The sequence below is a fragment of the Platichthys flesus genome, chromosome 22, assembly GCF_949316205.1.
Source record: "Platichthys flesus chromosome 22, fPlaFle2.1, whole genome shotgun sequence".
NCBI classification, from domain to species: domain Eukaryota; kingdom Metazoa; phylum Chordata; class Actinopteri; order Pleuronectiformes; family Pleuronectidae; genus Platichthys; species Platichthys flesus.
Genome location: NC_084966.1, coordinates 7,263,595 through 7,378,385, shown reverse-complemented (window position 1 = coordinate 7,378,385; position 114,791 = coordinate 7,263,595). Strand labels below are relative to the sequence as shown.

Genomic DNA, 114,791 nt, shown 5'->3' with positions numbered 1-114,791 from the left:
CCACCCTCTGAAAGATTTTAGACCTGGTCCAGAGTGACATAACAGTCTGTGCTGTAGGTGAGGAAGGAACAAACCTCTGAGCATAAAACCAACTCTTCTATCTGACTCTCTTTCTGCAGAAGCCTCACAGTGACCTTGAACCACCTGAAACCACCTGAAGGGCCCAGTTTGGAAAGAACCACAACCTCAAGAGAAAAAGATCAGTCTGTCATTATTATGTTGTGGTGCGGTACTGAAACTAAGCCTGATTTACAATCTCAGCTGGTGACACGTTGACAAGTGGATTTCCATGAAGTTAACAGTATCACAATATACTAAAAGGTGAGAACCAGAAGGGAGAGAGATTTCTCTGAGGGATCATCGTGGGACATCACCATCAATGTATAATGAAGCTTTTGTTGGAGCTTCACATTTGCTGCTTCATGTGCAATGTAGTTTCCAAATTAAAGGGAGGTTTAATGAAACAGCCAGGCAGATGAATTAAAGGATCTCTTGATTAGAAAGGGCAGATCATTTACCTGTTCTCACATAATATTCAATCCATATTAACTGCCACTGACTGGAGATGCCGAAAAATAACTGAATGTGACGTCTCACAGCAGATGTTTGACAAGGTTATTAAAACACAACCAGACAAAATTGTAACCCCCGAAATGATGTGATTGGGTTTTGATGTTATTTATTGATCTTAATGTGGGAAATTAGTGATTGTTGAAAATCTCAGGTTTCAGTACATGTCTGTACCGAGCCAGGCAGTGAATTCTGCCAATGAGCCCTCTGCTCCATCACCAAAGGCCACACTAGGGTCTGAGCACTATAGGGGCCGTTTAGACGTTTTTTTAGGGGCAAGAAGCTAAATGATAACTTTCTATTTGTCCTTTTTCAAGATTTAAAGACAAACTTAAAGTCTAAAAGTTAATGAATGAAATGGGTGAAAGGGTTTTAAATACAATCAAACAATAGATCATAATTTGAGTTTCCTTGATTCCCTTGACGTTTGCTGGTAATTCTTTGGAAATTTCCTGGAGACATTCCTGTTAATGTGGTACTGATTATAACTTGTAATGTTCTACTAGTTAAATGGAAACATATGAGTTCATAATCCATTCATGCTGAAGGAGGAAATTGACTTGGTACTGACTGATTTCTTGATTGATCCAACGAAAAAAAAGTCAGAAATCTGTGAAATAACCAAATATCTTCTTTTGTCCGAGCAACAGAACCAAAATTAATCAGTTTACTTTTATGAAAGATCAAGAAAAGCAGAGGAACAACAGATATGATGCAATTTCACTTGGAACATCGCAAACTATCAATCAATTAGAAAAATTTAATATGACGAATTTAGGAATTGGAGAAAGTGCAAAGTTATAAGAATGCATGATTTTTATTGATCTACACGTCAGATGGGAAATAAAAGATTTGATAAGACAATTTAAATCCAAGGAGGACATTACAGATATTATAAAATCATGATATTTATCATAATAAGAGTTTTGACCATATCTTGTCGTCAGTATAGTAAGTAATATCAATCATCGCCACACAGGAACAAGAATTAACAGTTTAATATTAACTTCTTCCTGGGATATTAATCGGAACAGGATCACCACGATTTTCCTTGGAAACGTTAATAAAAAACTACCTATTCACGCTGAATTTCCAGCTAAAGTGAAACCACTTCTCCATCACGTTACTCATACAGAAACACTTGAAATCCCTCGGAGCCGTGTAGACAAACAGTGACTTTTTACAAATAAGGCTTCAATAGCATTCCCGAGATGCTGCAACACCTTGAGTCAACATCTCACCGTTCTCTGAAAAAAGGGAGAGAGGCTGCTCAATCGACCGCTGTCGACCCATTATACTCAGTCAGTCTGGGGTCAGGAAGAAAGACACGGCTCCGAAATGCGTCTTTAGACATTAACACAGACGATGTACTGGCTTTAAAGCAGAAAATATATAAATAAAAAGATCTGGAGGCATAAGAGTTATAACATCTGCACTAGACTTAAATGATTTTCTGATATTGCTTTGTTAATAATGGAGAACAGCCATCATAATAACACTCACATCTTTAATCGACACCTTGTTTGACTTGTCCAAATGTCCCAGAAATACAATGAATCAGTTTCATGTTAGCTGCTTAATCATCTCCAAATGAGTCACAAACTATCAAGTGTGATGACAATGATCAGATAAGACGTGAACTTTAATATAGAACTAAAATCAAGCTTCATTGTTGCAGACCATAAAATCATAAAAAAATTTAAAATGCGATTATTTAATTTAAACTTTAAAAGTCTAAAATCTGTTTCTGTGATCAGCACTGCTTGATATTAAAACCAGATAAAAAATCCCATACTGCAAAAGTAGAGGTTTAAAAACGGTTTTCAAGGCAGACCCGTTTTCCATTTTTCTCCAAAAGCACTTTTCCTAATGAAGTTCTTAATGGAGTGCGTGTGTGTGTCCTACTGCTCGGGCTCATCGGAACAGTCCGACTTTCTTCTTCTTTGGTTTGGAGGACGGTCGCACTGCTGGGCGGTCAAAAGACTGAGGACAAAGATGAGAAAACAGATATTTGATTTTTTTTAGGAAAGATTATCCTGAAGATAAAATGAAGCTGATTTCTTATTCCAGTCGTACCTTTTGGACCGTTGCTCCGTCGGCTTTTGTGGCTCCAGTCGCATCTGTCCGCTTGTGGCTCTGTTCTCCAACCTTCTCAGGTGATTCACTGACAGACCCGACACCTAAAGGTCGAGGATAAAGACGATCAAATACACTTGTAATCTAATTATTGTACTTTAAGTGTTAGAGGTACATTAAAATCTGGTAACAGCAGATCTGAAGCGTCAGCCTATCCTTTAGCTTTGAGGTACTTCTATTCCATTACATCTCAAACTTAACTATACATAGTAAACTAGAAAGCCTGGTTGCTTGCAGACCATCTGGTTTAACTGAAGACATTGTTCATGACTTAAAAGAGGTAATTCCTTATCTATGTATTGATTAATGAAGTATGTAAATGACTATTAGCTGAATTCCTGCAGGATTGTTTGTTGAACTGAAAGTCACTGGGCCTTTGCTTGGCGCTCTTATTACATCAGCCGTGGATAAGAAACACATTCAACACAAGCGTGAACATCAGTAGTGAGCTTTTAGAGTTCAAACCAAACGAACCCAAGGATGGCGTGAGGTCCTGTTCCTCAGTGGCCGGCGGGTCCTCCTGAACCGAGCGCTCCTCCGACAGCTTGCGTTTTAGTGCACGTGTGTTCTCGTGGGCGACGATGGAGGCGTACAGCTGCTGCAGGTCGTCGTCGAAGCCCAGAGTTTCCTGCTGCTCAGAACAAACCAGAGGGAGCGCCTGAAGGGAGGAGAGACCGAGGGAAGAGATGAGCTACGAGTTTCCTTCAACAGCAAACAGCTGATCACGTTGATTGACATGATTATTGTAACGTTGCTTAGGTGATAAAGATATACATTTTCGAAATACAGGTCAGATCAGACATGTTGAAAACTAACCAGCAGCTTAGAAAAATTTAACTGAAGAAGAAAAGTAAAGATGAACAGAACAGAATTCTTCTTCTCTGTGTCATAAACATCCGTCACAGTTTACAGGCTTTTTTTTATTACTGCTTCAACTTTAACCTGCCCCTTCTTTTATAAGAGGCATTTCAATTGTGTTCACCTCCAGTTTTGCTCCCTTATCAAATGTTTTAGAGCTTCATTATGTTCAAAATTCACTCATTTGAACTTGTTATTTCATGATTTTATTTATAGCACATCCACACAGGTGTCGGCCCTTATCTCCAAGACCGCACAAATCTCGTCTTTCCAAGTTGACATATCTCCGTCTTCTACGTCTATGACATCTCTTTTTCATCCTGATGTTTTTGTGTTGTTCCAGTCTCACACCAGTCACATTTTAGAAACGTCACCGATACACCCACGTGCTCGCTGGGAAGTTTCCCAGACGTTCTGCTGACATTTAAATGGGGGTTGGCCAGAATATTTCAGGAAGATTTCCAGAGTTCAGTGCTTGCTTTCATTGTAGTTCGTTCCAAGCGCCATGACACCCTGGTGGGGAATCACTGGTTTACACAATCTACCCAAACTGCAGTTTGAATCATGCAGGACTGTACGGCTGCTCATGGGTTTTTGTCTTGGATTTATCTCAGCATTTTACCTCCAGTTCTCAACTCTTATCACATATTATCTTTTCAAGTTGGAAAAAAATGAAATTGTCCTTTAAATGTATTTTAAAATGTTCTAATGGCTATTTTTTTTAAGTTTAAGCGCTTATGCGATGATATTCTGCACCATTGATCTACAATGTCAGCCCACTTTTCTTGCCTTAAAGTATATGAACCAACATGTCAATTAGAAGTCACATGGAACTTTTCTTTTAAGCCCTCATTCCGCGGCCTTAAAGCCAATAAATCCACAAATCCACGAAAAGAAATAATCATACGCTTGGAATAAAAACTTGATTTGAAGTTCCATTTTATCGGTGCAGCGTGGTGCCTCTGGGGTATGTTTGTTTTACGGCCCGACTATGGGAGTCACATGTCTGAGGTGTGATGCAGGGCGTGCTGCTGCTGCGATAAGCCTCTAATCAAAGCTGCATTATTGGCACAGCTGACCACAGGTAGACTTGTGAACAGGAACAACGGAAACACACACACACACGCACGCACGCACACACATACACACACACCAGCCCTGTCAACCGCAAGACTGACAGATAAGGGTGCGTGTAAACTTGTGCCACATTATGCGAACACACGTCTGACGCGTAGAAAAACACGCGCTATTCACTAAATCCCTTCTTCTTCTTTTTTCCGACACTGGAGAGGACAAACTCTCCAAATTAGCTCCTCAAATATTGACCGGGAGAAATTGGTGGTCTCCCCGCTCGCTGTCAGTGCTGAGGGGCTCCTAAACACACTTTGGTCAGGTTTGGAGGTTTTGCATTGATTTATTTTTGTTATTTGTTTGTTTAAATATCGTAAAAATAAATGTATGCTCTGGTGAGGCTCGGTTCTGCTTCGGGAACACAGAGCGACCAATGTGCAGAGGGGAGAGGAAGCAGCAGAAAGCCGATCCTTATTCTCTCTTTTTAAGCGCCCCCAGCTCACTTCTTGTTTGATCTGAAATATTGTGTTCACTTTCTCAAAAGCAATTTCTTGTTTTTAATGGAAATCCACTCTTCCCATTAAAACAACTGATTCATAGTTTTGCAGGATGAACTGACTTTATTACCTGTAGGAAGGTAAAATGTAAAATCATGACCTACCAGGTCAAAATAATAAAATACAAAAGGCAAACTTATACCTATAAGAATCTTGTGTAAATCAATCTATTTATGGTCAAAATGTTATTTTCCGACAAAGCCGTTCTGTTGTGTGGAAAACTACTGGCTCGTTCTGTGATCGAGCCCCATAGATTCATCCACAGTTTGACTTGATAGGTCAACTTTATTCTGATTTCTTAAATTAAGTTAAGTTGATATTTCATTATTACATTTTTATTTGAGGGGGTTTCACGCTAATCTGACAGAAATAACCAAGATATGGTAAGAATCCTGCATACTTACATAATCACAATAATTAATATGTAGTTGTTTATTATTATTTTGTATTTTTATTCTTTTCTTGGCACAACCACGCCCCCACGCCTCTCTTTATTTTAGGAAACGTATGACAGTGAACGCAGCAGTGAGAAGATTGTTCTGACCTGCTGTTGCTGACTAGAAAATAAATGCCAGACGGGGAATAAAGAGGCGATCACGGCAGGTCAATAACCCCTCGCTCGCTTTTTCTTGAGCTGAGTAGCATCCTGGAAAGTTCCTCTCTGCTCATGTTGCAGAACAAAGTCCTCCGACCACAGAGGAAATGAGCGGGAGGAGGAGGAGGAGGAGGCGGAGGAGGAGGAGGAGTGCTCACCTGGTAGCCAAACCTCCTACCCCACAGTAAAGCATCATGTGTGGTGAAGGTGATGAGAGAAAAGGGGGAAGAGCTGGCAGCATGTTGGTGTTTCTCTATTATTAGCAGGTAAACAGCTCTGATTTTAGATGCGTTGCTGCTGCTGCTGTTGTTGTTGTTGTTTTTGAAGCCGAGGAGGAGGTCTGGTGCCAGAGAGTCTCACACAAACTCCCCGTCATCCTCGTCTCTGTTGTTGAACCCGTGTTTACTTTCCCCTCTTTCCTCGCAAACCTCAAATTCTCAGCTTCCTGCCCCGAATCAGAGAGCGAGGTGTTGCTTTCCAGATTGAACCCTGAGCTCTCGAGGTGGTGTCCTTGGAAAAGTAGCGGGGAGTTTAACCAAACTCAAGGATGGAAGGAGGAGTTTGAGCAGGAGAATGACGAGGTCGAACTTGAGTTTGATTGGGATCATCTCAATTTGAGTTGATACATTAGTCCCCTTAAATTCAATCAAGCAAACAATCAGGATATCAGTTCCCTAAATATATCTAAAAATTATTCCCTAGGTAAATTGTGAAAATGTCAAACAAACACCCTATCTCGCAAAAGTTTGAAAAAGTGTAAATCAATTCTTAGATCCACCCCCGAATTTATTGGGTTCTTTCTTGGCTCCTGTCCCATCCTTCCATCAACTTTCGCAAAAATCCTTTCAGTAGTTTTTATGTGATCCTACTGATACATGAAGAAACTAGGATGGCACACAGTGGAGCACCCAGCGGTTCAATCAAGCCCGCACCGAATTGCACAACCTCATCAGTTCACAATGATATCTGTCCCACAATGGAGAAGGGAGGGAAAAACAAGCCAAAATGTAACGGCCGAGGCCCCGATCCTTCACCAAGTTATAAGAAAATGTTAGTTTTGTATATTCCTGCTGAAAAACCATAACCAAACCAAAGGATAGAGGCAAAACATAACTTCCTTGGTGGACGTAAACAGAAGGCTAAAAATCAACACACAAACACACATAATAGACCTTGGAAACAACGCCCTGCTGAAGAGTCGAAACTGAAAACTGTGCCAAAACCAATGCACTGCTCAGGTGTGAACTGGACATTCATCTCCTGTCAGCTGAGGAAAGCCTCATGTTTGTTTGTGGCTCTCGATCACTTTGAAGCAGTTTCAGCTCGACTGGCTGCCACCGCACTCGTCCACCATGTTGCTGTGACGGCGAGTGTTTGGTGTCACAAACTGAAACAAAGTCTCCCGGGAGGAGGCTCTTGCAAATTGCGTGTTCACGTGCTGACAAGCGCTGCTGCCGTGTTCCGTGTTGCTGCTCTCATGTTGCCCGTGATGTCTTTGCGGGACGCCGCACTCGGGCCGGTCCAGGCCGAGGGCTCGGCCCAGCGACCAGCAGCTGAAGAGGGGAAGCAGCCAGGCCACAGAGCGGCTAATTACAGACCCGGAGCGGGGGACAAGCCTGTGGAAACTGTGCGCAACTGACAGAAGGCACAGGAGGAGGCAGAGAAGATGTACTGTGCGGAGATGTTTTTGTTTTGCCGTCTTTTACTCCTCGCAGAGTAAAAACTACAGTTACACAACTTGTGATTATTCATATGATTTGATTCAGAATATAATGAATAAAAGAACCTGAAGAGATTTTCAGATTGCGAGAAGCAGCCACAGGATGCTGGACATTGTGTTCTTCTAAATGTTTTAGTTCAAGAAGAAACATGCGCATCTACGTTATCTGAGAGCCAAGTCTCAAAACTGTCAAATATTATTAACTTGAAAGTCACTAAGTCGAGTTCATACCTCTGCCAAGGCCAACAGTCTCCTTATTAAACAACATTTAAATCCACTAAATCCAGATTTTCATTTGGATCTCACTCAACCAGACAGGGTTGAGGTAATACATGTTCAGGTTACAAATTTGATTTGCTTATCAAGTGGTGAAAGTCCAGAATCTTTATTTCCAGACCTCAAGAAAAGCTGAAACCAACAAAGGCTGTTAACTGCTCAGAATGGGGTCTGGCGTGATCGGATCTATAGCAGCTGCAAATATCAAACTCCTTTAAGATATCTTCATGAGAACATATGACAGTTACTGGATCTTAAGACGTATGACTCACAAACTACGTGATTCATCACCTGCAGACCCAGACTGGAACAGATCTGTTATAAATACAGCCGCAAATATCGCGGAATGCAGCCGGGAAGCGGAATATTGGGAGTTCACCATCACTTGCATGTGGCTGTGTGTTGCCCTCACTTATATCGGCCTCGCCTACTTACCACCCCGGCTCGGAATTCCTCAGGTTAGTGAGATAAAAAGCCGCTCGCTGCGTTTATGTGAGTCAATGATTGACCGAGGAGCGAGGGAGAGAAGAGGAGGGAGGTTTCAGCCATCAATATCACCAACAACACTACACACGTGTATCCTATGAGATCAGGCCACATTATACTTGGATCATATTACACACAATAACTGTTTTCACAAACTTTTTTATATATTACAATATATTATAGTGGTTTTGGGTCAAAGATGGATGACATGATAGCTCCACCTATGTGAAGGCGACTCATCTTGATCTATATACAGTATATATAATAGAAATAGTAAGCAGGTAACATCCTTCACAGAAGAATTACAGATAACTGAGTCTTCAGTCACAGCTCTCGCCAATAACCGCGCGGTAACATCTGTGGTGTCACATGTCAACCACCGACGTTACGTGCACCGTGGTGTCACCATAACTACAACCTAGCCCTTTGACAAACTATCGTAAACCACACACCCAACATCAATCTCACTAATGCTCTTGAGGATGAACAAGAAGCAAACCCGTGCAACCAGGTTCAACATCTGGCGGGAGGACTGAAAATGACGGCATGTGTCGGGTGTCAACATGAAAAGAAAAAGAAAGAGAGCTTCCAGGTTGTGTTTTATGAATTTAGACCAAATCAATATCTACGGCTTCCCTTCATTCTTCATGTCAAGTTTGGTCGCTTAGAGTCAAAATGTATTTCGGGCTCCATCAGCTGCTGTGGTCGCCGGATGAAAGTTTCCTGCTCTGCTCTTAACTTAGAGCCTCTGGTCGGGGCGAACAGATATTAGGATTTGACTCCTCCTGTTGTGACAGTGCAGCGCTTCATGTGGGGAGCTACGCTGCATTTAAGGAAAATGTCTTCACCCGTTTGAGCACCTAATCATTACAGACGCTTACCCTGGAGACGGAAAACTGCACATCTCCACACAGCGGCTTCGTAATGATTCTCATCTAAGTAGCTCCGAGCGCAAAACCCGACGAGGAAAACCTTCAATTTGAGGAGATTCAGGGCAAGGAACGCCAAATTTGGATGCCGCAAACGTTTGGACCCAATTATGGGATTCTGTGCAGCTCAAGTGAGGTGTTTTGGTCAGAGGCGGCCACTAATTGTCCCATGTCGCTTCATTCATTGCAGCGTGGTCACCGTGGAGCTGTGAAGCCGCCGTCTCATGAAACAGGAAGCGGGCGACGTTCCCAAGGGGTGACAACTCAATTCGGAGCTGTCAAGTGTGACGCCGCGCTGAGAGCTGCAGAGCATGTGTCACCGGGGTGCACACGGACAAGCGTGACGATAAATACACGGCTTCAATGAAACACACACACACTCACACACAGACCGGCACTCGACTCTGAAAAACCAAAAGCATGCGTCACAGCCTGCTCTGTGTGGAGAGTAGACACTCCCACTCACACACACGCACTAAATTTAGGATCTACGGGAAGTTGATGTGATCCTTTTTTCTTTTTTTTTTTTTTTTTTTTTTTAAAATCATCCTACATCTCCATGACCAGCTTTTGCTTATACCAAAGTTAAATCCAAGTGTGTGTTTGTGAGTGTGTGTGTGTGTGTATCAGTGGGAAGCATATACACTAATTCCACCCATGTAAATGTTGACCTGAGCTGGGTGGGGTGTTTGTGTGGTGGCCGCGTGGGGAGGGGCTTTCATGGAAAGCTGCAGCAGAAAATAAAAGCTCCTCCTGCTCCTGTCATCAGCGTCTCTCTTCCACTGTCCCTCTGAGCTCCCGTTCCCCTTGGTGTGGGACACAAAGGCCACAAATGGCGCAAGCACAAACACACGCTTGTGGAAATGGTAAAAGAGGAGGGCGGACGGGGGGTGATGAGGCTCTGCTGTCTTTTGGCACCCGCCACGTAAATATCTGCGCAAATGTCACAGAAGTTCAAGTTCAAGGAAGGAAAAACTGAAGGCGAAACTGACGCAGGAGACACACACAGACTCTGCGTTGTACCTGTGACTCTGATCCGTCTTGCTGGTTACTTATAAACTCCATTTTTTTACATAGGCCTGTTCGTTTTTCTGAGTTTGGGAAGATTGATATCACTCTAAGGGAAGCTGGTCCGACTTTGCATCGAGAGTGGAGACAAAGGGAAAACAGTTTGCCAAGTTCTGTGTGAAAACATAGCTTGGGTTGTGACATCGCTGTGTTTACGCACACGGAAGAAATCATTCGGCTTTGTTTTATTTTTGACGTCATTCATTTCACTGACGCATTTTACAAAAAGTCATCGACATGCCCACTCGCTGGAGAAGGCTTAGGGCAACTGACTCTGACCTTTGTGTTCTCACATGCAGGCTCTCCGGAGAAACTTCAGGAGAATACCCAGAGTTCAGTGCGTGTCTGAAAGCTGCTCATCTTGTTTCTGTCATGGTTATTTTTGTCCGTAAGTGGACCTTGAATGTTCTTGATAGCTCTCTCACGATCAACCTATCGATTAGCACGGTCCAATCCCAAGCCCGGGCTCAGTTTGCAGCACTGATGGGTAGGGGAGATGTTGCCATGGGGCCAGACAGAGACATGCACCAGTCACCGGGTGGACAGACCGCACGCAAAGGCCCGACCCTCACAGATAAATACAACACGCTGACGCCAAACGCCTCCACTCTTTCTCCGACACACACACGGCGGCTCGTCCAGTGTGTGCGATTCTTCCTTTGACGCATCCCGGTGACATTTTTCCCCCCACACACACACGTTTTATTTCAGCTTGGACTTTGGTCTGCAGGCAGTCTCCTCGCAGCCCGGTGGAATTTGCCACGAGAGAGAGGACTTTGATCCGCAGCAGCGTTCCTCTTCTCCCTCTTCTTCTTCTTCTTCTTCTTCTTCTGTGGTCTCTTGCTGTGCGCCCACCCTCACCCTCAACCATCATATGGTCACCGAAAGGCTGAAAACAGAGCCGCCACTGTGACCCTGATGTAACTTTCCATGACTCCTTGTACCTGGAGCTGGAGCCTTTCCACCTCCTATGAATGTGATTCTTTCCTGGTTTGTCCTTATACACAAACAGCATCAACAAACAGGCCCGTTTCTGTCCTGAAAACCACCAAATGATGCAACTGATGAGTCAAACAAACTCTGAATTACGCTACAGTGTGTAGCTCCCAGTCACCCAGGAAGGGAACATTTCCCCACATCCAAGTTCTCTGATAGTAATCTTAGGAAATGTCACGACCTCCCGATGGAATTTGACAATGTTTCCACACACAGGCAAGAAAACAACCAGCCTATATATTTTTCAAACTCCAAAATATAAAAAAAAAAGGGCACAGAATCTGTGGTTCTCCTAATCTGATAAATGAATGAATATCAACCAGGGGCTGGGCGACAAAACAATTTTCATCAATGATATGTTTCTTCTGATCTTCCTCAGTTTTCCAATAAAGAGTTTGAAACCACCATCTTCACTCAGAAGCAAAAATAATTCCTAAAACTTAAAAGAAATAATAACTTTTACATTCCTCGTGATTATTAGAGATGAGTTTTCATCATGAGAGAATTTTTGGCCAAATCACCAAGCCCTCATATTAAAACTAAACCAAAAATAAACCCGGAGGGACAGACGCATTTTGGAAATTCAACAGGTAGATCCGAAATGCCTTGACTCACACACACAATCAGTCAGAGGTCATCATGGTCCGAGATGAGACATTTCACACCTTGATACAGTAAGTACAAACACACACATTGAGAAATCAGCCGATGGCTCTGACAGGACAGTGACATGCAGCGACTTTAGAGTTGGGCACGGCGGCTCCTGTTTCAGTCAGACAGAGAGCCGCGCGTTCCAGCGGCCGCAGTGTTTTATCATGTGGTTCTCGCCGCGCTCGCCACAGCCGGTTTACGATCAGGAATGGACGAGAGAGGACGGCAAAAACAGACCCAAAACAACAGGCTAGCCGAGGGCTGCAGAGTGTGTGTGTGTGTCGCTGACCTCTCACCTTTGAGATGAAGTTCTCTCTGTTGGTTTGCTCCTCAAAAACATCCGTCTGCAGCCGCTCTGGGTTCAAAACACACAAACTTGGACTATGAGCATTGAAAAACATACACTCTCACTGTCTGCTACTCAACAAGTGAGAAGAAGTTTTTTTTCATATTTTTGTTGCATAAAATTACTTTCATCTCTTTGTGTTTTTGAACATCCTTAATTATAATTATACATATACTGTATATTAACACTCACCTTGTACATCCTGAACATGTGGCATTAAATGCAACTTTCCTAACCACTATTTCTCGATGCCGAAGTAAAAAGTCATGAGGTCCAGGAAAGACATTTAAGAGAATAAATCGGCATGAATTTATCTGAAGTGTTTATTATAAATATATTAAAAAATATAATAAAAGTTAATGAAAATCCAATTTGATGCACAAAGTTAAAGATTATTTGAGTTTTTTTTTATACCCACATTTTTCATGATGCTGTTTTTGGATTTTGGGGCTTTAGAGTTAATGCATAAAATATATAAATATGAATATAAGTAGGACTATTTTTAGACATTTAAGTCTTAATTCTGAGAAATTTGTTTTCCCAAAAAAGCTGAAGGTAAAGATTATTTTACAGTTTAGACATGCACTAGAAAAACATGCACTATCTTTTTAACTTTTGGCTCAGAGTGCTATTATTCCATGTCAGTCATGTTGTATGTGTGTCATATTATATACAGGTGCATGTGTGTGTACCTCTGCTGAGCGTGGCTCCGTTCTCTCTGTAATCCTGGATCTCCACGTCCTTCTTCACCAGAAGACCTCCCAGCTGCCCCACCTGCCGCTGCAGCAGACGGCTCATTGCCAGCAGGGGGCGCAGCAGCTGAGTACACACCTGTGAACACACACAGGATTCAGTGAAAGAAGCAACTGTGAGTGTCAGGATTATTTTATTTTTTTATATAGCAAGTCTGTTTTAAATGTTTCAACTTTCTCATTTGTTTGGTTTTAAAGAAATACAGAGACACTAGTAAACAGATAATCTGGTGATTATCAGAATGCCAGAGTCAAGGATTTAATTCACACAACGTCAAACTGAGCTGTATCAACATTTTGATACAGACCAAGGACATGAATACTCAGCGGCAGAGCGACAAACATTCAAACCAAAACTAAAAACAAACATTGCAACCCCCTCACATACCCTGAGGAGGTCAGATCTGAAACGTGGACCGTACCAGTGTGACTGGGGCGGGGGTGCAGCGAAACTCCCAGTAGAAGGGCATCTCCGCAAGCTCGCTCTTCAGCCTGATGCTGATGTTGTCGTCCTCGCGTCGCGTCAGGGAGATCTGAGCCTCGCCATCGGCTTGCTCGCCGCTTCCCGACAGAATGGGCTGAGCCACCTCACACAGGTGGGAGAAGAAAGCTTTGACCGGGGCTCGCAAACGCCGGTTCAGCTCCTGGTGGAAGGAAACGTGAATCATTTACCGGAGAAAAACATTCAGTCTTGACTTGTGAAAACAAGGCCAGTTTGATTCCCTGCTTTTTTCCGGATTTTTGTTTTTAAATGTCTTACATTTCAGTGACAAAATTTGTTGACAGATTTTGTTATTTAACCCCAAAGTGATTGCTATGTGACTGGATTTTCATTCCTAAGAAAGCTTGGACCCAGTTCTGCGGACATTCTCCAGAGTTCATGCCTGAAAAGAAGCACTAGTTGCAGCCCTGTAAAAAGCCAAACCTCTGCTTTGCGTACCTGCGATCGCCTCTGGATGGCGGCTGAGTCCATCCTCTCCTCCCATACGCAGCTCATGTCAGTCAGCAGGATGTGGTACGCCGCATCTCCAAACCAGATCTTAGCGAGGAGCTGGCAGCCGCTGATGCCCACAGGTAGCCAGGGATGCTGGAGGAGGACGTCGGGGGGGGCTCCGTTCACCTCCATCTTTGCATTTATATGAAGTGAACACACTAAATGGGAAATCCCTGTTAGGAGATGGAGAGGCGGAGAATGTCAAGTCTCAGATGGACGTGAAAGTCCAGACGATAAATATATATGTATTTAAAAACTGAAGGGGAGAAGTGGACTACAAATCCATCTCTGTGTTCAAATGAATTGTAATGTAATGTAATAGTAATGTAATTAAATGTCTAATATCCAACTAAAGCACAAAGCTATAAACTGCACTTTCATGTAAAACAATGAATGTTTCTCCTTGCACATCATCATAAACTGAACATCTTTGGGTTTTGGACTGCCACTGCATCAAAACAAGAAATCTGAAACAAGCACTTCGAGATCTGGCAGTATCGATTTGAAAACAAAACAACTAATGGATAATTAAGAAAAGAATGTGCAGATTGTTTCGTTGCAGCAGTATAAATATACATATATACATATATATATATATACAGCTTACAAACTCGTGGGATGGTTCAGAATGTGGGTAAAAGCTTAAGGCTCCAAACAAACTGGAAGTAGATGCCTATGAACACCCACACCCAAAACACAGTGCAGTTCTCCACTTTATCAAATGTGTTTAATCGCTCACCTCCGAGGAATGTGCCCTCTCTGAGCCTGGCCTGAGATCTGTTAAAAGCCACGTTACAGACGCGGTCCAGGCCACATAATCACCCCCTTGCCCCGGAGCGGGCGACCACAGCCTGCAGCTCCTGCGGGTTACCGGCTCCTCGACGTTGATCTGTTATTGGGCGGTTTTCTGGGAAAGAGAAGAGGTATTTCTCGTCAGCTGCATTTGAAGCACGGCGAGTGCTTCCGAGGAACGCCAATTTGGAAATCGCAAAAATCCCAAATCAGTAACTTTATGACGGCAAAATACAGCCATACAAAGCTGGGCAGGGATGCCAGTGGTTAGAGGTTATCAGGGGAGGATGGAGTCCTGACACGCTCCTTTCTGGCTGGTTTCCCACCAAACTCTGCCCAAAAAAGACTGGATTTTAAATCCCCTTGTTTCTCAGGACACATTCCTTCTAGATATTATTGTTTGTTTTTCATCCACATTGAAATTCAGCAGCTCCTCTTAAATTCTGCAACAATTCAGTGCAATAAGCAACATGCATTGATTTTTCAATTGTTCTTCAATTCTTTACGAGAAAGTAACAGAAGTATTTTAAAGAAGTACAAGTTATTATGTTCTTTTATATTCTGAAACTTACAGGTATTTTTAAACCAAACTCAATTGAAAAATCTACGACTTTTAAGTGTTCCGCGCTTGTATTCAAACACATATAAGAGATAGATTCTGGTTTTGAACATTGACTACATTTATAGAATCTATTCTTCGACTCGGCGCCGGAAACAAACCACACTTATATCCCAAATGTCCACTTCTACTCACTAACTGTTAGCTTTGCTGGCTAATTCGAAGCATTATCTGACAATGGAAGTAAGCTACGAGCTCGATATTCTTGCCGTTGGTACCTTTGTCTGACGCAGTTGAATGTCGTTCAGTTGCTATTCTGCCATAGCATCTTAAAACAATCGCAGAAACCCGGAAAATACTGTTAAAACAAGTGTATAAATACTTTAAATGTACCAGCGGGTGCCGCTGAAGAAGCGGCTTCCGTGGCAGGTCTTGTTGACTGTCTGGATTGGAACGCCGACGTGAAACAACAGCGCCTTTCAAAGGTTCCGCCTAATACTTTTCCTATATATTACTACTATTCATAATAATATTAATAATAATAATACGAGCATAGGCATTTTAAAGCATGGCATGCGTTTTGCGCACAGCAACAAGGATAAACGCTTCACTTCCTGCGTCCTTCATGTGATGTCGATCTTGCTCATTGGATTAAATATATTTGTTTTGAATCTATGTCGTTTTATATAGATCTGTGATCTACTGAGTCCAGTATCACACACATTGACCGACGGAACCGAATCAATCCCAGTACAAACACAAGCATATACAAATAATTATCTTAAATTTTATAGATTGGGGAAATCACAGTCTGTCTGCTGTCTGGTTGGTGCTTATCTTAGGGGCCATCTTAGAGCCCACAGGAAGGCGCTACTCTTGTGAATTTTGCCAACCGTTACACTGTTAAGAACTCCATAACCTTCTCTGTTCATTATATAATCTTTAATAGAAAATATTGAGATTTCTAATTGAACTAAGATCTGAATGAAGCTGATCTTAATCAATAAATTAGCTATCTTTTCCCTTCTTTGAAGGGTGGTGCCCCGTGAGACAACTTTAACCAATTAAAGTTATGATTTAATATTCATATTTTAGTTATGAATGTTTATATTTTATTTTTATAACCAAATTTATTGAGTGCCTTGAGGCACTCCATTCTATGGTAAAACTTTTTAGGCACTATTGCACAACACCGTCAACGCTGCTTCACTATGTGTCTGGGGTTGTAATGCTTACCCTAACCCAGAAGACTCATGTGAGATATTCTAACTTGAAATCGCCCAGTTCCCACTTCACGTCAAAAAACATGTCTGACTGAGAAACTGCTTAATTAGTCTTATGATGAGACAGTTCAACTCTAGCCAGTGCAGCCTCCGTTCGTAAAGAAACAAAGAGGAGGGCGACAACGCCATTATCTTTTTATTAGACTTTTATTCTTGGAAACACATTCAATACATAAAGGAAACACACACTGTCATTGAATCTCACGAACCAAGAAACCATTGTTTTAAAACTAACATATTTAATCATATGAACTAGGTAAGAACACACATTCATACAGTGCAAGGAACACACTTTAACCTTAAAATGACATTATGAAAAAATAGATGAATTATGTAGAAATCAGTTGAAACAAGATATATAAACACAAATCTTTCGATGTTATTCAATGAGTTATATTTTCTAGGGACATAAAAACTGTTTATAGTCTACTTAAAACAGTGAACTATGAATTTGTATAATATGAATATCTGCGGATAAATCCTAAAAAAATCTTTTATTACAAAGGTTGCAACTGAATAATTTCTCTCCTTTATGAATCCTCAACTCTTGTGCAATTGTAAAATATTTTTAAAGACAATTCCAATTGTTTAGCTAACTATTTATATCTCTGGCATTGCATTAGTGTTTTTTACAAGCTTTTTTCTCATCTTATTCTACAGAACAATGCCACGTGAACTGAGAGACATTTCACCCCAGCCAATGTAAAAGGAAAGGCTGTGTACATTTGCAAATACTGTTCAAAGACCTATGTTAAGAAAGCAACAAAGATGTAGAAGCATATAATCAAGTGCCCAAAGTTTTTTCAGGGCTCAAATCAGCTTATGACAAAACAAAATGTTTATATTTATGTCTGTATATGACAAGGTAAATACAGTTAGTATAAATTACCCAAAAAAGTTCCATTAATTCCCATGGAAAGTTTCCAACTTTGAATATTCCCGGAATTTGCAACCCTAATGACTCCTCATATGTTTATTTAGCCTTAGGTTAAATATTTTACCACACTAAGAGCAACTAAATGCATTCTGTTCTGTATGACGCCTCATATGACTATTTAGATTGCTCTTCTGGCTAAATATTTCACCACACTCAGAACAACTAAACGGCTTCTCTCCTGTATGACTCCTCATATGTGTATTTAGATGGCCCTTTCTGTAAAATCCTTTACCACACTCAGAGCAACTAAATGGCTTCTCTCCTGTATGATTCCTGATATGTGTAGTTAGACAGTCCTTTTGGTTAAATCTTTCACCACACTCAGCACAACGAAATGGGTTCTCTTCTGTATGAAGTTTCGTATGTGTAGTTAGACTGCCCTTTGTGTAAAATCTTTTACCACACTCTAAGCAACTAAATGGTTTCTCTCCTGTATGACTCCTCATATGTATTATTAGATTGCTCCTTTTGTGAAATCTTTTACAACACTCAGAACAACTAAATGGCTTTTCTCCTGTATGAAGCCTCATATGTGTAGTTAGACAGCTCTTTGTGTAAAATCTTTTAGCACACTCAGAGCAACTAAATGGCTTCTCTCCTGTATGACGCCTCATATGTGTAGTTAGACTGCCATTTGTGGTAAATCTTCTACCACACTCAGAGCAACTAAATGGCTTCTCTCCTGTATGACGCCTCATATGTGTTTTTAGAAGGCCCTTTTGGTGAAAGCTTATGCCACACTCAGAACAACTAAATGGTTTCTCTTTCTCTAGATTGCCCCTTAGGTTCACTCTGTTCTCTGTCGTCTCACTCGGATGAAGCTTTGACGATTTAAGTTCCTCTTCATCTTCTTCACTCTTCACAGCGATAGGAGTCAATGTGAACTTGATATCAGCCTCCTCCAGTGCTTGAAGCTGCTGTCCATCCCAATTGGTCCATGATTCCTCCTTTTCTTCTTTAATGTTGGGGGGCTCTGGGTCCTCCTTGACCACAAGGGGGCTCCACTGCTGCTGCTCAGGGGTAACCTCTTCTTTAATCACCATTAGTTGTTGGACGTCTGCAGGACACACTGAAACAGAAAAACATACGTTTATCATTTCAGAGATTCCTGAAGTGATTTTAAAAACTTGTGTTGGTTCATTTATCATCGACTGCCGTGATTTCTGAACGATCACATTCAGGAAGTACAGATGTTGAGGTCTTTTACAGTTGGTGTTACAACGCAGCTTGTAAAGGAAGCAGCATAAAACAAAGGGTTTCTGGTCAAATTGGTTTTCATTTTGAGGCCAAATAAACCAATAAGGTCACTAACAGAGGAGAACAGGGTGAGGGTTTAAGCTGCTTTCAGACAAGACCTGTGGGTAAAACTCAGAGGAATGTACGGTGGCCCTGAGAGATCAACGAACAGCAACTTAAGAATACCAAACGCAAGCAAAGTAAGAAAACATTTACATCAATTTCACAATACAACACATCACAGAAATGCGCACCAAATAGAGAAACGCGCAGCAAAGAGAGAAACGACATCGGAAGTGTTTCCAGAGGACAGCTAAAAGTCATGGACACTGCAGCCACAGGAGACACAAAAACGCCCAATACATCATACAAATTCGGTTCTGCACAGGAGTCTGCTCTTCAGCCCATAGATATGCCTTAATCCCTCTGAAGTGGCTGTTCAATACAGTATTGTGCATATTTTTCAGTTTTCATATTATTAACGTGAACGTAACGATGAACGTGAGTGAACGTCACTTAAATAGTTTAAATCGTCATCGTATCAGGCCATCATGAAATACCAGGAGCGGGCGAGTGTGTGTGTGGCGAGGGGCCGGTGCGCTACTGGTATTTGTCTGTGGGTCTCTCCGCCCACTCGCTCGGAGAGACCCACAGTGAGGTCTGATCACGGAAGGTGGTCTGAGCTAGATACATGCCGTTTTCTCCTGTTAAACAGCGCTAACCCCTGTGTGTGAGGCAATGTATTGTCCATACTGTGCAGGGGTAGGAAACCTTTACTATCAAAAGAGGCATTCTTCTGAGCGAGTGTGCGTGGTCGGAGCTGGGAGCTGGTGCCGGTGCGCTCGCTAAAGACACACACTCGCCCGGTCCTGGTATTTCACAGAGACAGGAAGTGACGTATTAACTCCGCTGCTCGTGCTGATGCTAGCTAGCGTTAGCCTGTTAGCGGTTCCTCTAGGGACTGACCTGCTCTGTGCAGCCGGACTACGGGCTGCATCACGGCATCGAGCAGCCTCCTCTGGCGACAGATCTCCCGCTCGGACTGCTCCACTAGGTCTTCGTACTCGGCCAAGGTTTCCCCGAGCCCCGCGAGGATCTCCTCAGCCCCCGCCATTAGCCGCTCGGTTAGCATCGCTCTCAGTGCCGGGACTTGAGCCGTTCCTCCTCCTTTCTCCACCTGCATCAGGAAGTCTTCCGCGGCAGCGCTGATCCGGTCGTGTACAGACTCCCGCAGCAGCTGCATGGCGGCCATGTTCCTCCTTTCTGCGCACCTCGAGTCTCTGAGCGAACAAAGCGCGCCAGCGGAAGGAAAACAGATACTCCGAGTTCCAAGCTAGCAGCGATCCCTGTTGGACTGGAGGACGGAGAGGAAACGAAAGTACTAATATTTCACTGTAGAAATACTCGGTTACAAGTACTTGTTAATCAAGTACTAAAGTATAAGCAACAAAATAAACTTAACCACTGGTGGATGAAGAATTCGGATTATTTACTGAGTTAAAAGTACCAAGACAGTAAAGTAATATTTCATTACAAGTAAAAGTACCAAGACAGTGAAGTAGAAATGCTCAATAATAATAATTAAATCAGTAGGAGCCGCTATTACCGAGAGGAAATATTTACACATAGAGCTGTTCAGGCTTGGACTCTGATCATGGTACAGAAGTTTGGTGGTGATAGGAAAGTGCACAGTGGAGTAATGAAAACATAGTCCTTCTTGGCGTAGGATGAACCTTCGCCACACCTCAATGTTAACATGTTTTGAGGAAATGTCCCAATACTGAGAGAGAGAGAGAGACGTAACTCTTGCAAGACATAAAGATTCCTTTGACCTATGACCACCGACCCTGTCAATGCAGAAGTGGAGTTGTTTGTTGACGGCTCAGCATCCAAGGATTCATGGTCCATGTCTGTCCGCGATACATGACATCATGTATTGATGGTGTGTAATCAAACTTTGAAGCCGTGCCACGGTCACACTGTGTGACGAAAAACCGATCTTTGAGTTAGTTTGTATTAATACTACTAATACTAATATAATAACGTTATCCTTTCTTCCTCTGAAGCTGCTGTTTACACAAATATGGGATTCAAAATCTTTACCATGACCCTACTGGGGCTCCGTAGAACTGAAATAAATTGACTGACCTAAATTTGATTAGCTGAATATGAATAATCTTTCTAAAACAACAACAATGTTCATATTTACTTAACCTTTTTAAGATGCTAAATGATTTAGTGTATTATTATTTTACCACAGAGAGGAATCTCTTATCATTCAACCTCGGATGTTTTGCATCACTAAATCATCGACTTCTTTATAAAGATAAGTTCAGAAAGTAAACACTCAAAAATAATACGTCATCAATGACTTGGAATTCAAATCCATTAAAAAGTTTAAAAACTGACAAAATGAAATGTCGAAACTCTTGATCAACAAACTATTAGAAATATAATTGTAATGCTCGTACTTACATTGATAAAAAACAGTTGGTGATGAGGATGATAAAGTTCAGAAAGTTACAGAAGTAAAACCCAGTGATTGCAGCACTTAAACACTAAAATATTTATTTAAGGTCAAAATAGCTTTTATTTTAAATTTTTCTTCAAAGAACAGCACGTCTTTAAATTTTTTTTTTTTTTTACATTTTCTTACTTGCCTGAAGTATACAACGATGTTTCCACGTCAGAAAGACCTGAGTGGAGCACAAAGAGAAGGACGCAGTATGGATGTGTTTTCTGCAGGTGTTAGTCGTGTGAGGAGAGGAAGGGACGCCTTAGATGTGTAAACACAGAACTCAAAACGCCATTCAACGCTGATGTTTAAAAAAAAAACTAACATTTGGAGCTTTAACATACATGTTTGAGGGTTTTTTTAACAAAACAAGCAAAACTTAACCGCAAACAAGAGGGAAAATTAAGATTCTGCTGCAATTTCAGCTTGAATTGGAGCACAGCAACCAAATCTGATGTTTTAAGTCGTCTGTGGCTCCTTCACATGCACCCCCTTTATTTGAATGTGTTTCTATCATCCTGGTGTAATTCTCATTAAAATGCAACACTCTGAACGTCCCTGAACGCATCACACTAGCGCCACAAACATACAAAATCCGAGCTATGCCTGTGTCGCCCATTCACATGTCATTTTAAATTTATTTTTACGTGATGGCACATTTAAGGGTCAACACCCGACACAGACAGAAAGACCTTGTGATGATAATCATCCTCATCGTCACAGGGAGGAAAAGCAAAGTGAAGTCTGAGCGTGAGAGTCGAGGGTCAGTCTGGATCCTACTGGCTTAACTGGGGCAGAGCTTTGAGGATTGCGTTGACCTCCTCTGCGAAGGCTGTCAGTGCAAACTCAAACTGGTCCTGGATACGGAAAAGAAACACAGACAAACCATTAAATGTAACGATTACAGGAGCGATATGATCAACCCATTTTAACTTCTTATATGTAAACAGCATATGTACATGTATTGAGTTCTACATTCAAATGATATGTTTAATATATATTTAAAAAACAAGAAATATGATATTGATATTTAGGGAAGGTGTTTATTTAACTCTCCTTGGTGCGAACCATCCCAGGCCTCTGGTCGCGGACGTGTTCCAGTGTTGCGGCGATGTCGATCTCTTTCACACCCGCAAGACATCACAGGAAAAGCACTTTGTCTCCGTTGTCGTGCAGATATTCTTGATTAGAAAAAGGCTTAGACAACAGAGAGTAGCACACATATCTAAAGTTCACCTTTAGCCATGCGATACAGAACCATGTCAATCAGGATGTAAGTCCCAGTCCAGCCAGTATCGTCACTATGGAGACCACATCACAAAATATACATGATAAAATGTTAATGCACTAAAGCATCCTTTATGTTCTTTACAATGAAAAACATCAGGATGAAAAGAAAGTTCAATCAAATGCTGCATTTGCCTGCCATCTAGTGGTATAATTTGGTACTACAACAGAGTTCCTCTTTGTTGCATTAATTAAACAAATCTGCATTTGCTCAACTTTAGTAAAAAAAAAACTAATGAAACATATTTCTTGTCCTTATTTTCTCATACGGATTAAAATGAAGAAGTGTATGGTTCACCTGCAGTGCACGATGATGGTGCAGGATCGTCCTCTGTAGCACTTATTCACTTTCCTGGAGAGAAAGGTACCAGAAACTTTTCTTAAGTAACTAGTATATTCTGTAACTATTAGATGTTTTCAAATACAGAAAACTACATCTTGATTTGAATTCATCAGAAACATTTCACAAAATTCCAATTTTAGAGACTAAAAGACATGTAATTCAAATGATGAACCTTTTAATTTTCAATCAAACAAACAGTATTCATGTTACGTCGAAAAATAGATAGATAGATAGATGGATAGATGGATAGACAGAGTATGCAGGGTATATGCAGCAATCCTGATATTCAATTCAATACTTTTCAAGACCCTTTTCAAGAGCCTTCTAATATTTTTCAAGACCCCAGCGCCACTAGGAGTTTTAACCGGTAACATCAGCAGCACAATTGAGTTTGAGATTGCAAATTAAATGAAGTTTGCCAGAACTTCTATGTAGCACTGTATCAACACAACAGAATTCAGATAGCCCGGGAGGGAATAAAGTTCAAATGACAAATTTTGTTACTAAGCCAAAAGGCACAATTTATCTATAACAATAATATGCTCATTCACTCACACATGCACACAACAGTGTTTCCCACAGGATTTATAGAGATCATGGTGGATGGACCCTGGACCCTCTTGGAAGAGGATATAGTACATTTTAAAGTAAAGATGCATCTATCTGGTCCACTTTGAGAGACAAATTAAGAGCCTAGATTGATATTAATATGGTCAGACTCTACTTGTGGTGTGAGAAACACTCCACAGACACACACAGTAGTAAATGGTTCAGTCAACTCTGCAATAGGCACTTTTATAACACTTTAAATAATAAAACTATTTTGCAGACCGCAGCGGGAATTGCGCTCTGAGACAGACGTTTTGTTGAGCTGTTGTGAGGGCTAGAATAAATTAATTCATATAAACTTTTAACAACTTTTGACAAATATGCTATTCATATCGAAAAAACAACACATCTGTAAGCTTTTTTATTTAGTGGCTTTATTGTGGAAGGTTGATGTGTAGTTCCTGTTATAAGCAGGGTATTAGTTGGGACTCTTGTTTTGAAAGGGGGTTCTAACGGAAAGGGGTGTTGTTGAAAGAGAAGTTTTGAAGTGTGAAGGAAAATAAACGGGTGTGATGTCCTGATTCAATAACCATCTCTCGTGTCATTTTTGGGCTGAGGCCTCCTGACAGTATAAGACAGGGGTAGGCAACATTTGCTATCGAAAGAGCCATTTTGCCCCATCTTCCCCCAAATAAATGTGTCTGGAGTCGCAAAACATATTTGATAACAAAGCTAATAAAGTTTTATATAAAGTTATACAATATATATAAAAACTATAGTTTTTAGCATTTGTTAAATTATAGAACATCAAAAAAAAACTTTTGACATTTTATTGTTATTTTTACCTGTTAGCAAAAAGGTAAACACCCAACTCTCACGAGGAGGAGAATAAAATACATGTGTAGGCCCACTTTGTAATAAATGAAACACAGAACTATGCTTTTTTTGCTCATCTCCAGCAGATTTTCATATTTTCCTCCCAGACTTTTCTTTTTGGGGATTTATCCATAGTTAGTTTACCGAGGCCGGTAGTCGGACACTATAGCTTAGCGAAATGCAGGGAAGAGCACTGGGCCGTAAGACCTAATAGGATGTGGCGCATATTTTAGTTGACGAAATATTAAAACAAAACGTGAGAGCAGGTCAGACTGGAGGCGGAAACATGAACTGAATCTCGGTAAAACCAACTGAAGCTTCTGCTCTGATCAAGAAGCTGCGGCGCTGATCTCTGAGCAGCTGTCACCAGAGAAACTCTGTGTTTTCACTGTTTCCACTGATGAGAACAGACAAGCTTTGATCTCACTGTGTCTCTGAGCGAGACATATGCTTTCCTTTAAAAGCATATTCATTATTTAAAACTCAGCGTAAATGGACGACATGAAAATATGTATATAACAAATTTCCATGACTTCTCCAAAACTTTGGGGATTACATTTTTGTCAAGCACTTCTCCAGGCCTGGAAATAAACAATTTACAATTCCATGACTTTTCCAGGTTTTTCATGACCCTGTGTTTGACATTTACCTTAACAGACGACTCACTTGTCAGATATTCTGACCTGAAATTGCCAAGTTCCGACTTCACATCACGCGTAAAGAAAGATGTCGGACTGAGAAGCTGATTAATTAGTCTCGTGATGAGACAATTCAACTGTGGCCAGTGCGGCCTCCGTTTGTACAGAAACAAAGAGGAGGGTGACGACGCCATTATCTTTTTATTAGACTTTTATTCTTGGAAAGACATTCAATACATAAAGGAGAGCACACACTGTGATTGAATCTCACGAACCAAGAAACCATTGATTTAAAACTAACATATTTAATCATATGAACTAGTTAAGAACACACATTCATACAGTGCAAGCAACACACTATAACCTTAAAATGACATGAAGGACATTATGAAAAATAGATAAATTATGTAGAAATCAGTAGAAACAAGATATATAAACACAAATCTTTCGTGTTATTTAATGAGTTATATTTTCTAGGGAAATAAAAACAGTTTCTAGTCTATTTAAATCAGTGAACTATGAATATGTATAATATGAATATCTGCTGATAAATCCTAAAAAATATTTTGTTTCAAAAGGTTGCAACTGAATCATTTCTGTCCTTTATGAATCCTCACGTCTCGTACATTAGGACTGTATCTTAAATCTTTTACCAGTCAGAGCAACTACACAATTTCTCTCCTGTGTGACTCCTAGGGTTGCAAATATTCCCGGAATTTTGCAACCCTAATGACTCCTCATATGTTTATTTAGAATGCGCCTTAAGTTAAATCCTTTACCACACTCAGAGCAAGTAAACGGTTTCTCTTCTGTATGACTCCTCATATGTTTATTTAGAATGCGCCTTAGATTAAATCCTTTACCACACTCAGAGCAACTAAATGGCTTCTCTCCTGTATGAAGCGTCATGTGTCTATTTAGACTTGACCTTTCCGTATATCTGTTACCACACTCAGAGCAACTAAACGGTTTCTCTCCTGTATGACGCTTCATGTGTTTACTTACATCGCCCATTACGGTAAATCTTTTACCACACTCAGAGCAACTAAATGGTTTCTCTCCTGTATGACGCCTCATGTGTGTATTTAGATTGCCCTTTGTGTTAAATTCTTTACCACACTCAGAGCAACTTAATGGTTTCTCTCCTGTATGACACCTCATATGTGCATTTAGATTGCCCTTTGTGTTAAATCCTATACCACACTCAGAGCAACTAAATGGCTTCTCTCCTTTATGACGCATCATATGTGTATTCAGATTGCCCTTTGTGTTAAATCCTATACCACACTCAGAGCAACTAAATGGCTTCTCTCCTTTATGACGCATCATATGTGTATTTAGATTGCCCTTTGTGTTAAATCTTTTACCACACTCAGAGCAACTAAATGGCTTCTCTCCTGTATGACGCCTCATATGTGTATTTAGATTGCCCTTTGTGTTAAATCTTTTACCACACTCAGAGCAACTAAATGGCTTCTCTCCTGTATGACGCCTCATATGTGTATTTAGATTGCCCTTTGTGTTAAATCTTTTACCGCACTCAGAACAACTAAATGGTTTGTCTTTCTCAAGATTGCCCCTTAGGTTCACTCTGGTCTCCGTCGTCTCCGTCGTCTCACTCGGATGAAGCTTTGACGATTTAAGTTCCTCTTCATCTTCTTCACTCTTCACAGCGACAGGAGTCAATGTGAAATTGATATCAACCTCTTCCAGTCCTTGAAGTTGCTGTCCATCCCAATCGGTCCACGGTTCCTCCTGTTCTTCTTTAATGTAGGGGGGCTCTGGGTCCTCCTTGACCAGAAGGGGGCTCCCCTGCTGCTGCTCAGGGGTAACCGCTTCTTTATTCACCATCAGTTGATGGACATCTGCAGGACACACTGAAACACAAATACAAACATTTATCATTTCAGAGTTTCCTGAAATGTTTAAAAAAAACTTGTGTTAGGTCATTTAATATCTACAGTCGTGATTTCTGAATGATCACATTCAGGAAGTAGAGATGTTGAGGTCGTTTACAGTTGGTGTTACAACGCAGCTCGTAAAGGAAGCAGCATAAAACAAAGAGTTTCTGGTAAAATTGTTTTTCATTTTGAGGCCAAATAAACCAATTAGGTCCCTAACAGAGGAGAACAGGGCGAGGGTTTAAGCTGCTTTCAGACAAGACCTGTAGGTAAAACTCAGAGGAATGTACGATGGCCCTGAGAGCTCAACGAATAGCAACTTAAGAAAACACATGCAAGTGGACAAAACACAAGCAAAGTAAGAAAACATCTTCATTAATTTCACAACACAACACATCACAGAAATGCGCAGCAAATAGAGAAAAGCACAGCAAAGAGAGAAACGACATCAGAAGTGTTTCCAGAGGACAGCTGAAAGTGATGGACTCTGCTGCCACAGGAGATACAGAAACGTCCAATACACCATACAAATTTGGTTCCACACAGGGGTCGGCAAACCCTGCTCTTCAGCCCCTCTGCAGTGGCTGTACCATACAGTGTTGTGCAAATTTTTGGCGAACGCTGAACTTAACGAATCAGTTTTCATATTCTTAACGTGAATGTAACGATGAAAGTGAGTGATCAGGCCATCATGAAATACCAGGAGCGGGCAAGTGTGTGTATGTGTGTGTGTGTGTGTGCGCGTAGCGAGTACACCGGTCCCGGGTCACGGGGCTCCGACCCCGCCCACTCGCTCGGAGAGACCCATAGTGAAGCTCCCCCACACCTGGATTGCACCCCTACAGACTGGTGGAAAGTGAATGGAACAAGGTTCACCGGAATAGCCAAGATTGCACAGAGCTACCTGTGTATCACGGCGACAACAGTCACCTCAGCGGGTTAAATTTTGAATATAAAAATATTAATGATTAATCGAAAATTCGTCATTAATTATCCCGACGATCGATGAAGACAATTTAATCGAATGCCCATCCCTACTAACAAGCAAGCCCCCGTTTGTGAGGCAATGTATTGTCCATAGTGTGCAGGGGTAGGAAACCTTTACTATCAAAAGAAACATTTTGCATCCTCTCCAAGCGAGTGGGCGGGGTCGGTGCGCTCACTACACACTGACACACACACTCGCCCGCTCCTGGCATTTCATGATGGCCTGATACGATGATGAGTTTAAAAAGGAACGTGACGTTCACTTACGTTCAAGTTAATAATATTATAACTGATTTGTTTAGGTCAACGTTCCCGAAAAATATGCACAAATACTGTATTGTACAGCCACTGCAAACTGCAGGGGGGCTGAAGAGCGCGGCTGGCCGACCCGTGTGGAACCGTATTTGTATGATGTGTTGGACGTTTTTGTGTCTACTGTGGCAGCAGTGTCCATCACTTTGAGCTGTCCTCTGGAAACACTTCCATTGTCGTTTCTCTATTTGAATCGCGTTTGTCTATTTCCTGCGCATTTCTGTAATGTGTTGTGTTGTGAAATTGATGTAACTGTTTTAATACTTTGCTTGCGTTTGTCAACCTGCATGTGGTTTTTTAAGTTGCTGTTTGTTGAGCTCTCAGGGCCACCGTAGAGCTCTGATCACGGAAGATTGTCTGTGCTAGAGATTGAGCTAGAGTTTATTCAGTTTTCTCCTGTTAAGCTGAATAAACAGTGCAAGCAAAGGGTTGGAGCTGGGAGGGGGAGCGCTCCCTACAGAGACACACTCCCCCGCTCCTGGTTATTCATGACCTCAGTGACCAGCGCCGTGGAAGGCTGCTGTGTCTCACGCTCTCCCACAGCTCTGCTCGTTTTTCTCTTTTTTTCTATCTTGTTGTTGGATTCTTAAAGACCCCTTTCCCCCCGCCATAAACATTTTTGCCTGCTGCCGTCTGGCCGACGGTACCGCAGCATCCCGGCCCGCACCACCAGGCTCAGAGACAGTTTCATCTCCCAGGCCATAAGACTTTTAAACTCTTCTCCGTGACATATTTGCACTATTGTTGTTTTATTTTCTCCTCAGCTGTTTATATTTATATATATATATATACTTTATTTTCTATTTTAAATTTTGATATTCTATTTTATACCATTTCTATTTTATAGGTTGTAATTGATTGAGCATTGCTAGAAGAGAGCCTGAGACTCAAACATTTCACTGCCAGCGACTACTTAATGTTATTGTTGTGGATTTGTGCAAACTCTTGGATCTCTTGCCTGGCCTGGTAGGATGATGATTTAAAAACACAGAGACAGGAAGTGACGTATTAACTCCGCTGCTCGAGCTGATGCTAGCTAACGTTAGCCTGTTAGCGGTTCCTCTAGGGACTGACCTGCTCTGTGCAGCCGGACGACGGGCTGCATCAATGCATCGAGCAGCATCCTCTGGCGACAGATCTCCCGCTCGGACTGCTCCACTAGGTCGTCGTACTTTGCCAAGGTTTCCTCGAGCCCCGCGAGGATCATCTCAGCCGCCGCCATTAGCCGCTCAGTTAGCATCGCTCGTAGCGCCGGGACTTGATGCTTTCCTCCTCCTTTCTCCACCTGCAGCAGGAAGTCTTCAGCGGCAGCGCTGATCCGCTCATGTACCGACACCCGCAGCAGCTGCATGGCGGACATGTTCCTCCTCTCTGCGCACTTCGAGTCTCTGAGAAGAATAAAGAGAGCCCGCCTGAGGAAACAGAGACTCCGAGTTCCGAGCCAGTAGCGACCCCTGTTGGACTGGAGGACGGAGAGGAAACGAAAGTACTAATACTGCACAGTAGAATTACTCCGTTACAAGTACTTGTTAAACAAGTACTAAAGTATACGCAACAAAATAAACTTAACCAATGGTGATAGAATAATTCGTATCATTTACTGAGGTAAAAGTACAAAGACAGTAAAATAATATTATATTACAAGTAAAGTACTAAGACAGTGAAGTAGAAATACTCAATAATTAAATTAAACAAACCAATAAAACCAAAAATAAACGACAATTTCTGGGACTGAAAAGCAGCACTGAAGGCAATGTGAAAACTTCAGGTAAATTGAATGATAGTTGTTTATTTCCTGTTGCCAGTAGGTGGCGCCGTCAGAATTATTACATACAGACTAATAGATATGTTCAAGTAGGGTCTCTGATGTAGCTTGAGCAATTTGGTGTCAAGTGGACAATGTTACAACAACTTCATTTTCACAATGGTCAGTAGGTGGCGCTTTGTCCCTGAGGAAATATTGACACTTAGAGCTTTACAGGCTTGGACTCTGATCATGACACAGAAGTTTGGTGGTGAAAGGACAATGCACAGTGGAGTTATGACAACATTGTCTCCTTTGGCATAGGATGAACCTTCGCCGTACTCAATGTTTACATATTTTGAGGAAATGTCCCAATTCTGAGAGAGAGAAAAAGAGAGAGAGAGAGTTATTTGTTGACTGCTCAGCATCAAAGGATTGATGGTCCATGTATGTCCGCGATACAGAACATCGCATTGTGATGGCGTGTGTAAAAACTCTGAAGCCATGCCACAGTCACACCGTGTGACGATTTTTTTTTCTTTGAGTTAGTTTGTTGTAATACTGCTACTACTAATTATAACGTCATCCTTTCTTCCCCTGAAGCTGCTGTTTACACAAGTATTGGATTCAAAATCTTTTCCATGACCTTTCATGGGCTCCGTAGAACTTAAATACATTGACTTTCCTAAATTAGATTAGCTGAATATGAATAATCTGTCTAAAATGGCAACAAAGTTAATTTTTACTTTACCTTTTTAAGATGCTAAATGATTTACTGTATTATTATTATACCACAGAGAGGAATCTATTATTATTCAACCTTGGATATTTTGCATCACTAAATCATCGACTTATATTAAAATTTTTATATTGGATTTATTTGTAGAAATCTCAAAACAAGACTTAATGTACAATAGTCCTCACAGATAATAAATGAGAGGATAACATATCAGACAGTCAAATGGTGGGGATACACATTACAGCTACCCAAAAAATGTTTGTCGCTGAAATTCTAGTCGATTGTTGATGCAATTATGATTTATGCAGAATTAGTTTCTTCAGAGCGTAATAAGATTTTGGCCGCGAGTGGTGGCATGGTTCGACACGTGATCATGCTACGCCAATGAGGTAGCTGCTCTTTGTCAACAGACTGGCAAGATGGCGGCCCCCATGACTTCATCGAGCAGTACGGACGACGAAGAAGAAGACACACCAGAGTGTAATAAATCGAAAAGCAAACATGGTTGAATGCATAATACTTCAGTCAAACAAAATAAATTATTTAACTACTACTCGATGGAATACATATAGGACAAGCCTACAAAAGTGGCTCAGGTTGAAGTGGCAGTGTCGGGACATGGCTGAGAACTTCAAACACTGTGTTGATTGTTGGAGTGTTGGAGTTTGACAATATTCCCGAGGATGCTGCCTTCCATCTCACATGCTACCGTAGATTTACAGACAAAAACGCCATCGCAATGGTGGAAAGACGTCTCGCACGTGAGAGACAAGAAGCTAGGGAAGACCACAAGGCCATTCCATCTACTTCTAGCAGCACGATTCCAACAAAGAAACTGCGATCCTGTTCAGGGCTGCCAATCGCCAACCGTCCTTCCTGCCCTGTGCATAATTTGCAAATAGAAGGAGAAGTTAATCAGCCGAGCAGGTAAACGACAAAGGGATCCTCTCTAAAAGGCTGAAACATTAACAGCAGGTTAACAGACACACACACACACACACACACACACACACTGTGGTAGAGTAACTGAAAGGTAAAATTAGGTGTTGGAGATATGTCAACAAACTCATTGAGCTATCCTTTTTGTTTAGTAAAGGCCAATTGTAGAAATCTGCTAAGTTGAAGGAAGACCAAAGTATTCTGATACATATAAAAGACAAAGACTGTGTGGCTCTGGAGGTGCAGTACCACAAAGGATGTTACAATCAGTACACCAGGTTTTTGACGAGGCCTGAAAAACCAGAGAAAAATAAGGAAGTTATTTATTATATTGCATTTCAAGGAGCTACTAACTTAACATTATGTAAGTAAACATTCATCTGCATTCTGTTTGTTTGTGCACACAATCACAACACTTAGATATGTGTTTGATGTAAGCTTTGAGATATTCTGTGAGAGGATAATTCGCCACAGGCTGCTTTTCAACCAAGAGGTACTGAGAATGGGCCAGCTGAGGAAGGCCTTCATTGAACTGGTGAAAGCAAATAAAGGTCTTGATGCTTCAAACTACAGGTAACTGCAATGCATTTTTCTCTCAAGCCTTATTATTTGTCATGTGCAAGGCCAGCTTTACACAAAATGTGTGTGACAGGCCTGTTTGGAGAAACTGTTTTTAAGTCTGGGTGTTTGCACAGACATGTACCAGTTGGCAACGAGGAGAACAGCTAATGTGTATTCTGTGTTTGTGTTGTGTGGTTTGTGATGTGTGCCTTTCTTGGGCATCTTTTGTGTTAAATGTGCTGTATGGCAGTTCTAGCCTGTAATGTCTTGTATCACCTCCACCACTCTCTGCTTTTGATGGTACTCCTGTAACTCTCAATTGTCACAGTTTTGTTGTGTTTCAGACAGGATATGTTGAAGAAGAGGCTGACTCGTGATTTCCCCCAGCTGGTGTTTCACATCCCCACCAAGCGCAACGTCTGCGAGCTGGTTTTTGCAGAGACTCTGTCAACAGAAGGACTCGTGGACATGCTACCTTATCCATCAGGTGGGGAAACCACACTGTCTAGTGAGTTGAGCTACACAGACAGCGAGACTGAAAAAGGGACAACAAAATTCCAAACAACACAAGAGGACATAAGGACACTATATACAGCAGCGTTGTTCTTAAAAATACATCTTAATGAGAATCCTGTCATGTCATGCCCATGGCCTCCAACTTCTGAAAATGTGAATGTCACTGAAGCACAAACTGTTGTTCCCCTTGCCTTATACAATCTAGTTAGCTGGGTTATAGGCGCCACTGAGGAGCCAACACTGGATCACTATGTCAACATTGCTGATGACTTGCATTTGAAAGTGTTGTCTGTTTGTCAAGATATTGTGTACCTTACTTCCAGGGGCCGTAAGCAGACACCTGGATCATCAGAAATTTGTGTTTTGCATGTGATACACTGCGGCTGCAAAAGTGCCTGTGAGACAGGCAGATGTTCCGGTTTTTCTGCAGGACTGTGTTGCACAGACTTATGTCGTTGTTGTAATTGTGCCAACACAAAACAAACTGAGGAACTGGAAGATAACTGTCCTGACACTGACAGTGAGGACTGAGTGTCCTTAATCTGTTATTCTTTATTCTGTTTTGTACAGTTTTGTATGTCATATTTCAATTTTTTAATAAAGATTGTTTTTAAGGTTGATCAATGTTGTTTTCATTTGTGGAAGAATGAATGGATGACTAAATGAATGAATAAATGAACGAACAATTGGTCATTGGTATAAGTACATTTACTGCCTTTTATTGATATAAGGAAGGCGGTTTATTTGTCACATACATAGAAATACTAATGTAAAGCATGTAGTGAAATTTCGTTTGCGAGTGTGAAGAAAGAAAGATCAAGAAATATTTTTCATAAACAGCATGATGGAATATTATGTGCAGCGTGTGTACAGTTCATTTGCAAGTGTGAAAAAAAGTGTAATTGCAGTTTATATAGTCATTGTATGTTCTCAGCATTCTGCTTGAAGAAAGAAGCTCCTCCTCAGTCTCTCTGTTCTGGTCTTGTAGCAGCAGAGCAATTTTCCTAACCTCAGTGTTTTGAAAAGTCCATGGTCATGTCAGGACACTATCCACAGATGATGGGTGATGATATTTTGCACTTCCTCAGCTGAAGTAGGAAGTACAGTCTTTGCCCTGATTTCTTCAGTGTGGTGGGTGTTCACAGTCCATGTTAGATCTTGATCTAAATGACTTAACATAAACATAACATTATCGTATATGTGCCTCATTGTTTTTCTTGGACGCGGCTATATATACAGCACTGTTTGGAATCCATTAGGCTCATTTTTTTTTGGTAGTTTAGCATGACTCAATCTTTTTTAAGAGCTAAAGATTCTGTAGATGCCGGACTGTGGAGCGGGATGAAACAATAACAGGGTTCACCTAACGGCCTATAAGTAGAGGTGCAAAGAGTACTTAATTTTTTCTAGCGTCATTAAATGAAGGGGACTGGCCGGTCCTAAATGGCACAGGTCACAGCTTGAGTCTACACCTGGGAATATATACGAGCCATTTTACTCTTGGACCAATGGACCCTGTGCACTACTACATTGTAAGACTCAATGCCTGGCACAGACAGAGGATGAGTGGACCCATTTTCAAAGCATGCTCCAATACCGCAGGGTCTATCTCTATATTAAAACCAACCGACCATGCCGTACGCAGAGCATCAGTGATTGAGGATTGGTGCGCAAGAAGAGTATGGTAAATCCTTGATATGGTACATTTCTGGTAAGGGTTAATTTTGAGGATGGTGTTTATAAGTGTGGGAGACGGAGTGGTGGAAAAATTCGGAAAGCGGATAGGTACAAAATCTCTTAACTGCAAATACCTGAAAAAGTGAGTTGAAGGTAAGCTGTAAACCTGTGCTAACTGACCAAAAGAAGCAAATTTACCATCAATTTAAAGATGGTTAAAAGATAGAATTCCTTTGTCTCTCCATATGAGAAAGCATTATCCATAATGTGTCATTAGTGCAACAGCAGTGTAACATGGCTCTAGTATTTGTTGCCCAGTAATAGAGTAAGAAGCTGGGGAGGGCTAGACCAACCAGCTCCTTAGGTTTTTGTAAAGTGTCTTTTTTAATTCTAGGGTGCTTTTTGTTCCATATGAATTGGGAAATTGTGTGGTTCCTTACTAAAGAAACGTTTAGTAAGGAAAATAGGTATACATTGGAAGAGATATAGAAATTTCGGGGGCACATTCATTTTAACACAGTTTATACACCATGCAAGAGAGAGGCATCGACTTATTATTATAAAGTTTAGTTCAGAAAATAAAATACCACTCAATAATAAAACGTCATCAATACCTTTTTATTGTGTGATTTAATGGTTTCTCTCCTGTATGACGCCTCATATGTGATTTCAGATTGCTCTTTTGGATAAATCTTTCACCACACTCAGAGCAACTAAATGGCCTCTCTCCTGTATGACGCCTCATGTGTGTATTTAGATTGCCCTTTGTGCTAAATCTTTTACCACACTCAGAGCAACTAAATGGCTTCTCTCCTGTATGACGCCTCATATGCATGTCTAGACTGCCCTTTTGGTTGAATCTTGATCCACACTCAGAGCAACTAAATGGCTTCTCTCCTGTATGACGCCTTATATGTGTATTCAGACTACTCATCTGGATAAATCTTTCACCACACTCAGAGCAACTAAATGGCCTCTCTCCTGTATGACGCCTCATATGTGTATTTCGATTGCCCTTTGTGTTAAATCTTTTACCACACTCAGAGCAACTAAATGGCTTCTCTCCTGTATGACGCCTCATATGTGTATGTAGAGTGCCCTTTTGGTTAAATCTTTTACCACACTCAGAGCAACTAAATGGTTTCTCTTTCTTTAGATTGCCCATTAAGTTCCCTCTGGACTCCTTCGTCTCACTCGGATGAAGCTTTGACAATTTAAGTTCCCCTTCATCTTCTTCACTCTTCACAGCGACAGGAGTTAAGGTAAACTTCATATCAGCCTCTTCCAGTCCTTGAAGTTGCTGTCCATCCCAATTGGTCCACGGTTCCTCCTGTTCTTCTTTAATATGGGGGGGCTCTGGGTCCTCCTTGACCACAAGGAGGCTCCACTGCTGCTGCTCAGGGGTAACATCTTCTTTATTAACCATCAGTTGCTGGACATCTGCAGGACACACTGAAACACAAAAGTACACGTTTATCATTTCAGAGTTTCCTTAAGTGTTTTGAAAAACTTGTGTTGTGTCGCTTAATGTCGACTGTCGTGATTTTTAAACAAACACATTCAGGAAGTAGAGATGTTGAGGTCTTTTACAGTTGGTGTTACAACGCAGCTCATAAAGGAAGCAGCATAAAACAAAGGGGTTTTGGTCCAAACCTTTTTCATTGTGAGGCCAAATAAAGCAATTATGTCACTAACAGAGGAGAACAGGACGTTAGTTAGTTGGTTGAGCTGCTTCCAGACAAGTGTCGACGTGTTTGTTTATCCCAAATATGAGAAGAGCCGGTCTGGTCTAATTCAACCAGTATTAATTAAGAAGCAATGAAAAGTTAACAGCATAGCTAAGGGCAATTATACACAGCCTCGTCTTATTCAGTAGCCGCGCCGAACAGTAGGCGTTTGTAATACTTATAACAGCAGGTGTAATGTGAGTGGTTAAAATAATGAAGGGGTGTCGCCGCAAATCAATTTGGTTCTCCATTGTTGATGCACAGGCGTAGTCCCACGCCTCTTGGCACTGGAACCAGGATGTGACAAGGAGCCTCTCCCAGTCCAATCCTCCTCTGATAGTTGCGGGACAATCTCCCCACTATGACAGTTTGATTTTGTGTTTCATAAACTAGCCTTGACTCGGCTGACACCTTGTGGGTCAGTGTTGTTGTTCATTGGAGTAAATAATGTTATGTTCCTGATAGGGCTGCTCGATTATGGGAAAAGTCATAATCACGTTTCTTTTGGACAGTATCAAAATCACGATTATTCAAACGATTATTGTGTGCCCTTATTCTCAAGTCTATGCTTTATTCTTTAAATGACTAACCGTGAGTGTAAATCACTTCTGGTTCAGGTAAACACTGATGACGGCTGCATGTCCTATTCCTCTGTGAAACCAGGATATCGGTGCCCGGTTATTCAAACCCTTAATGATGGCAGCCCTAACACTCTCCAAAAAAAACCTTTGTAACTGAGAACTTTGAAATTCCCTCTCATTATGAAATGTCCCCATAAGCCCTCCCCTACAAGCACACAAGCAGACAGACAGAGAGAAAAGAGAGGGGTGGGGATGGCTATGAGGACCATCATCATTTACCCCCGAGCCCCTACATTGAATGGGTAACATACAACAACAAGCGGAGAATCGCGGGCTGACCGGCGCTGAGAATTGCGGGGCCGCTGTTGTGCTACATTGTGTGCTGCTGCTCCTCGTTGAATTCTTCAAAATCCGAAGTGTTCCCATACAAGATAACTGTTTCTACCCTTTTCCGTCGATCAGACGGTGCTGCCCTCCCTCTGCAATTCTCCACTCGTGCTGTTTTTTGTATACCACTGATCACCACACACACGACTCGCCTCCTTCTCTTTACGGCTGCTTGATAGTGAGGGCCAGTCAGCTGGGATGTGTTGGATGCTTTGGGGGAAAGACTGAATTGGGCATGCGCGTCTCTTTCGAAAAAAATGCCAAATAATAATTTCAACTCGATTGTTTTAGTGTAGAACAGTGATTTTCAACCAGTGTGCCGCGGCACACTAGTGTGCCGTGAGAGACCCTCAGATGTGCCATGGGCAATTATCTAATATCTAATGTTGCACTGATGTATCGGCCGAACATCGGTAGCTGCCTATATTCGCCTCGTTTACTAACATCGGCACATCGGTAATAATCTTGACTTTCACCGATATCATTGGCCGATGTTCATTGGTATTTGTGGTTAAACCGTTGGGCACGTTCCGCGGCTGGGGGAGCAGTCGCCCCTTCGCCCTCCTCTCCACGTCGACAGAGGCTCGGTGTGTGGCACGCCTCAATGTTTTTTTAGTGAGGGGGAGGGTGCTCGTCCGCGGAGCCTCACAGCGTCGCTGATGCGGGGGCTTTCTTTCTCTTGGAGCCACGGGGCCGTGTCCCTCGCCGGTGCGGAAGGCGGGACCAGTTGGAGGGGGCCGGGTACGGCGGTCGGACATGTGTCTGTCCCTTCTCGCGGATCACCTTAGCTACAGCGCCCGCTGGGGGAACCCTCCGTTCGCGCGGGGGGCCCCTCCGGCGGTGCGCCTCGGCTGGCGCCTAGCAGCTTTCTTAGAACTGGTGCGGACCAGGGGAATCCGACTGTTTAATTAAAACAAAGCATCCCGAAGGCCCAAGGTGGGTGTTGAAGCGATGTGATTTCTGCCCAGTCCTCTGAATGTCAAAGTGAAGAAATTCAATGAAGCGCGGGTAAACGGCGGGAGTAACTGTTGGCACTCAAAACAGGTCACTCTGAGGAGGGCTGTTTTAGACGGGGTAAAAAGGTCCTGTTTTAAATGATCCTTTTGGTATTCTGACCAGACATTTCACCCCAATAAACCACATCAACTGCTAAAATGAGCATAATATGTCTCTGTTAAATAAAGTTTAGTTCAATCAAAGATTGTTTCCTAAATCTGATTCAATTTGTGCCCATTAAAGGTAAGAGTAATAAAGGGCTGAAATGATCATTTTTTTGCTTTTTAATACATTTAGAAGTTATATTACTAACTATATGTATTATATGTACTGTGTTAGGCCATAGAGTGTCATTTTGGTTGGTGGTGTGCCCCGGGAATTTGTAAATGTAGAAAATGTGCTGCGGCTCAAAAAAGGTAGAAAATCACTGGTGTAGAGATCGTTTGACACCATAATCGAAATCACGATTAAAATTCCATTAATTGAGCAGCCCTAGTTCCTGCTCTATCAGCTGTATGTTCTGTTTGTGTAAACATTCAGATCCTCAAAACCAAAACAATGTCACTCTGTCTGACAAGCGATGTGACGCACACACATTTCTAGCTAACTTCAAGATAAACACTAAGCAGCAAAGGTTATTTGCTGCTAAGGTTAGGGAGAGGCGGTGGTCTAGTGGCAGAAACTTGGACTATGGGCAGAGAAGGTCTCTGGTTCGACTCCACGAAGAGAAAACAAAAGACGAAACGGATTGATCTGTCCAAAAATCCAAGAGTCTCTCTACCCTGTCTAGTGCCCCTGAGCAAGGCACCTTACTTCCCCAACATCTACTCCCCGAGTGCCGTACATGGCCGCTCACTGCTCTGTGTGTCCTGCACCAGATGGGTCAAAATCATGGTGGGAAGGCCTATTATCTGACCCAAACTGCTCTTGCCCCCACCCTCCTGCTTTAATGTTTAGAGTTTCAGTTCTAATGCCATCTTCACAGACACACACACACGGAAAGGCAAACATTTTAAATCCCACCACAAGACCTGTGGGTAAAACTCAGAGAAATGTGTCACGACTTTCTGTTTCAGACATGAACACCGCTGCTCGGGCTGATGCTAGCTAGCGTTAGCCTGTGAGCGGTTCCTCTAGGGACTGACCTGCTCTGTGAAGCCGGACTACGGGCTGCATCACGGCATCGAGCAGCCTCCTCTGGCGGCTGATCTCCTCCTCTGTCCGCTTCACTCGGTCTTCGTATCTGTCTTCGTACTCTGCCACGGTTTCCTCAAACACCGCGAGGATCTCCTCAGCCGCCGCCATTAGCCGCTCGGTTAGCATCGCTCTCAGCGCCGGGACTTGAGCCGTTCCTCCTCCTTTCTCCACCTGCATCAGAACGTCTTCAGCGGCAGCGCTGATCCGCTCATGTACGGACACCCGCAGCAGCTGCACGGCGGCCATGTTCATCCTTTCTGCCTACGTTGAGTCTCCGCGCGAACAAAGAGAGCCAGCGGAAGGAAAAGATAGACTCCGAGCTCCGAGCCAGTAGCTACCCCTGTGGGACTGGAGGACGAAGAGGAAAGTACGAATACTGCACAGAAGAAATACTATGTTACAAGTACTTGTAAAACAAGTACTAAAGTATAAGCAACTTAATACATAGACAATGTTGGAAGAAGAGATCGGATCATTCACTGAGGTAAAAGTACCAAGACAACAAAGTAATATTCCATTAGTAAAAGTACTAAGACAGTGAGGAAGAAATACTCAATAATTCAATGTAATAATTTTACCACAGAGAAGAATCTGTTATGATTCAACCTTGGATGATTTTCATCACTAAAGCACCGACTTATTATTATAAAGTTCAGTTCAGAAAGCAAAATAATAAACAATCCATTAAAAAGTTGAAAAGTTAATGAAATGAAATGACCAAACTCTTGATCAACAAACTGTTAGAAATATAATTGTCATACTCCTACTTAAATTGACGAAAAACTGTTGGTGATGAGGATGAAAAAGTTTAGAAAGTCACAAAAGTCTAACCAATTGATTGCAGCATTTAAACACGAAAATATATATATATATATATATATATCACTTCTTTCATTTTATTTTACTTTTTCTTACTTGCGTGAGGTAAACAGCGATATTATCCATTTCAGAAAGACCTGAGTGGGGCACAAAGAGAAGGACGCAGCATGGATGTGTTTTCTGCAAATGTTAGTAATTTGAGGAGAGGATGGGACGCCACAGATGTGTAAACACTGAGAATTCAAAACGCCATTCAACTATGAAGTTTCTGCTTTGATTTCGGCTTGAATCGGCAACCAAATCTGATGTTTTAAGTCGTCTGTGGCTCATTCCCATGCATCCCCTTTATTTGAATGTGTTTCAATCATCCTGGTGTAGTTTTCATTAAAATGCAACACTCTGAACGTCCCTGAACACATCACACTGGCCCCACAAGCATTTCAAATCAGAGCTTTGCCTGTGTCGCCCATTCACATGTCATTTTAAATGTCTTTTTACGTGATGGCACATTTAAGGGTCACCACCCGACAAAGACAGAAAGGCCGTGGTGATTATATCTTCCTCATCGTCACAGGGAGGAAAAGCAAAGTAAAGTCTGAGCAAGGGAGTCTAGGGGTCGAGGGTCAGTCTGGATCCTACTGGCTTCACTGGGGCAGAGCTTTGAGGATGGCGTTGACCTCCTCTGCGACGGCGCTCAGCGAAAACTCAAACTGGTCCTGGATACAGAAAAGAAACACAGACAAACCATTAAATGTAACGATTACAGGAGCGATCAGATCAACCCATTTTAAATTCTTATATATAAACAGCATATGTCAACTTGACTCCCCGGCACCCACGCCAGGGTCCTGTTTGCAGACTTCAGCTCCGCATTCAATACTATCACAAACAAGCATCACACTGACTCTGCCCCCCCCCCCCCCCGCACATAATTCACATTATTTATAATTGATATATTACTGGCACTCTCACCAATCTCTGCACCTTAGCACCGCACCTGCCCATAACTCTGTTACTGTATATATTGTTGTTTTTATATTGTTGTTTTATGTTGAGTGCACCAACGAACGACACCAAAGCAATTTCCTGTATGTGCAAACATACTTGGCAAATTAAATGATTCTGATTCTGATTCTGATGTATGAGCTAAAGGCAGATCTTTCAAATATACAGTATTTATTGGTTTATTTATTGTTGGTGGCATTGTTTATGCATTTGTGTACATGTACTGTATGCTACATTAACATGATACCTTTAATATATATTTTAAAAACAAGAAATATGATATCAACACGACGGGAATGTCTTTGTATTTAACTCACCTTGGTGCGAACCATCTCAGGCCTCTGGTCGCGGACATGGTCCAGTGTAGCGGCGATGTGGATCTCTTTCACACCTGCAAGACATCACGGGAAAAGCACTTTGTCTATTTTCTGTTGTCGTGCAGATATTCTTGATTTAAAAAGGCTTAGACAACAGAGAGTAATTCACATCTAAAGCTCACCTTTAGCCATGCGATTCAGAACCATGTCAATCAGGATATACATCTTGAGTTGAGTTCATCAGAAGCATTTCACAAAATTACAATTTTAGGTACGAAAAAACATGTAATTCAAATTATGAACCTTTTCTTTTTCATCGACTATAGATAGACAGAGAGAGCGTATGCCTGCTTATATTTTGAGTGTATTTATTTTAAAAGGATATGATTTATTTAAAACTCAGCGTAAATGAATGACATGAAAATATGAATATAAAACATTTCCATGACTTCTCCAAAACTTTTGGGATTTAAATTTTTCAAGCACTTTTCAAGGCCTGGAAATAGACATTTTACAATTGCCATGACTTTTCCAGGTATTCCATGACGTAGGAACCCTGTGTTTGACATTAACCATCATTAATGACAACGAGGGCTCCTCCGTCACCGCTGCTTCACTGTCCGTGTGTTGGGGTGTAATGCTGCATTCCAGACGACTAACATGTCCAATATTCTGACCTGAAATTGCCCAGTTCCAACTTCACGTCAAACGTAAACAAACATGTCTGACTGTGAGAAGCTGATTAATTAGTCACGTGATGAGACATTTCAACTGTAGCCAGTGCAGCCTCCTTACGTACAGAAACGAAGAGGAGGGCGACGACGCCATTATCTTTTTTATTAGACTTTAATTCTTTGAAACACATTCAATACATAAAGGAGATCACACACTGTCATTGAATCTCACAAACGAAGAATCCATTGTTTTAAAACAAACATTTTTAATCATATGAACAAGTTAAGAACACACATTCATACAGTGCAAGGAACACACTTTAACCTTAAAATGACATGAAGGACATTATGAAAAATAGATAAATTATGTAGAAATCAGTAGAAACAAGATATATAAGCAAAAATCTTTAAAAACTGTTATGAGTCTATTTAAAACAGTTAACAATCAATATGTATAATATGAATATCAGCGGATAAATCCTAAAAAATCTTTTGATGCAAAGGTTGCTACTGTATAATTTCTCTCCTATATGAATCCTCACATCTCGTATAATAGGACTGAATCATAAATTTCTTACCAGTCATAGCAACTGAAGGGTTTGTCTCCTGTATGACACCCAGGGTTGCACTTTCTTGATTCTAGCTGTCTTGGGTCTGTACCCTCGGGGTTGAATACACTTATTGTAAGTCGCTTTGGATAAAAGTGTCAGCTTAATGAAATGTAATGTAATGGGTGGAAACTTTCCATGGGAAGTTAAGCTCGGGAATTTAAATTTTTTTTTACCACAAATTAAACACTGACCAATAGAAACGTCATTCAAAACTATATTTTAAAGATGTATGGAATGAAGCTCACGCTGCACGTTGAATTTCAACCCTGCACTGTGCATTCCTCCATCACATGCACAGATAATTCTGCGCACTACAGCAGGGCTATTGAGACCACACTACTGAATAAGCCCAAGGAATAGTAATGTAAGTTTTGTTGATATTACTGTGGAAATATATTAGCATGCTGATTGAGGATAATTCATCTAGCCTATTTCTATTAATTTATCCATCAATTGTAAAATATTTTTAAAGACGATTCCAATTGTTTAGTTAACAATTTATATCTCTGGTATTGCATTCGTTTTTTTTTTACAAGCTTTTTTCTCATCTTATTCTACAGAACAATGCCACGTGCACTCTCTTTAGACGAGACATTTCACCCCAGCCAATCTAGAAGGAAAGGCTGTGTACATTTGCAAATACTGTGCGAAGACCAATGTTAAGAATGCCACAAAGATAGAGAAGCATATAGTCAAGTGCCCAAAGTTTCCTCAGGGCTCTAATCAGCTCGTGACTAAACAAAATGTTTATATTTATGTCTGTATATGACAAGGTAAATACAGTTGGTATAAATTACCCATACAATTTCCAGTTTATTCCCATTAACTCCAATGGAAAGTTTCCAACTTTGAATATTCCCAGAATTTTGCAACCCTAATGACGCCTCATATTTTTTTTAGAGTGCCCCTTTCAGTAAATCTTTTACCACACTCCGAGCAACTAAACGGTTTCTCTCCTGTATGACTCCTCATGTGGATATTTAGAGTTATCCTTTGGTTAAAGCTTTTACCACACTCAGATCAACAAAATGGTTTCTCTCCTGTATGACGCCTCATATGTTTATTTAGATGGCCCTTTTGGTTAAATCTTTCACCACACTCAGAGCAACTAAATGGCTTCTCTCCTGTATGACACCTCATATGGTTATTTAGATTGCCCTTGTGGTTGAATCTTTTACCACACTCAGAGCAACTAAAGGTTTTCTCTCCTGTATGATGCCTCATATGAAAATTTAGATTGCTCGTCTGGTCAAATCCTTTACCACATTCAGAGCATTTAAAAGGCTTCTCTTCTGTATGACGCCTCATATGTGTATTTAGATTGCCCTTTGTGTTAAATCTTTTACCACACTCAGAGCAACTAAATGGCTTTTCTCCTGTATGAAGCCTCATATGTATGTTTAGACTCCCCTTTTGGTCAAATCTTGTACCACACTCAGGGCAACCAAATGGCTTTTCGCCTGTATGACGCCTCATATGCATGTCTAGACTGCCCTTTTGGTTGAATCTTGATCCACACTCAGAGCAACTAAATGGCTTCTCTCCTGTATGACTCCTCATATGTGTATTTCGATTGCCCTTTGTGTTAAATCTTTTACCACACTCAGAGCAACAGAATGGTTTCTCTCCTGTATGACGCCTCATGTGTGTGTTTAGACTGCCCTTTTGGCTAAATCTTTTACCACACTCAGGGCAACTAAATGGCTTCTCTCCTGTATGATGCCTCATATGTGTATTTAGAGTGCCCTTTTGGTCAAATCTTTTACCACACTCAGAGCAACTAAATGGTTTCTCTTTCTTTAGATTGCCCATTAAGATCCCTCTGGACTCCTTCGTCTCACTCGGATGAAGCATTGACAATTTAAGTTCCCCTTCATCTTCTTCACTCTTCACAGCGACAGGAGTTAAGGTGAACTTCATATCAGCCTCTTCCAGTCCTTGAAGTTGCTGTCCATCCCAATTGGTCCACGGTTCCTCCTGTTCTTCTTTAATATGGGGGGGCTCTGGGTCCTCCTTGACCACAAGGGGGCTCCACTGCTGCTGCTCAGGGGTAACATCTTCTTTATTCACCATCAGTTGCTGGACAACTGCAGGACACACTGAAACAGAAAAGCACACGTTTATCATTTCAGAGTTTCCTTAAGTGTTTTGAAAAACTTGTGTTGTGTCGCTTAATTTCCACTGTCGTGATTTTTAAACAAACACATTCAGGAAGTAGAGATGTTGAGGTCTTTTACAGTTGGTGTTACGACGCAGCTCATAAAGGAAGCAGCATAAAACAAAAGGGTTCTGGTCAAAAAGTTTTCATTGTGAGGCCAAATAAAGCAATTATGTCACTAACAGAGGAGAACAGGGCGAGGGGACGTTAGTTAGTTGGTTGAGCTGCTTCCAGACAAGTGTCGACGTGTTTGTTTATCCCAAATATGAGAAGAGCCGGTCTGGTCTAATTGAACAAGTATTAATTAAGAAGCAATGAAAAGTTAACAGCATAGCTAAGGGCAGTTATACACAGCCTCGTCTTATTCAGTAGCCGTGCCGAACAGTAGGCGTTTGTAATATTTATAACAGCAGGTGTAATGTGAGTGGTTAAAATAATGAAGGGGTGTCGCCACAAATCAATTTGGTTCTCCATTGTTGATGCACAGGCATAGTCCCACGCCTCTTGGCACTGGAACCAGGATCTGACAAGGAGCCTCTCCCAGTCCAATCCTCCTCTGATAGTTGCGGGACAATCTCCCCACTATGACAGTTTGATTTTGTGTTTCATAAACTAGCCTTGACTCGGCTGACACCTTGTGGGTCAGTGTTGTTGTTCATTGGAGTAAATAATGTTATGTTCCTGATAGGGCTGCTCGATTATGGGAAAAGTCATAATCACGTTTCTTTTGGACAATATCAAAATCACGATTATTCAAACGATTATTATTATTCTCAAGTCTATGCTTTATTCTTTAAATGACTAACCGTGAGTGTCACTCACTTCTGGTTCAGGTAAACATTGATGAAGGCTGCATGTCCTATTCCTCTGTGAAACCACGATATCGGTGCCCGGTTATTCAAACCCTTAATGATGGCAGCCCTAACACTCTCCAAAAAAAACCTTTGTAACTGAGAACTTTGAAATTCCCTCTCATTATGAAATGTCCCCATATGCCCTCCCCTACAAGCACACAAGCAGACAGACAGAGAGAAAAGAGAGGGGTGGGGATGGCTATGAGGCCCATCATCATTAACCCCCGAGCCCCTACATTGAACGGGTAACATACAACAACAAGCGGAGAATCGCGGGCTGACCGGCGCTGAGAATTGCGGGTCCGCTGTCAACAGCCCGGCGGCTGCTCGCTTGAGAATGGCCGCGGCACGGCCGCTACATTGTGTGCTGCTGCTCCTCGTTGAATTCTTCAAATTCGAAGTGTTCCCATACAAGATAAGTGTTTCTACCCTTTTCCGTCGATCAGACGGTGCTGCCCTCCCTATGCAATTCTCCACTCGCGCTGTTTTTTATATACCACTGATCACCACACACACGACTCGCCTCCTTCTCTTTATGGCTGCTTGATAGTGAGGGCCAGTCAGCTGGGCTGTGTTGGATGCTTTGGGGGAAAGACTGAATTGGGCATTCAAACCCTTAATGATGGCAGCCCTAACACTCTCCAAAAAAAACCTTTGTAACTGAGAACTTTGAAATTCCCTCTCATTATGAAATGTCCCCATATGCCCTCCCCTACAAGCACACAAGCAGACAGACAGAGAGAAAAGAGAGGGGTGGGGATGGCTATGAGGCCCATCATCATTAACCCTGTTTCTACCCTTTTCCGTCGATCAGTTTTCCGTCGAAAAAAATGCCAAATAATAATTTCAACTCGATTGTTGTAGTGTAGAACAGTAATTTTCAACCAGTGTGCCGCGGCACACTAGTGTGTTGTGAGAGATCGTCAGATGTGCCGTGGGAAATTATCTAATATCTAATGTTGCACTGATGTATCGGCTGAACATCGGTAGCGGCCTATATTCGCCTCGTTTACTGACATCGGCACATCGGTAATAATCTTGACTTTCACCGATATCATTGGCCGATGTTCACTGGTGCGGACCAGGGGAATCCGACTGTTTAATTAAAACAAAGCATCGCGAAGGCCCACGGTGGGTGTTGAGGCGATGTGATTTCTGCCCAGTCCTCTGAATGTCAAAGTGAAGAAATTCAATGAAGCGCGGGTAAACGGCGGTAGTAACTGTTGGCACTCAAAACAGGTCACTCTGAGGAGGGCTGTTTTAGACGGGGTAAAAAGGTCCTGTTTTAAATGATCCTTTTGGTATTCTGACCAGACATTTCACCCCAAGAAACCACATCAACTGCTAAAATGAGCATAATATGTCTCTGTTAAATAAAGTTTAGTTCAATCAAAGATTGTTTCCTAAATCTGATTCAATTTGTGCCCATTAAAGGTAAGAGTAATAAAGGGCTGAAATGATAATTTTTTTTCCTTTTTAATACATTTAGAAGTTACATTACTAACTATATGTATTATATGTACTGTGTTAGGCCATAGAGTGTCATTTTGGTTGGTGGTGTGCCCCGGGAATTTGTAAATGTAGAAAATGTGCCGCGGCTCAAAAAAGGTGGAAAATCACCGGTGTAGAGATCGTTTGACACCATAATCAAAATCACGATTAAAATTCCATTAATTGAGCAGCCCTAGTTCCTGCTCTATCAGCTGTATGTTCTGTTTGTGTAAACATTCAGATCCTCAAAACCAAAACAATGTCACTCTGTCTGTCCTTTTATCAAGACATGTGTTAAGGCCTAATTATAGTCCTGCGACTGCAACCGCGGAAGGCCACGCAGCTGCATTGACGGATCCGTTTTGGTTTATACTTCCTTAACCTGTTGCGCGTGTTGCAAGGCAATTCATCGCCAGAACACTAGGCGGAGTAACTTTTTTTTTGAAAACAAAACACACAAAGAAGAGACGTCTTCTTCTTCGTCGAATGTTTATTTACATCGCCACTCTGGCTCCTCATAGCCTATTTCTGGCGGACAAGCGATGTGACGCACACACATTTCTAGCTAACTTCAAGATTAACACTAAGCAGCAAAGGTTATTATAAGTCATGGTGGGAAGGCTATATATCTGACCCAAACTGCTCTTGCCCCCACCCTCCTGCTTTAATGTTTAGAGTTCCAGTTCTAATGCCATCTTCACAGACACACACACGGACAAGCAAACATTTTAAATCCTACCACAAGACCTGTGGGTAAAACTCAGAGAAATGTGTCACGACTTTCTGTTTCAGACATGAACACCGCTGCTCGGGCTGATGCTAGCTAGCGTTAGCCTGTGAGCGGTTCCTCTAGTGACTGACCTGCTCTGTGAAGCCGGACTACGGGCTGCATCATGGCATCGAGCAGCCTCCTCTGGCGGCTGATCTCCTCCTCTGTCCGCTCAACTCGGTCGTCGTATCTGTCTTTGTACTCTGCCACGGTTTCCTCAAACACCGCGAGGATCTCCTCAGCCGCCGCCATTAGCCGCTCGGTTAGCATCGCTCTCAGCTCCGGGACTTGAGCCATTCCTCCTCCTTTCTCCACCTGCATCAGAACGTCTTCAGCGGCAGCGCTGATCCGCTCATGTACGGACACCCGCAGCAGCTGCACGGCGGCCATGTTCATCCTTTCTGCCAACGTTGAGTCTCCGCGCGAACAAAGAGAGCCAGCGGAAGGTAAAGAGAGACTCCGAGCTCCGAGCCAGCAGCGACCCCTGTGGAACTGGAGGACGAAGAGGAAACGAAAGTACGAATACTACACAGCAGAAATACAATGTTACAAGTACTTGTAAAACAAGTACTAAAGTATAAGCAACAAAATAAAGTTAAACAATGTTGGAAGAAGAGTTCGGATCATTCACTGAGGTAAAAGTACCGTTATATTCCAATAGTGAAAGTACTAAGACAGTGAAGAAGAAATACTCAATAATTCAATATAATAATTTTACCACAGAGAAGAATCTGTTATGATTCAACCTTGGATGATTTTCATCACTAAAGCATCGACTTATTATTATAAAGTTCAGTTCAGAAAGCAAAAATAATAAACAATCCATTAAAAAGTTGAAAAGTTAATGAAATGAAATGAAATGAACTGACCAAACTCTTGATCCACAAACTGCTAGAAATATAATTGTCATACTCGTACTTATATTGACGAAAAACAGTTGGTGATGAGGATGAGAAAGTTTAGAAAGTCACAAAAGTCAAACAAAGTGATTGCAGCATTTAAACACGGAAATATTTATATATATATATATATATATATATTTATATATTTTTTTCAAAGTATATCACTTCTTTCATTTTTTTTTTACATTTTCTTACTTGCGTGAGGTAAACAGCGATTTATCCATGTCTGAAAGACCTGAGTGGGGCACAAAGAGAAGGACGTAGCATGGATGTGTTTTCTGCAGGTGTTAGTCATTTGAGGAGAGGATGGGACGCCACAGATGTGTAAACACTGAGAATTCAAAACGCCATTCAACAATGAAGTTTCTGCTTTGATTTCAGCTTGAATTGGAGCACGGCAACCAAATCTGATGTTTTAAGTCGTCTGTGGCTCATTCCCATGCACCCTCTTTATTTTAATGTGTTTCAATCATCCTGGTGTAGTTTCACACGTCATTTTAAATTTATTTTTACGTGATGGCACATTTAAGGGTCACCACCCGACAAAGACAGAAAGGCCGTGGTGATGATTATCATCCTCACCGTCACAGGGAGGAAAAGCAAAGTGAAGTCTGAGCGAGGGAGTCGAGGGGTCGAGGGTCAGTCTGGATCCTACTGGCTTCACTGGGGCAGAGCTTTGAGGATGGCGTTGACCTCCTCTGTGACGGCGGTCAGCGAAAACTCAAACTGGTCCTGGATACGAAAAAGAAACACAGACAAACCATTAAATGTAACGATTACAGGAGCGATAAGATCAACCCATTTTAAATTCTTATACATCAACAGCATATGTCAACTCGACTCCCCCGGCACCTACGCCAGGGTCCTTTTTGTGGACTTCAGCTCCGCATTCAACACTATCTCCCCAGCTCTTCTCCGGGACAAGCTGACACAGCTGAGCGTGCCTGAGCCCACCTGCATGTGGAACACTAACTTCCTGACCGACAGGAAGCAGCGCGTGAGGCTGGACAAGCTTGTCTCTGAGCCCCGGACCATCAGCAATGTAGCCCCACATGGTTGCGTACTCTCCCCTCTACTCTTCTCCCTCTACACCACCAACTGCACCTCCAGCCATCCCTCTGTCAAACTCCTGAAGTTTGCGGCAACTGAAGAAATTCAACATGCCGCGGAAAGTGATGGTTGAGTTCTACACAGCCATCATTGAGTCCATCATCACCTCATCAATCACCATCTGTTTAGCTGCCTCTACTGCCAAGGACAAGGGCAGACTGCAGTGGATCATCTGGTCAGCCGAGAAGGTCATCGCCTGCGACCTGCCGGCTCTCCTAGACCTGTTCCATTCCAGGACCAGTAAGAGAGCACGCAAGATCATTGCTGATCCTTCCCATCTCGGTCACCACCTTTTCCAGAGACTCCCATCTGGAAAAAGGTTCCGGGCCATCAGGACTAAAACCTTGCGCCATCTGAACAGTTTTTTCCCCATGGCAGTGGGGCTCACAAACAAGCATCACACTGACTCTGCCCCCCCCCCGCACATAATTCACATTATTTATAATTGATATATTACTGGCACTCTCACCAATCTCTGCACCTTAGCACCGCACCTGCCCATAACTCTGTTACTGTATATATTGTTGTTTTTATATTGTTGTTTTATGTTGAGTGCACCAACGAACGACACCAAAGCAACATCCTGTATGTGCAAACATACTTGGCAAATAAAATGATTCTGATTCTGATTCTGATGTATTAGCTTAAGGCAGATCTTTCAAATATACAGTATTTATTGGTTTATTTATTGTTGGTGGCATTGTTTATGCGTTTGTGTACATGTACTGTATGCTACATTAAAATTATATGTTTAATACATATTTAAAAAAAACAAGAAATATGATATTAACACGACGGGAATGTCTTTGTATTTAACTCACCTTGGTGCGAACCCTCTCAGGCCTCTGGTCGCGGACGTGGTCCAGTGTTGCGACGATGTCGATCTCTTTCACACCTGCAAGACATCACGGGAAAAGCACTATGTCTATTTTCTGTTGTCGGGCAGATATTCTTGATTTAAAAAGGCTTAGACAACAGAGAGTAACTCACATCTAAGGCTAACCTTTAGCCATGCGATTCAGAACCATGTCAATCAGGATATACATCTTGAGTTGAGTTCATCAGAAGCATTTCACAAAATTACAATTTAAGGTACGAAAAAACATGTAATTCAAATTATGAACCTTTTCTTTTTCATCGACTATAGATAGACAGAGAGAGCGTACGCCTGCTTATATTTTGAGTGTATTTATTTTAAAAGGATATGATTTATTTAAAACTCAGCGTAAATGAATGACATGAAAATATGAATATAAAACATTTCCATGACTTCTCCAAAACTTTTGGGATTTACATTTTTCAAGCACTTTTCAAGGCCTGGAAATAGACATTTTACAATTGCCATGACTTTTCCAGGTATTCCATGACGTAGGAACCCTGTGTTTGACATTAACCATCATTAATGACAACGAGGGCTCCTCCGTCACCGCTGCTTCACTGTCCGTGTGTTGGGGTGTAATGCTGCATTCCAGACGACTAACATGTCCAATATTCTGACCTGAAATTGCCCAGTTCCAACTTCACGTCAAACGTAAACAAACATGTCTGACTGTGAGAAGCTGATTAATGAGTCACGTGATGAGACATTTCAACTGTAGCCAGTGCAGCCTCCTTACGTACAGAAACGAAGAGGAGGGCGACGACGCCATTATCTTTTTTATTAGACTTTAATTCTTTGAAACACATTCAATACATAAAGGAGATCACACACTGTCATTGAATCTCACAAACGAAGAATCCATTAGTTTAAAACAAACATTTTTAATCATATGAACAAGTTAAGAACACACATTCATACAGTGCAAGGAACACACTTTAACCTTAAAATGACATGAAGGACATTATGAAAAATAGATACATTATGTAGAAATCAGTAGAAACAAGATATAAACACAAATCTTTAAAAACTGTTAACAATGAATATGTATAATATGATTATCAGCGGATAAATCCCAAAAAATCTTTTGATGCAAAGGTTGCTACTGAATAATTTCTCTCCTTTATGAATCCTCACGTCTCGTATAATATGACTGAATCTTAAATTTCTTACCAGTCATAGCAACTAAAGGATTTGTCTCCTGTATGACACCTAGGGTTGCACTTTCTTGATTCTAGCTGTCTTGGGTCTGTACCCTCGGGGTTGAATACACTTATTGTAAGTCATTTTGGATAAAAGTGTCAACTAAATGAAATGTAATGTAATGGGTGGAAACTTTCCAGAACTTTCCATGGGAAGTTAAGCTCAGGAATTTCAATTTTTTTTTTACCGCAAATTAATCACTGACCAATAGAAACGTCATTCAAAACTATATTTTAAAGATGTATGGACTGAAGCACACGCTGCACGTTGAACTTCAACCCTGCACTGTGCATTCCTCCATCACATGCACAGATAATTCCGCGCACTACAGCAGGGCTATTGAGACCACACTACTGAATAAGCCCAAGGACTAGTAAGGTAAGTTTTGTTGATATTACTGTGGAAATATATTAGCATGCTGATTGAGGATAATTCATCTAGCCTATTTCTATTATTTTATCCATCAATTGTAAAATATTTTTAAAGACGATTCCAATAGTTTAGCTAACTATTTATATCTCTGGCATTGCATTTGTTTCTTTAACAAGCTTTTTTCTCATCTTATTCTACAGAACAATGCCACGTGCACTCTCATATGTGGAGAAATTTCACCCCAGCCAATGTAGAAGGAAAAGCTGTGTACATTTGCAAATACTGTGCGAAGACCTATGTTAAGAATGCCACAAAGATACAGAAGCATATAGTCAAGTGCCCAAAGTTTCCTCAGGGCTCTAATCAGCTTGTGACTAAACAAAATGTTTATATTTATGTCTGTATATGACAAGATCAACAGTTGGTATAAATTACCTTTACAATTTCCAGTTTATTCCCATTAACTCCAATGGAAAGTTTCCAACTTTGAATATTCCCGGAATTTTGCAACCCTAATGACGCCTCATGTTTTTTTAGACTGCCCTTTTCAGTAAATCTTTTACCACACTCCGAGCAACTAAACGGTTTCTCTCCTGTATGACTCTTCATATGGATATTTAGAGTTATCCTTTGGTTAAAGCTTTCACCACACTCAGATCAACATAATGGTTTCTCTCCTGTATGACGCCTCATATGTGTATTTAGATTGCCCTTTTGGTAAAATCTTTTACCACACTCAGAACAGCTAAATGGCTTCACTCCTGTATGAAGCCTCATATGTGTATTTAGACTGCCCTTTTGGTTAAATCTTTCACCACACTCAGAGCAACTAAATGGCTTCTCTCCTGTATGACACCTCATATGGTTATTTAGATTGCCCTTGTGGTTGAATCTTTTACCACACTCAGAGCAACTAAATGTTTTCTCTCCTGTATGACGCATCATATGTAAATTTAGATTGCTGGTCTGGTCAAATCTTTTACCACATTCAGAGCATTTAAAAGGCTTCTCTCCTGTATGACGCCTCATATGTGTATTTAGATTGCCCTTTGTGTTAAAGCTTTTACCACACTCAGAGCAACTAAATGGCTTCTCTCCTGTATGATGCCTCATATGTGTATTTAGACTGCCCTTTTGGTTAAATCTTTTACCACACTCAGAGCAACTAAATGGCTTCTCTCCTGTATGACGCCTCATATGTGTATTTAGATTGCCCTTTTGATTAAAACTTTTACCGCACTCAGAACAACTAAATGGTTTCTCCTTCTCTAGATTGCCCCTTAGGTTCCCTCTGTTCTCCTTCGTCTCACTCGGATGAAGCTTTGGCGATTTAACTTCCTCTTCATCATCTTCACTCTTCACGGCGACAGGAGTCAATGTGAAATTGATATCAGCCTCTTCCAGTCCTTGAAGTTGCTGTCCATCCCAATTGGTCCACGGTTCCTCTTGTTCTTCTTTAATGTGGGGGGGCTCTGGGTCCTCCTTGACCACAAGGGGGCTCCACTGCTGCTGTTCAGGAGTAACCTCTTCTTGATTCACCATCAGTTGCTGGACATCTGCAGGACACCCTGAAACACAAAAACACACGTTTATCATTTCAGAGTTTCCTTAGGTGTTTTGAAGCAGCATAAAACAAAGGGGTTCTGGTCAAAAAGTTTTTCACTTTGAGGCTAAATAAACCAATTACTTCACTTACAGAGGAGAACAGGGCGAGGGGACGTTAGTTAGTTGGTTAAGCGACTTTCAGACAAGTGTCGACGTGTTCGTTTATCCCAAATATGAGAAGAGCCGGTCTGGTCTAATTCAACAAGTATTTATTAAGAAGCAATGAAAAGTTAACAGCATAGCTATGGGCACTTATACACAGCCTTGGCTTAATCAGTAGCACGGGGTAGTCAATAGTCGCACCGAACAGAAGGCGTTTGTAATATTTCTAACAGCAGGTGTAATGTGAGTGGTTAAAATAATGAAAGGAGGGTGTCGCCTCGAATCAAGTTGGTTCTCTCTTGTTGGTGCACAGGCGTAGTTCCACGCCTTTTGGGACTGGAATCAGGATGTGACAAGGAGCCTCTCCCAGTCCAATCCTCCTCTGATGGTTGCTGGACAAATCTCCCCACTATGACAGTTTGATTTTGTGTTTCATAAACTAGCCTTGACTCGGCTGACACCTTGTGGGTCAGTGTTGTTGTTCATTGGAGTAAATAATATGTTGTTCCTGCTCTATCAGCTGTATGTTCTGTTTGTGTAAACATTTAGATCCTCCAAACCAAAACAACGTCACTCTGTCTGTCCTTTTATCAAGACAGGTGTGAGACTGACAAGCGATGTGACGCACACACATTTATAGCTAACTTCAAGATTAACCCTAAGCAGCAAATGTTATTATAAGCCATAGTGGGAAGGCTATTTATCTGGCCCAAACGGCTCCTTCCCCCACCCTCCTGCTTTATTGTTTAGAGTTTCAGTTATAATGCCATCTTCACACACACACACACACACACACACACACACACACACACACACACACACACACACACACACACACACACACACACACACACACACACACACACACACACACACACACACACACACACACACACACTTTAAATCCCAAGACCTGTGGGTAAAACTCAGAGGTCCTGACTTTCTGTTTCAGACATGAGCAGCACAGCAGCAGGTTTTCTGCACAGACTCGTTCACAACAGCATCAAATCCTTCACATTATTCAGTTAAGTGGTGGAGCAGCAGACAGAGACAGGAAGTGACGTATCAACTCCGCTGCTCGAGCTGATCCTAGCTAACCTTAGCCTGTTGGCGTTCCTCTAGGGACTGACCTGCTCTGTGAAGCCGGACTACGGGCTGCATCATGGCATCGAGCAGCCTCCTCTGGCGGCAGATCTCCTCCCCTGTCCGCTCCACTCGGTCTTCGTATCTCTCTTCGTACTCTGCCACGGTTTCCTCAAACACCGCGAGGATCTCCTCAGCCGCCGCCATTAGCCGCTCGGTTAGCATAGCTCTCAGCGCCGGGACTTGAGCCGTTCCTCCTCCTTTCTCCACCTGCATCAGAACGTCTTCAGCGGCAGCGCTGATCCGCTCATGTACGGACACCCGCAGCATCTGCACGGCGGCCATGTTCCTCCTTCTGCGTACGTTGAGTCTCTGAGTGAACAAAGAGAGACTGCGGAAGGAAAAGAGAGACTCCGAGCCAGCAGCGACCCCTGTTAGACTGGAGGACGGAGAGGAAACGAAACTACTTATACTGCACAGTAGAAACACTCTGTTACGTACTTGTTAAACAAGTACTAAAGTATAAGCAAAAAATAAACAACACCACTGGTGGAAGAAGAATTCGGGTCATTCACTTGGGTAAAAGTCCCGAGACAGTAAAGTAATATTCCATAACAAGTAAAAGTAATAAGACAATGAAGTGGAAATACTTCTTTTAAAAAAAGTTTAAAAGTTAAAAAAATGAAATGACCAAACTCTTGATCAACAAACTGTTAGAAATATAATTGTTGTACTCGTACTTATATTGAAAAAAAAAACAGTTGTTGGTGATGATAAAGTTCCGAAAGTCACAGAAGTCAAACACAGTGATTGCAGCACTTAAACACGAAAAGATTTATTTAAGGTCTCACAGATACAAAATAGCTTTTATTTTATATTATTTTCAAAGAATAGCACTTCTTTCATTTTTTTTTTTTTCATTTTCTTACTTGCTTGAGGTATACAACGATTTAGCCACGTCAGAAAGACCTGAGTGGGGCACAAAGAGAAGGACGCAGCATGGATGTGTTTTCTGCAGGTGTGTTAGTAGTGTGTGGAGAGGAAGGGACGCCACAGATTTGTAAACTCTGAGAACTCAAAACACCATTCAACCATGAAGTTTCTGCTTTGATTTCAGCTTGAATTGGAGCACGGCAACCAAATCTGATGTTTTAAGTCGTCTGTGGCTCATTCACATGCACCCCCCTTTATTTGAATGTGTTTCTATCATCCTGATGGGATTTCTTTAAAATGCAACACTCTGAACGTCCCTGAACACATCACACTGGCGCCACAAACATTTAAAATCAGAGCTATGCGTGTGTCGCCCATTCACACGTCATTTTAACTATCTTTTTACGTGATGGCACATTTAAGGGGCAACACCCGACAAAGACAGAAAGGCCGTGGTGATGATAATCATCCTCATCGTCACAGGGAGGAAAAGCAAAGTGAAGTCTGAGCGAGGGAGTCGAGGGGTCGAGGGTCAGTCTGGATCCTACTTGCTTCACTGGGGCAGAGCTTTGAGGATGGCGTTGACCTCCTCTGCGACGGCGGTCAGCGCAAACTCAAACTGGTCCTGGATACAGAAAAGAAACACAGACAAACCATTAAATGTAACGATTACAGGAGCGATATGATCAACCCATTTTAAATTCTTATACATCAACAGCATATGTCAGCAAATATTAACTGTTGGTGGAATAGTTTATGCATTTGTGGACATGTATTGTATGCTAAATTAAAATGATATGTTTAATATATATTTTAAGAAATATGACAGGAAGGTGTTTGTGTAACTCACCTTGGTGCGAACCATCCCAGGCCTCTGGTCGCGGACGTGCTCCAGTGTTGCGGCGATGTCGATCTCTTTCACACCTGCAAGACAACACGGGAAAAGCACTTTGTCTATTTTCCGTTGTCGTGCATTTATTGTTTTTTTAAAAAGGCTTAGACAACAGAGAGTAACACACATATGTAAAGCTCACCTTTAGCCATGCGATTCAGAACCATGTCAATCAGGATGTAAGTCCCAGTCCGACCTGTACCGTCACTATGGAGACCACATCACAAAATATACATGTTAAAATGTTAATGCACTAATGCTCTAAAATCATCTATCATGTTCTTTACAAAGGGGTGAAAAGAAAGTTCAGTCAAATGCTGCATTCGCCTGCCATCTAGTGGTATAATTTGGTACTACAATAGAGTTCCTCTGCAGCAATAATTCTACAAATCTGCATTTGCTCAACTTGAGTAAACGAATAACTGAATGAAACTAATTTCTTGTCTTTATTACCTCATATGGGTGTAAAATGAAGAAATGCGTGGTTCACCTGCAGTGCACGATGATTGGGCAGGATCGTCCCCTGTAGCACTTATTCACCTTCCTGTGGAGAAAGGTACCAGAAACAAGAGATTTATTTTTTGTTTTCTTAAGTAATTAGTAAATTCTGTAAATATTGGATATTTGCAAATACATAAAACTACTTCTTGAGTTGAGCTCATCAGAAACATTTCACAAAATTCCAATTTTAGGGACCAAAAAAAACGTAATTCAAATGATGAACCTTTTCATTTTCAATCAAACAAACAGTATTCATGCTATATAGACAGACATATAGATAGATAGATAGATAGATCGATAGATAGATAGATAGATAGATGGACAGATAGACAGACAGATAGATAGATGGGGCAGGGGGGAGGTAAAAAGTTTTTTTTCTGCGATGGACCTCCTGCTGCAGCCACATCAGTCCATGATCATTTTTGTGACTATGCAACTGGACCCAGACTACTAGCTGCAAACCACAAGAATGACACAGACAGATATGTTGAATATTAAAACCAAGGGCCCCGCTGACCTCCATCGCACAGGGTGGGAGCACGGGAGGAAGGAGGGACAGAGGAGGGGAGAAGGGAGCACGGAGGGAAAGATGGGAGAAATGTTGCTTCATCAGGTTACTGAAATATGAATAATGCAGAATATGTGCAACCTTGAGTTTTTTAGTCAGACTGAATTCTCATTTCAGCTTGACGTGAGTGAGTTTTGGAGTTTTCTGTTGGTAAAGAAAAATTTAATTAATATATGTTTTTCTTATCTTTACTTCTAGAATTTTCAACACTTACAGAGATGTGCTATAAATACTGAGATAAACGGGTATTTTGGGGTGAATCTCTAGAATTGTTGCTCTAAATATGACACTTTTAACAACTTCTGACCACTAAAGTCATCCGGACTTCAACTAATGCACATTGTTGCCAATACCATGCAAAAACAAATGTTAGCTTGCCTGCCCCCCACCCCCCTGCAGTGTTTTTACGTATGACTGCACAGGTGGTAGCAGTACCTGCGGAAGTCCAGCAGGGGCCGTGTGGAGGTGGGGATGCCCTGAGCCGGCCAGCTGAGGAAGTGGAACTGGGTGAGGGTCCTGGTCTCCTGGGTCTGCACGTTCTTCAGGTAGAAACTTCTCACCAAGAAGTCGTTGCACCAGATGTGCTCGGACACCAAGTTCACCTGAGGGACGAGCAGATAAACGTAAAAGACACAAAAATGAAGATTACAGCAAAAGGACACTTTGATTTGCCAGTATAATTTAAGTTGTGTGCATTGATTTAGAGCACCTCGTAGATGTGGTAGAGGGACGAGCCTTCGTCGGGCCAGTAGCGGTCACACTGTTTCTCTCCGTCCTCCACCAGAGCCGTCATCATCACGATCACAGTGCAGCCGTTCTCCCAGACCATCTGCAGGACAACGTTAAACACACACGGTACAAAGATGTGGATAATTAATAATTAATGGCCAATGTTAAATGTCTTTCAACGTGTGTTTGACTGTGTTTTAATATGTTATAATAACATTTTTACATTGACATTAACTACAGCGTTTACGCAAGTATTTTTTGAGTTTCCTCAGTTTTCAGAATTTTGCAAACTCAAATCCTGCATTTGCCTGCCATCTAGTGGCACAATATGGTACTGCAGTGGAGTGAATTAATCTTATATCATGTACGTATCGAAAAATACTTTTTTAAATTTCCTCTTTATTTTGTGCTCTTGCAGATTTTAACGGCGCAGGTTCCAGTTGGACTCTATTTCGAAGGATGTCCGTAAAACGCCTCGGTTGTTTTTAAGACTGCTGAAGATGTGGGTTCACATTTTAAAGTCTTGTATCCAACGGAAACACTCAAAGGTCCTGAGATTAACGAGTCTTATAACCGACTGAGCCATTGTACAATAAAACTCCCTCTTTTGAATCAACACCTCATTAACAGAGTTTGCAGGTTAAACGATGAATTAAGCTCCGCATGGACGATACACATTTCTCTCCTGGTGTCTCACTGACCTGCCAGAAGTCAGAGATGGTGTGCGACTGGGGGCCCTGGGTGGCGATGTAGGCCGGCATCCGTGGGTCGTGCTCAATCTAAAGGGAGGTGGGGGGGAAAGGTCACACAGGGTCAACGGGCTCGGATCGGTGTCCGATGAAGCAGCCGCATTCTTTCATGCACAGCTCTGGGGAGTAACAGATCCCCAAATGTCCCATAGAGACATTTTGAGAGGACAGGGGTCTTACTATGGTGCTGGCGTTGATGTAGTCGGAGCGTGAGGGGTTGATCTCTTTCAGCTTGACCCTGGAGTGATCATCTGGGAAACGACAACGACAACATCCCATTAACATCCACCCTTCTCCTGTTATTCCTCTTGAAACTATTATTATAAACTGGCGTAAAGGTTTAAATCGATTGGTTGAAGCCGTCCTCGGGACTCACAGGGCACAGAGTCGGGGCAGCGGTTCTTCTTGGCGTTGGCGTCGCTCTGAGCTGCAGAGACGACGCTGGGCTCGGCCGTGTAGGAGCACAGAGCCTCCCACTCCTTCATCAGACGGTCCTTGTTCCGCAGGTGGTCCTCCATGTAGGCCTTTAGAAATAAAACAAATTATTATTTTACACGCACTACCTTCTCCTGGGCTTTCCTTTTTTTTTATTATTGTCAAGCAAGTGACCAATTCTGCGCAGCCCTACAGGCGCCAGCTACTGACCAGTATCATGTGACCCGTGGAGATGTCCATGTTGGCCTGTGCCGGCTCCTCGCACCAGGATGGCGTGCTGCTGTGGGAGCCGGGACTGGGCTGGGCTCCGTCGCTGAACTGGGACGACACGCTGCTCACCCTCGAGTCGGCGCCGCCCACTGCTCCTGCCCCGGTACCGGACGCTCCTGCGCCTCCTCCACTCGCTCCCCCAACGGCGCCCAGGGCGGCGGCCTCCAGGCGACCGAAGGCGCCTTTGGAAGCCATGTGCTGGCGACACAGGTCCTGGTGAGCCAGTTGTGCATGCATCGTGTTGTTAAGCTGCTTTCTGTTTCACTGTGTCTCTAAGCCACTCTAACATGCACTTCTCTAACTTGCACTGATTTGTTTCACACCTGGTACTCCTGGTGGCTGAAGCTGCCACCCTCTGGGCCCAGGCCGAGCTTTTTCGCAGCCAGCCTGTGGGCATGGTGGCGCAGGCAGGCGATGGTCATGGCTGCAACCAGGATGCCGCCGATAGAGGCCATAGCCACCAGCGTGGCAAACACCCAGCGGGAGCCGGGCTGGACTCGGGTCGCCAAGGGCAACGCTTTCCCATCATTCCTCTGGTGGCAGGGGAGCAGAAAGAAAAAAAATGGATGAACAAAATGAATGTGGATTATTGCTGCTGTGGTGACGGCAACAGAAACAATATCATGAGGAAACTATTCCTCCTTTTACATCATGAGAAATACAGACTATAACTGCTCAACTCCCTCATCTCCTCTCTTCTTCTAACATCTTTTCTCATCCTTTCATCTTCTTTTTTCCCCTCCAACTTCTTCCCTCACCCTTTTCATCATCCCTTCCTCCTCCTCCTCCTCCTCCTCCTCCTCCTCCTCCTCCTCCTCCTCCTTCTCCCTCCATTGCCTTTTCTTCTCCTCCTGCTCAGATGAATTGTCTCCCTTGACCTTTCAGACCTCCTCCTTCCTCTTTGTGGGCCTCAGGAATGTGAGATGTGAGGCGCTGTGTGTGTGTCTGTGTGTATGTGTGTGTGTATGTGTGTGTGTGTGTGTGTGTGTGTGTGTGGTATCTGACAGGTTTGAGTTTGGAAGTTGGGGGTTAGAAACGGGGACTCCACCTGCTATTATAAAGGGGCCCCAATAGGGTTCAGTGTGTGTGTGTGTGTGTGTGTGTGTGTGTGTGTGTGTGTGTGTGTGTGTGTGTGTGTGTGTGTGTGTGTGTGTGTGTGTGTGTGTGTGTGTGTGTGTGTGTGTGTGTGTGTGAAAGAAAATGGATGACCAGGCTACATGTGGTTGAAGGAAATAAGTGGATTTAAGGTGCTTCAGGTCTTTATAAGGAACCTCAAACGTACTCCTCTCACATCTTCTTCTTTGAGTTCACTTTACTTCTGTTGACTTTAATTATACGATGCTACATCCCCCTCTAATCACAGTTTTCTTATCGCTGCTCATAAAACAAACTGAATCCTTTAACATGAAAGGTTGCAGAAGAAATTAAATCTTCCTTAAAAACATTTGCAACTGAGGCTGCGGAAATCCTGTGAATATTGATATATTTATATAGAAAATAGCACGATGAACAGCTAGAAACCAATAATAAATACATTTCACAACATTAAGGGAATACAATATAAAGAACATATTTAAATATATTAAAAATAAACTCATTACTGGCAATTAAGTACTGTTGCTTACTCATTATAATGTTAGGAATATTTTAGGAATATCCAACGAATGTTATTTAGATAATATATCAAGCAAATAACAGATACTATAAGGGATATAAATACAGTTAAGTACAATAATATTATGATCATTATGTATATATATAGGAAATTGCTGAAATGGCCTTAAAAAATTAATATAAAGTACATGAATGTCACTATAAGACACTAGAACCTTATAATGCAAGAATATTAAAGGTGTAATGCATCAATGTAAGTGATATAAATACATTAAGTCTATGAACCAAAACTACAACATATCCTAAGTTTATTAAAACAAACGATTATTAATGCAGGGTTTGACAGAGTATTAAAAAGCACATAGATGTTAATAGGAAATGGCAAAGAATCAATGCAGAAAAGAATTATCTCCTGCAGAAACATTACACATACAAAAGATTAGCTGCTGAAGATGAAATCCACAGTGTTAATAAGGAGTTAATATTAGATTGTCTATCCTCACTCACCAAATCCACGATGCAGAGCAGCTTCTCATGCTGCTGCTCACATGGACCCAGCAAACACCAAGTGTCAAGTCAAACCCTGTGCACTCCTACTGCACTTCCTGCGCGGACTTTCAAAATAGAAGCTCGGAAATAAAAGTTCTGCAAAGGCCCTGCTCCACTAGAAGTAGTCTCAATTTAAATAAAGAATAAAGTGTCAATTAAATTGTATTTATGTGATAGAAATAGTATCAGTAAAGGACTAAAATAATTATTCCATTGTGTCCTCAATTATAGATCGATAAATCCAGTGTCTAGTGTTTACTTACAACGTATTGCACATCCCTTCCCTGATGCTTTTAGTATTTTCTATTTTCTATTTTTATACTTACTTATTTAAATCCATCACAGCATATTCATTGTATGTGTAAACCTGCTTGGAAATAAAACCCAGTTCTGAGATAGATTGATGGATGGATGGATATATAGATAGATAGATAGATAGATAGATAGATAGATAGATAGATAGATAGATAGATAGATAGATAGATAGATAGATAGATAGATAGATAGATAGATAGATAAATAGATAGATAGATAGATAGATAGATAGAAAGATATATAGATAGATAGAAGGATAGATGGATAAATGGAAAGATGGAAGAATGGAAGAATAGATAGGAAAAGTATATCGATAGGAAACCTTATTAAGGAAATAGTACAATCCAGGTATGTATTCAAATTAATACACACACTCCAGGTATCAAAAACACTACCCACCTCTCCGACGCCGCCCTGCAGCACCTTCAGGCCCGTCTCCGACTCCAGGAAGTTTTTCTCTGCAACTGGGCAACATTCAAAAAGAGTCCCAACCCCATCAACAGCATACAGTTCATTTTACTGCACATTCCCTCAGCCTGGGGGAATAAACTAAATGAAAAATGGACTTTACTTCTCAATTAACTGAATCTGAACTGAGAGAGAGCCTTAATATTCTCCACTAAAATATAATGTATGTTCATTGCTGCTTCGTGTTGACATCCGTCCATCCTTAGGTCCCTCACCTGCAGTCTTTGCCACGTCTCCCGCTGTCAGGTTCTTTGAGTTGGGTCGGATCCTGAAGGTGATGGCAGGTCCGACGACGCTGCGAGGAGAAAACACACAAAAGCATATCCGCGTGTTGAGTCGCACGGGGAGAGAAAAACTGTCGAATCGCTGCAAATCTGTGAATCCAAGCTTAAGCTGCTGTTGTAACTGAAACTGTCAGATGGCTGAAAAGGTGCTTATCAATATTCATATGAGACAAGAGGAGTAGATAGGCCCCTTTCCACACTGCACAAAATCTCCTTATTATCTTATCATTTATTATATCTTACTTAATTCATTTAGATTCTGATTTTCTTTACTTTTTTCCTTATTTTCTCTATACTGAAATAGAGTATAGAGAAGATAAAAAACACTTGTAGAGGCTAATTAGCATTTTCAATAAAGAATAACAGACAAAAATGACTTGATAAGGAGGAGATCTTTTTTGTCATCTGATCGTTTTCGCTTTTAGCCCAAACATCACTGGAAGGCGAGTGATTGGCTCAAAAGCAGGAATTGGAAGAAGCAGAGTACAAGCAGTGAATGACTTCCACATGCAGAAGAGCAACTCGCTCTTCGGCTTCCATTCACGTGTCCTTTGGCGTCCGGGGGTTTTCCAAACAGGGCTTCAGGCCAAGCCTCGGTTTGAATCCCTCCAAAGAAAAGCCAGCGATCCAGCAAGTGAGTGCAGAGACAAGAGGATCCAGAGGCTTCAAGCGAGAGGGATGGGGATTTGTGTTTTTTTTGTTTTTTTGTTTCAAGGGTTCACGACCCCCTGGCGTCCTCGCTCCTACCTGATGTTGATGAAGGCGCCGGTGGAGAGGCCCATCCTCTCTGACAGCCGCTGCAGCAGTCGCACCCCGTCGTTCAGACTGAGGGGGCTGCGGTGACAAAACAGACACATTCATACACGACACGCACACACACACACACACACACACACACCCGCACATGCACACACACAAATACATTCACACAAACACACGTGAACACACAGCAACCATTCAAGAGTTGTGGAATGTGACTGAGAGCCTCTTAGCGGATCTGCTTTACATTTTGATACCCCCTTCCCTCTTTCTTCCTTCCTTTCTTCTTTCCCTCCATCCTCCATTCTCTCTTCCTTTCATTTACTCTTTGGTTTATCCCTGCATCATTCTTCTCGTCTGTCGCATCCTTTTGTATTTTATTTATTTCTTTCCTTCCTACCACCTACTTCTACTCTTCTCTACCTCTTTCCTCATGTCTTCCCTACCCTCTCTTCCTTCAGCTCTTCCTTCTTCTTTCCTTTTCCCTTTTCATGTCAGTCTATGTCAGTTTCTCAGAAAGCAGCACTTTACTTTCATTGCTCCGTTTATTTTGTTTTGTCTCATTCGCTACTTCCTATCGACCACCTCCCCTGTTCCCACTTCTCTGCCTTTTTTTTTATCTTGTCTTGACTTCTTTCTCATTTCATCAGCCACCACCATCAGTCATTCATCCATTCATTCACAGACAGGACATCCTCATAACACATTAGAGCCACAGACACCGCACCTCTGGTTGGTGACGATGTAGCCGTACTCCTCGGCCTTTGACGCCTGTTCCTTCTTCCCCTCCTCGTCCTGGTTGGATGCCGGTGCGGGGGTCATCTCTTTCTGGGGCCCCTCTGCTATGGGGGGCTTGGTGGTGGAGGGAGGAGCCTCTGGAGCGCCCATCTTTTGGCCCAATGAACCCTCTGTGATCTGAAGATAAATACAGACGTGAAATTTGAAATGGAAAATGAGTATTTGTATTATCCTTTCCTGCTTCTTTATAATTATTTAAACACTGTACACATTTCATTCAATTGACAGTTACTGTACTAGCTTGGTGTTCCAGCCTTCGACTTTATCTTATTTCAGAATAAAGTTCTTTTAATCTGAATTCCTGCAGAAGATAATTGAAAATCTTGACCTGAAGAAATGTTTTAAAAAAAAATGTTAAAAAAAAAACTGAATTAAGTCTCACCTTGCTTCCTGTACCATCGTTTCCAAATTTATCTAAATAGAAAACACAAAAACACAATATAATCAAGACAATTTGCATTCGTATATATTGTAAGGACTGAACCTGAGTATGTGAGGTCCCTTGAAAAAAATGTATGTTGTGATTTAGCGCTATACAAATAGTATAAAGGTGAAATTTGGGCATTTCACCTTCATTGATTTATTGATAGAAGTCTAAAAAGACATGCATGTGACAACAGGAATCCAAAGAGACAGAAACCTTGACTCTATCTATTACTTTTTGTCATTTTTGGGCCATTGCACAAAAAGAGGGGCATCGTTAAGGAGTTAAAGATGGAAAATGGTTTGATTCTCTTCATTCATTTGTACATTTTAAATACATTCATATGTAAGGTTTAAATAAAGATTAGCAGAAAGATCAGTATATGAAACCTGACTGTAAGAGCAGGATCCTGTGGCCTCCTCTCTGAAGCGTTAACAGCAACAGTGAAGAGCAAACTGATGAGCGGATGACCTTTGGTGGCTGACGTGACACCGACCTTTGGTTTGTTTGTGGGCGTAGGAGGTGTCCAGCTGCAGCTGCTTCAGGGCGGCGGGCACGTTTTCTTTCTGCTCGGGGGACAGATCCTTCATGTCCAGGCCGTAGTGGTCCAGCAGCAGAGCCAGTCTCTGCAGAGAGTGCTCTGTGGGACACGGAAGAGAGAAAACACAGCAGATAGAGGCCTTTGCATCTACTGGTATTGCAACTCCACCACCAGATGTCACTAAATTCTACAAAGTGAACCTTTAAGTGACTTTCCACTTGTCCATTTCAGAATTTAACAATATCATATTATGTGTTTTGTGATGAACTTCTTGTCTTTCCATCAACACATCTTTATTTTCTCTCGTCTCACCATCCAGTCCTGACAGGGCGTTGTAGTCCTTCTGTGTCTTCTTCTCAGCCTGCTCCTGCTGCTGCTGTTTGTTGAGCTGGGACATCTGGGAAACGTAGTCTTCGCCATAGTCCAGAGGGAAGTCTAGATCCGGGAAGAAGGAGGAGGATGAGGATGAGGAGGAGAGCGGCGAGGGGAAACCTGACGGCGCTGCCGCTGCTGCTGCCACTGCTCCCCTGTTACGGGAGAGGGACTGCACGGGAGAGGACGAAGAGGAGGAGGAGGAGGAAGAGGAGGACGAAGGTGAGGTAAGGTAGAAGGACAGCAGGTTTTGGAGAAGCTGACGGTCTTGGTCCAGGATGTTTCCCCTGGATCTTGGGCGAGAGGCGAGGAGCGGGAAAGCTGGATTATCGTCCAGAGAGTTGAGGGAGCGTTCCTCCTCCTCTTGGTAACCATACTGCTGCTGCAACAACAAATGACAAGTGTTGGTTCCTTGGACACTGGGAGGCAGAATAGAAAAAAAACAAAAAAATATCTATGACATATTAACATCCAGCAGACACAGAGCGATGTGATCGTCTGTGAGTGGTGTTCACCTGATGACTCCAAAGATTATATCCTGGTTTGAGCTCCACTAGCTCCTGAGGGAAATAAACTGCCCTGTAGCTGATAAACGATCTACTGTGTTCATCATCTGGTCTCGAACTGTGTCTGCCTACTGTTTGCTGCTGGTTTTTTGGGCCCCTTGCTGCTGGAAATACTGGGACTCAACTATCAAATAAAACCAAAGCAATCACCTCCAAAGTTTTGTAAAGCTCTGTGGTTTTGTCTCTGCAAATTTCAGAGTAAATCACATTGTTGAAAAGAGCTAGTTTTTACTTTCTCTATAATCCTGACCATATCAGGAGGTGTATTTTATTCCTGATGTCATTTCCGAGTAATTTAAAGAGAGAAATATGTCATTTGGGAATATTTATGAGGGCAAATCAAAAATTTATTTGCTATCTTAATTTACAAACAAGTACATATTGATTCAACTTCTATTTACAGCTAACTCTTGTCGAGGGTAAGGGACAGAGGATGTCCCATCTTGTTTTTCCCCATGAGACAAATTGTAACTTGTCGAAATGGGCTATGAACTTTTAGATTATCCTTGTGCACAGTGGTCCAGCAGCAGTTGCCTGTGAACTTTAATAATTTGAATGTTCAGCCTTCATTTAACACTCGTTTATTTTTTGTCAAAATCATAGTGAGACAACAAGTATTTGCAAACATCAGCCTCGAAATGACATGTAGAGATCTGATCTATTTCCCCACATGTAAGATAATAGTAAAGTTCTGAAAACGGTATCCGGCGATTAATCCTCCTTCTTCAAAGAACCGGTTCAGTTTTGTACCTGTATGCTCTCTTAAACCCTCTTTTGCCCACCTGGTGGTAGGTGTACGGGTCCAGCAGGGGCGTCTGCATGTGCACGGAGGAACGGGAGGGATCAAGGACCATGTAGTCCACAAACTGTTGCATCATCTCAGGGTCGGCTGGTTCCCCGGGCCCCTGAACCCTCTGCTGAGCGGAGCCCGGCAGTCTGGAGGCCCTGGGAAATAAGACAAAGGCAGTCGCTTAAAGAGCCCCTTAAATCTTACAAGCACGATTTTATGAGCTTTTTTATGCCCGACTCTGTACTGGACTAACGATGGGACACGCGGCAGGTTTTCTTACTGTTTGGGCACTTGCTCTGGGACTTTAGAGGAGGAGCCGGTGGTGGGAACACGACTCAGCTCTCGGTTAATAATTGCCTGCGTGATGTCATCCCTCCACGTCAGACCTGAGCAGCCAGAAGGCCACAAGAAAAGCCTTTCACTCAGAATGTTTACCCACGTTTGTCCCATCAAAGGAATGATTGTTCTCTTGAAACAGCGGTGAGCGGTTGGTGAAGCTTCACATCTTGCAGTAAAAGAACTCACCTTGCACCATCAGGTCTTTGAGGACTTCCTGGAGTTTGTGCAGGACTGGAACCGACACCTGGTACTGGACGGGCGCCTGGTGAGGGGACTGGCACTGTCCGAACAAACCATCTGCACAGGAAGAGACCGACAAGCCGTGAAATGAAGAGATTCATGGAAAAACAGTGGCAGCTGCAGTTTAAAACGATCCGTCATTGGACTAAGGTCGTGTTTGGACCGAAAATACATTAGTTTACTTTCTATCTCTGCAGGATTAGCAGCAGTTTACTCCTGGGCCTCTCTGCTTTCACGGTAAAAGGCAGATAGAGTCCAAATCTGGCCGGGACAGGGGTTATGATATTTTATCTGGAACAAAGGTCACATCAAATATGCCGCATCACCGATTCCATTTAACTGTGCCACCTCTCGCTGGTGTCAGTTATCTCAGGTTGGAGACACCTGTCCCTGACATTTATGGCATTACAATGCTGCCGAATGTTATTCAATTTGAGACGCTCACAGTGTTGAGCCATGACATTTGCAGCGGCAGAAAAAGCTCAAGCTATAAATACCCAAACTTTAACTTTAAAAGAAACATATTTTGTTCATAGTTTAACTAGATAGAAATAGAATATTAATAATCGGCTTCATTATTTTAATTTGTGTTATTGCTTGAAAGGGTTAAGAAAACACCTCCATCCTCAGACTGTCCATTGCTGCAGATCCTCTTTTCAGCCTCTGTCTGAAACTCTTGGTTTGAGCTCCTTTCTCTTGAAATCCCTCCTCCCGATGAAACCCAGTCTACTTTGATTGGCCAGCTCGCTCAATCCGTAGCGATTGGTCAACCGCTTCCACTCACATCAACTTGCTTTGTTAGTCTCTATCAAGTCTTTAAACATAAGCTCTGAGCACCAAAGGATATTCAACTGCAGGTGGCGCTGTGAGGGTGAGGAGAAGGGGAGAAGGGGCAAGGCCATATTAACATATGCATGGTTCCCAGTAACGAAATGAGTTGTAGTGTTTCAGGAGCTCTCTTTAACGAGAACTTATACCTTTTTTAATTTACAGGCCTATATAACCCACTAAAGGGAAGAATCACTAAAAGACATCATATCCGACTCAGTATTTATCATGATCAAAAAATAATTAGAATCCTCAAGAGCAACTTTAGAGGACGAGAAAAAACAGGGGGAAGCAAAAAATGAACACAGAAATTCACACACACACACACACACACACACACACACACACACACACAAACGAGAGCAAGTGAACATGAAGAGGGACATAATATTGGTACTGATAGTCACAGCGTACACACCACAGACAGAACCATGGAGGCAATTATGAGACACACATTTATATACAATATGAAACACATCAGAAGTACACAAATGATATGTACGCAGCAACAACTACACACACAGGTATATTTCTACAAAAACACACGCTCATCGGCACACAAGTGTCCACATACACACACACAATGAAGCACAGAGTGTGTGTGTGCATGTGTTTAGGTGTGTGTGTGTATTTATCGGCTGTGGTGAGTCATCACCTCTGTCTCCATCCAGCATTCATCAAACACACACACACACACACACACACATACACATACACATGCGCACACACGAGGGAGACACACGGTCGTCAGGCAAGTGATGTCACTGTTGTCATAGAGACGGCCGGGGACGGGCCGTGATTGGCCGAGAGCAACTGACGGAGGGAGACCTTGTTTACGTTCCACTCTCGCCCTTTTTTCTCCCTGTTCTCTCGTTGTCTCTCGCCCCATCCTCTCCTCCATGCCAGTTAATCAATGCCCCTTTTTGTCCACCTTCCTGCCGGTTATCGTGCATCTCACACACACACGCACACATACACACAGACACACATACTCACACACGTAACGTTCGCTCACACCTCAATATAGAAATGACGACTCTGAGGTGTGTAGTAGTTGCGTGGGCTGAGTTTAAATCTCTGTGTGATCAACTACATTATGTATTACAGATGTTTAAAGGCGAAAAATGGCTGTTTTTCCAACGGTGTCGTTTAAATAAAACCTTCTCAATATTCCACACAGATTACATATGTCTCAATGTACAAACTAGATTTATTTGATGCAATATTAGACAGATTAGATGTTTACTAAACAAGGTCTGTTATATATCTAATGTTATTTTACATGAACACTGCACAGGTTGACTACAGATTAGGGATGTCTAGGGCATCTTTTTCTTTATTTCAGGCTGGAGTTAGATTTATTTCTATACATATGGAATTAAATTGACCATCTGTCAGAGATTTCACACAGATAACAGATTTTCCAGTCTACAAAATTGATTGTTTATGTATTGCAGTCCGGAATACAACCTGTTGCTCTGCCTTGAGATAATGCACATCATGATTTGGCGCTATACAAATAGAATTCTTGCATTTCACCGCATTCACTTCCTCAGAGCGTCATAAAACCGTCGCCATAAATTCCACTTATGTTCCCGTCTTTGGAAACAGGGAACATTACATCCTCGGGGCGGTCACAGACACATACAGCCATCAATAATGCAGCATGAAACACAGTCGCACACCCAATGCACGTGCACGCTCTTGAAGTGACATCCTCGTCGTGTTTGAACAGGCAGGCAGGAAGTAAGGAACCCACTGAGGGATTATAAACAGCCCATTAACGGCAGGCTGAGCCGTGACGGCTAACCAGCTCCTGCCTGTTTGATGGACAGACGACACGTCAGGGCTTCCTGAAGCATGCTGCTGCATCTGTGGTCTGCTGGGATCGCGCGCTATTGGTGGATTTTGACATTCTCCCCACGTTGCATTCGAGAGACCGTAAATATGAGCTGCTGTGGCGAGAAAGTGTCCACGTCAGCCTCCCCGAGGAAGATCAGTTTGACGTTCGAGCTCGAACTTCGGCTTCAGGATTGTGTGAAAAGAAAGTGGCGTTAGATTCTAGTAGAAATATTGTATTTATTAATTCTCCTAAAGGAAATAATCTCATCTTACTTTTTATGACTTACTTAGGTCATCATAGCAGGATCCATATACATATACAGTGTCTATTAAAATCCAACATAAGACCGCTACCCTTATGTGGAAGTAATGAAAAACCCTCCAGGCGATCAGACTGGAATGGACATGGCATAGTAATTATTATCCAGTGTGAGACTGCTCCAATGAATCCACAGAATAGTCTCTCAGGGGCCATTCCTCGCAGGAGCCATTTTGTGTCTATATGTTTTGCAGGTCCTGAAGATTCTAAAAGCGGTGTCATTGTTTTTCACTCGGTCAACAGCTGTGGACAAAGATGTTGTGTGACGTGAGTGTGTGTGTGAGGTCAAAGACTCACCGTCGCTGCACAGCTGATCCCTGGGACAGAGCCTCTTCTCAAACAAGCAGCCTGCACACAACAGAAAAAATTGAGAACTGAAGTCAGACTGAGAAACACTGAATTTTTCGTGCAACTGCAAAACTCACTTCAGGGAGTTTAAATGAACTGAAAGGATAATGGGTACAGATAATAGATGGATGGGTGCGGACCACATCACGGATGGCCAAAAGCGAGGCCAAATCATCTTGATCGCCACCTGATGGCAGACTGAGGTGCTGGTCATAAATCCCACAATCCTCCATGTTAGAGGACTAAACAAAGTAAAACTAAATTTACTCAAAGATGGTTTCCGTCATTTTAAAGATTCACGTTTCTGATGAGTGACCTGGAATCCATTGCTCGATCGCTGTCATGCAAACTCTGGCTCCAAATGCGCAAGAGTGATGTTTTTTTTAATTCTCTCCTCCCCTACAATGTGTTAGGGAGGCCCACAAGAACACATAGCTGTGCTTGATGCCAATCTTGCGTTGCTGTGTCTGAATGGGAAAAAGTGTGCGTGAATGCATATGTCTGTGTGTGTTACCGTTGACCTTTTCCCAGCTCCTAATCTGTTGCGAGGCAGTAAAAAGCAACAGATGCAAGAACCGCTCGCTCCGCTCTGTGTATTTACGCCTGTTTGCTTAAGGTTTTCATTAAGGATTTATATACTCCTGTGTATTATTCACACATCCTGCGATAATGTACGAATATATACTCCGTCCTGCAGTATGTACGACCTATAAAAAAAACAGTGTGCTCTCTTCCTGCAGTGATTTCCCTTCCGGTATTTGTGGTGCTTCACTGTTTCCACTCTCTGCTCTCTGATGCTGATTAGATTACCTCTGACACATGTCAGTCAAAAGAGCGACCCAGTCACAGACAGGTAAGATGAGAAGGTTTTTGTCGTCCAGAAAGCAAGAGCAACCTGCAAAACTAAAAGTTGAAGTAGATGGGAGTGTTTTTTTTCCTTCTACCTGTAATCTATAGAATAAAACAGACGGAGTATCGACTGCGTGACGACACAAACAGTCTGCCTGTGCAGCAGCTATCAGGGAGGGGAATCTCCATTAAACCAGAAAGCCGAGACGCGGCTAAACATAGAATGGAGAGATTCTCAATGCATCCATCCATGGACCCCCCCCCCCCCCCCCGCTTCGCTCCAAACTCCACATGATGACTAATCTCTGCTCTTTCCTCTCTCCTGCACCCACGCATCCCTCCCTCCCTCCCTCCCTCCCTCCCCGCCGTCTTATCTCTCCGTCCACCATCCTCGCTTCTCCTCTGTCTCTCTCTCTCTTTGACCGTCTGCTTCTCGGGGGTAGATCTGGATCAGCTCGTCATGCGGCCTGTCCGTCACTGTCATCAGTCACGCCACACTCCATCACCTCCTCCAAATACAGGACATTACTCGCTCGTTCGGTGTAATTGGGTCGCTAATCAGCAACGCCAGATGGATGAATGCACTGCGAGGAAAAACACTCAATCCTGGAGGAGTTAGTTCAGTCTCATATGAACCTCGTCCCACCGGCCTGTTGTGAAAAAGGGATTGGGCGTCATGTGATGATGCGTGGAGTCAACAGGGCTGTGTAGACGTCTGTAAACCACATTGGCCTCAGCAGGGAATCCTAGACAGCAGATCACTCCCTTTGCTGACTGTGTGTCAGTTTCTATGAAGACGTCAGCATTGCATCAACTGACAAAATGAAATGGCTGTTTAATAGAACACAAGCACAGAGCAGCTCTGACGTCAGCCAACTGGAATAGAAGTGTGAGTTGCTCTGCAGTCTATTTCTAAGGTGAGCTATTATTAGCCCCGATGTCTATGTGTCAAATATTCTGTCAACACTTTGTACATATTCACCACTGTTGGACTGCACTTTAACATTTGTAACATTATTAAGTCTCGACTGTGCAATATTTGTCTGTCTGTGCAATATAAACAGCTAATTTGCAATTCATTCACTGTAAATATCCTCACACTGCGTATATACTGATTTGGAGTAAGTTTAAAATTAATCCTTTTTCATTTGCACTTCCATTTGCAAAATCAGGATATTGTTTCGGTTTGTTTTGATCTTTAAATCGCTTTCCATTTTTTTAGTGAAAGATTAAAAAGGGAAAAAATAGAATAGCATTATCACAAATGTCCAATATATATATATATATATATATATATCTGGAAGAGATGTTTAAAAGCACAACCTTCACTTGGGAGCAAAAATCATCATAACATAAATAATAATGAGACATCTATTGTTATAGTTATTGATAACGACTCATAAAAAACGTTTTTGTCTAGATATAAGTTTTGTCCGTTTCAGCCAGACCTAGCGCATCCAGATAAAAAGCTGAATATATATCTATAAAAAGGTGTCACATCACTTTTAAATGGTTTGGTATTGAATTTAGCTAATTCACACCCACCAGTTGATTTGCATCGCAAAGATGTTAAAACAAGCTTCCTGCAATAGCTTTATGATTAAAGCCTTGTTTACAGACTCTGTAAGAGGGAGATTTGTGCCCTTTAGTTGGATTTCAACTCAAGGTGCCATAGAAACCGACTTAGTACCAAACATTCTCTCATGTAGGATTCAGTTTTACCAGAAAAACCGACTGACACAATTTAATGTCACCCGGCGGGTCTTTACATTTCTCTGGGGAAACTTCTCCGGCTTCTCTCGCCTTTCTCACAAACACAACTTCATTATCCAGATAAAACCAATTAAAGCGAGTAGGCACTGTGGAAAGTCTCCGTCTGGCTCGGTACGTCCTCCATCACATGCTCACATCCCAGTGCCATCAGCTCCATTTTGTTTTTCTGAGATGTGGTCGTGTCTGTGTAAAACGCCGTTGAGTGGCGTCTATAATTACAAAGGCGGGGTTTCTGTCTCATCTTAGATCAGATCGGTCCGTCACACATCAGTCGTCACAAATCTGTTCTTTTCTCTTTGCTTTTCAAATTAAAAAACAAAGGGGGAACCGTGGAGAATTGTGTCCATGAGGCGCAGGAGCTGCATTTGTGTGCACTACTTAGAAAGTGTGCAAATGTGATCCTTGCATTTATCTTATTTACCTGCTGCCTGGGAAATCGCTCTGTATCACGGCTGCAAAAAGTCCAAATTCAGCAACAGGAAATCACAACTTATAACTTCAGATTCTTCTCTCAGATGCACTTTTACCCACAAAAACCCACTTAATCAAATTTTAAAACTTTGCACTCCTTTATCCAGATGGTTGAGGGCCACTTACTAATATCCTGTAGCTTTTAAAAATCATGTCGTTGATTTATTTTCCTCCTGAGACCATCTTCCATCACATAAGGCTATTTGTTCTCTCCTCATTGACCTCCACTCAACGTTGCTCGCTGACCTCTGACAGGTTTTTATCCTAAGGTGTGACATTCGGGTCATGTGCGGACACCAGAGGCAATTCTCGATTCGAAAGGATGACGAGGGACGATGACATCGAGAGACGTGCTTCAACTTGAGTGTTTCTCACAGGACAACTCATTTGTTTTCTTCTCAAGGTAAGCAGGCGAGCAACGGCGCTGCATTAAGGCCGTTATAAATAATCCTGTCTCCCGGAAATTGCGTTAGGCACCAGTGTGGAACTAGGAAACGAAAGCGTGACTGATGGTTTTGATTCTGCTGAGACAAGTCAAGACACAAGACAGGGAAAGACGGTGGTCTTGGATAAATATGGCAAAAGCCAACAAGCTCGATACAAATCAGGTTATTTCCTAAATGTAGGCGTTTTGAAATGAATCTACAAATTACCTATTCGTCTTTTTGGTGTGAGAATTTGTCGATTGAATTTACGAGTCACTAGCACAGCAAAATGAGCAATAGATTTGGAATTTGAATGAAGAAGCAGCTTCCAAAAGACTGCACAACTAAGCAATTCAAGTTGGGGCAGAATATCAGTTTCATTTGCAGTTTTTTCGATTTTTTTCCAGACTCATGATACACTCAAACTCCAGCCGCCATCATTACCATCAGGGTCGCCATGCTGTGCTTTTATCGCCCATTAACTGCCTGTCAGACTCGATTCAGAGTAGTTTTCATAATGGTGCTTCTGGCATTTGCGGCCACTGATGCCGTGAGTGTGTGCTCGCCCTCTGGTCCGCCGCCTGCCAGAGGATATTTAAGGTGGAGTGAGTCAGTCTGGAAGGAACAGAACAAAACCTGCGTCTTCTCTACCTCGCTGCCGACACTAATAATCCCCCCCGGCTACAAAAACAGCAATGAATGTCTCCTACAACCAAGTGCAGCATGTGTATCGCAGCCTGATGGCTCTTGTTCCTTGTGTGCCACTGTTTCCACAAACTATCAAACACACACCCGTGAGTCACACTATCACACTGGCTGGCAAGTATCCTCATTACCATAGCCACATTTTCTCCATGACTCACCCCTTCAATTCTCACTAAAGCACAGAATATGTATTCATCCGCTGCTGAAAAATAGTCCCCAACTTTTGCACTATTAAAGATTGAAAAATATATATTTGTGAGGTGTTTTTCTAAAGGTGGTTTTTATCTACGGTGGGAGACAATGGGTTTGGGGCCACAGAGCCACAGAGGGAGGAAGTTAGAACGTGTTGAGGGACGGACGAAAACATGTTCAGTTTTGGTCTTTTCAGTAAAATAAAGAGCAATGGCAGCCTTGGCCTTTAACAAAGACGTGAAATCAATTTTTATTCCAACTTCATTCTCTGTAGAGCTTCAATCCGACTCTGGAAAACCAAAAAGGATGGAGGTTATGTTTTCTTCTGCTATTCCTTTTTTATCTGTTAGCAAGATCACACAAAAACTACTGGACAGATTACCATGACACTTGATGGAAGGATGCAGAGAATGGGTCCAGGAAGAACCCATTCAAATAAGGGGCCAGATCCATGTATTCTTTATCACCATATACAAAGTGGCAAAATATAGCTTTTTTCAACATTTTCACAGATTTCTCAGGGGAAATTCGTGGATCTTGTATAAAAAAGGGGGACCAATATCTATGAGAATGTCAAATTGGGTACAGCTTGATTGACTTGTATTGTATGCGCACTACTGAGTGACATTTTACCCTGAGATCTTATTTCTCTCGGTGCTACAGCCATGAATTCCTTACGGTTATTCACTTTTTCCAGTTAACACGACTTTAATTATACAGCTGTGCTATAAGTGAGGCTGTAACGGTCCATTAACTATAATCCTTGAGCAATTTCCCCATCACTATGAATGTAAATATTGATTTTGTTTCTACAAAAAGCTTTATACCCATGTGAAAAAAAATACCGCGACAATTTCCATACAGACGAACATCATGAGTCTCTTCAGGAGGCATTAAAAGAACATCATTCTGTGTTGGCTGTGAGAAAAACTGAATCTGTAGGTTTCCCTGTGGAACGTTCTAATAAATAATGAAACCATGTTATTCTGCTGCAGGTGGAATCGCGGCTGTTTCGCTCTCCGTGGTGCTGAAATATTCCGCCTGCTCGCTGTCCGTGGTGCTGAAACACTGCACCGCGTTAGGGGCATCAAGGATGCAGGAGGCCGGTGTAATTGCTGTGAGCAGACGGCGCTGGGAGGTCAGAAATGAGTCATGACTGCGAGCATGATGTCCGCTAATGCTGCTTTAATATTCACACCTATCAAGTCGATGGAGGATTTGAAATGTAAATGCTGGACGGGTTTTTAATGAGGCATTTGGTTTTAATTTGGAGCGAACACTTCATTCATTATCATTATTCATTATTATCTGCTTTGATTTGGAGTGTAGAGTGCCATACAGTGTCCATTTCGACATTCACACATAATAAACCTGTGGGATCTCAATCACCCCGATCGATATTTGAAGCACAACACTCCTCAAACACCAGCTGGTTGCTAAGATTTCAAAGCAATCTTATAAGTCGATCGCTGGCTCAATGGTTTAATAATGCTCTATAATCTTTATAATCTCTACCTCTGTGGTGCAGTGAAATTATATTCAGTTTTAAACCACAGATATATTACTGAGCAGGCAAAGGCACACGGGGTTGCGAGGGCACAAGTCTGAGTCTGAATAAATTCCCTCTGCTGAGGAAAATGGAAATAGATCTTGTCATGATATAGTTGCGTTTAAATATCTTATCTCCTATAATACAGACACAGGTCAGACCTAAAGTTCTGCTTTGAGAGAGTATGACTTGTAAGGATATTTTTACAGTAGCATTTGAGAGTAAAGGGCAAAATACCCCCTTTAGTAATTAATATTCCTACAGGAATACAGACTTTTAACAGTGAACCTGTAAGCCTGTCTTTATTATAATATACATCCAGTTTTCTTTTCTAAGGGTTTTGGATTATTTGCAGTTACGCCCATCGTCTGCACGTGCCCCCAGGGCTTTGGTTATTATTACTTTTACTAATATCACAACACTAGTTGCACAACATATATTATTGCAGGATCACTAGTGTTACTGTTGGGATTTTCCTGTTGTTGTTACTGAGCTTCACGGTGCACTATTCCTCATTCACATCGCCCCAGGAATCGAGGAAGTGTTCTTGTTTACGATGATGATGCTCTGAGGGGAAAATAGTGTACAGTAAGCACTTGCAGGTTAATAAAGATGATGGCTATTGGGTATTGGCTACACGCAGACACTCATGAAGAATCAGCCCAAACAAACAAACCCATCCAATTATCCCTCCCTCTTCTCCTTCGCTGCTCTCCTGCTGTTTCTTTCGGAGCCAACAACAACATGATTCATTCAGGCAGATACAGACACATCCCTCTGTCAACAGTTGTAAAGCAAATGCACATATAAGATGGAGGACGTCAGGTGAGTGGGCTCTTTCATCGATGTATATATATAAATCAATTTCACTGAGATGGCACAAGAACAAAAAACAACTTATATGTTTATTATCTAAATATTATAGGAAAATTATAAATGTCGTGCAGGGTGTTTTAGTGAAAGATGCGTAAGGGAAAACTGTTATTTCTTTTAAATGTTATAAACTGTGTCATAAACTCGCAGCCAAGTGTAAAAGAACGCAGCAACAGGGAGTCTTCGCCGGGTAAATCGTGATTTACGCACCGTCTCCCCGCGTCTGGATGTACCGCGGTGGGTTAAAAATGACAAGTGCGTCCGTCTCCATGTGTTTGGGATAGGGTGGGAAGTCTTACCGTGTCGGGCGGCCGCGCACAGCCGGCATGAGGCGGTGAGGAGGAGGCACAGAGCCGCCCAGAGCCGCGGAGACCTCATGGTACATCCAGCATCCACCGGAGCGAGGAAGAGGTGGAGGAGGAAGAGGAGGAGGAGAGGGAGTGGAGAGCCGCGCCTCCACTGCGAGTGCTGCCGCTGCTCCTGCACTTTCAGCAGCTCTCCATCTCCGAGGAGAGGCGTCTTCTTCTTCTGCAGCTGCTGATGATGAGGAGGAGGAGGAGGATGCACACCACTGATGGAGTGTGGACGAGTGTGTGCGAGCGAAAGTGAGGCAGAGAGAGAGAGAGAGAGAGAGAGAGAGAGAGAGAGAGAGAGACAGAGAGCGAGAGAGAGAGTGGTTGGTTAAGGAAACGCGAGGAAGAGGAGGCGCCAAACTGCATTAACTAGTTTAATGACAACCAGGTCTCATTTATAATTTTTTTTTTACTGTTATAAACTTGGCTTTCATGATTTAAAAATAAAATGGTGAATAAAACATGCTTTATACATGGAACCGCCTCGCCAGAGAGCAAATGCTTCACTTTGGGGTCACTTTACACTAATATGCATTTTGCCCAATATGCACCAATAGCAACAGGTGTCCATGCTTCAGCTGCAGCTGGAAAAAGCATTAAAACCATGATTCTTTCATTCCAGGATGAATAAGTGCATGTTATATATAATTTCCCCACCTCTCATGCTCTACTGAGGAACTTTATGCAGAATATGATGAGTAAATTCAAAGGGCCTTAACTGAGACAACACAAACATCTGAAACCAAAGTGCATATTGTGTTTTTAATTTTCAATTTTTTTGTTCTCACTTACTAATACTGATAGGGACCTATGAGTCGTAAATAAAGCTTAACTAACCAATCAGCAACATCCTCCGCCTGCAGCGTAGGAAGTGATTTGCATATTTATTTGTATTTTTTTATATGTGTAGCTGATACACTATATGAACAGAGACAAACCCCTTTATTACCCCATTGTGAGGCTCTGTAATCAGTTTAGAGGACTTCCTTTTTTTTCAGCTGCTTTCATGATACATATTCCTGTTACCCGACTGCACACATGGGGGATATTACATGCATCAAATATTAATAATGTAAACATGAGGAGGCAGAGGGATAGAAAGTAAATGAACACAGACACAAACCGGACAGAAAAGACGACATGACAGTGATATAGATTTGCAGCGCAGTTGTTTTTGTCATTATCCTCCTCGCTCGCTGCATCACGATGTGGCTCACGTGCGTTCGAGGTCCGTCTCGTTCTGCCAAAAACCTGTCCCGACACTTGGCAGAGCGGCACATCTGGCTCCTCTCTGTGCTTTAATAAACCTGAGGAGGTGAAATTTAATTAGAGCAGCCGTCTCCTTGCAGGACGGAGGCTTCTACATTCGCCATCAGCTATGTATTTGCCGTGTTTTGTCCGAAAAGGAAAGAAAGAACAGACAACACAAGGAAAGACGCTGCAGTATTCTTTTCTTAACAACTTTATTCCATAAGAAAGATCTATAAGTGCTTTGCTTTGTAATTTTCATTTCTGAATTACACCTAGTTGGGTTTTGAAGTGGACCTGGATCTGTCATTTTCACCACCATTTTAATTTCAACAATCATGTGCATCAACATTTGTTGAAAAATGACGTGTGATTGCTTTTTTTCCCTCATTCAATTATGATCCTTCCCGTGATCCCTTTAATCGACGAACAGTTTGCTCCTCACTCTGGGGAAATGCTGGAAGAAGCCCTGCAGGGGGAAGCAGACAGGAAGCGGGGTCATTAAAACATTTCAAAGTCCAAATAATGGTAAATATGACAAATTTCTGCAGAGGGTAAAAAAAATGATAAGTCAGTGAGTCATTAGCTGAATATTTTATATCTTCGGTGACACAAAGCTTAGAGACCTGAGAGAAGATGTGAGAAAAATCTCCATCTGCAGAAAACGTGTTACGAAAAAGTGTCAGGAAATACCAGCGACTGAGAAAAAGGGAGATGGAGCAAATCGGAGTAAGATCTGCGTTAGGCTAATGTTTATGTACATCTCATTGTTTTATATTGCAATTCTAAACCCGCAGAATGGGTTAACATATCTTCTGCTTAATATCAATCAGGAATCTATGTGCTGCCGGGTCCCTGATCAACCTTACAAGCTCACTGCGTTTCAGGGCATTTATACCGGCGCATATCCTTAAGGTTCATTTCACGGAATTTAAAAAACCACGGCTCTATTGGGCCGTGATCAAAGATGGCATAGTAATCCCTCAACTGTTGTTCTGACTGAAAAGGTGCGTTTCTTTACCTCGAAGAGGACGATGCTCTGCAGGACACTGGAGGTGCAGCACATCTCCCTGATGGAGTGCATAGAGAGCTGCGGACCTCCGATGTCCACCACGGGGATGCCGAGGCGGGCGGCCAGGATGGGTCCGATGGTGGATCCACACGGGCTGTCGTTACGCACCATCACGTCCTGCAGAGGATCAGGGGTCACATATCAAACGGTTTGCGAAGGATATCACTGCTGCAGTTTTCATGTTCACGTACGTTCTTGTCTCCATCTTAGAGGCAATTTAGAGGCTTTGTTTTCAGAATAATGTTTGGGTCACTGAGCTTCTGTCTGTCTCTATTTCCATCCTTTCCCTTTTTCGCGCTGCTGAGCGCTCTGTGCAGTAATGTCACCGCTTTGCTGTATTTTCTATGATTAGATAGTTGGAATTGATTAGAAATTTGTGTTCTCTTCAATTAAGTTCCACATTTCAAAATGAATCGGTTCTATAATTACATTATATTATACGAGTTTGTAACACCAGATATTAAATATGATCTTCCATCATCTCTGCAATCCCATTATTTTCTAATAATTCATGTCAGTGGGCTGCCGTGGCTTTTGTCCCACTGTCTTCATTTCACACATCGTTCTTTTCCTCTCCGTGTCGTCCTGGAGCTTGTCCCACACGTTGCTAGGAGATTTGCTGTCGAGTCTCTTGAGACACACAAAGAAATGAAAATCTGCTTGGCCTCCATCTCAGAACAATGCATCCACACAAACACACGCTACCTGCAGAGGCACCTCCACGCAGCTGGCGATCTCTCGAACGACGGAGGCGGTCACGGCCGTGCTGGCGTAGCGCTGGTTGCAATTAAATTTGAGAACTGGACCCTGAAAAGAAAATTATATATACACTTACTATACAATGTTTTATGCCATGTGGTCATTAAGCACAATTTCAGGATTTAAAAGCGGTCGTTCATAAATCTATTCACCTTGTGGAAAGCTGGTCGGTGGTTCTCCTCATGCTTCTCCCTGAGAGGAAAGTGCTTTAATTTAAACCAACCAAGTGAGATTGACTTTGACCTTATGTACTACGATGTATGTAAATTCATCTTTTCAAAATGGTTTTCCCCAAAGCACGAGGTGTGATTGTGATCTGGTTTCAACAGCTCTGTTGCCATGCGGATACTGACGGGTAGTTGGGGTGCACGGCGTGAGCCATGTCGGCGCTGATCATGAAAGAGAGCGGCGCCGCCTGCTGGAAAGCGGTGTGGTTGGAGGGGGAGGAGGCGAGGCGGGTGAGGATGAGCTCCGTCAGGTTGGACTGAGCACCCTGAGCGCTCCCTGACCCCACCTACAGGAAACACACAACACGACATCACTAAAAGTAAAGTAAAGTGCTCCCACGTTCGTTATTGATTCATCTATTGATCTTTTTACTGTTAAGCCACACAATGCCTTAAAGTGTAGAAACACATCTGTGAGATATTCTGCACTATTGCCTGCTAAGTGTCTGACAAAAACCAAAGGCAACAGCTGTTTGGGAGACATTGAACACAACACGCTAAGCACCAGCTGTCACGATGCATTCAAAGTCACTTTATGCCAGTTTCTCGTCAAATAAATTAAGCAGATCTCCCATATTGATTCAGTTTCCCATCTTTGATAGGCCTCTGTGAGCACTCACCTCCTCGTTGTCGTACAGAGTGATCATGCGGATGTTGGGCTCTTGGGCCAGAGAGTCAACAGAGCAGGACTGCATCAGCCCCTGAGAGAGAACAGACAGAAATGCGGTGAGAAAAGAGGAGAAATATAAATAAGGTCCCACTCTGGGATTAAGTTCCTTAAAAAAAATCCGTTAAATCACGGCAAATAAACTGGAAAGTAGAAATAAATGTGCAAAAAAGCATCATGAGAGTGTGGACGTGTGTAAGGGAGTGGAGTGTGACCTGCAGGGCGCAGTAGCAGCTGTGAAGGTTGTCCAGACGGGCAGAGTAAATGAACTCATCGTACACACCTCCCAAAGCCTAGACGAGAGAAAAGAAAATACCAAATATGTCATTCATGCTTTGCATCAATATCTGAACTCTCAATCCAGGAACCAAGTGGAGAGAGAACATATAAGTAGTTTAATTGGCTGAAAACCTGGGACCAAGACATAATAAACACAAAACATAATGAGCCGAACCTCTTAATTACTTTTTAAGATCATCAATGATGGTCTTATTTCACTGAAGAATATAAAAAAAGTGTTAAATACTTTAACTCAGTAATTTAACTGCAGACTAAATAGATGCTACAGCATAATAAAAGTTTGTGTATTTTTTTTATCTCTATTTGCTGAAAGAAAAAATTATTCACTACTTGGCAACCAAGTTAATGAAATCTGAACATATCATTTCCTTGATTCAGTGCCAGTGTTTAAAAAAATCATGAGTTTCTACTGATTGCCTGAGATCCCTGTCGCTTTAGGGTGAAAAGCAGGATTATTAGAAGGGACAGGAGTAACTGGTTCACTGGCTGGAGACTCACCCCGGGCTGAGTGTCTGCCAGACAGAGCTCAAAGTCCAGGAGGGCGTCGGGCTCGACATCCAGCTCCGAGCACAGCACCTTCACCAGCGCCGGGTGATGCTTCTTTGCCTGAGGAGGGACGAGGATACAACATTAACTCTTTGTTTCATTATCATTTGCTTCCTCCATTCGTTCACGTCATTTGACAATTGTTCTTGTTCATTTTCAAAACTGTTTTATATATCTTTTTATAATTGGGCAACTCTAAAGCTACGAACACTAAAGCAAGTCTGAAATAAAACGACAATAATTTAGTGTTTAAAAGCAAAACTTGAAATATCCTTGACTTGACCAGGCCAGAGTGACATAAAAAAGAAAGAGACAATATTCTTGGCTTGACTCCCGACAAGCGATTTAATGTGTCTCTGTGTTTAAATGCCGCGATATCAGATGTGTGTGACCTGCTCGTTTTACCGTGGTGACAGCAGAGCAAGCGTCTCCGGAGGAAGCACTACCCGTCTCCAGCTCCTCCTGGACAGCAGTGGCGATGATTGGCACACTAGGACAGAAATGCATTGAAGCACACGTTATCATTTGGGCACCAAACACCTGAGTCAAACCGGGCAATAAAACTAGTTTTACTTGAAGTGAACATAATAAAAAACTGATTCTGTGTAAAATATGAGGAAAAAAATTAGTGATTTTTTTGATGGAAAGATCAGTTTTTCCTTCTTTAAGCTTGTTTGAAATGAAACCTCACTGTTTTTTTATAACCAGTTTGGTCGTCATGTTTTCATTCTTGTCATCTCCCTCATGTATCTGAATCCATCAAATGTAATATTCTTTATCAAAGCCCCGGCTGCTTTGTATTGCTACTGACAGGTGGTTCTCTTTGTTGGGGCCAAAGGAGTCGTTCATGTCCCGCTGCAGGTGGATGGCCAGGTGAGGGATCCTGAGCAGAGGCTTGGAGACGTGGACCAGCCGGCTGACCAGATTGTCTCCAATCTGCAAGAGGAGAAGAGGAACGAGGGGGGGGAGATCCATCAGCTTTGATAGTTTAATAACACCTAAAATCTGTTGGTTTCTTATAATAACGTATAAATGGAGTCCCATTCAGAAAGAGTCCTAACAATAATAAAAAAAAGATGGTACTGGTACCTTGACCATGACGCGGCCGGCGACAGTCAGGTCACGGTCAAACCAGGTGTTCCAGATGCCGCCGCCGTAACACTCCACTCCGACCTGCAGGCAGCCATTCTTCGTCTTCTTAGATCTCGTCTTCACCTGAGGCCAAAGAACAGTAGAAAATCAAAAACACCCAATTCACTCAGCTGCTGAGTGCTTTCTAGGGATGTAAAAAGAAAAGGTAAAAGGCAGATTGGGATTTGACAGGTAGATGTGTGTGGGCTCTCACCCTGAGACAGGGGCTGTCTGTGTGGGCGCCGATCATAGAGAAGCCATTTCCTGGCAGGTAGCGTCCGCCCACAGCGAAGGCGATGAGGCTGGAGAAGTTCCTGGTCACGAAATACTGCAGAGGCAAAAATATTGAAGGTGAAAAATGGCTCAAACCGACCAGCTCAAGACTCTTGTATAGCACGATGAGCTCTGACTCACCTTGCTGGCCGGTTTGATGTCCCACTGCTCCGACTCCTTCAGCTCGATGAATCCCGCCGCCAACAAACGCCTCTTGCACTCTTCTACCACTGCAGGGAGGGAGCAGAGAAGGAAAAATTATCTTTCTATTAGTCACTTTTCATTACTGCAATGAAGTTGATTGGGTTTCATAGGGATATATGGAGTCTGCTTGAGACCATTTATAATTACCTGTGTATCAAGTCAATTTTTTATTGCTTGATACACAGGTAACTTTTTACTGTTACTCTCTGGATGCCAAAGGTCAGAGTGCAAGGCGAGAGGTAAGTTATTATGAAACATCAGCAGAAGCTTTATCTTATCACAAACTCAAAGACGTCTGTTGAGCCGTACAGTGTCTCGACTTGGACCCTTTTTAACTCTGACGCATGAACAACTCTCGTCAGTTTTCACAGTACAGGAGAGAGGACTTCATATGGAAACACATCTCGAACTTTACCTCATCAATGCGTGTAAATCCACAACGTACAATATCAAAGTTATAAAATGTGACACCATTAAATTTGCCAGCAGTAGTTTAGGTTTAAAAAATTTGATGTGTCACATATTCTGAGGTCTAAAGTAAATTAGACAATTTACTGCTAGAAGGTATTATTTGAACTGAAGTTAACTTTTTATGAACTATTTCCATTTTGGAAATACTTCAACTCTACTCTGCTTTGGAGCCATAGTAACTATTAAATTTAAATTTGATGTGTATGATGTAAACATTTGACTCCTTGAATAAGTAATGGTACCTAATGTATTATATTAATAGGTGTCTTAGTGAAAGTAATACTATTTTTGATACTTTAAGTTAAGTTCATTGTTACTAGTACCTATATTTAAGTAGGATTTTGAATGTATGACATTTATGAGTAATGGCGTATATATACACTGTGGAATTTGACATTGCTACTTGATTGCTATTGATATACGACAACACTGGAATATCAAATTACAGTACATAGTGTAATCGGGTACTTTCTGTTTAAGAAATAAATAGTTCAAATGCATTGAAATCAGGACAAAAATGCATGTAACCCTTTAAATGCACGAGCATAGGTCAGGTTTCTTGATAAGAATCCTTCAAAATTCAAGCCTAAATCCCCAGTTCATCTGATGTTACCGTGATATGGAGACGGCCCCTTGTTCACAAACTGCAGGAACTCTTTGGCAGCGGTCTGCACGGCCTCCTTTGAGAACTTCATGGTCCAAAACTAAGAGAGGGTCGAGAAATGAAACACAAAGGGGAGAAGATGGTCAGGAATGAGACAGCAGCACGAGCAGCTACAGGTCACTAGTTCCAACTACGGACACTGAACATAATCTGAAGCTTCCTTTGCACTTTCAGATCATACAGACACATGTGCAAATCGAGTTATTAAGAATCTAATAAATATCACACAATTTCTAAGAAAAAAAACCTTTCAAACTCTATTTTAAACACTTCATTGCCACATGGGGTGTGCCCATGTCTGATAAAGAAAGCACCTGTCAGTTAGCTTTGGTAGCTTCTTGTCTCTTCTTCGCTCCCCCTTCCTGCGCTGGCCAGAGTCAATGCAGATCTCCGTGGGGGAGCAACACGTCCATATACCACAGCTACAACAGCAATAAAATATCTATTTTATGGCACGTACCTGCAAATGTTAGTAATAGTTCCAAAGTCTGACTCAGCTACAGAGCAACAGGAAGGACGAACCGGTGCGGATCAGCTGACGGCAGCTGACACACTGTTTTTCCACAAGCAGGGCTACAGGGACATCTAGCGGCCAGGAGGTGCACTACAGCATTGTAATTATTTCACATGACATCACAGTTTGCAGAAAAAGGATGACTTAAATATTGTTATTAAGCGACTTTAATCTCAGATTTATTTCTTATAAGGTAAATACAATTGGCCCCTGTTAAATTGTAAGTTCACACGTCATTGTTCTAATGATATTTAAGGAAAGATGTACAAATAAAAGGGGTATTTGAAGTATATGTTAAAATATATAACATTTTAAATCAAAGATTGTGTTATGTTTGTGTTGAACACCAATATTCACTGGAGTGAGCAAAAAAGGATTGATTTCTTTGCAATTTAAAGAATATATAATAAAAACGTTGCATTTATTTTTATTAACCAATCAATGAATCCTCTCTGAGTTCTTTTTTCACCTCACTGTTCTCTTTCACACTAGCTCATGGTAGTTTACTGTCAACCCAACCTTGTAAACATTTATCATTGTAACCCTATACAGGAACTGACCTTATATAGTGCTGAGCAGCGAGGGAGGAGGGTGGGAGGAAGAAGCAGGGGGAGAGAAAGAGAGGGTGGGAGAGAACGAGGAGGAGTGTCAGGAAATGATGAAGAGGGGTTTACTTCAGCTGTCAGCCCGTGTCGTCTCCCATGCTGCTGAGGATGCCCAGGGGGATAAAAAAAAACACACACACACACACACACACACACACACACACACACACACACACACACACACACACACACACACACACACACACACACACACACACACACACACACACACACACACACACACACACACACACACACACACACACACACACACACACACAGACTCTAATAATAGTCATGACAGCAACAGGCTGCAGCAGAGGAGCAGCAGCCGTGGGAGTGATAAACATATTTAGATCCAATTTCTCCAAAATAGTCAAATCTTCATCCTTCACCTCAGCCAAGATCGCAAGAAACCTGGATGTTGAGTTTGAAGACCAGCTATTCTTCTTCTCTGACCGTGTTGCATCTGTGTCACGGTGGCTTTGCCCAACGTGGAATAAGAAAGTTGAGCTCATGGTACAGGCCCACGAGGTCCAGAAGGTGGCAGCACGTCTAGTTCCACCTAAAGGGCACATGTCACTCCGCTGCTCATCAACCTCCAGTGGTCTGCCACAATCAAATTGAAGTGACTAAACCACTCGTCTGTCTGCCATCTACTTGAACTTAATCATACAGGCTCACTCTCTTATGTAGCCACTCAAAACCACAACCCAGAATATACTCGATTTTTGGTTCCCCACGGGTGGCGCGCCCATCTGGGGCTGGGGCGTTACTCTGAATCTCCAGGAACGTCTTCTGAGAGCACTTCCTCTTCTAACAGCTCTAACCCAATTGATAAACCTCTTATTTCTCTGCACATGTGACCTGTCCCTGCAGAGACCACAGTGTGCATGGATTCAAATCACAACCAAAATGTTACTGGGTTACATTTTGAAGGACCAAAAAGATGCAGGACAAATGCAGGTAGGTGCAGTGATAAGCATTTAATAATACAGGCTTACGGATTCTCTGGGGCAGATATATCACAAGAATGGGAAAACAGAAAGACAGGAAACACAAAAGAAAGGTGAGAGATACAAGGGCTTGTGGGACTGGAGGATGGGACTTAGAATCACAAGTGAACTGGAAAGGGGCGCGGGGCCAGTGGCCAACTTGGATCTTTGGTGGATGACCCAGAGGTAGTGCAGCCTGATTGAGACATTCTGGAGGATGACAACGAAGCCTGGGTGTCTCCTGATGCTGATGTCCGGGCTTGATGCTGGGAACATGGGGCTTAACCTGGGAAGACCAGCTAGGAAGCAGAGGCTCAGGATCACAGCTGGGAGGGTCAACGTCTCTGTCCCTCCAGGTCTGAATCTGAAGGAATGTCAGCCAATGTGCAAGCAGACCTGAAAACTATGAATCCAATGGTGGATATCCTGAAATCTGACCGGAGATTAACAGAGGCTGGTCCTAGACTGAGAAACAGGCTTAAAGAGGCCAGTTTCCTGGATGAAGAACTGGCAATAAAAGACTCAGGCACAGACAAGAGGCTAATGATCAATTAAGCATAAGAAAAATGATTTTTTTAATCATCAAAAAGGTAAAATTTAATACAAACATTTTATTTCATTTTCAATTATACAACAGTAGATGTTATCAAACCAGTGTTACATAATTTGTTTCCCTCTTTTCAAGATATTTTCAACATATTTCACCCCGGTGTGATATCCCCAGAGGGAACCCTCCCATTCACGGTGACACCTCCTGATGAGCTCATCATTAATGGCACATATTGTTTGGGAATGTGGGTTCTGTGGGAAGGAGCATCTGAAGGCACATGCTGTCCCTCTCCGTTTCTCAGGAGGGGATAGATTTCCTTTTTAAGGCAGGTTTGTCTTCGTCCCCCTCTCGGGCGCCGTCATCAACAACGTGCACTGCCTCACCATGTGAGGACGACGCAGAGAATTGAAAGCCACAGTCCTCGCTTCCTCAGATTGTTATGTCGTGAGATCACAAGAGGCGGCAGGAGATGATTTTTCTCAAGGACTTGTGCGTACGGGGTGATATAGCTACTCCTCTGCACTCAAGGTTTAGAGAAGAGGTTTGGCATCGTCTTCAGAGATGACTCATCAGAGTGGTTTCTGACGTTTTCACCTCTCAGACTGAGGTTTGGCCAGAGTCATTGATAATCCAGGAAAACATAAAGCTTCACAGTCACTGTCAAATAGTTTTGATTCACTTGAACCTCTTCGTCAAGCCAAAATTCAAATAAAACAAAACCTGGTTCGGCCTATTTCTTACAGTGTGACGGCATTTGGTTCCACACAGATGTTGTAAGTGTGGATTTTATTACCTTTGCCAAGTAGGTTTAAAATTTTACTCGATTTGAGAATGGCTCATGATTAAAAACATCTGGATCATGTCAATTTAAACGCGGTTTCATTTAGCGCCTCAACAGAGGTTGGCATTCTCTTGCTGCCATTCTAGTTGGGATTGGACGTAGGAAGAAAAAAACATTGAATGTAATCTAGGGTATGATAGAATCTTCCAAAAGGGAAAATGAAGAGAGTGCAATGAAAAGGGGGGGGGGGGGGGGGGGGGGTAGGGGTGGGGGGGGGGGGTTGCAGGAGGTATAGAGAAAAGAAAGGTGACAGATAGAAAAAGTTCGGAAAGAAAAACGAGAGAGAGAGAAACAAAGACCTGACAAAGAGAGAAGGAGGAGGGGGTGAAAAGTGAGGGAGGGGTAACTACAAATAGCTGGGGGCAGCTGCTTCTTCTTCAGTGCTTCTTCTCTGCTGCAGCCCTCACCAGGCCCAACGCGCCCTCCAACATGGCCTCCTACAGCTCCTCCGCCCAGACCGCCTCCTCCTACCGCCGCACCTTCGGCCAGGGCACCTACGCCTCACCGTCCCTCAACCGCTCATTCACCTGCCATAGCGGTGGTGCCGGGGGCTACGCCACCTCAAGGGTCTACGAGGTGACCCGGAACAAGTCGGCGCCCGCTTACCGTGCCTCCTCCAGCTACTATGGCGGGCCGGTGGCACAGTCGAGGGCCTCCATGTCACGCTCCCACGCAGGCATGGGCGAGACGCTGGACTTCAGTCTGGCCGACGCCCTGAACCAGGAGTTCCTGACCACGCGGACCAACGAGAAGGTCGAGCTGCAGCACCTGAACGACCGCTTCGCCAGCTACATCGAGAAGGTGCGCTTCCTGGAGCAGCAGAACCAGGCGCTGGCGGTGGAGGTGGAGCGCCTGCGCGGCCGCGAGCCCACGCGCATCGCCGACCTGTACGAGGAGGAGATGAGCGAGCTGAGGAGGCAGGTGGAGATGCTGACCAATCAGAGGTCTCGCGTGGAGGTGGAGCGGGACAACATGGTGGATGACCTGGACAAGCTCAAAAACAGGTGGGAGGAGCAAGTAGTAAGTGTGTGTTTCTTTGAGGTGTGAACTCATTTTTGTTACCAGTAGACATCATGGGGACCAGAGCCCAGTTCTAATGGGGCAAAACATAATTTCTGAGGTCCTGGTTAAGGTTAAGGGTCAGATGTGAATTGTGTGTAAGTTAAGGTTAAGGTAAGGCATGAATAAGTCATGGTGAGGGTTTTGGTTAGGCTGTCAATGAATGGAAGTCAATGGATGATGCTTGTGTTGCAAGTTTACCAGTGTGTGTTCTTCTGCAGCCATATGCATGTGCAGAATGTATGTGTGTGTGTGTGTGTGTGAGTGTGTGTGTGTGTGTGTGGTCCAGCTATTACTCATGTGTGTTTACAGAGTCACAATATGGGGACTTGTCTTCCTTACGGGGACACAAAGGAAGTCCCAAAAAGGTAAATCATGAAACTCTAAAGTGCAGACATGTTTTATGGTTTGTTTTAGGTTTAGATGTAGGTTAGGTTTAAGCTTAGGGTAAGGTTAAGGGTTGGGATTGGGCAAGTTAGATTAAGAGGATAGAGTAAATCTCCGGTTCTCCAGTAAATCAATGCAAGTCAATGGAATGTGCGTGTGTTAAAAGGGGAGAGAAAGTGAAAAACAAATCCTGAACAAGCCAACCTGGAAGCATCCCTGTGTATCACTGCTGATTCACACTTCACCACATGAGGGTGAAGACATAGAGGGGTGGGTGGATGAATGTGATGACACACAAACTGGTGTGCAGTATCATGTCTGCTCCGTGTGGGAGATGAGTGAGTCTCAGCTGGAGGTGTTGCCTGCTGTTTGTTGTGGTTACGCAAAGGAGTTTTAAACCCTGAGGACAGATTTCATTGAAAGGAGGCATGACAGGGGTTTTGCAGGGTTTTGTGCATTTAACAAATAAAAGGCAGAAGATGTTTTCCAGAGGGATTATTGTGACGATTATTGATATGTAGCTCAACGAACTCCAACATTAACTTTAGACGCCTGCTGTTGGCTGATTCAGTATTTAGCATTGGAGGTAGACCAAATTGTAGAACTTTATAACTTAAAAACTTACTTTTTAGCTTGTGTACACAACACTCCTCAGATAATTTCTTCTTTTACACAGCGCACTACTGTGGGTCCTAAATTTGAGTTTGAATTGAGTTGTTATTTTCAGGAAAAATTATTCCTACATCAAAAGAAAATTGTGGATGACTCATTGTTTGTGCAATGTTTGGGAGGTGAAATTAAACAAGCTGAGGTTTAGCTCACCCACTGTGGGTGATAATAACTTGACATAATATAAACGACAGCATTCAATTTTAATTTGAGAGAGACAAATAAAATGTTTCAAAAATAGATGAACTTGCTTGTTTGGAGCGTGTCGGCAGAGGCAAAGAGGCGTTGGGACGGTTTTCTATGACGGTGAAGAAACATGTGTTTAAAACACAAATTGTGGAGAATAAGTAAGTGCATTCAATCTAATACTGGGCTTTGTATTTATTTAAGAGATTCTTAACTACCAGTTCTACTACTACTATTACTATAAATAATACACTGGTATTATACCTCTCTGCATATTAATTGAGTTTTCTACTTGCTGCAAGTTCTATTTCCAGCAATACTTGAATTATATGGAGGCCTCGAATCCTCTTTTCATGTTTAATTTGCGGTAACATAATTCATATACAACATGAATGCATATATCAAGTTGAGGTGTGTTACTTCTACTACTCTTTTTACAGCAATATTGTATGTTTTTTTTAAATGTGTAGCAGGATGTGAATTCTTTCAAAATTCTGGATCTATAAATATTTCAGCGTTTCACAGCTTACATTTAGACCTATAAAGGAAGTTGGATTTGAAGCAGGTTTAAGATGATGCTGAGCTAGACACAAGGCTGGATCTGTTCAGTCAAAAGACAGAAAAGAGAATGTGCGATTTGTTATATAAAATATATATTGTGTGTGTGTGTGTGTGTGTGTTAATGCACGAGTCTGACCAAAGTTAGACCTCATCACACTCACTCTCCCACACACACACATGTTTACACTGTCCTCTTCTATAAAAGGAGAGGAAAGTCCTCAGACATATCTGAGGGATCTCTAATCATCTGTCTTTTCTCTTTCTCTCTCTGTGGTTTACATTTGAAGTGTCACTTTTATAAGGATTCGGAGAGAAGACAGAGCTACTGCGATTCAAATAAAATCAAAACATTCACCGGCAGGTCCCTCATGTGGGATTTCACTTTGACTAAAAACAAATTAAAATAAAACGTAGCTGCTGCTTTATCTTCTTTTACTGCTGTCGGGATTTTTTGCAGAGGTTGTTTTATTCTCTAACGTTAAATGCAGCGGCTGCACCTTTGATTTAAAGATGCTTTTTGTGGTGTAGTAAATGAAATGAGCACTTAAGAGGATTACAATAGCATCTGGTTTTGCTTTGGAGCTTTTGTAACATGAAAAAAATTGCTATTGGCTTTTGTCTGTTGCATTTCGGTCCAGATGTTTTACAGGGAAAATCTTTTTTTCAAAATATATCTGATGAAGCATTGGTAGTGAACTGTAAATGGGAATCTGTACTGTAGCTGCAACTGGTCACAGCGAGGTCATTTAACTGGTGTTTTTCAGGATAATTCCAGTATGTTAATGACATATGTGTCAACATGATTAAGGCACCAAAAAATGATTCTAAGTTTAAAATATCCTGTAAAGGAGAAGCTCATTTCGGAGGAATTTCCATGAAAGAGCTGCCCCATGGAAATGGATGCTATGGGAAAATGTCTCTAAACATCTAACTTAAATAAATTATGAAAAATACAAGCATCTTGGGAGGAGATGGAGGCACTTTCACTCATGGCCTCAGCCACTGATGGTGATCAGTGAATTATTGATCTAATCTTGCTCTCTCACACGTCTCCATCACCTCCTCCAGACTCCATGAGGAGATGCTCCAGAAAGAGGACGCAGAAAACAACCTGGCTGCTTTCAGAGCGGTGAGTCCTGAGAAGAAGTCCTACACAAGGCTCTTCACTCCGCATATTTCTTCCTTATTCATGAAGTTAACATTTTATCACTATAGGCCTATTTTATTGTACATTGAGGTTAAGAGGGTAACTTAGAAAATAAGGAAAACTAGCAATGATAGAATTAATCTGACAAATTCCAGACTATCTGGCAACAGGAGAAGATGTAAGTATTTGGATTGTTCATTTACAAGTGCAAACATGACTGATTTACCAAACCTGCACAGGATGTTGACGCTGCCACTCTGGCTCGTCTGGATCTGGAGAGACGCGTCGAGACACTGCAGGAGGAGATCGCCTTCCTCAAGAAGATCCACGAAGAGGTTCCCTTTTTTTTTCATATTTGTCATATTTCAGCAGATTTTTTGTCATATTTCAATGAGTTATTTCATCATTTAGAGGCACAATATTTTACCAATTAAATTTAGGCAACAAAACAACATGGAGTTCATTTGTAGGAAACGTACCAGCGACCTTGACATGTTTGTTAGCATCTGTTTTTACATATAACTCTGTGTGTGTGTGTATGAGTTGAGATGAAGAACAAGGGGATTGACAAAGTATACGGTTTCACAAAGCATGCACAAAGCTGAAATCTCCCACAGCAGATGTAGGCCTAAAATGAGCATCGTTTGTATTGATAGGAAAGTGATGGCTACATGATGCCTAAGTGGAGTTAGAGGGTTGCTTGCTAACATTCTCCAAATGTAGTCACACCCTGACCCTATGACCCTCCCTTGACCTCCCCTTTCCTCCTCTTCCTCATCCTCCTCATCCTCCTCATCCTCCTCCTCCTGCAGGAGATCCGCGAGCTGCAGACCCAGATGCAGGAAACTCAGGTCCAAATCCAGATGGACATGTCCAAACCGGACCTGACGGCGGCACTGAGGGACATCAGAGCACAGTACGAAGGCATCGCCGCCAAGAACATCTCAGAGGCCGAGGACTGGTATAAGTCCAAGGTGAGAGAGAGAGACAGATGTTTTATTGTGGTTTATTTAATCAGCAGTTGTTCCCCTTTGCCCCAGATGTTGAGATTTCTTTTTAGCCATTCAGTTTTGTGCCTGATCGCAAACCCTCGGATCTGAGCTGGGACCACTGGTCAGAGAAGCTCCAGCCATCTGCAACAGTTGCAAATTAACTTTGACCTTTGACCCTGCAGGTGTCTGACCTGAACCAGGCGGTGAGTAAGAACAATGACGCACTGAAGATGGCCCGTCAGGAGACCATGGAGTTCAGACACCAGATCCAATCCTACACCTGTGAGATCGACTCACTCAAAGGCACCGTACGTCCCCCATCTCTCTCTCTCACATACACACATAAGCACAAACACACACACACAAAGTAAAGATCTACCTCTTCTCACCACCAATCCAGAACGAGTCCCTGATGAGGCAGATGAGGGACATGGAGGAGCGTCACGGACGCGACGCCGGCGGCTTCCAGGACAACATCGCCCGGCTGGAGGCGGAGATCGCCAACATGAAGGACGAGATGGCGCGCCACCTCCGCGAGTACCAGGACCTGCTCAACATCAAGATGGCGCTGGATGTGGAGATCGCCACCTACAGGAAGCTACTGGAAGGAGAGGAGAGCAGGTGATGCAGGTTTTTAAAAGAAAATTCGAAACCTTGGGTCCAAAACGACCGACCGAGGTGTGCAACATTTTGTAGTATCACTTTGCATTTAAAAATTTAAAATATTTTTGATTTAGTTAAGTTTTAAGGACACTTTATTTTGTAATGGTAATAATAATTGAACGTGAGTCTAAAATTGATCTCACATTTTCAACATTCATGAAAATATTGTTTTTCCATCCCGGCAGAATTGCCTTGCCTGTGCAGAGCTACTCCACCCTGAGCTTCCGAGGTATGATCCCATCCACTGTTACCTGAACGCACCACTGTCTGACCAATATTTGAATATATCATAAAATCCTCAGAATAAAAAATAAGCTTTAAACCCAAATTGTAGGTAATGATCTGGTTAATTTCTGTATAAATAGTAGAACTGATGATATTAACAATGACTTTTTTTCCGGATTGTACAGAGACCAGCCCTGAACACCAGCCGCGCTCCACTGAGATGCATTCAAAGAAAACTGTTCTCATCAAGACCATCGAGACCCGAGATGGAGAGGTGGAGCATGCGCAGGCACACACACACACACACACACACAAACACAACGTAACAACTAGTTGAGCCAAAGGGACGTGCAAATATTCATGTCCCAGCCGAGTGGAAAAACACTGCACCCACAGTTTCCTTGGAAAAAAAAACACACACATTCCAGGCATGTTGTGACAAATTGACACTGTTACGCTTTGCCAACGTGCAGCTCTGCTGAGTGTGCTGAATGATGGCATGCTGTTATTTTCAAATCTCACTTCCTGCAAATGAAGAAAGAAAAAACCCAGAAGTTTCGAATCCACTTTTCAGTCCTAAACACCTTTTTTTCTTAGGACAAGAAACAAACTAACATAAATCAACTTAATTTCATTTCTTTCTAGAAATGTTTGCCTCTTGTTCAGATAAGTGATATCAAAAATCTGTTTTATTCTTAGTTTATTCTCATCGTTAACATTATTCAGACAAAAAATAAGAAATTGGATAAAGCAGATATGACAAAATAGAGAAAAGACTACAGGGAAAAGACCGAAAGTCTAATATATATATCCCATACAATTAAATAACATTTACAATCTCTCGATTCCTCTGAAATGCGTCACTGAACTATAGCAGACAACAAAACTACCTACAAACAAGTCTTTGGTCGTAAAATATTTTTAGAGTTCCTTTGAGATACAGTTAAGAGCCCATACTTCTTGTTTAACACACATAGTTGGTGCTACATGCAACTGTAATCTTATACTGTTTTTGCAGCTAGGATAAGAAAAACAGATCCACATACCTGAAATGTTCCTGGAGCTGTTTCACCACCATCACCATTTAGTTTGAATTAGTTCCACCTGTGAGCAGCAGGCGGCTCGCTGGGTTTCATTGTGCTAGTGAACACATCACACACTCCAGACCTGCTCAGACTTGCCACACATTATGGATTATAAAGGGATTTGCACTTCCCAATAAAGATTGTCACTCTGACCGCTGTGTTTCCCCACTCGCAGGTCGTCAGCGAGTCGACGCAGCACCAGCACGACATCATGTAACCGACTGCAGAGCCGAAGAAGAGTGGAATCCAAAGAAAAAAAACACAATTCTGTCCCTCCCTGAGACGGACAGATGAAGATCACAAAAAAAAAAAGATGTGCAAATAAAACTATATGGAACAAGACACCACAAAGTCATCAGTATGACATGTACAGCGATGGTCTGAGAGTTAATTCAATATGTGAATTTAAGCAGGTTGGTGGTATCATTAAGTCTATCAGGGGCTATTTATCTGTGCTTACTGGTTTAGTTCAGCTGCATACATACATCTGTGTAGCTATACGGCTGCAAAGGCTGTGTTTAATATCATATTTTCTTTAATTTACTGATAAACCAGATTATATTAGACCTGGTTTTCAGCAGTAAAATCTGAAAAAAGGACATGATAAGATTTTCATTTCGTGTTTAATGTCACAGAAAATTGATAATTTCACTGCAGGTGAGTAAATCTTCTACTGCAATATCTCAGCTTAACACCATTTGGGTCGCAAGTAAGTTCATATATTCTCTCTCCGCACACGATTCGCTCTCTGGTTTCCTGTTTGTCAAGGTCAGAGTCACCAGTTTCGTCCAATCAGGAGAGTGATGAGAACGAGGTGCGGCCGCATGTGCCTGTGTTCATCAAGGGGATGCAGGGAAAACAGATGAAAAAAAAAAAGGAGGAGATGGAGGAGTAAATTAAAAAGTGTCTGGAGATGAAGAGATAGGAAGGGGTGGTTGTGTGAGGTAGAAAAGAATCAGATAAAGAAAGAGAGAGAGAGAGTGGCTGGAGGGGAGGGGGCTGTTAGCACAAGCCAACGTCCTCTTGTGACTTTCAAGTAATATTCGCTAATAAAAATGAGGTGGATTCCTGCTAGAGCCGAGTGTGTGTGTCCTTGTGTTAAAAGATGATTCTTACACAGCGGTGGTATACAGGCCCATAGGAACACATGCTTTAATAATCATAGTCATAATAGTCAATTTAAAAAAAGCATGGCGTTACTGGCCTACAGTGATGACATTGCACGCTCCATTACAGAAATAAATAAATCAGCAAATAAATACATCCCACTGGAAATGTCTCCATTAAATCAGACGCCTAAGAGAAAAAATAAATCTGTGGAGAATGATAAAAGGGTCAAAAAAATAAAAACATTATTAAGTGCTGTACATGTTTCACATCGATGCACATGAAGGGGTCGAGGATGGGAGGAGCCAAAACGAAGCCAAGTACGGCGGAGCGGAGGGGGATGGGGGTCGAGATCATGCATTTCCGACCGTCCATTCACCCCCCCGGCTGCCATTCCCCGCACATTAGTTTGCGTTTCCTTCCACAAAAAAAATAATTAAATAAGGTAACAGGCGCTGACAGCGTATTCACATTTTTCACATGTTGACAAAAAAAAGTTGCGTCAAGAAACAAGAACAGAAGAAAATCAATCGGGTGTTGGTCCAAGAAAAAGTCGGTATGGCCCCTAGTCCACTGTTTTTTTGTTTCAGACGCTTGGAGCCTTGATTACACTGACACCTCAGCGTGGTCTGGTTTTATTAAAAGTGCGTTTAAAGTTTTAATCACGATTTAAAAATCACGCAAATCTGACGATTGAAAAAAAAAAAAGACAATGACAAATATGGTCACATTTTGTTGGGACATTTGCAAGTACTGTTTTATCAAATATGGATATATTCGTATGGTGGCAGATGATGGAAAGAGTGAAACACATCTACAGTTACAACAATATTGTGGAATAAAACATAATATTACCCAATTACAACGGTTTTGACCTGCTGCGGATCTTTTTATTACAAGTTTCTGTATTTGCCCACAATCCAATCAAATTGCAGCACTGATCCTGACAGTCACACATTGTGGAAAAATAAATGAAACCTTACATCCCTTACTTCTGTCAAGCAAACACCATAGGGCATACATACCGTATATATAGCTATTATAATTTCAACGAAAGAGCTTGGAGACCTACGCTTGAAACTTTTTACACAACGACAGATGGTGGAAAGACTGAAACTTATCTTCCATCTATTCTTACGGGATAAAAACACTACAACTAATCTCTCGGAGAGCCACAAGTTGGCACTGCAGTGATAAAATTCAAAATGTAAACTAATCACAGAAATATGTTCCTTTCTGCACTCGAAAATCTTCATAATCTTTTTTTCCCGTATGTGTGAATCTCACGAGGTGTCAGTGTAAATATGGCTTTTTGTCTGTCAGCTGGAAGCAAATCCTCCCCGTATGTCCAGGCATCTGTGAAGACGGCAAGCAACAACTCCCCTTCATTATTGTCTACCCTGCTTGTTGTAACTCCATGGCTACTAACCCCCCCCCCCCCCCCCCACCCCACCCTCTTAAAAAAAAGAATCATTCTGTGATCACATTTAATGCAAAAACAAACCATCGATGGGAGATCTGCCAGAAACCCCCCTCCTACTGATTGGTACAGTCCAAGGAGGGGCAAGGCACCCGTTTAAACAGATCCCCCCTCTCCGGGGAGAAGTGTGACGCTTGAAGTAGTGTTTCGTCCAGCACCAATGGGGATGAAGGGTTTCCCTCCTTCGAAAACGACAGCGAAGACGTCTCTTCCCATTTGAAAGAGGATTTTTTTTTAAGTCCAGATGGCACAGAAAGCAAGGGCCCTTACTTCCCTTTTTTATAGATAATCTTCATTGGGCGTTTAAGATGCCTACAGGCTGAGGAACGTGGTTGCTTCTGCCGCATCAGCTGAGAAATGACGGCAGCAGTAAAGGAACAGCACGCTGAATGAGGGCAAAGTTGTGTTTGAATCGTACGATGCCCGATGTTTGAACCTGAGGCGGGTTTGCACTCAAACTCTGATCCCTGATCTGGTTCGACTTGAGATGGTGACATACAGGTCGGGGGCTGGTTACAGCGGGTCTCAGCATCAACCCCCTCGAGAGTGTATCCGCGGTGTGTGTTTGTGTGTAAGTGCATGCATGCATTTGTGCATTTGAATCTACCGAGAGACAGCTATAGGAGGTCGGATTAAACCTCTGCACCACACTGACCGCTCCAGCAGGTATACACAAGGGGAGTGGAGCTTTAGAACGTAACATCTAATCAATAAAGAGTCAAATATGTTCACATTTGGGGGGAAATCCAGCCCTAAACATATCTTCATCCTATTAAGAGTGAGGCTAAACCCAGATTGTATTTAGCCCAGAATATTTGCATTTAAACCTAGTGGTGGTTCGTGATTACCCCCAGGTGGGTGGTGATTTTAGAGTCATACGTCTCCCTGGTTCGTGGTGTGTTCAGGCCGCTGTGAGTCGGAGAAGTGGTCAGACCCTGAGCGAGGGTCCCGCTGCTCCGCTGAGGGGTGTCGTGGAGCTGAGGTCGTAGCCCACGTCCACCACGGCATGGGGTCCAATAACCAGCCGTCCCGGGAAGGGCTGCGCCTGCACCTGCCGGTCTCGGAAACTCTGGATGTAGCTCTGCGAAATGACAGTTTTGTTTAAAACTAAAAAAGTGATGGAAAGAAAACGTGCATTTCGTTAGTCAAGACAACAAACGGAGAAAGCTTCTCACCGGCGAGAGGGCGTCCGTGTCGTAGCGGCGGATGGGGTTTGGCTTGCGGCGGTAGGCGGGCTCAGTGACTTGTTTGGCCGGGTTTTGATGGTGGGAGGCGGCACCGTGCTGCTGCTTCTTCTTCTTCTTGCTGCGGTAGCGGTCGTCGCGCTGACGAATCCGCATCACCTGCATCCTCCTCTGCTGCCGGCTGATGATCACTGTGGAGGAAAGGGGATAAGGGCGTTGAGAAGACACTAAGGGCTTTTGTGATGCTTTGCTTTACCTGTGGTGAAGAAGTAAATGGAGGCTGCCCAGAAAAACAACTGGTTTAAGAGATTTTTCCTCACCCTTGGTATGGGAGTATCCCTCAGCAGTCACCTTCCACTGGACCATGACACCCAGCAGGGTGAGGGCAGGCCACACCCCGAGCACCACCCACGTCAGCCAGCACACAGGTTTGCCAGGTGCTGCTTTCAGCCGCTCGTACATGTACAGCACCAGGGCGAAGAGCTCTACGAAGTAGTCCAACGCCACCGTGATCACTGCTGCACCGAACATCGCGGTCGACAGCGTGGTAAAGAGACGCTGCCACTGCAGGGTGAGCACGGCGAACAGCATGCCCAGGCCAAGCAGCACGCCAAGGGGCACCCAGACGGAACGCGGCGGGCTGTCGGACAGCTCCTCCAGGCCCACCAGGGTGGCCACAGCTACCAGCAAGCCCAGCAGCAGGCCCACCATAAAGAGGCCTACGCTGCGGACCAGCATGGTGACCAGGCCGCAGAGCGTGCCGATGCCCAGGCCGATGCCCACCGAGGCCTCCACGCTCAGCTGGGTGTCCAGCACGCGCTCCTTGTAGCAGAGCATGAAGATGACGACAGAGCCGAACATCAGGCCCGTCAGGAACATCACGGCTTTGAAGCAGCGATAGCCTGAAAGGAGAGGAGGAAACGTATGACGCAACATTTCTGAGGCGGTGGGTCAAACTTTGAGGAATGTTCCAGTTAAACTTTCCAACTCACCAAAGAAGCAGTAAATGATGCCGAAAAGACAGCACATTGAGCAGACAACACAGGGGACCACCTTGTAGCGGCCGGCGGTGTCCTCGCAGCCATCGAGCAGCTCGGGGCTCAGCTTCTGGAAGGGCTGGTCCAGCAGCGGATCCAGGGTGGTCGACATGGCGAGGAGAGGGAGGGAGGTGAGGAAGATGGAGGTAAAGAGGAGAGATGGTGGAGAAGAGGTGATCAGGTGGGAGGCGTGGGGCAGGGGAGGCTATGGAACACTGCCCAGGTGCATGGTTTTATCTGTGGATAGAAAAAGAGAGGCGATGACGACAAAAGTTAGACAAACAAGTTTTATTTTAATTAAAGGGCCAAAATCTGTTCAATGTAAGTGATTATTGCATGTTGATTAACAGAAATCATACCGAAAACTGGTGGGTTTTTTACTATATGATTGTAAAAATGCAGACCAAGTCTAATCGATTTCAATATAATGAGATAAACCAATGCAAAACCACCGGCATGATCCAAAAGGATCAACCTCAGCGCCAAAGTGGCTTTCAAATTTGAAGCAGTATTAAAACCTGATTTTTGCTTGGTGTCCACACACACACACAAACATGCACACAGTTTGGCTTCCCCCCGCCTGGCAGTATTGGTGGATAATAATAGCTCAGATGACAGCGGGTGTTGGAGCAGGGTCGACGAGGGCAATCAGAGCCTGGGTTGAAGGGGAGGACGTTGATAGTGATGATGTATGTAAACTTCCTTTTAGACTAGTATGATGACAAACTACTTATATCTGAACTGTGACCTATAAACCAAATATCAATATAAAAAGAAATCCGATTTTCATGAGCTCTAGAAACACTGATGAGGAGTAAAAGTGCAGAAAATGTAGGAAAGTTTCAGCGAGTGCAATTAAAAGGGAGAAGAATTGATCATTTTCAGAACTGAAGCAGGAAAAAAAACTTTGTCCCCTCATTCCCACACCTCCTCCCCCTGCGGTTGCTTTTGTTCTCTCCATCTCGGGGTGAGCTCAGTCCAACTGGGGAACATTTCTGGGTCAGGGGTGCTTACGCAACATCTGTCTGGAGTCTACGATATTCATGAGATCCCCTGACCCTTCCTACTTTCCTCTGTCCCCCTTTTGCGTCCTGAATCCTTCCTACACTACCTCCCTTCAGCACCTCTTCACTTTCATCCCCCCCCCTCAGCCTCTACTTAATTACCCCCCTCGAGGGTTTGGTCAGTAAGGAGTACATTAATATTTGTTTGGGTCATGCAGGAGGTTGAAACTGGTCTGAAAGAACAAGCATGTCTGGCGTCTCCCTTTCCTGCAGGGTTAGGGTTAGGGTCGTGACCTCGAGCCGGGAAAAAGTCCGCCGCACTTTGACGGTGAAAGATCCACCACAAAAAGGTTGATGAAAGCCTATAGATTGGCCTTAATTACGACTAAAGCAAGTGTTTGTGTGTGTGTGTGTGTTTCTGACATCGAGGTGCTGCTGCATTGGAAATGAGCGATAACAGAAACAGTCAGGGATGAATGATACAAGCCCAAAATGTCCTTAACCCAGACACACAGTCTAAAATAGCCTGCAAAAAGAAACACACTCACAATCACCACACCCACACACACTCTATAAACATTTAAATCCCCATATTCATCCAAACATGTCATATTAATAATCATCTTTCTGTGGAGGATTAGTAGGTTACAACTGGGTGACCCTGTTTGTGTGCGTGCACGTGTGCGTAGGCGCGTGCGTGTGTGTGTGCTGCAGAATTAAGCTGTTTCCTACTCCCCCAGATCAAAATGTGCAGTTCTTATGTTTGCAGACGGATCATCCTCTGTTAGAAAAAACACACACACAGACACACACACAGAGACAGACAAAATAAACAAGAGTGGAGCTTCTTCCTCGGCAATCCGCAGCAACAACAACACTCTCCTCCTGTTACCCCGCTTCCTGTCTGTTGCCGTGACAACCTCTGCATACTGACAGGCAGCCGGTAGTCTGGCCTGGTCCGGGTCTCGGCCAATGGAAGAGGAGCTTAAACTCCCATAGCAACAGTGTAAGAGCCAATCAATGACCTTGCCTGTTCCCTCTATGAATGTATTCATATGAATGTGTGTGTTATAAAAGCAGGTTCTCCTACTATAGCAACGCTCCTCTCAGATCTAAATCAAATCATAGTGTTAATGACACACACACACACACACACACACACACACACACACACACACACACACACACACACACACACACACACACACACACACACACACACACACACACACACACACACACACACACACACACACACACACACACACACACACACACACACACACACACACACACACCAACCTCATTACACATCTCGACGAATGTTGATAATATCCACACTGAAGTTTTCAGAATGTTTATTAAGTTAAAATAATCAAATCAGTGAAGTTATGAAAATGAAAAAAGTAGGATGAATTAAAAATAAGTTGAGTTAAAAAGGTAGTTAAAAACACGTTTTAAAAATGATTGCACAAGTGATCTACACGTGCCAGTAATAATAACAATAACATTATTTGTATAGCACTTATCTAAACAAGGTTACAAAGAGCTTCACACAAAAGTCCATGGGAAAATGAGGAACCGATTGTGATACAAGTTACTCTGTTAAGCAAGTGGTTTGCAACTGTGCGTGAGACGGATGCAGCTCGGTTCCAGAAATAATAAGGGATAAATCAACAGGTTCCTTTATTGATATGATAAATATTGACTCCTCAGCTTCTGGATCAACGGGAAAAGATGGCGACTGAATGCATCCGTCTTGTGGCTGGAGAAACTGAGCATCAGATCATCTGAATTTGGTTTGAAGAGCCTCCTTGTCTCTGTGTAATTAAAGTATTTCACGTCGCAAACTGGGATCGATCCCACTCCCCTTATTGGCTCAGCAGGGAAAACCTCTCCAAACAATCAGTTCCAAGTCTAGACAAAAACAAAACGGAAGGAAAAGGCAGTTTAAAAGGGTTCAAACTGTTTGTGGCTCACTCGATAAGACCCAGACACACTGACACAGATGTGCAGGCACTTTCAACTCTGACATCATCAGCGGCGGCGGGGATGGGAAGACAGCAAAGCTTTTTTCATGAATAAAGGAAACTGGGTCTATTAATACACAGAGTACACCGCATGGCTGAGGAGCAACACGCTGCATCAGGTCTGACCTGCACCCTGGAGTCCCGACAACAGCTCAGCTCCTTTTACTTCCCTTAAGTTTTCGCCCTTAATTCCAACCGGGTAGATCTGGCATAAAAGTGACTGCTGACTGGTTTTAAAAGAATAATAAATTTCACAATGGCACGTTGGGAGAATCGTGTTTCTTGGTGAAGGCGCTGACAGCAAAGTGTTTTTGGATGATGTGTTCAAACGCCTGCAGGAAACTGTGCCGCTCAGCACTTGTGAGGCGATTTCAAATGCTGTGTTTTGTCACAGAAGATCCGACAGATGATGGGAAATAAAGAGGAAGCTCCCACCGAAACTGACAAACACAAGAAATAGGAGAAGACAAGGGCGTCAACTTCTGTTATATCCAATGCAAATCAACTCTAAGTCCATGTCTACATCCTCAACTTCCTGCAGCCTCAGTGCTGGTCACCTCCTGATGGCCAACTGCAGCCATTAACCAAGACTCCTCCATGGTGGTGGATGGGACATGGACCACATATGAAAGTCAAACAAGACAAATACAATTTTCTTAAAAAATTGTTTCTGTCAATTTAAGCAGCTCTTATCAAACTGATGTACATTCAAGTGTTATTTTTGGCAGGAGGAAGCAGAGACACGTCGTCCAGCTTTATCTACAGCCCATCTCATACTCAGCTTGGAACATTTTAAAACTCCACTGAGTTAACATTCATTCGATAGGAGTAAAAAATAAGGATTTCTGTTTTTGCTGCACAACAAAGGTGGGCGTCATGATTCACTTTGCATCCTAATGAGCTACGACCGACAGAGACGTTTGGGTCTGATCATTTCTTCAAACGGGTTGAAGCGTTAAAAGAATTCCTTCCTCCCTCTCTTTAACCTCGACTGTAGATTAAGACCTCATCTGAGATGTGTCGTTTTCTGTCTCACTTTGAGGATCTCTCTCGTCTCAGTTTTTTAACGCCGCAGTATTTTCTGTGTAGGTTTCATAACCCTGTGACTCATGAAATCTGCTTCACGACGTGTTTATTCAACAAAAATATATTTTTGTTCCGATCTCTCCTCCTCTGCGTCTGTTTCAAGCTTCTCTACAGAGACACAAAGAGCAAGAAACATATTCACCAACTTCACAGGTTTTGTGCTGCCATACTTTCAAGTTATAATCTGTATATTTTCAATAATTCTTCTCATAAATTGGCTGTATTTATTTATAAAGCTACTTCCTTGAACAACATGAAAAGATATAAATTTAAGCTACAAGTCCATTTCATCTGAAAACTACCAACAGTTTTTGCAGTGTGGTGTTTCAGTAGTGTTTGCGTGTGTCCGACACCCAGCTGTGTTAATCCCGGGAGTCGGAGGGTCAGCTTCAGCCAATGGGAGCATGGGATACAAACCCCTGAGATCTCATCAGCGACTGTCTGGCCAAACATATGTTTTCCATGTTCACTCATGACGTTTGGCCAATGTCAGAAAGAGTCTTCGCAAGGAATAATGCAACCATGATCTTTATTTCCCTGCTCAAGAAATAACACAATCAATACGAAAAGGTTGGGAATAATTGATCGTTTCTTGTTACTTAGGGTAGTCTAGACAGGAAGTCTAGAACTACAGGATAACTCAATGGAGCTGCGGTTTATGATAACTGAATTTGAAGAAATTCCCTGAAGCCAGACTCAGTCACAGATCTTGTGTTCAAATGGGCCAAAAATATGTTTTGTGAAGCCACCGTGACCTTGGAAAAGAGCCAAATCCGAATCACAAATTGCTTTGGGAAGTCACCTCAACTTCTTTACCTCCAAACTTCTCTAGTCCAACTTCCACCTTGGAATCATAAAAACTCTCTACTATTAACACATAAGAGTAAATCTGCAGATTTGAAAACTTTCACATATGAGCACATTTGGGAAACGCAATAAATATATAACATCCGTCCATGTGTCATCCAACAGGTTGCAACAGGTTGAAAACGCCAACAACATAGAGGAAGAATGGATTAGATGAACTTAAATGGTGTAGGAAATAAAAGGCAGTAGGATGACAGGAAGGGATTAGAATAAAAGAAGAAAAGAAGAGAGGAGGGAGGGAGGAAAGGAAGACACTCCTAACCTCTAACACCAGCCAACACTAACTCTAAATAAACTGACACCTCGATAAATAACTTGAAAAGTAAACTGACAACAGCTCAGCTCTTAGGCGGGGGGGGGGGGGTAAAACTGAGAAGGGGAGATAAAAATGAAAGAGAAGGGGAAAGAAAAGAAAAGAAAGATGCTACGTTACGTAACGGCGTACGCATTGCTCTCTGCGCTTCGGCTGCTTTCCAGATCACTTTGCATTGGCAACGATTCCCAGTGATTCAAAACCATTAAATCACAGGCACAAAGCTCCGTGTGTTTACGAACAGGTGCAACATGGGAGAAAAGACTGCAGGTGCACGGATGAATGAAAATAAACTCTGCTCGTGTTCGGAAAATAAAAGACGGCTCCTTTAGAATTTAAAAAGAAGGTTGTGGCGGATACCTTTATATAAACAATTTTCCCCAGGTTACATGAGTGAGAAAGTAATCAAGTACTGCTTCTTAAAACCTCTTAAAGTAACAATCACCTCCAGTTGACTTGGAAACTAGATTGTTTATAGCCCTGTTTTGATATTGTATAGACCAAAAACAATAAATGAGAATCTTATCAGCAGATTGAACAATCTGTAAAAGCATCTCACACAAAATATGACTCATTTCATTCATGAGCACATACATAAAAGTCGGATATCAAAGTGCAAAATCACATTAATATAACTCACACACAAGCTAATTAAAATGATATTTAGAGCATTACGTTAAAGTATTTCCCAGCCCTACATCCAGAGTATCCCAGTTTACCCACTATCTTAAAGACTTGGTGACCAAAGTAAACTGTGATGTTAAGTCATTAAGCTCAACCACCTCCACGCTCCATCACTGACCTGAGAAATCTGCCCGTCTGACCGAGGCAGCGGCATGTGCCCATCCGGAGCCTCTACCCCTCGTTTTGCGAATGTGTGTGGGGGTGTTTGTGCGACCGGTGGCGGTTTAATGAGAAAATGAGCCGGAACACATGACGCAGAGCGACAGACCTCTCTCTGTCTCCCAGCGTCATGCATGAGCCGTCCAAAGGTAACAGGCTGGTGGGCGAGCTGCCAAAAACAAGGGGACGCTTCTTCGATGAGCTCAGAGCGAGCTGCCGATGTCCTGTCGCTCGCAGCGGAAGGAAGACCAAATGTGTCGCCGGTGTACATGTCTTCTTCCGGGGGAGAGGGAGAGAGAGAGAGAGAGAGAGGGACTGCTGTCGTCAGTCGCCCCTGCCGATAACCTGGCACGCCAACCGCCATCCCTCTGCACATGCCAATCAACAGTGGATGGGGTTGCTTTGGAAACGTGACTGCGTGGGAAGAGGATGTGGCGGATGGCAGCAGGATCTTGACATGTGCTTTGAGCATTCATGTGTGTGTGTGTGTGTGTGTGTGTGTGTGTGTGATGTGTCTCAGTCAGACAGAAACAAAAGGCAGGTCAGATGGGTCAGGACATGACAGGACAGGAGAGGACAGCTCTCGACAATGTTGACGTTGCGACGGAGGAGTGTTGGGAATAAAAACCAATTCATAAAAAAGCATCAGTCACATATTTTGCGTTCATCCTCTCGTCAAAGAAAGACACAGTAAATTCTACTAGCAATCATTGAATGTTTCTCGTGCTGTATCGCAATTTAGTCGCGTAACAAAAGACAATAGCAGCAAGAAATAAATGCAAATTCTTCTCCTCCTCGCTTGTTCGTTCGTCTTTTTAAAGGAAGTTCCACAACGAGGTTGCCCCAGTTCTTTTTTTCACATTGCTGTTTTTCCTTTCTATTAGCAAATCAAGCAGAATTACAATATATTTAGAAAGCACAGGAAGAATATTGTGTAACTGTTTAGATAGATAAGCAGATAGATCAAGAGTCTTTCTGCTCATTTCTGTTTAAAAAAGAGAGAGAGAGAGAAATACCTCTGGGACCAGAAAAACATAAAAAGAACAGAAAAGTGCTTTTTCCATCCGACTAAAAATCGAAATTCAATTTACGGTCTTTAAAAATATATGTGGCTGTTACCGTGTGTCAGTCAGAAGCTGGGGACGTGTTTTCAGAACTGAATAAAAGCCCCTGGTTTCAAAATCCAGATCTGACTGACCATCAGAATGTTATTCCTTAATACTGTCAAACAGGGCCAACATTTGTCCAGATGAAGATTATTTGCAGCGCTCGTTGGCTCTGACCCACGAACACCGGCACGACTCTGCGAGGATTAGGCACGACCGCAGGACGCCAAGAGGCCGAGGCGTCCTCACACCTCCTCTGCCGCTCGCTGAGCAGGTTACATAAGGCTGCGAATGGGAATGGGATGCTCCACTTTTCTGAAGCCACGTGCGGCTGCTGTCACTTCCTCTGATTGGGCGGAATGTGAGGAATCTGTTGATGGAGGAATCCTAGGTGAAGGAGGAGGAAGACACTGAGGCCTTTGTCTGTGTCAGACGGCGTTTTCACCCTGAGCCGAGGGGTCCCGGGTCCTTTTCGACCATCGTGTTTCACCCGCAGGTTCCTCTCAGGTAGCATCAGACCTGCAGCAGCACGTTGGCCTTCTAGGAACTAAATGCATTTGTTTGTCTGCTTTCTGGTGACGAGTCCCTCTTACATAACTGCCACCCTCTTACAATACAGACGCCTTCTTCATCCAGCTGCTCAGTATGACTGCACATTCCCCGACCAGATCACTTTGTACCTCCCTGTCCGCAGCACCGACCGCCGCCCTGAGGGAGCCGCCTCGGGAATATCAATGAAGTTTGTTCCCGAGGAGGAGAAACTAAAACACAGAGCGAGAGAAGCATCCAATCTGTGGAGTCTGACACCGAAAGGCTCAACGCATAAAGAATGATGCTTGTGAACATTCCTAGTAAGGCAGCAACCGTAAGTGGCAAACAAAGTGCTGGAGAGGAAGTGCAAAGCGCGGACAACCGATCCATCGCCAACCTCAAACCACCAAATCACCCCCAGGACCTCACTGGTATTGAAGCTCATTTAATCAGCCGTCTCCAATGTGAATGAATTATTCACGGCATTGACAGAATGTGTCACAAACAAATCAGAAACAACCTTCTGCTGATGTTTGGCTCTGAAAAGCCAAATGAAGCCGATCAATTAGAGTTAATTACACATAGACACATGATCCCATGATCCTCTCTGTTGTGCCGCTCCGGGGTTGATGGCTCAACCCGAGAACAGGGCCACAGCTAATCACATCAGTAAATAGGATTTCTTTATCCGGCGAATAGCTGGTATTTAAACGAGATGTGTGTCGAGCTGCAATATCGAGTCACGATCAACAGAGCAGTGGAACATCTGATCAATATCGATGATAAATGTTGCAATTTATGGGTATTGATGCCCAAGAGCCGAGGCCCTGGAAGGACGAGGTGGAAGGTGACATTAGGTGAACTTCAGTCCAATTGTTTTATATGTACAGTTTCATTTCGCATTTAATGAATTTAAACAACAGTACTAAATATTGCGATGTTATTGTGACGAAGTGCAATGACACTCGAGGGCTGCGTCGGGAAACTTGAAATAATCTCCATTCCTAACCACTGTTCCCTGACCCCGATGGAATAGGTCACAAGGTCAAGTAAATACACGAAGGACAAGCCGTAAGGAGTGATGAAAGGATGCAACGGTGCGGAGAACATCCGACTCCGCAGTTTTTTTTTTAAACCAACTGTATTTGTAACAGAAGGTCCCTAAAGAATACTTCCAGGTCATTTCACTCAGTTAGGAAGGTTCCTAAGGAAAATGGACTATTCAAATGCACCAATGCTTTAGATGGACGAAAACATCGGGCATATATGGACCAATGAGGAGTCTGTAGCATTTCTTGGATTTACATTTTTTACAGCTTTACCTCATGTTAATGTATTACTGACTTGCCGCCTCTGATACTACAGATATTCACCATTAGCCATATTCTCTGGCACCTCAGCAGCCTGCAGGCCTCGGCTCACTGTTTGACACCAGTAATTAGCTGGAGCCGGTGAGATCTGTCAACACCGCTGGACCCTGAACGCCTCGGAGGGATCGCTGACCTGAGCGTTCCCACAGCTTCTCACGGTTCTGCGTTTGCTGCTAGGATACGCAACATGGAAATGAAATGCAACACGAGAACACAACCTCATGTCAAAAAACTACAACTGCAATAAGTTGTAGTTTAATTGATGTGTGTACAGACCTTAAAATTTATATAAAGAGGTATACCAACTGCGCAATATGGCGGTGTTCGTATCAGAGATATTTTGGCTTCATTTTTGGATCGTGGGAGGAAGTGGAGCGACGCATCGTACGTCTTTGGTTCAGACTTAATATGCATGGTGAATATTTAAAGACTTAATATCAGGTATTGGTAAGGGTCATTTGTCACAACAAATAAGGTGTTGTGAGGTCAACGTGACCTTGACCTTCGGCCATAAAGTCAAATCAAGTGTCTGTCGAGTGGGACAGACAGCAGGAAACAACCAGAAAACAAAGTGCAGCTCTGTCTCATACAAAGTGTGTAAAAGCGTACAGAGACGCTGGAAAACAAAGAGCTGGAGCTGCTGTGTATCAGATCGTGGTGAAGCCGCTGCAGACAGAGACTAAACTCGGCCTCCTCCACGTCAGCTCAGGTCGAGGAGGGGGGAGTCGGGGTGAGGGAGCACGCTTGCAGCACCAGGCCAGAGACGTTGACCCACTGGCGGATCCGAAGCGGCGAGTTGTGGCATTTTCATTCCACCGGCGGGCTGCAGAGCTCGATCTGTGCCGCCTGACTGCGCTGATGACAGCGGCCTGACACACGGCGAATGCACAAAGAGCCCGCTCACAGTCTGCAGCGTTTTTTTTATCAGGCGGCTCCGAGCTGAAAATCCCCCCCTCGTGTCCCCTCACTGTTTCTCAGTCTGCCAAGTTCAAAACAAATCACGGGTTGTGATTCGTGATCAAACGCCATCTTCCACTTTTCCTCTAATCTGCCTCGCATGCTCCTCTTTGGCGACGTCCCGCCATTACCCAGAATGCCGCTCCGAGTGTCCTCAACATGAGCAGGTTAGACAACAGAAGTCTTTTTTGTAAACATGGTAGAAACGATTCGCTGGAATGCATCACAAGAACAAAACCCAGCAATGTTTGAGTTCACTGACATCTGCATTTGTTCACGTTTGTTCATTGAGCACTTTATTAGGAACACTCCATTATAGATGCAATTATCCAGTCGGCGGATCACGTGGCAGGAGTCTGGGGCATGGATATCCTGCAGATGCTGGTCAGGAGCTTCAGTTCACGTCAAACATCACAAAATGTGACCTCAGCCTGGCACATCAACCCCCACCCGGCTCCATCTTCACAGGCTTCGGCTCAAGTCATGCATGAAGTACAAAGTCCTCCTCCTCACCTACAAATCCCTTCACATCCTGGCCCTCCGGTACCTATCTGACCTCCTCCACCCCTACAATCCATCACGGAACTTATGATCCTCGAACAGGAGTGCGGGAACCTACGACAAGGTGCTCAGTGTGGCATAGCAGCATTAATGCATGGATGCCTCCTTCCTGGTGGGGTAATGGGAGTATGCAGTTTGTTTTCTTGACACACTGTAGGCCCCTTTAATACCAAGGGATTTCTTCCTGCAGGAAAATGGCTCCTGTCACATGGAAAAAGTCTCAAACTGGTTACATGACAGGGACCTCCACAGCCGAGGTCACAAGTCAAAGACCACTTTCGAAGACCAGTTCCCACAACATTCCGAATTGAGATTTTTGTGATCAAGTAGACTGTAAGCGTCCACAGTGCCTGGTGCAAATGACTTAATTTATCCAACAGACATTCCTAAACACAAATTGATTCCATTTCTAAATCATATAACAGCAAATCTTCAAATTTGATAAGATGGAACCATTAGCATTTTTCATTGGTTGATTCCTGTTGATTGTCTTATCGGCTGCAGTTATTGTCTTATTAATAGCAGAACAACATGGTTTCTACTCCCAACAAAATGAAAGAATTATGTTGTAAAGAAGTGCACAATAAAACAATAAAATCATGATTTACGGATTTTGATATTTGCTTATTCTGCGAGACTGAAGGAGAAACACTAAAACAGACGAGTTATGAACATCAGTACAGAAGATTAGTTTGCCACACAAACCAACTACTCAATAACAGTTATTGTGCCAATGTATTATTGTATTCAGGCAATCATCATGACATCATGTCCTTTGTTTTGATGCCCTTCCGTTTTCTACCATTGTCAATGTTTTTAAGCTATTTATTATGAGTAAGTAAGTGTTTAAAAGGACTCTTAATACCACACTTAACCAGGGTTGAATTAATAACGGATAATGGCCTGTAATTGAAACTGAGATTAGACCTGATTGGGTTGTTTGAGACACCTTCAGGGACCCCTGGGAGAGCTCAAACTCCACCACTGGACTAGACATACCAGACAAACACTCGACCCTCTTGTCACAGCATCCATCCATCCATCCATCCATCCATCCATTCATCCATCCATCCATCCATCCATTCATCCAATGAAACCGAGTGAATGATCGACCCTGATGCGGCCATCTGGGTCAGACCTCCGCCTCCATCACATGCAGCTCGGTGACCTCGATTCAGACCACAGCCCTCCAGTTGAATTTCCATTAAAACTCACAGGTTCCACGGGGTTTGACAGCAGGTGTGTATGTGTGTGTGTGTGTGTGTGTGTGTTTGCGTGAGACTGAAAACAAAAGAGACGCGTGCACCGTGCACAACGATCCAACACTCACCATCATCCCCGGCGGCTTTACGCGCCTCGTCCGCGCTCACATGATGGCAACTGCAGCCGCCTCCTGATCCACAAACACCGACCATTTTGCAGACGAGTCCTTCTTCTTCCTTCCCCCGGCCTGGGTGCTTCCCCGTCGGTGTGGAGAGCTGCGTCTATCCCCGGCTGCAGCCCGGTGGATCCCGACCTCACTGCTCCTCCATGGATGGAGAAAGAGGAATGTGTGTGTGCACCATCCAGGATGGAGGGATGGATGGAGGGATGGAGGAAACTGAGCCTCTCACATGAACGTGGCGCGTCCCGTTGCGTCGGGTGAGGAAGGTGGCCTCCCTCCTCTGCAAAAGATGACGCGCCCCCACTTGTTCAAGCCTGCATCACATTTACTCATCGTACTGAGAGGAGAAAAAGAAAGTCAGGAGAGTCGCCAGCAGCGCCTCCTCCAGGCTGAGGTTTAAATGAACCCTCAGAGCAAAAAAACTGGGGTATTATCAATTTAAATATTGGAATAATCACTGATTAAATTAGCTTTGAAATATCTTTAATACGTTTTCTACATTCATCTTTATCCTTTCACACGGAGGCACATTTTATAATAATTTTATTCTTACAGTTGTGTTACTGTTCTTATAATTCTAATTAAACGACGCGGTGGTTTGTTACCAAGGATTTTGAAGGGTTCTGAATGATTTATTTTAGTCATTTTACCAGTAATTGATTGATTGTTGTTAAAAAATATTGCACCTACATTCCTACTGTCAATTTGATTGTTCATAAAAGTAAAATGACTTATTTATTAATTAATTCAAATCCATCTGGAGGGGTTAGTGACCCTAACACAAACTTTGATTGATGTGGTATGAAACATAACATGTTAATTTCCCCTCAAAATTGTACACACTTGTTGTATTTGAGTAAATGGAGTTGCATTCCCCTACTGTGCAGATTAAGATGTTAAGGACGAAACCTACCTCATAATAAAGTACAATGAAATATTAGTTTTAATTAAGTAAACAATCAGGCACATTGATTTGCTATATATATATATA

General features: G+C 42.7%; 9 protein-coding genes across 15 annotated transcripts; 1 reads left to right on the top strand and 8 right to left on the bottom strand.

Moving 5' to 3' along the window:
* Positions 1 to 2,060: 2,060 nt before the first annotated feature.
* Positions 2,061 to 15,827, bottom strand: nhej1 (nonhomologous end-joining factor 1). Of its 3 annotated transcripts, none has more exons than XM_062380283.1 (9): positions 15,750 to 15,827; positions 14,745 to 14,912; positions 13,952 to 14,178; positions 13,434 to 13,655; positions 12,952 to 13,090; positions 12,210 to 12,268; positions 3,181 to 3,364; positions 2,647 to 2,750; positions 2,061 to 2,553 (listed from the first exon to the last, which is right to left on the bottom strand). In XM_062380283.1, the coding sequence occupies exons 3-9, from the start codon at positions 14,135 to 14,137 to the stop codon at positions 2,485 to 2,487; spliced, it is 963 nt and encodes a 320-aa protein (XP_062236267.1). In that variant the 5' UTR covers positions 14,138 to 14,178; positions 14,745 to 14,912; positions 15,750 to 15,827; the 3' UTR covers positions 2,061 to 2,484. The 3 variants fall into 3 exon arrangements, with proteins under 3 accessions (XP_062236267.1, XP_062236266.1, XP_062236268.1); XM_062380282.1 differs by having other exon boundaries at positions 15,635 to 15,796; XM_062380284.1 differs by having other exon boundaries at positions 15,739 to 15,759.
* A 946-nt stretch (positions 15,828 to 16,773) lies between these two features.
* LOC133933235 (gastrula zinc finger protein XlCGF57.1-like) lies at positions 16,774 to 20,153 on the bottom strand. Its single transcript, XM_062380186.1, has 2 exons — positions 19,779 to 20,153; positions 16,774 to 18,645 (listed from the first exon to the last, which is right to left on the bottom strand). Exons 1-2 carry the CDS (start codon positions 20,062 to 20,064, stop codon positions 17,645 to 17,647), a joined length of 1,287 nt encoding a protein of 428 aa, XP_062236170.1. The 5' UTR covers positions 20,065 to 20,153; the 3' UTR covers positions 16,774 to 17,644.
* Positions 20,154 to 25,214: 5,061 nt separating this feature from the next.
* Positions 25,215 to 29,655, bottom strand: LOC133933233 (gastrula zinc finger protein XlCGF57.1-like). The gene is made up of 2 exons (XM_062380184.1): positions 29,295 to 29,655; positions 25,215 to 26,897 (listed from the first exon to the last, which is right to left on the bottom strand). Exons 1-2 carry the CDS (start codon positions 29,578 to 29,580, stop codon positions 25,747 to 25,749), a joined length of 1,437 nt encoding a protein of 478 aa, XP_062236168.1. The 5' UTR covers positions 29,581 to 29,655; the 3' UTR covers positions 25,215 to 25,746.
* Positions 29,656 to 42,343: 12,688 nt separating this feature from the next.
* LOC133933234 (zinc finger protein OZF-like) lies at positions 42,344 to 48,438 on the bottom strand. The gene is made up of 2 exons (XM_062380185.1): positions 48,075 to 48,438; positions 42,344 to 44,809 (listed from the first exon to the last, which is right to left on the bottom strand). The coding sequence occupies exons 1-2, from the start codon at positions 48,376 to 48,378 to the stop codon at positions 43,731 to 43,733; spliced, it is 1,383 nt and encodes a 460-aa protein (XP_062236169.1). The 5' UTR covers positions 48,379 to 48,438; the 3' UTR covers positions 42,344 to 43,730.
* A 3,246-nt stretch (positions 48,439 to 51,684) lies between these two features.
* LOC133933236 (zinc finger protein 771-like) lies at positions 51,685 to 55,603 on the bottom strand. The gene is made up of 2 exons (XM_062380187.1): positions 55,284 to 55,603; positions 51,685 to 54,014 (listed from the first exon to the last, which is right to left on the bottom strand). Exons 1-2 carry the CDS (start codon positions 55,579 to 55,581, stop codon positions 53,104 to 53,106), a joined length of 1,209 nt encoding a protein of 402 aa, XP_062236171.1. The 5' UTR covers positions 55,582 to 55,603; the 3' UTR covers positions 51,685 to 53,103.
* Positions 55,604 to 56,046: 443 nt separating this feature from the next.
* ptprnb (protein tyrosine phosphatase receptor type Nb) lies at positions 56,047 to 79,120 on the bottom strand. Of its 4 annotated transcripts, none has more exons than XM_062380181.1 (23): positions 78,846 to 79,120; positions 71,659 to 71,709; positions 68,319 to 68,429; positions 68,074 to 68,179; positions 67,786 to 67,948; positions 66,378 to 66,816; positions 66,021 to 66,164; positions 65,483 to 65,514; positions 65,030 to 65,217; positions 64,291 to 64,377; positions 63,475 to 63,554; positions 63,191 to 63,255; positions 60,637 to 60,846; positions 60,254 to 60,526; positions 59,985 to 60,132; positions 59,789 to 59,859; positions 59,561 to 59,638; positions 58,840 to 58,959; positions 58,566 to 58,732; positions 57,552 to 57,605; positions 57,204 to 57,268; positions 57,020 to 57,093; positions 56,047 to 56,794 (listed from the first exon to the last, which is right to left on the bottom strand). In XM_062380181.1, exons 1-23 carry the CDS (start codon positions 78,922 to 78,924, stop codon positions 56,723 to 56,725), a joined length of 2,877 nt encoding a protein of 958 aa, XP_062236165.1. In that variant the 5' UTR covers positions 78,925 to 79,120; the 3' UTR covers positions 56,047 to 56,722. The 4 variants fall into 4 exon arrangements, with proteins under 4 accessions (XP_062236165.1, XP_062236163.1, XP_062236166.1 ...); XM_062380179.1 differs by having other exon boundaries at positions 66,378 to 66,819; positions 78,846 to 79,116; XM_062380182.1 differs by having other exon boundaries at positions 60,254 to 60,511; positions 66,378 to 66,819; positions 78,846 to 79,116.
* Positions 79,121 to 80,345: 1,225 nt separating this feature from the next.
* dnpep (aspartyl aminopeptidase) lies at positions 80,346 to 87,044 on the bottom strand. Of its 2 annotated transcripts, none has more exons than XM_062380970.1 (15): positions 86,922 to 87,044; positions 86,411 to 86,501; positions 85,264 to 85,352; positions 85,064 to 85,177; positions 84,808 to 84,933; positions 84,530 to 84,654; positions 84,124 to 84,208; positions 83,671 to 83,778; positions 83,088 to 83,165; positions 82,826 to 82,906; positions 82,332 to 82,492; positions 82,131 to 82,170; positions 81,925 to 82,026; positions 81,169 to 81,336; positions 80,346 to 80,616 (listed from the first exon to the last, which is right to left on the bottom strand). In XM_062380970.1, exons 2-15 carry the CDS (start codon positions 86,490 to 86,492, stop codon positions 80,566 to 80,568), a joined length of 1,410 nt encoding a protein of 469 aa, XP_062236954.1. In that variant the 5' UTR covers positions 86,493 to 86,501; positions 86,922 to 87,044; the 3' UTR covers positions 80,346 to 80,565. The 2 variants fall into 2 exon arrangements, with proteins under 2 accessions (XP_062236954.1, XP_062236955.1); XM_062380971.1 differs by lacking the exon at positions 86,922 to 87,044 and adding an exon at positions 86,776 to 86,915.
* Positions 87,045 to 90,225: 3,181 nt separating this feature from the next.
* On the top strand, positions 90,226 to 97,282 carry LOC133933656 (desmin-like). The gene is made up of 9 exons (XM_062380816.1): positions 90,226 to 90,970; positions 93,897 to 93,957; positions 94,215 to 94,310; positions 94,788 to 94,949; positions 95,150 to 95,275; positions 95,368 to 95,588; positions 95,816 to 95,859; positions 96,041 to 96,129; positions 97,116 to 97,282. Exons 1-9 carry the CDS (start codon positions 90,396 to 90,398, stop codon positions 97,155 to 97,157), a joined length of 1,416 nt encoding a protein of 471 aa, XP_062236800.1. The 5' UTR covers positions 90,226 to 90,395; the 3' UTR covers positions 97,158 to 97,282.
* Positions 97,283 to 98,063: 781 nt separating this feature from the next.
* tmem198b (transmembrane protein 198b) lies at positions 98,064 to 114,307 on the bottom strand. Its single transcript, XM_062380818.1, has 5 exons — positions 113,747 to 114,307; positions 101,704 to 101,985; positions 101,032 to 101,613; positions 100,703 to 100,902; positions 98,064 to 100,608 (listed from the first exon to the last, which is right to left on the bottom strand). Exons 2-5 carry the CDS (start codon positions 101,858 to 101,860, stop codon positions 100,456 to 100,458), a joined length of 1,092 nt encoding a protein of 363 aa, XP_062236802.1. The 5' UTR covers positions 101,861 to 101,985; positions 113,747 to 114,307; the 3' UTR covers positions 98,064 to 100,455.
* Between the last annotated feature and the right edge of the window lie 484 nt (positions 114,308 to 114,791).

What these genes read in the sequence shown, in the direction of transcription:
- nhej1 (XM_062380283.1), bottom strand. Translation starts at nt 14,137, where the DNA reads ATGGAGGTGAACGGAGCCCCCCCCGACGTCCTCCTCCAGCATCCCTGG. An exon ending in CCATCCAGAGGCGATCGCAG is followed by an intron (nt 13,656 to 13,951) that starts GTACGCAAAGCA and finishes TCCTTCCACCAG; the next exon opens with GAGCTGAACCGGCGTTTGCG. An exon ending in GAGAGAACTTCATCTCAAAG is followed by an intron (nt 3,365 to 12,209) that starts GTGAGAGGTCAG and finishes TCCTCCCTTCAG; the next exon opens with GCGCTCCCTCTGGTTTGTTC.
- LOC133933235 (XM_062380186.1), bottom strand. Translation starts at nt 20,064, where the DNA reads ATGGCCGCCATGCAGCTGCTGCGGGAGTCTGTACACGACCGGATCAGC. An exon ending in AGTCCGGCTGCACAGAGCAG is followed by an intron (nt 18,646 to 19,778) that starts GTCAGTCCCTAG and finishes TTTCTGTTTCAG; the next exon opens with TGTGTCCTGCAGACGTCCAA.
- LOC133933233 (XM_062380184.1), bottom strand. Translation starts at nt 29,580, where the DNA reads ATGTCCGCCATGCAGCTGCTGCGGGTGTCGGTACATGAGCGGATCAGC. An exon ending in CGTCCGGCTGCACAGAGCAG is followed by an intron (nt 26,898 to 29,294) that starts GTCAGTCCCTAG and finishes TTTGTGTTTCAG; the next exon opens with TGTGTCCTGCAGATGTCCAT.
- LOC133933234 (XM_062380185.1), bottom strand. Translation starts at nt 48,378, where the DNA reads ATGAACATGGCCGCCGTGCAGCTGCTGCGGGTGTCCGTACATGAGCGG. An exon ending in AGTCCGGCTTCACAGAGCAG is followed by an intron (nt 44,810 to 48,074) that starts GTCAGTCACTAG and finishes TTTCTGTTTCAG; the next exon opens with TGTGTCCTGCAGTTGTCCAG.
- LOC133933236 (XM_062380187.1), bottom strand. Translation starts at nt 55,581, where the DNA reads ATGGCCGCCGTGCAGATGCTGCGGGTGTCCGTACATGAGCGGATCAGC. An exon ending in AGTCCGGCTTCACAGAGCAG is followed by an intron (nt 54,015 to 55,283) that starts GTCAGTCCCTAG and finishes TTTGTGTTTCAG; the next exon opens with GGTGTCCTGCAGATGTCCAG.
- ptprnb (XM_062380179.1), bottom strand. Translation starts at nt 78,924, where the DNA reads ATGAGGTCTCCGCGGCTCTGGGCGGCTCTGTGCCTCCTCCTCACCGCC. An exon ending in TGCAGGGCGGCGTCGGAGAG is followed by an intron (nt 60,847 to 63,190) that starts GTGGGTAGTGTT and finishes CCCTGCCACCAG; the next exon opens with AGGAATGATGGGAAAGCGTT. An exon ending in CCAATCATCGTGCACTGCAG is followed by an intron (nt 57,269 to 57,551) that starts GTGAACCACGCA and finishes TGGTCTCCATAG; the next exon opens with TGACGGTACAGGTCGGACTG.
- dnpep (XM_062380970.1), bottom strand. Translation starts at nt 86,492, where the DNA reads ATGAAGTTCTCAAAGGAGGCCGTGCAGACCGCTGCCAAAGAGTTCCTG. An exon ending in ACATCAAACCGGCCAGCAAG is followed by an intron (nt 85,178 to 85,263) that starts GTGAGTCAGAGC and finishes TTGCCTCTGCAG; the next exon opens with TATTTCGTGACCAGGAACTT. An exon ending in CTCTGTACGACAACGAGGAG is followed by an intron (nt 82,493 to 82,825) that starts GTGAGTGCTCAC and finishes TGTTTCCTGTAG; the next exon opens with GTGGGGTCAGGGAGCGCTCA.
- LOC133933656 (XM_062380816.1), top strand. Translation starts at nt 90,396, where the DNA reads ATGGCCTCCTACAGCTCCTCCGCCCAGACCGCCTCCTCCTACCGCCGC. An exon ending in ACCTGGCTGCTTTCAGAGCG is followed by an intron (nt 93,958 to 94,214) that starts GTGAGTCCTGAG and finishes AAACCTGCACAG; the next exon opens with GATGTTGACGCTGCCACTCT. An exon ending in TCGACTCACTCAAAGGCACC is followed by an intron (nt 95,276 to 95,367) that starts GTACGTCCCCCA and finishes CCACCAATCCAG; the next exon opens with AACGAGTCCCTGATGAGGCA.
- tmem198b (XM_062380818.1), bottom strand. Translation starts at nt 101,860, where the DNA reads ATGTCGACCACCCTGGATCCGCTGCTGGACCAGCCCTTCCAGAAGCTG. An exon ending in CATCATTTACTGCTTCTTTG is followed by an intron (nt 101,614 to 101,703) that starts GTGAGTTGGAAA and finishes CTCTCCTTTCAG; the next exon opens with GCTATCGCTGCTTCAAAGCC. An exon ending in GGGATACTCCCATACCAAGG is followed by an intron (nt 100,903 to 101,031) that starts GTGAGGAAAAAT and finishes TTTCCTCCACAG; the next exon opens with TGATCATCAGCCGGCAGCAG.